We start from the raw sequence: 144179 nt of genomic DNA on the forward strand, positions 1-144179 counted from the left end.
AGCATCTGGAAGATCCAGAGATCCAGATCCAGAGAGCACAATCCAATACTGCGCACTGTGCTGCTTTTTGTAGAGTGTCAAACTTTTACCATAATACTTGTCTTATAATATAATACCAACAGCACTTTGAAAACTGTGATACTATTGGCACTGGCAACTGTAAAATCTTTTATGCTGGTTGGTCAGTAGGTGTTGATTACAAGGATTGTAATTGTAATTCTTTAAAAGGAAATTGATTTTCCTTAAAAGGAGATTGTAAGGCCACCTGTAAGGCAAATAACAGCTTTAATCTATAATTAATTTGTTTTGTCAATTAGAGGAACCTGCTGGGTGGAAGATCCATATTACTTGTCAATTCTTTATAACAGTTAGTTTTTAAGTTTAACAAGTTGCACTTGTATTATTATTATTATTATGATTATGATTATGATTATGATTATGATTATTATTATTTTATTATTATTATTATTATTATTATTATTATTATTATTATTATTATTATTATTATTATTATTATTATTATTATTATTATTATTATTATTATTATCTAGTCACTGTTATAATTAAAGTGACTTAATCAATACAATGATGAGCCTCAATTATCAGTTTCTGGTTCTGCTGCTTATCTTGGATGATGATTGTCTGAGTTCTAATGAGAGAAAAATGTTTTCACCAAAGGAATGGAAAAATTCAAATTTCTGTTTGCATAATAAAAAAAGATAAATATGAAAAATGGGCAGATTTTTACTAATAAAATTTTTAATACCAGAGTAATGAACTGGTAACTCCCACTGTGTTTTTTTTATAAATGCTTTATATAATGTCACCTTTGGCGGCTCTCAAGTGTTGCTAATAATATGCTAGAAAACATACATCTGCCTCTATTTCGATTCAAAGAACAAAACCTTTAGGTCTTAAACTTCAGTGCTACTTTGCTGGCACTCTAATAGAATGCGCATTTTTTATCAAAGGCTAAGCTAAGATCTAAGAGGCTCAGCAAATTGGGAAAGGCAACATCAGCAGCTGTTTGTAAATCATTTATAACCACAACAATCAGAGGTTTCATTATTATGGCCAGCACCAATAGCTTTTTAAAGAGACTCTCAGATCAGCTTATATGCTTTTGCAGTTTTATTGGAAAAAAGCAGGAAAGACCTGATTAAAGTCAGTAACAAATCACCGCTTCATGATCAAAATTTGACTTCTTAGAGTATAATATTCAGTTTTTTCATTTGTTCAGGAAAATAAATCTCAAAATTCGTTTAGAACAATATTAAAAAGTTTTTTCCTCCTTCAACAAAGAACGTGATGTACTCCTTTACTCAAAATGAACACAAAAACTCTTTATTATTATTTTGCTTAATATATTAGAACAGGAGAACTAATATTTGACAAGCAAAACGCATAGTGCTTCAAGTAAATATGGAACAAAGGTGATTTCATCTCGGCCACACAATCAATAACTTCTGGTATTTGCATACACCAGCTTTCACCTGTGCACACACACCTGCGATATCCGTTCATTATAGGTCCCTAGGTACAAAAGGGATTTTTGTGTGTGCATTTACGAAGATAAAAGTAAACATACTCAGAAAAATTATATATATGTTTGCAGGATGTAATTTATTGTCCTAAAAATGTGAGTGAAAAGTACCCTTTAAAATGATTCAAGACAGCAAATTGAACTGTAGAGACTGCTATTTAAAATTAAGTAGCTGTTTCTGGCTATTGAGCATGTATATTGTAAATAATAGGGAAGTTGTAGCTTAGTTCAAATCCCAGCCACACAAAACTGCCACCCCTGGCCCTTGAGCAAGGCCCTTACCTCCCAAAGCGTCTCAGTTATATAAATGGAATAAATGTAAGTCGTTCTGGATAAAGGCATCAGCCAAATGCTACAAATGTAAAAGTAATCGCACCTGGACACTGCAGAACTGCTGCTGTAATCTTAAAGATCTGCTCATTTCATAACTCCTCTGGCTGCTTCAATCAAATGTATAATTTCTATAATAATTCTTGTAAAGCTGGTTTGTGATCATTTTGAATCTTTATTTCTATACAAATAACATTCTGGAAAGAAAAGGTTCAAATACTGTACATAAACAATACAATACTTTGCGATTCTTGTGTTTATCAAGGCCCATGTGCAAATTCTAATATTAAAGCTACAGGAGAAGAAAATTAAATGCAGCATTGGTGATAATAAGGTTGGAAGAAATTGATCTTACGACTGATTAAATACAGTATAATGTGTCAAATTTGACTCTACTTTGAGTTATCGGAATGAAAATGCACTTCTCATCACAGAATACATGGAAATGTCAATAAAACTGTTCTGAGAATAGCGATAGAGCGTTATTATGAGTTGCCAACATTGCCAACTGTCACTTTTGGTCTGACTGCTGCTTTATCTAAAACAGAAACATATACTGTAATATAGGTTTCTCATTATTGTATTTGTGAGGGATCAGAAAACAAAAACGGTAACTCTGCATTATGTAAAGTACAGTCCAGTATTGCTGCCATTGTATGAATCGCTTCACATTGCTTTACACAAAAAATATTTCTCAGTCCACATCCCAGACGTGTATTTTTAAGTCTAGACTGCAAACATTTGTGTGCATTTGATAAAATTCCCCATCAACAACTACCATAGGCCATTGATGGCCGCTCTGAAATTTTCCACAGCTGAATTGCTTTGAAATACACAGTCCTAATTTGTCCTCTCTGGTGGTGTTTGCAGCTGCCCTCTGTTTTTATGGCCAATCTAGCAGAGGATCATTGAACCAGTTCTACCTAGTCCATTAGGATAATAGTCCAGTCAGGCAGGTGTATTATGAGAGGCAATTTGCATGCGAGGCAACACTGGAGCTAATGTAAAATGCAACTGAAATAACTGCAGTGTGTGAACATTTCATAACAGTGAGCCACAATTAGGATCACATCAGAGGTATATTTACAGGACAGAAAAAAAAGTTCAAGGTGGAGACTAAACAAACTTGTGCACCGCCACTTAATACGTTCCTGAGGGAACTCAGATTTTAAGTATGTTCCGCATGTAAAAAGGATTGCATCCAGGACACGTGTGTATGAAACGGAAGAATTTCATTATATACGTAGCCATTACACCCTTCGTGTAGATGTAGCCTTAGATTGCACATGCAGTGTGATGGACAGCAGGAATGTCAAGGAGATCACTGCTTCACAGAATCAACAAGGTCCAATCATCTATCAGAAGACTTAAACACTTAAAATGAACATCTGTGTTTAGCATGGTTGAGTTAATGTTTTTCCAGTCATTATTTCCAAATACATTTTCTCAGTTTGTGTGCCAAAGACACAAAAAGTAATTAATGCAGGTTTGGACAATGTAAATAATAATGCAGGTCAATTCACAGATTATTAGTGTAAGGTCCATTTGCAACCTGCTCCCAAATCACTGTTTGAGTTCTACCACCTGCTAGTAACCAAGGAGCATGTGGTACATGCTCTTGATCTTGAGCCATCTTTAAGCTCTCTCATCACAGCCTTTGATTCTGCAGTTCCCTCTCCTGTGCCTTCTCCATCTGCTTTTCTCAGGGAATTGTTACTTCCACCAAAGCCACATGTACAGTACTGTTTCTGACACTAGGTCCATATCTCATCTAGTATAAATTCTGGGAAATTGTGTCATTTCCCCACACTGACCTTAAGTTGCCACTCTCCTGCTTAGGCAAAACTGAGGTTTCTTCCCTTAGGTTTCTCAGGTGATTTTTCCGTTTTCTTAAGTCTGATTGAACCGAGTGAACATGGCATCTGCTAGTACTATAGAATAGCATAGCATTTGTGGGATTCCCGAATACCTGGTTACATCAGCCTTGCCTTAATTACAGTGCCAATCCTGTCAGGTAAAGGATGGCACCGGTGTCTCGAGTTCCTGTCAGAGCTAGCCTACTCTTTTACTGACTGGGTGTAAGTTCATTGGTTACTATTTCAGTCTCACTGCTCCAAATAAACCCACAAGTTTTTCTATGGAATAGAAAATTGGCAGGAATTCTCCAGGCCAGAGACGCATTGTGCTCGTTAAAATAAGACACACACCAGCTTTGGCTCCGTGCATCTTACAATGGTCACTGTAGAATGTAGGAACAATAACATTAAGACATAACATTATGATAGGTGAAGACATAACATCACATTATGATAGGTGTCTCTTCATCATGGCACCTGTTAGTGTGTGGGATATATTATGCAGCAAGTGAACATTTTGTCCTTAAAGTTAATGTGTTCAAAGCGGGAAAAATCGGCAAGCGTAAGGATTTGAGCGAGTTTGACAAGGGCGAAATTGTGACGTCAAAACACTCCAATGGTAGAAAAAGCTAACACTGGAGACTCCTTACAGTAAACGTTCATTACTGGATAGATAACAAAACAGAATAAGTGTTTTAATATCAAACTTTGATTTGTGTAAAAGCCAATCTAATATGTTGATTTCTTGTATATTTATTATACAAATGTATCTATTGTTTGGAACCAGTAAAGTAAAGGTGTTAATTGTGTATTTCAGTTTGGCATGCAATGACATGCATTTTTATATTTATTTTTGGTTTCTGTGTATATTTTTTTTAATTGTTATTCTGACATTATTGATTCCTGTTCTGTTTCTCTGTTAGCCACTCCTAATATTTGGAATATATGATTATTGGGATATATTAGACATACTTAGGTAGGAAAATTTTAGGAATAAACCTTCTGTTTAAATGATTAAGGGAACACAAGACAAGGCATAACAGGTTAAAAACGGAGATTAAAAGGATTCCCTGCATATATTTTTGTATTTTTTTATATTTTATAATTAAAGAAGAACTTTGGCACGGTCTTATTGGTATTAAATGATGTAAGAACATGTTTTAAGGAACGGTAATCCAGGACCCTGTTTCTTTCATTGGAATTACAGCCATGACAAATCTCAGAGGTGCTGCCCCCGAAAATGAATCAATAACTTTTGTCCAATCAGAACTTAATTAATGTCACTCACTTTTGGATAAAAGTTTATTGGTAACTGGTGTTCCTCTTCTGCTTATTGAAGGTGTACAGATTAAAGTGCCAAGACTGCCCTCATCTCTGTCCTCTTTTTTTTTCTTCACCAGCACTCTAAAGAGATTTACTGCATTTATTTCCATGGCAAGATTCTCCAACTTTTCTATCAGTAAGAGGGAGAAGTGGGTTAGAGGCAAAGAAGAAAGGAAGGTCTCTTCAGGCTTTCTTCATTACCGAGGTACGGTGACTCCGATGAACGTTCCTCTTCACTTAACTGTTCAGCATATATATTGGCTCAGAAGATTTCATATTCACCTATTAGGGTTCTGCCACAGAGGGAACGAAGGCAATCAACTGGCATGAATGTGGAGGTATTTACCTGAATCTTAATTCAGGTTTAGTGTGGGTGGGAGATTGGAGGGAAAGTGAGTCAGGGAGAGAGACTTGCAAACAAACTTAAATGTCATTCTATTATGTAAAGAACGAAACAGACAAGACAGACTGTTTGGAGAAAAATAATCAGTGACGAAAGGGTGTACAGTAATGCACGGCACAAAGCGGCGCTAATATTAACACCATTATAATGTATCATTTTCCATTAAGAGTATGTCAAAGTATTTTCTTGCTTTTACCTATTAAAGCAACTGAAATAATATGTCCAATTTGTTACCCATGTTGTCCCTGGTGGTCTAGTGGTTAGGATTCGGCGCTCTCATCGCCGCGGCTCGGGTTCGATCCCCGGTCAGGGAACCAAACCCAGCCATTAGGGTTGCACAAGCCAGTGCACTCTTAGTGCCGGTCCCAAGCCTGGATAAAGGGAAGGGTTGCGTTAGGAAGGGCATCCAGTGAAAAAACGTGCCAAATTGAATATGCGGATCACGAATATGGATGATCCGCTGTGGCGGCCCCTAATGGGAGAAGCCGAAAGAAAGTTGTTACCCATGTTGGGTTCCGCTTTATGTTTACTGTTATAGGGCTCTTTCACATAGAACCACACAATTGTATATGATATTTCTGGAATTAAATTCTGGGAATTTTATTTTCACTTCACTTAAACTATCAGACACAAACCTGTCCCAGCATGACAATGCCCCTGTGTATAAACCAAGCTCCATGAAGATATGCTTTACATGGGTTGAAATGAAAGACAGGTCACATATTGTGCCACATTTGATCCATTTATAGTTGTATTTAAAAACAACAGAAAAAAAAACAGTTACTTCCAGTTATTACAGTTGTGTATTATAGCAGTTGTAAACAGCTTTTTCCTCACTACTCTCATTTTCTTTCTTTTTCCCTCCTTTGACATTAATACCAGACACACACAAAAACTATAAAGAAAAACTGAGTTGTCATGTTACAGACTAACATGCTTTTTAGGCCAGCTTGTCATGGAAGGATCAATACGACTGGGTAATAGCTGTTTAGAGAAGCCCATGCATGACTGACAGTCCGGGCAGCCGAAAGAGTGATGGAATACTAAAACCGGGTTAATTAACTTCCAGTCAAGTCATGAGTATTCATGGCTGCTCACAGCACTTCATTACGCACACTTCCTTCCTCTTCCTCCTGTCTTCTTTTCACAATGCCATGCCAATTAGGAGGGATCAAGCCTAGGGCCTGAATATGAAAAGGATCAACACACCGAGATGGTTGAATTAATTTTTTTTTTTTAACTGTGTGCTCTTTTGGGTATTCAGAAAACATCAGACCTGATTCGATCGTTGCCTGTTTTACAAAAAAAATTTAATTCAATTAAAAAATATTTTTTCTCCTAAAACTGCTCATGCTTATAGAATGTAGAAACTAGTACAGTATCTCACAAAAGTGAGTATACCCCTCACAATTCAGCAACCATTTTAGTATATTTTCTTAAGAAACAATACTATAGAAATGAAACTTGGATATATTTGACAGTAGTCAATCTGCAGCTTGTGTAGCAGTTCAGATTTACTGTCCTCTAAAAAGAACTCAACATACAGCCATCACTGTCTAAATAACTGGCAACAAATGTGAGTACACCCTAAGTGATAACAGCTGTACATCGTGCATCTGTGCAACGTAACACGTACTATTTGTCATGTTCAGGTTTTTGCCTGCTTGACAGGACCATACAAATTTGTGAATCTTGTATTAGAGCAGTTAAAAACTAGTGTATACTGTATACAATTCCATACTGACCACTGGATGTTCACATGGCACCTCATGGCAAAGACTCTCTGAGGATTGAGAATTTGAATTGTTGCTCTCCACAAAGATGCTGAAGCTATAAAAAGATCAGTAACACCCTGAAACTGAGTTTTATATATACACACACATATATACATAGAATTATATATATATATATATATATATATATATATATATATATATATATATATATATATATATATATATATATATATATATATATAAATATATATATAAATATATATATATATATATATATATATATATATATATATATATATATATATATATACATATATATATATATATACATATATATATAACAATGGAACCACTGAAGGATGGATCAGGCAGGTCCAGAGAGCAGAAGGGGACAGGATCGCTGGAATGAGGAGCATGTGTAGCTCAAAAAAGAAGGAGAGAGAGAGAGAGAGAGAGAGAGAGAGAGAGAGAGAGAGAGAGAGAGAGAGAGAGAGAGAGAGAGAGAGAGAGAGAGAGAGAGAGAGAGAGAGAGAGAGAGAGATTAATAGATATGCTGTTTGTCATATAATAGTCAAGGACAATGTACATTTGTGAAAAACATGCAATGGCATGAATTATGTGATCATGAATGTTTGAGGTTATTGCGCATTTTCTGTAAGGGTACACACAGTAAACCACTTTGAGTTGTTAAAGGTTTTTGTTTTTCGCTTTAACTCCTGCCATATGGGATTTAATTCACAAGCTAATTTGCTGGCCTCATTTAAAGTCAAATCAATAAACCTGACTAAGGTGAAACCTGGTCGTGACATTTTATTGCACCAATTATTAAGCAAGCACGTGCATGCGCTACCGAGTGTCTTTGGCTAAAACAATTTCAGAAAAAGTAATTTACTGCTCTTAGAGGTCCAGTTGCCGGGTTGCCAAAGTTGATCAACTTTTACTTGAGAAGCCAATCAGGTGAACAGGTGACAGACCCTCCCATTCACTTAACCCCGTCTCTCTGACCGTGGTTGCAATCAATCCACGCATCAGTGCATCATAAAATAAACAGGCTAGCCCTGCCTAAGTAAATGAGATTTTTTTTCCAGCATTTGTTTCTCCGTCTTGTCATTTTCAGTATGGCTCACGTCTAAAAGAGTGTTTACCTCAGCACCTGTTAAACCAGCCGTTTCAGTCAGCAATTTGGTGATTTTCAGCACATATTCAAGTAATTGGAGTTTAGCAGAACATGAGGGCAAGCAACAGGTCTTTGTCCAGTTCCCTGAAAGAAATTGCGGTGCATCCAATTATCCCTTTACGTGATATAACGATACCGAAGTAGCTCGACAAATTTTTTCCCTACAACATTTTATGCACAGCTTGTCTACAGAGGCACCAGAGAAATCATGCACACTTTTCTAAGAACATACAGTGCATATCTCGAAGCTCTTTTTTCAATACGCAACCTTTTTTCGTGCGCTGTTACACTGGATGACGCACTTTGGTATTTGGAGTCAAGCACTGCATCAAAGTATGGCTAATAGAGGACAATTTTTTACAGCTGCTCAGAAATGTACCCAGTGAATTGTGTTCTCAGACCAGAAATAGACGTTTTATATGGTGGGGGGTTGTTTTTTGTTTTTGTTTTTAAATCATAGTATAATATGTAATGCAGCCAGTTTAATTCCATTCTACATTTTTCCCAACATGGCTAATATGTGGTCATTGGAGAATGAATTCAGTTCAGTTTTTGGTCAATATATAATCCTACTGTATGCAAAGACATAATATACAATTGTGGTAAAGGTTTGGGAATAAAACATACTGTGTAGCTGGAAAAGTCAAGAGTCTCAATACTTTTGTCCAATACTATATACAATATAGTATATGGAGTTCATCCAAGATTAAAAAATACAAAACGTGTATCAAAGTAGAGGTCATGAACATACAAAGGAGTTCAGTGAACTACTTGAGGTAGGCAAAATCAAAGGTGTGGAACGTGAATCAAAAGCAGGAATAGAAACCTGGTGATCAAACAGTAAAATCAAAGACTGGTATAAACTGTGAACAAACAGAGCACATACTTCAAACTATCAATGAATGAATTGTTATATCCTGCAGTTGCTACTTGTGTAGTTCTCTTTTTTTTTATTTATATTTTTTTATTATAAACCCAATGTACATAAGATAAGTAAAGATGTTAGTCTAGCAGGAAACACGTGTGAATCATTAAGCTTTAGTATTTCTACACACACACCCACACCCACATACAACAATCCCACAAACACAAAGAAGTACAGCCTAAAGAATTCAAAATTTCTTTGCCTTAATCCAGTCTACTTGTGTGTAACCGATGCAAATTTAGATATTGTGAAAGCAAGAAAGCTGATTAACCTAATAAACAGAATTCATTAAAATGTTTGCAAAAAATGCAATTAATAGGTTTTTTTTTTTTTTTTTTTTTTTTTTTTTTTCGAATATCAAGCCAGAAAACCAACAATAAATTATATATATATATATATATATATATATATATATATATATATATATATATATATATATGCAATTCAATATGGTCCAGATAGTTGAAGTTATTGCTTTGGTTCAGACAGACAGCAAATCATGTTAAATAAAACCAAACTTTTTTTGTTTTCCTGTTCTATATCCAGGAGGATGCAGCTCTACCTCTGCCATGTTCATTTATAGTCTATGTGACGCTCAGGACACACCTTGCCCTAGCAGTAATGGTGCTGAGACAATGCGCTTGAGAAACAGTTTAGCGATGAGAAATCAGTCTACATATAGAATGTTGGTCACAAATTATTGGTCACTTTCTAAATAATAAAAGTATAGTACATCTACTAATAATTACATATAAATAAATCTTGATACAAAAGCCAAATTTTATCCTATGCACACTTTTTTAAATTAACGCATCACAACGTTAACCTTTCTGCCGATGCAGCGATGCAAATCTGTAAATCAAATCCTGTATATATACATAAATATATGCGTGTGTGTGTGTGTGTGTGTGTGTGTGTGTGTGTGTGTGTGTGTGTGTGTGTGTGTGTGTGTGTGGTGTATGGTGGAGATTTGCTCAATATTGTTCTATACACATCCAGTAAATTATCATTGTTAGAGAATTTTAAGAGGCTTAAATGGGTGTCCGCCCAGCTTTTAAATGAAACAGCAAACAGCACCTCCTGATGGATTAGAGAAGAAAGAATATGACCCCATTATTGGACATCAAGCTGAGTGAAAGTTGGGCCCCTTGCTGTTTCCCAATTGATTTGAGTCTACACACCAAACATTACTGTGCACGTTACTTAAAACAGCAAATTAACCGCAAGCGAAGCATGTAATTATTTGCTAACTGTGAATTGGATTAGCATTGGATTGGAGACCCAATATAACCACCTTATCATCAGACCGTGATATTGTTCGTTTTATTTCCACTGAAGAACAAGGTAAAACAGTTTTAGACTGCATTCCAAGCTGGTTAGAGACACTTTGTTCTTCTGTAACCGGCAGAGATCATTCAAATACCTGAAGCCAGACAGCAAAATAAATCCTCCCTTTTGTAGTAGCTGAATTTGGGCAGGGTTCGAATGGGTAAGTTATGCATTATGTACTTCAAGAAGCAGGTACCATGTATAAGCACATTTAAAACCAATGTGTTAGAGATCAGTAGACAGGCTTCAGCCTTAATTCATGTAACAGCTTTATTCATTGGTGAGAGACAGTGTCACAGCAGGGGGAATCCGAAAGCCTGTAGCAAGTGGTGCATAGTGTTCAACCAGACAGTGGACGACAACAAACTGGCTACGTCTTTGGAAGACGTAGACTTTGTATCAATATAGCCAATAAAATGGGTCGGGAAAAGGCCAATAGCTGGGTTGTATTGTAGCTTCTATACTTTGCCAGGCATCAGCTCTGAACAATCTACAGTATGTTACTCACAAACCTATAATGAAAAAAGTTTTGAATATTCAATGGGATTCTATTTCAATTCAATTCTTATTATAACAACTGGTGAAAAAGAAATGTGAGTACTGTACCTGCCAATTTTGTCCTCCAAAGCCTAAGTGGATTAGAGTGATCTTTCTTTCAAGCCCGAGTGTCCTGCTCACAAGTCTTGATAATAGCTTGCTGTAAGATCTGGTCCACTTTAGGGAAGAAAAGGTTGCATTTACTACTCATATTCAGCAAATGATCTAATGCTTCCCTGAACAAGAAGATAAAAAAAACTCTTGTGGTCAGCACATGGCATACTGAAACAAAAAAGGGGATTTTTGCGATTCCGAGACAAACATAACACAATAGATGGCAACATGAAATCTTGTGTTTTTAAGAATAGTTGTTTGTTAGCTGTTGCTATCTACAGATTCAGACAAGCCAAGCATTTATATGCTCAGATATGCACTTGTTTATTAAGAGATATTTAAATACTGATGATGATATAATGTTCATGCCCCTTATTTTAACCTCCAGAACAGAACTGAAGCATCCTTTTTTGAATCAAATCTTCATTTGCATAAAGTTGCCTTGAACAATCCTACAGTTATTAAAGTCTTTCTTCCAGAAGGATATACTAAAAGCATATAAGACTTTTGCAGATGTTACTCCTACACAGCACAGCCTAGAGCTATTATGGGAAACAACACCAGATACATTTAACTTCAAGTATGAAGAAATAAGAGATTGGATGACCCATAACTTTCAGCTATTAAATTCTGATAAAACGGAGATTTTGCTCATCGGCCCAAAAAATAGTACACAGAAGCTCCAGCATCTCAGCCTGCATTTAGACGGTTGTTCTGTAACTACTAGTTCAACGGTAAAAGACCTGGGAGTTATTTTAGACAGCAACTTATCTTTCAAAAATCACATCAATCAAGTTACAAAAACAGCCTTCTTTCACCTTAGAAATATTTCTAAGCTAAGAAATATGTTATCTATATCTGATGCAGAGAAGCTCGTCCATGCGTTTATAACCTCTAGAATAGACTACTGTAATGCATTACTAGGTGGATGTCCTGCATCATTAATAAACAAGCTTCAGTTAGTTCAGAATGCCGCAGCAAGAGTTCTTACTAGGTCAAGAAAATACGATCACATAACCCCAATCTTATCGTCCCTACACTGGCTTCCTATTAAGTTTCGAATAGACTACAAACTACTGCTACTCACTTATAAAGCACTAAATGGTTTGGCTCCCATGTATCTATCCAGTCTTTTAACACGCTACAATCCGTCACGCTCCCTGAGATCTCAAAACTCTGGGCTTCTAGTAGTTCCTAGAATAGCAAAGTCCACTAAAGGCGGTAGAGCATTTTCACATTTAGCTCCTAAACTCTGGAATAGTCTTCCTGACAGTGTTCGGGGTTCAGATACACTCTCCCAGTTTAAGTGTAGATTAAAAACATATCTTTTTAGCAAAGCCTACACATAACACACATCACACACATCACATCATAACCTTGTGCTCCAGAACATCTGATCACATGCACATTATCAACTTGTGCTGTTAATATCATGAACAGCAGCTACGCTAATTCCTCTCCACTGCTTCTCTTTCTCTCCCCATCCCGAGGCATCCTGAGGTTTGGCCAGCTCCAGTCACGTCCCACCTCGTGAAGATTATGGACCTATGGATGATCATGGAGAAGTAGATGCCGAGTGTTTAAAGGCCCTGGCATGGAGAAGCTGATGCTGGATCTATGATGATCACAAATTGTTCTGTATTGTTGAAAGATTTATGGCCAAACTTTTGATGTCACCCATATGAGGATGGGTTCCCCTTTGAGTCTGGGTTCTCTCAAGGTTTCTTCCTCATATCATCTAAGGGAGTTTTTCCTTGCCACTGTCGCCACGGCTTGCTCATCAGGGACAAACGCACACCATTCACCTTCACTGTTGTTTTCTGTAAAGCTGCTTTGAGACAATGTCTGTTGTGAAAAGCGCTATACAAATAAACTTGACTTGACTTGACTTGTTGCCAATTGCCTGCATGGGGTTTTATTCAAACTAAACATCTTATTTGACACCTTTAAGGTTGTTGCTCCAGTGATAATTTGAGGCATGAGCCAATCACTGGGATGTCCAATTATCAGAGGAGATGCCTAGGGAATTGGAAACCTGGCACGATTCTTGCTTCTACACACGTATGCACACTCCTTTCTGAAAAGCTTTATGCAGAGAGACACATTTTCTGATGCACCACAAGTCCCACTGGACCAAAGCCTATATCAAAGACATTAATGAAGTTTGAAAAATGGATTTTGTCTGCAAGAAGTCACCACAAGTATGAGCCCACTATTTCACTTGACCTTTTAGGCTTGTAAAAATGTATGCCTTTGAGAGAATTCGCAGTTATTCTGTTGCAAGGCTTGTTTTTACTTCCATTCATCTTTAGGAACAGTTTTATCCTGGGCAGGGTCATGGTGTATCCAAAGTCTATCCTGGGAACCCTGCTTCTGAGCTGGGGATACACACACTTTTTACTATACAATGTAATTCTGGTGTTACATGCCGTATTACTGGCCAACACTTAAACAGTGTTTATTTAATGGCGAAAGTAATTCATTCATTCATTCATTCATTCATTCATTCATTCATTCATTCATTCATTCATTCATTCATTCATTCATTCATTCACATTTCAGTCAATTCGCATAATGAAGGCAAACAAAGCTTTTGTCTAACTTTTGAGTTTGTCCGCTGTTTAGTTTGGGTGAACAAGCTTTGGGGTGGTATCAAAAAGTTTTGAGACCAGCTCTGGTTACAATAAATTATTTATCAATGTGTCCTGGAAGTCTTCTTTTCGAAGCCTGTCAAGCACCTTCTGCGATTTGCTCTAACTTGCTGTTCATAATGAAATCGCAGACATGGTAATGCACATGCTCAGAATAGCACCAGTTAGTACCATTAGTTTAGAAATTTTTTCGATATTACCTTGTATTTACCAGTTGAGATTATCGCCATTTCTTTGATAAATCATTTTATTCTTTTACTTGAACAGAGCTTAAAAGTTGGACTGGTTTCAAAAGAAATTACTCAATACCTCATAATAATGTAATCATTAATCTTTGCTTTTAAAATAAACAAAAGCATGTACAGTGGTACCGCGCTTATCGACCTTAATCCGTTCCTCAAAACCGGTCAAAATGTAAAAAGGTCGAAGATTGAATGTACACGCAATATACAATATACATGCACTAAATTGTTATATTGACCGCTAAATAACACTTTATTGTTCACAAACCGAAGTATAATTTACGATAGATGCTCTCTCCACGAAGGCTGAGGCGAGACTGGGAAGATCCTTTCCTTCGCTCCACGTGGGTCGGGGTATAAAAAGGTTGATAAGCAGGCATTTGGTCGTTCAGCGGGCGGAAATTTCGATCGAAAAACTGTTGGCTAAGCGAAAAAGGTCGATGTCCGAGCCGGTCGATAAGCGGGGTACCACTGTACTAGGGGTTCAGACCGAAATGAGACGTACTTACTGTGCAGGAGTTTTGATATAGGATGTATAGGCTTGAAAGGATCCCTGATGCCTTGTTTAGTTTAAGCAATATTAGCCAAAAGTAGTCCAAAACAGAACTTCTTTAGGTAAATATTGCAGTATTAAAAGAGGCCAGGGGGGTATGGAGACAGAGGGTCCGCTGTGGTGACCCCTAATGGGAGAAGCCGAAAGAAGAAGAAGAAGATTGCAGTAATCCCTCTTCATTAAGCTCAGGGTTCAGAAATTTTTGGAAACAAATTAAAATGAACTGATGCACCCAAGCATTCAGACCCAAAATAAGACATACAGTATTTGCTAACTTGGAAGATACCAACAGGTCTCCAGATATTGCCTCTGTATCTGTTCATTGGACTCAGGGTCATGTCCAGGAGCAGGATGACTGAAGACTAGATGGAGGTAGGATAGATCTTGCCATTGTGAAAACCTTCTCCAATGTAAGGATGTCCAGCAAAGACACAAATCTGAATCTGCCGAGTTACTCCGTACAGTACAGCGGAGACTTTACCAAACTCACCTTGCAAGCCGTAAAGCATTTATGCATTCATTAATGAGCAAATGAACAAGAAACAGGTGTCACTACTCAGGGGAGCAGAGTGTTGAGAATATGCTGTAAAGGACGCAGCTGTCACCGGTGAGATATTTGAATATTTAGACTCCTGCATTTATTCATATGTTCCTTTAACTCGAAACATCTGGTTTCACTGGCAGGAGAACATCACTGGCCCCAGGCACTTGAAAAAGGTGCCAACAGTTAAAGCTTAACTGTAGCATTTGCAGTGTTTATTCTGAGAAATAAAATAAATTCTAATTTTTTAAATGGAAAAGCTGATCCCGTGTAGAGAATGGGTGCAGATATTCGCTTCTAATAGAGGCAACTTTTGCTTTGTGCCTTTTCAGAGCCAATAGAATATAAAAGAGTGGGTCTATAATGTCAAATGAGTAAAACTGCAGGATAGAATGTGCTGCTTATCTATATATACGCTAGGGTACTTGCCACAAAATTATTTTTCTCTTTCCCTCTCTTTCTCTCTGTCTGTTTGGCTTCTCTTGTTAGCACTGTTGGCAGCTCTGCACCCATTTCTCCAAATTGGTCTGCACCAGTAATTTACTCCAGTAATAAGTCTCTCAGATGCTGACAAAGCTTTAAACATTACTAAGCTAAACATATTTAGCAGTTCCCACTTAGGATTGTGAGCACTCCATAATCACTTTACCAAAGCTCGTGTATAGGCATTCCAACAAGACTAAACAATTTCAGCAATCATATCAGATATTACATATGAAAGCAAATGTGATATCTTTTTTAACATTCAAAAGTTGACAAGCAGACCCCATGTTAGAAAATATTGATTTTTTTTATTAGAAATGTTGCAGAAAAAAATTATATAGGTGTCCAGCCAGAAATCTCATCTATCACTTAAGGCAAAAACCGCAAACAATATAAGACAAACTAGTATGTGGAATCCTACAATTCACCCTTGATTTATTGACAGTTGAAGGGCCTATAATGAATATTTTAGATTTAATATACAAAGGTAACTTTATAAATTTTTATTTGCTTTTACTTTTTTTACTTTGCGCTTACAAGCTCTCTTATAGGATGCAGAACTAAAATATTAGGGTTAATGATATATATATATATATATATATATATATATATATATATATATATATATATATATATATATATAAATATAAAATTTATATATATATATTTTTAATTATTATTTACATTCATTCACTTGCGTTGTAACCCAAAAATATCACAAGCCTGGCACAATACATATTGCTAGCATATGACAAGTAGAAATATCTAACATATACTTCTTTTACAAACATATCCAACTAATATAGCAAAAATATGCCACTGCCTGGGCTTTATCTTTTTCGTCTGTTGTTTTATTCTGAACAGTACGTTGCTGGCCATGTCTTGGGTTCAGGCAGCGGTGCATGTAACAGAAAAGTTATGGAAATAAAAATTCCGAATGAAGCAGATGGTGTGGATGACCTTCAGTTGTCAGGAGGACGGTGCAAGATGCAGTTTTCAGCTGTTTGGCAATGGCACCTCGAGTCGAAGCATTATTTCTATGATTTAAAACAATATAGAAACCTAACCGGTCGTGAGAAACTAAGCGTCAGATATCGCGCTTGAGCGACAGCGCCGACATTTTTTTATGTCTCTCCATTACGTGATTCATTAACTTTAAACTAATCCTATTGGGCAGTGCTGGGATTTCTGATCATTCATGGTCCCTACCAGGTGAAAGACAATCTATAAACTCAACACGTTTGTAGACAATTGTTTTCTACTTTTAAGGTCAAAGTTTGAATCTGCTTTTGAACAAACGACATGTGCTGGACAGAAAGTTAAAGGACCACTAAAGAGAAGACTTGTGGTAATGTGTGATGTAATAAGTATAACTCTTTTTTGTAGTGATTGCAATGTGAACATGACGCTTTTGAAAAAGTAAAACAATGATGATTGGTATATATACATTCACTTCAACAAAAAAGCACAAGCTTGTTAATAGTAATATTTGGAACCAAAAACAACAATAAAAGCATTGGTAATCGTCTTTAGTATTGGATTCATAACTCACAGCTATTTACAGAATTGTCATCTTTACAAATTTTGTCATAAATACATTTCAGGCTGGGAGATTGTTTAGAATTCTATTCTCTTGTCCTGTGTGTGTCGGAAAAGTCGATTCGCTCAAAAGACAGTGTTTTTTTTGCACTGGTTGATACAGGATCAACAGTCCCGAGCTTAAAAGGATGCTCGATGTCTTCTATTTTTAGGTTCGAGGTGCTCCCTGTGCCAGCAATCTCTACCTCAAAAGAGTCAGGAATTTCGTTTGGTAAAATATTCCCACTCCACTTGATTTCCAAGTACAGTGTGAAGTTGAGTACCGTTCACTTTCCCCTTCCCACAAAACAAATAGATCAATATTGGACTTGTATATTCTTTAAGAAGGTGTAACAAAATAATCTAGTCCACTGAGAATCAATCTCCAGGTGGAGCTTTTTTTTTTATCCATGAATTCACGTCTTAAGATGTATGCCAGGAGTAAACCAACCCTGACTTCCTAGTAATAGTACCGAGAGGAGGTGGTAGTCTAAAGGTATTCCAAGAGCTTGCAGTTATACCCTGGTGGTGGAGTGAGCGTGGGGGAGGTTGGTGCTGTTCTGAGTCCCAACAAAGGCATTGAAATTGTGCAAGGGCTGCATGGAACCAATCGAGCTGGGAATCATGGTGATAGTGCTGGGCTGCATGAGCGGCACATCATCAGGAGATCGGCGCAGCGTAAGCGTGTAATCGGGTGGACATGCCAGCCGCAGCGCCTCGCATTCGTGTCGGTGCTCATTTTCAAGCTGCTGCTCCAGCTGTTGTTGCTGCTGCTTCATTTGTAAGGATGCGAGTTCGTCACTCTGCATTCGGGAGACATCATTAGCATTGGAGTTGGCATTGCGTTGTGGGCTGGTACCACGACGGCCAGACTCATGGCGTCGCTTGTCTTTCTTGTAGTAGAGTGCGGCAAAGGCCAGGATGTTTAAGAAGAGCAATGAGGCACCAACTGCGATGGTAACACTTAGTTCTGTTGAGTAGTCCCGCTTAGTCTCAATCATCACAGCGGAGTCCTCGACGAGATCGTTGCCTTTGCGTTGGTCTGTAGTTTGCTTGGTATTTGAAGGAGGGATTCCTGGGTGCCGTGTTGTTGATGGCCAGGTTTTTCCAAGTCGCTTGGTGTAAGGGAAGGGTGTAGTGTCCTGCGGCGGGATCTTAGTGGTAGTCGAGACATACTCAAACAGTCCATTGATGTTGTGAAGGTGAGGCACAAGTTCAAGCCAGAAGGCTACCTTTGTGGCACGGTAGTGGTCTCGTACTCTCGGCTTCAGGCCGATGTGAAGGTATAGCTGATCTTTAGGGTTGTACTTGGACCAGGCCACTTCTTCAAACCGATTGGGCTTTGTGTGTATGAACTTCGTGTCCTGTGGTACCGGTTGATTTGGATCACTGTTCAAAAGAGAAAAAAAGAAATAGTTTAATAAGTACCATCAGGAGATTACACTTTCTTGACTACCTGATTATTTGTGGGAAAAATGTTGTAACTACCCCCATGGTTTTAGCAACGACTACTGAACAACTCTCACAGCCTAATTAAGATGACATAATGCGGGAGGGTCCAGAAACTTTTCTTTTAATAGACAGCCACTTTAGCAATTTTACATTTCATTCAGATATTAGGCAAATATGCCATACAGGTGTAAAAGGTTTCTGAATACCTTTCCTTTTCTGTCAGTGCATTAGCATTTAAACAGTTTTTTATTTTTTATTTGACCATTAAGATGGCCATGTCAATCAATACAGATTTATGCAGTTTTTACAGGCTCCTTTGTAACCCTACCAAAATATTTACAAAAAAATGGCTGAAGAGTCTTTTTAAAACCATGCTGAGCTACATATATACATTTTTTTGTAGAAAAAAAAATATATATAAGCCAGCTACATGAAGGTATAGTTTACATGGTTTGGAGTGGAAGATCTTGAGTGTCCTGCTATGGAGCTCTGACCTCAACCCTACTAAACACCTTTGGGATGAATTGGAACGGTGACTGCACCCCAGGCCTCCTCAACTACATCAGTACCTGACTTTTACTAACACCTTTGTGTATGAAGAGCCACAAATCTCCACAAGCACACTACAAAATCTAGAGGAACATCTTCCTAAAAGAGTGCAGGTCAATTGTAACAGCAAATAGGGATTAAACAGTGATGGATGAAGTACACAAACCATGTACTTGAGCATGTATCTCTCCAGTCTTCTAACACGCTACAATCCGTCACGCTCCCTGAGATCTCAAAACTCTGGGCTTCTAGTAGTTCCTAGAATAGCAAAGTCCACTAAAAGTGGTAGAGCAATTTCACATTTAGCTCCTAAACTCTGGAATAGTCTTCCTGACAGTGTTCGGGGCTCAGACACACTCACCCAGTTTAAGTGCAGATTAAAAACATATCTTTTTAGCAAAGCCTACACATAACACACATCACATCATAACCTTGTGCTCCAGAACATCTGATCACATGCACATTATTAACTTAATATCATGAACAGCAGCTACGCTAATTCCTCTCCACTGCTTCTCTTTCTCTCCCCATCCCGAGGCTTCCTGAGGTTTGGCCAGCTCCAGTCACGTCCCACCTCATGAAGATTATGGACTTTAAATAAGTAGATGCCAAACTCGCAAACATCCTGAACTATCTAGAGACCACGTACCAGTGGCAATTGGATCCCACTGCATGTGTGGAGTTTTGACATTGGACCTCCTGGAGTGTTTAAAGGCTCTGGCATGGAGAAGCTGATGCTGGATCTGTGATGATCACAAATGTTGAGCTCAGTAGCTCCTACTTTTATACCAAAGACTGTAGAAAGAACATTTACTTATAATCTTATACTCCAGTGCTCATGTTAGTTCTCTCTCTCCAGTGTTCTGTATTTTTGAAAGATTTATGATCAAACTCTTGATGTCACCCAAATGAGGATGGGTTCCTCTTTTGAGTCTGGTTCCTCTCAAGGTTTCTTCCTCATTACATCTAAGGGAGTTTTTCCTTGCCACAGTCACCACGGCTGCTCATCAGGGATAAATACACACCATTCACCTTAACTGTTGATTTTCTGTAAAGCTGCTTTGAGACAATGTCTGTTGTGAAAAACGTTATAGAAATAAACTTGACTTGACTTGACTTGACTTGAAAAGTAGAAATACAGTAGGAAAAATATTACTCAAGTAAAAGTGTCCCTTTAAACTTTCACTTCAGTAAAAGTACAAAAGTATTTGCCTTTAAATGTACTTAAGTATCCAAAGTACTATGATTTATTACGGCTATAATGTTCCTATTAAAACTTTTTCACAGGACTGTTGCTTAATCAACTCATTTACCTGCTTAATATTACACATTAATCTATTAATAAAATAATATTAATAAGTCAAACACTCATTAATGAATATCTATTAAAATTATTCTGAGCACAAAGAAAAAAATTATCATGAGTACAGATATGCGAAAAGCTACTTAAGTACAGCAACAAGTTACTGTTATTGAATTACTTGTCTGGGATTTAATGTGGAATGGGATAATCAAAAAGCACATATGAAGCCTAAAGTCTGGTGTTCACAAAATTTTGTCTATTTAGTAGAATTTTAAATACCCTTATAATATTTCTGTTTCTTATTCGTCCATATTATGTAAAATACAAGCACCAATGCTATCAACTGAAAGAAAGTTTTACTAGCAGCTACGCTTCTACTTACACTACAAACCAGGAAACACACTTAGATGGAATTACAATTACATTCGAGAAAAAAAAAGAAAAAAATCCAAACATAATTGAACGAGAGAGAATTTCAGAGCGGTAGTAACAAACGGCTAATTTCCCAGTCTTCTATTAAATGTTCTGCATTAGAAAATGCAATTCTATGATTAACCTCAACACTGAGAGCACCAAGTCACCCTCAGGGTACTGTTGTGTTTGAAATAAAAAATTAAATTAAAATAAAATCTCGGGCGATTTGCAGACTTTGTTCTTCTGCTTTATTGCTTAGCGATCACTTTTGTGCTCTACTTTTAGGTTTGTATGGCTGCCAAGGCATTTTGTAAATGAGCAGAATCGATTTCTTTTGGAACTGTTAAAGGGATGTTCAGTGATTTTTGCACACGATGGATGAAGCTAGAGGGTTTTAAAAAAAATAATAAAAACGGTAAAAAAAAAAAAAAGGACTTCCTGTCAAAAAATCTTTTTTTTGTGTTAAAAAGGGTCTTCAGAAAAAAAGAATTTAATGTAAGCATACAGTATACACCCAAAACTTGTAGGGTGTATCAACCAAAATGACAAAAGCTCCTTCCTTCTTTCATTTGTCTCCTTTCCCCTCTAGCTTCCAATATTCAGACCTCCTTTATCCCTTCCTTTTATTCCTTTTCTGTCCTTTACTTTCATTACAAGTGTCCCTCTGAGCGTCCTTTACTTTCTCTCTCATTCCCTTCTGACCTTTCTTCCTCCCTTTCTTTCCTTCCTAGCTTTTATCCCTCCTCCTTTCCTTTCATTCCTTCCTTCCTTTCTATTTTTTTAGCTTAAAGTCTGCTGTTTTTTTGCATATTCATTAGCAATATGATGGTATAGCTCATGAGTCACCAGCTGTTTCGCTTTCTTCATACATATATTGAGAGTAACTCACTGGGACGCGACGAGAATTTTAACACCATACAAAAGCGGCAGTACATCTTCGCTAGAATGCAGATAATCCAGGTTCCACCGTCCTACAACACCGTCCTGACACACTCATTTGCAATCCACCGTCACCAGCAGCATGATGAACAAGTTGAGAGCTGGTAATTTCCCCCGACGTTCTAAGGCGCACATGTTTATGTGTATGTGTGTATATGTGTGGAATCGCTAGTGTCTCTGCAGTGATACTGCGGGTTGTGATTTTGTTATATTTGGGAAGAGAGGAAATAAAGATGAGACAACAAAGCGGGAATGAGACCTTTAAATAGACACTGGAGATGGAGAGGAGATACATGGAGCTGCATGCAGAATTGATGCTTGAACACACACACACACAAGAAGACGGCAGTAAGATAGAAAAATATACGAAATTGTGGCAAGTAAACAAACGTGAAACCAAATGAACAAATGTATAATTAACCACATGAGAGAGCAGCGTACTAAAATTAAATTAACGGGTGTATAAATGAATTTTAGGATGAAGTACACAATGGTGTAATAAATAATTGGCTAAATGTGTTTTTTTAATTACTAGAGTTTTTAAGTTTACATTTTATAGAATAAAAATACACTTTTAGACCTAATCCTACAACAACCAGAACATTCTGATTTGCAACACTCATTTCTATTTAGCTACAAAGGCAATAATGTAATAAACAATTTTTATTTTTATTTCATTTTTTTTTTTTCAATTTTTGGTTCAAGGCTATCAGGTTCCAACCAAAGCCATATTCACATAGTTTTGGAACACTTCATATATTAAAATTGCTAAAATATTATAATTAAAAATGAAAAATGTTGCTCTTTTTTTTTAATATAAAAACATCATTCATTTCAGGGTTAAGCCCCTAAAGGTAAGTTCCACTTTTTAATTATTTATCATAATTTCTTACACACATTAGGCACATAGAACAGTATACAGTACAGTATGTCCCCGACTTACAAACGAGTTCTGTTTCGGAGCATGTTCCTAAGCCTGTTTTGTTCCAACAAAGTGAGGTTTATACACATTTAACACAAATATATAATGTAATGCATACAGAAAGTAAGAAAAATACTGTAAAAAAAATATTTTTACTCTCAATATTATTGTTGACCTCAATGGGACAGCAGACTTCACATGTACCATAATATTGTCCTTGTTCTTTAGAATTGTGCCGATGTTTTTTTTTTTTTTTTTGCATTATCCTGTTAAATAAAAAAAAAAAAAAAAAAAAAAAAAAAGTCTGACTTTTATTTAATGTGGAATAAACAATGGAGGATACTAATTGTTTTGACTTTTTAAAGAAAATTGTGGATTCTCTTTTTTTCATTGCTTGTTTTCTATGTCACAGAATGAGTGCCTCCACTGCATCTAGTTGGCAGCATTAATACTGTACATACAGTATCAATTGTAGTACCTTAAATTGTTCCTTCCTTCCTTCCTTCCTTCCTTCCTTCCTTCCTTCCTTCCTTCCTTCCTTCCTTCCTTCCTTCTATTTTAAAACTGATATAACACAAATATAAGGATTCATGAAAACTAAACTTGCAATTGAACCTGCCATTCCAGAACAATAAAAAAATTAATAATAATAATTCTAATGTGAATTTAATAACCTACGAAATCATCCCAAGACATCTAGATTGGGTCAGCTCCAGTTGTGTGCCACCTCATTCAGATTTCAAACCTTCGAAGAGAAAATGCTGACCACTCGAGGATCCCGAGCTATCTAGAGATGTACCAGCTCCAGTTTTATCCCACTTCAAAGAAATTGGATTTTGAGGATTTTTGGACAACCTCAATGCACAAAATAACATTCTATATATGTTGTTTCTCCATCATTGAACATTTAAAGGCTCTGGCATGGAAGAGATTGTGTTGAATATACTATATACTATATTTCAGATGTTGAGCAAATTTATTCGTTGCTCAGAAGCTTCTGGTGCTGCACTTACAACTGACTGTAGAAAGGACATTACTCAAAACCACACACTGCGATGCTCATGATATTTCCCACTCTCCAGTGTTTGTATTGTACTAATGGTTTATGATCACATTCTTGGTGTCACCCAGATAAGGATGGGTTTCCCTTTTGAGTTTCTTTCTCATACCATTTAAGGGAATTTTTTTTTCTTGTCACAGTTACTTAAGGATAAATACACACATTTAAATAAATGAATTTTGCTCCATATTTTGTACATCCTGGAAAGCTGCTATTATGAAAATCACTATAGAAATAAACTTGAATTAAATTGAATTGAAATATTATTCAGTGCAGTTAATTCTGGCAGCCCCAAAACGAAATACCTCTTTTTTTTTTTTTTAAGAATGAATAGGTCTATTCAAGAAGAAGAAGAAGAAGAGGTCTATTCACTTATTTTGTAGCATTTGTTGTTTTACCAGCTTCTCTAAAAAAAAACCTTTATCCTTAGGATTCCCCTCATCCCCACCTCAGAGGCTAAAAACATCAAGATTACAGCGTTATATCTGACAGTTACAAAGTTCTAGCTTCAGGGACTCCTTTCCAAAAATGTTCAATAAGCATCTTATCAAAAAATCGAGTTTGCACAATTACACACTTTTTTTTATGTACAAAGTTCACTGTAGAGGTCACATTAGTAGGAACTCCAAATAAGAAGAACAATAATGTATTAGTAAAAGCACATTAATATATACCTGCGTTTTGCCTTACAGGTCTGTGCTATTGTTTGGGACTAAAGGACTCAGCCACAATATGGTGTAATATGTTTTTTTAAGGCAGGAATGTAACAATTATCCAGGCTATCATGACACTGAATCCAAATCGAATTGAATCGTGATGTCTGTAGATATTCGGGCTTTGTTATAGCTGGGATAATGCTGTAGACTTGCTTCATGCTAACTATAAAAGTAATGCTCGGTCATGCTCAAGCTCCAACCCCTAATCTTAACATCAAGGATTCAATACCTGTGTGTGTGACTGATATCCAAACAGAAAGATAAAACACTCAACCTGTGTTTTTTGTTTTTGTGTATATATATATATATATATATATATATATATATATATATATATATATATATATATATATATATATATATATATCAGCTCTTGTTTGTCTGTAGGGTTTACTTTTTTTTTTTAAATGGTCTAAAAGCTTAACCTTTGGGATAAACTGAAAAACCCTAAACACCAAAAACCTCCTCATCCAAAATCAGTACCTGGCCAATGCTTAAATCACAACAACCATACTCAAAAATTTGGTGAAAAGCCTTTCTGGAAGAATGGGGGCTACTATAATAGTGAAGGGGGAATACATCTGGAATGGGATGTTCAACAAACACATTGTCAGATTGGTGGCCCTAAATGTGTTATCAAATACCAAAAGAGAATGGTCAAAAAGGCTCTAGGTTACCGATTTAAAGGTCGGAGTTCACACCCCAATTTCGCCAAGCTGCCTCTTGGGCCCTTGAGCAAGGCCCATACCTCTCTGTGCTTTAGGGGTGCGGTATCATGGCTGATCCTGCACTCTGACCCCAATTTCCTAACATCACTGGGATATATGATGAAATACTTGACTTGACTTGACTTGACTTGACTTGACTTGAAATAGCAATTTTCCTGTCAGATCAAAAAAGTATTCAAAAAAGAAAAAAGAAAAGCATGTGATGTACACATGCAACAATGTTTTATTTATTGCTCAGTTACTGTGCAATCGCTGATCGGTTATTCACTCTAAAGTGAGCAAGAAACATCTCATTCATTAAACACATTTGTTCCCGATCCCTCTAATCCTTCTCCAGTATCTCTGAGGTAGAAGCTACAAAATCAAAACCAAAAAAAAAAAAATGAAAATGGAGAATGACAATGGTTCTCTCTTGTTATTTCACAGGTATGCATATTAAAAATAAAAAGTGAGAGACTAGCCTAAAAAATTACAAGCTCTTTAATCTGGACAAGAAAAGAAAAAGACAAAGAGGTGTCTAATCCTCAAACCCAGCTGTCTGTTGGGTTCGGGAAAAGTTCAGCAAGCTGAGCATGATTTTTGTGTTTTGTATTCTATGCTATGATCTAAGGAATATAGTTTAAATCACTGCTGTGGATACTTTTTGGACAGGAAAGTTTGCTTCTCTGGGATTTATTATCTTTGGGGTGTTATTACTGTCAACAACCTGTTACAAATGATTCCTTGTTGACATAATGTAGTTCCTTTCTAAACCTTCTTCCTTTTTTTCATGCCACTGCTTATGTATTTTTTCATACAGGTAATATGACAGCAGTGATCCAGTTAAGTAAAAAAATATATATATCTTATTAAAAGCTTTTTTTTCATTATTCTTTCCATACATCATTTATCGAGCTTTGTATGTGTGGACAGTTAACACTGAAAAAATCTTTATAATAGTTTATTAAAATGATTTTTTTCTTTTTTTTTTTTGGTGCAGACATCCCATGTGAGTATTTATTTATATAGTCAGCCTTCCATCCATCCATCCATCCAATTATCCATCCATCCATCTATCCATCCATCCAGCCTCCTTTTATCCATCCATTTGTTGTATATTAGAACACCTGACTTTCCTTGCTGTATATGGTTCTTTCCAAACTGTTACTACAAAGTTAGAGTCACACAATTTTTTTGTATTCACTCGAACTGGGAAACTCAAACCCCTGTGCACGAGGTCAACTCCATTAAGATATAGTTTACAAATCTTGTGGCAGATCTTGAGTGGTCTGCTATAGAGCTCTGAGAACAACCTTATTGAACACCTCTGGGATGAATTGGAACGTTGACTGCAACCCAGGCCTCTTTAACTACATCAATACCTGACTTTACTAACACCCTTGTAGGTGAATGAGCACAAATCTCCACAAGCACAAGGAGGTTATTATAACAGCATATGAGGAATAGATGTCCCCATATACACTGAGTGGTAGCTTATTGATTAAGCTGCAGGACTTCTGATCAGAAGGTTATGCGTTTGAATCTCAGCTCCACCAAGCTGCCACTGCTGGGCCTTTGATCAAACCTCTTAACCCTAAACTGCTCATTTGATACCATAAGATAATTGTAAGTTGCTCTGAATGGGTGTCTGCTGATTGCAGTAAATGTGAAATAGGGTGTTACAGTATAAAAGCAGCTATGAACCTTATGGTCAGATGCACACAAGCGTTTGTCCATAGTGTATCTTCAAATACCTTCTTGATATTTTTGTCTATTATTTGTTCGTATCAAGTCAAACACAGGCACGTGTACTACTGACTGGAGGAAGGTTTTTGCCACAATATGAAAATAAAATAATAATATTTTCTGTCTATACAGTGTGGACAGACAGACAGACAGACAGACAGACAGACAGACAGACAGACAGACAGACAGACAGACAGACAGACAGACAGACAGACAGATAGATAGATAGATAGATAGATAGATAGATAGATAGATAGATAGATAGATAATAAAACTTTTCTGCTTCATTTGATGGCTTTTGCTAACCACCAACCCCATCCCTGTACTTGCACGTCACACACAATACATCATTTTGTTCAGATCATTTCTAACATGCTTGATAAATGTCAGGGCATTGTGGGTCAGGGCGGTTCTAAATCGCTCACACATAATGAGCAGTGAGCACTGATTCAACTCCAATCTGGGATTTTCTTAGAGAAAAAAGGGCTGAGAAATCTTTCTGCTGTAGAAGCAGCAGAGAACCATCATGAAATGTGTTGCTGTTAAAGAAATATGTGTTTTTACTGCATATTACAATATGAACAGTGTTAAAATACAATATAAGCTGCATGGTTTGGATCTATCCTAATTGACTTAGACAAAATGCAGGACTATTAAAGTGCTATCGAACAGCAAAATTTTGATTTTGATCGGTAAGAATGTCTGCTGTTCCTGTAACATGTATCATGTGCCTGTATATTCCTACTTCATGAAGACTTGAAGAGTGGATGCTCTACGTTCTACAGATTTTTTTATCCTGTATTTGCTGATATGGTGAAAAGTATTTGGCACAACATTTGAAAGGAGTCTCCAGTGTCAGACAGATAAATCTGTAGCTTTTCCAACCCTGTCATTTAATCAACCTCAACCTATATATAATTAAGATCTACAACAGTCAATGTAAACACAAACACAAATGGAATACAAAACAAGACAAACTATTTGTCATTAAATCATAAATCCGACTCATTGGTAAAAGAGGAAATAAAACACTTCAGGATGTATTTGTGAAATATTACAATTTCAGGGTGATAACATTAACACTGCTTGATGTTGGGCCACATGGCACCATTCTGACAGTGATTATTGTTCTGCAACAGCATGCGCTGTCATGTTTTATTCAATATATAGTGGAAATGATAATAATAATAATGGGGGGAAACATTTCTTTTTTTTCTTAATAGGATTAAATCAGGCAATGGATTCTTTATAGTTGATGAACTTGGTCCATGCTTACAAGCTGTATTAGTTCTGTATGTCATGAGTCTTTGTTGTTTCTGAACCAATGCTTTGGAATACATTTGTATATACAGTGTGTGTATAAAATATATATTTTTATTCTACCTTTTGAATTGATCAACAAATGCAAATTTTGTCTTAATATGCGACTAATTGGTGTGTGACGGTATTATTAATATAATCGGTGTGTACATGTTTTCTTAAAAAAATGCTTCGTTACGAGGCTTTTTTCATGCGGAACATAATTGAAATCTGAGTTCCCTCAGGAACATATTAAGTGGTGGACCGCAATTTTGTTTAGTCTCCCACTTTGAGCACATTTATTTATTATTATTATTATTAAATAAAAAAACTTACAGAACAGTGCCAGGGGTATAAAAAGAAACTAGAGTTAGTGCAGTGTCACTGTGGCTACTCACTCTTTACCTGAAATAAGATTTGTAAGAACATGAAAAAGGCTAAAGAATACATAGCACTAGCATTAACTGCTAACCAGGTAGTGGCTAGCGACTAACACTAGCACTAAGGATTCTTTAGCATTTTATATAAAGTTTCAATGAAATTTGAAGAATAAAAACGTTTATTAAAGTATGCTGAAATAAGTACAACAATTAAATAGAACATATCTTTAAAAAATGTTTAATTAAATGTAAAACACACACACACACACACACACACACACACACACACACACACACACACACACACACACACACAAACGTGTATTACTCAAATGGGGTCTTTATACATATCTTACATATGTAAACAATTTAATTAAGTTTTTCCATTAAAGTAATTTGATTTAATCAATTTAATTTGTGCCAATTTAATTTATCACTTAATGTAATCAATATAATGTGTATTGCATTTATTTGATTTATACTAATTTATTTTTTATTAAATATAAAAAAGATATTATATATTATCAAACCAAGCAGACATTTTATTTTAAATGTAAACTGTTCAAATGTTGATGATCCCAAATGTTAATAATAAACTGTGTTAACAAAAGGCGACAAACAATAGTTTTGCATTTCTTCCCCCCAATCTGTACCAAAATGTAACTAAACCGTGGCTTAAAAACCGAGGTACGTACAGAAACGTGAATTTTGTGTACCGCTACACCCCTGGCGTCTAATATATAAAATATTTAAGTCACATACTGTACACCATTGGAATAGGAGTTGCTTCTATGTCCAAACATCTTCAACTGTCTAAGCACGCTCGAAATAAAAATAGAAAGCTCACGGTTATAAATAACCTCGATATAAAAAGCGACTTGGCCCTGTCTTCTTCTTTCTCTCTCTTTTCGCCCGAGGCCTAGACCATTCAGCATTCAGTGCGATGACTCGCTTTTATATATGAAGACAAAAAAAACAACTTCTTTTGCATTTAAGATGCCTTAAGGCAACATCCAGAACAGTCACGGTTCATTCTACATGAAAAAATAAAAAGAATTGTATATCCTTAATGACAGAAATCCTGATGTTACAATTTAGCATACATGAATTACTGTGAAAGGCTTTTTTTCCTTTCATTATTTACAGCTTTGTGTAAACATATTTCAAGAATATAACATTTCATTTTCACTTCACTGAAATATACTTTGGCTTCAGTAATGTGCTTTAGTACCAGCTTTATATAATGTAGGTTAATACAGCTTAGGGTGGGTCGAGTAACTGTGAATGAGACACTAAACCCTCTAAGGGCCTTTATCCTCTTTTGATAATTCCTTTAAACTAATCTCACGTACAGTATATAGTTTTACACAATAACAGTGTCAAATCATAAGTAATAGCAAACATATGGTTTAATACTTCATAGTTTTATATGCACAGTATTGGTATATTTTCTATTATATACTATGTTGACCAATGTTGGTGACGGTATTATTATTATAATTGGTGTGTAAATTTTTTCTTACCAAAATGTTTCGTTACGGGGCTTTTTTCATGCGGAACAAAATTGAAATCTGAGTTCCCTCAGGAACATATTTAGTGGCAGACCGCAATTTTGTTTAGTCTCCCACTTTGAGCACATTTTTTTATTATTATTATTATTATTATTGAATTAAAAAAACATAAAGAACAGTGCCAGGGGTATAAAAAGAAAATAGAGTTAGTGCAGTGTCACTGTGGCTACTCACTCTTTACCTGAAATAAGATTTGTTTTGCACATGCATGAAAAGGCTAAAGAATCAATAGCGCTAGCATTAGCTGCTAACAGGCAGTGGCTAGTGGCTAACACTAGCGCTATGGATTCTTTAGCATTTTATATCCAGCTTCAAGCCTAAGCTAATTTAATTGATAAATTAATCTAATCAATATAATAAGAAGTGTATGGCATTTATTTAATTTATACTATTTTATTTGTATTAAATATAAAAAGATATATATTATCAAACCAAGCAGACATTTTATTTGAAATTGTTTTAAAAATGTAAACTGTTCAAATGTTGATGATCCCAAATGTTAATAATAAACTGTGTTAACAAAAGGCGACAAACAATAGTTTCGCATTTCTTCCCCACAATCTGTACCAAAATGTAACTAAACTGTGGCTTAAAAACCAAGTTACGTACAGAAACGTGAATTATAATAATGATGGTGAACACCTGACCATAAGATTTGTATATGCTTATTGAACATCCCACTTTACATTTAACATTTGCTGTTGCAATAACCTCCTTACTTTTAAAAAGATATTCGACTAGATTTTGGATTTTGGTTGTGAAGATCTATGCTTATTCAGTCACAAAGGTACTGATGTAGGTGAGGTGAGGAGGCCTGGGGTGCAGTCAGCTTTCCAATTTATCCCAAATGTGTTCAGGGTTGAGGTCAGAGCTCTATATCAGGCCACTCAAGATGTTCTACTCCAGCCACTCTGTCTTCATGGACCTTCTTTAGTGCACACAAGCATTTTCATGCCAGGACAGGTTTGGGTCCTTTATTTGAAGTGAGGGGATAATTCAATGTTAGCACATTTATAGACAATTTGTACAATTGTGTACATCCAGCTTTGTGGTACAAGTGGAACCACACATAGCTGGAAAAGTTCAATTTAATTTTTAATTCAAATGGTGTATATACAGAATAAGTATGATAAGTTTAAGTCACGGTTTGGTTAAATTTCGGTACGGTTAGGGGGAACAAATGCAAAACTGCTTGTCATTTTATTATGTTTATGGTTTATTATGATGACATTTGTGATACAACATTTGAACAGTTTACATTTTTAAAACAATCCTAATATAATATACACATTTTAAAAAGTCTATAATATTTTATAAAAAATGAATAGAATAAATTTAACTTATGCAATACACTTTAATATATTGACTTGAATCGAGTAATCAATTAAAACCAAATTGGTACAAATTAAATTTGTTGAGATAAAATTCAATACATGGAATACATGTTAAATAGTTTACATTTGTTAGACCCCATTTGGGTAATATAGATTTGTGTGTATAGTAAAAGTGTGTGTGTGTGTGTGTGTGTGTGTGTGTGTGTGTGTGTGTGTGTGTGTGTGTGTGTGTGTGTGTTTTACATTTAATATTTAATAATCCAAAGATATGCTCTACTTCTTTAAGCGTACTTTAACAAATGTCTTAATTCCTCCATCCATTATTTATTCACTTATATCAGATATATTGAATTTTTAGGATTTTCACCTTTTAAGAAAAATTCTTAAAGATGAACATAAAATGCTAAATAATCCATATCGCAAGCATTATGGATTCTTTAGCGTTTTCATGCATGCGCAAAACAAATCTTATTTCTGGTACTGAGTGAGTAGCCACAGTGATACTGCGCTAACTCTAGTTTATTTTTATACTCCTGGCATTGTTGTGTATGTTTACAAGTTGGATAAATAAAAAAAAAATCCACTCAAAGTGCGAGACTAAACAAAGTTGCCAGTTAATACATTCCTGAGGGAACTCAGATTGTAATTATGCTCGGCACGTAAAAAGGATTGTATTCAGGCTTTGTATATACAGTATATATATATATGTACTTTGTCTGCAAACCTGTTCTTAGCGCTTTAAAATTATACAGTTATGGGTTCTATAATGTGGATCAATAACACTCAACAGGAGTAGAGAAAGCTGTAGTCTTGTAGAATATATTTCAACAGTATTATCATTAATAACAGCTCAAACGTTGAAAAGATCTTGAATTTGGTTTTTCAGGGTCAAAATTTCATCTGTGCTCGTTCACAGGGAAACATTTTCTAGCTGTTTTTATTGTTACATCAAAACATAATCCACACGTAATTTACTCTGAGTATTTTTTTCTTTGTCTATATAAGAACAGTCTCTGAGCAATTAGACCTGGTGAGGGACTATTTTTGCTTGAACATAATAGTCGAATTTCGGTATCAAGGCTTCAGAAGTATTCACACAGCTATTTGGGTGATATGGCTAGATGTTAATTAGCAAAAAGATATAGCACTGAAAAGCCTCAAAGCACAACATTTAAAATGCGGTAAAAATCTCTGCTGTGGCTTTTTATGGGAATGTTTACAAGAAAGAACAATTTAAACAACAGTTAAATAAAAAAATTTAAAAAAGGAATTTTTTTTACACAACTTTATTTCTAAACCTAACACCAAGCAGCTAGAAGTAGCTAAATATCAGTACCTTAATAAAATAGCTGGCTTTGTAACTAACAGTAAGGCTTCAACAATAAGGACCTTTCCATGCAAATATAGATATTTTCGAATATGTACACTAAAATGGTTTACATTTAAACAAGCTATCAGTGGTGTCAGCTAAATAAGTGAAATATGAATAAGTGTGACTAAACAATGTGAGAAAGTGAAAGATTCTATGACGTTTAAGATTAGCACTCTAAATCGTTTTGAACAAGATAGAGGAACAAGTCGAAAAACCTTTTATAGTGAAAAATGGATCCTTCTTTTCTCAAAAGCGTGCTCTGAAACATGAGGCTCGCATGCTTCCCGGATAGCTAAGATCAGTTCCCCAAAGTTTTTCACTAGAAAAAAGAAAGTTTGCCAGATCGAAACACAGAAGTGGGAAATAGTGTGAAAGACAAGACATTTATCTTTTAACGGATGGCCCATGTGACATAGTAGTGTGTTCTGAAATGAAATGAAGAACAACAATGATAGCAACAACAAAGAAACCGTACTATTTATCTGGTGTACTGTAAGTAAAATTCTGAGGACCAGCTGATGTTCCACTGCTGTAGCAATATGCCACTCTAGCATGCTCGTATGTAGCGTCTTGGAAAGGATCTAGTGATACTCTACAAAATGAATTCTAAATATAACTTTCTGACAACTTGATTTACAGTTTTTAGATGAACTGGATTGTATTATTCTTGTGATTCGAGCAGCAAATGGTGTTACTATAAGACACTTAAGTAACCTTCCGTCTGTCTTTCTATTAAATCAAACCCTAATTGCTGAAATACAGTTACTGTGTCTCAAACTTTGAGCACTCTTGCATCATTGTCCTACACTATAACTTCCCGAGTGTATCAATGACATTCGCCTGATGAAATGTAACTGTAAGTGCAGGATTTCCACTTTCTTTTATGTTATTAATCTGATATTGATAGAAGATGCGGAAAAAGCAGCATCAACTTAAAAAGATACTTCACTTACCCAGTCTTAGCAAAATTCGTCCAGTACGTCATAACCACTGCGCTGAGCATGACGTCGTTCTTTGAAAAGTTGCAGTTGAATAAATCAGTCGGGCCAATCATAGGGATCCCAAACACGTAAGGCACCTCGTCTCCGTGTGCAGAGTCTGCCCAGCTTGGCTTCATCTCGCTCTGGCAATGATGGTAGAAAGCGTAGAAGTACGTTGGCGATCCATACTGTGCGTGAAGATCGGCCGTAGCTACAGCAGGTGCCACCCACTGGTGATCGGTAAATAATGCCACCAAAGTCTTGCGCCTGGTCTCAGGATTCTCCTTATCGGCCCAATCAGTGTACATGAACTTGATAGTCTCTCGGAGCGTATCCTTCCCCTCCGGATAACCGTACAGGTGGTCGACAAAATCCGACACCGCAAAGTCAAAGTCATTGGCCGACACTCCGTCCTCGCTGTCTACAATCCCATCAACAAACTTGAAACCTTCTCCCTGGTTGACGCCCAACATTATGTCATAGTTCAGAAACTCACCCTGCTCCATGAGGATCTGGGGGTCATCTGGGATCACGTCACCATCAATAACAGGCCCAAATGCAATGTGGTATTTGGCCTGGGTGATATATTGCTCAATCAGCTCCTTGTAGTTTTTGTTTTGCAAGCACTCCACCAGTTCTATGGTATCCAGCATGTTGCAGCCTACTTTTTCTGCAAGCAAACGTGTGTACTTGGCCGGCTGGTAATTGACGGCCCAGCTGGATAGAGCCGTGCCACTTTGGATGATGGCTTTCTGAAACAGATCTACAAACGGGAAGAAATAAGCAGCCATTAGTGCACTCAGACCACTTTGCTAAAAGCTGAAGCACCAGTGTAACTTTTCCGATCAATGCTGAAACTCAATGGTAATGTGCGAAGAATAAACCGGGACAAAGGGCAAAAAGGCATTGGCGGATACAAACCGCCAACCTTTTTTTTTTTTTTTTTTTGTCATTTCAGGTTTGTATTAAAGCCAAGTTGGATTTGATACAAAGAACAAAGTACAAACTTTTTCTACATTAATTTGTACCTGGCTAAACACAACATCCACCGATCAGATGAGATATGATTCCCATAAGGCTCTCCAAATCTCTAATTAAAGTTGATACACGCCATTTTAATACTTTTGCACTTTGCAACCGCTGTTTCATTTCAAATCCAGTGTGTCGCAACGCAGAGCCAAACATCCCTATTTTATTAATATTTGTCATTGTCCAATAACCTGGGCCTTATTTTCTCTTGATCTGGACCTCTTTGGGATTTCCTGTGAGCTCTTCATATTATTATTTTTGTTGAATGATTTCTTTCTGTGCCCAGATATGTAACTTAAAAAAAAAAATAATCTCATAGGGTTTACTTCATTATGCATCCCGAAAACAAGCATGCGGTAGAACCAAACTAAAATGCATGAGAATGTTTCATGTTGCTCTCATGCATATTTTTTGGGGTAAGAATGACTTTTCGTGTATTGCCACTTTGTAAATAGGCCACAGCACACCAGGAACTGTTTCTCTGTGGGTGTGTGTGCATGATGTTTTGCCCATACTTTCTATTTATATCATCTTAGTCTAGTGATTCAATCAGGGCAATATGAGTAGTGACTGAGCACAGAGTTATCATCTTCATAGCGGATTTCATTTTCCATCACTTTTTTTAGTCTTGTGGGTAGCGAGCGTCTGATGCGAAGGCCAGAAAAGAAAAAAAAAAACCTGAACCTTTGCATTGGACCTCTGTCAGATCAGCCATGCGTAGAAGTAGATTCATGTTGCAGATTTTGTCCCAGAAAAAAGATAACTAGAGGCTTGGAGCTGATGATTCAGTGACACAGAAGGAAAACGAGCCCTCAATCCACTCCATGTTCTCAGAAATGTAGATGAAAGCTGTGTTTTCACTAGAGGTATAACACAGTACACATATCTATATTTTCTCAGTGCATTTAATTTCTTTATTTTTACTGTATGGGTGTGGCATAAATTTTAACAGATTTTTAACCATATTAATAGTTTTAAAAGACACTAAAACAAACCTACTATAACTGTCTACATGGCATAGAACTATGTGCAGCTGTAATTGTTCATCGCCTGAGATCATTTCTGAAACATTTAGTTTGTTTTCTAATCTAAAACCTAAACAAACTAGTATATATACAGTATCTCACAAAAGTGAGTACACCCCTTACATTTTAGCAACCATTTTAGTGTAACTTCTTAAGGGACAATACTATAGAAAAGAAACTTGGATATATTTTAGTGAAGTCAATGTTCAGCTTGTACAGCAGTACAGATTTACTGTCCTCTAATAATAACTTAACATACAGCCATTATTGTTAAAATAACAGCAACAAAAGTGAGTACACCATAAGTGAACATATCAAAACTGTGTCCAAAGTGTTAATATTTTGTGTGAGGACCATTGTTATCCAGCACTGCCTTAATCCTCCTGGACATGGAATTCAAAAGAGCTGCACAGGTTGTTGCTTGGATCCACTTCCACGCCTCCATAATGACATCACAGAGCTGCTGGATGTTAAACACATGGCGCTTCTACACCTTCCGCTCGAGGAACCTCACAGGTGCTTAATATGGTTCAGGTCTGGAGACATACTTGGCCACTCCATCACCTTCACCTCCCGCTTTCTCGGCAAGGCAGTTGTCACCTTGGTGGTGTGTTTTGGGTCGTTATTATGTTGAAAAACTGCCGTTCATCCGTGTCCCAGTTTCTGAAGGGAAGCCATCATGTTCTGCTTCAGAATGTAACAGTACATGTTGGAATCCATGTTTCCATCAGTGACCCATAGGTCCCCAGTACCAGCAGCACTCATGCAGCCCCAGACCATGATGCTACCACCACCACGCTTGACTGTGGGCAAGACGCAATTCACTTGGACTCCACACCAGGGTGCCAACACACACGCTGGACACCATCTGAGCCAAACAAGTTTATCTTAGACTCATCAGACCACAGAACATAGTTCCAGTAATTTATGCACTTGAACCGGTTGTCTTCAGCAAATCATTTGCAGGCATTCTTGTGTGTCAAGAAGAGGGTTCCTTTTGGGACGACAGCCATGCAAACCGACTTGCAGGGAGTGGCGTGGGGTTTTGAGCACTGACAAGCGGACCTTCCGCTTCTGCACCCTCTAAAGCAATGATGTTGCTGTTTTTTAAAGCCAGTTTTTGCACCTGATGCACAGCACGAGGACTCAACGTCTGTTCCAAGTAAAACCGTCTTACCTCTGTATGACCCTGGCCACTATACTTTAACTCAGTTTCAGGCTGGTACTGATCTTCTTATAGCCTCTGCCATCTTTGTGGAGAGCAACAATTCTAGTTCTCAAATCCTCAGTGTTCTTTGCCATGAGGTGCCATGTGTAACATCCAGTGGTGAGCATAAGAGAATTGTACTCAAAGGACCAAATTCTAACTGTTCTCAATAACATGAAAATGATGTATAGGGCTTTGCATGGCTACACGACATACAGCTGTTATCACTGATGGTGTACTCACTTTTGTTGCCAGTTATTTTGACAATAATGGCTGTATGTTGAGTTATATTTAGAGGACAGTAAATCTGCACTGCTACAAGTTGCACATTGACTCTAAAATATAGCCACATTTTATTTCTTTGTATTGTCATATAGTATAGCCTTATTTAAACCACTGCAACACTGATCAGGCAGTTACTAAGGATGAATAATGGAAAGTCTTTGTAGCCATTTTTTTTGTATTTGTATGTTTTGATATTATCCAAATAAATGTGTTTTTGTTCACTGACATCTTTCAATGACAGATAACAGCATAACCATGTTGTGTCTGAAAAACCTAGTTGGTTAGAAATGGAAATACTATGCTATTAAGTGCTATTCACAGTATGCTTTATAGAATTTAGAACATGTTCATAAATCAGAGCTAGCCTTTCTAGGCAAGAAACGCAGCGGAGTACTGTGGGTTTTTCGTCCGGCATTATTTTAATCAAGTGTGTCACATCCTCAGTCCAGATTGAATTGCAGGTTCTGGGGGAAAGAAAAGCTGTTGCCAGAGGTCATTTGATCCATTATGAGATTTCACTTCGATCTGGGCTGTTTTTTTTACCACCGGAAGGTAAGCTTTGTAGGCTGATGTTGAGCATCAGTGGGCTGCTTTTTAGCTACTGCATTCAAATAGACTCTAATGGGATAAAAAAAAAAAACAAATTCCAGAGTGTTTTCAAGAGTGGATAGTATTCAATGTCTGAAAAGTGCTTAAGTGGTTAAACAGCTTTAGAACGACATTTTTAGCATTGAAAACAAGCCAAGGGTATTCCAAAGGCACTCCAAAATAGCATTATTATTCTGCAGATAAAATCTTCAGTATTGTAGTGTTGTATTATTCATCCGGTATAATTGCTAAAAAAAAGTTTGCATATTAGATTAGTAATAGTTCATGTAGCAGGCTGAAGGTTTGGGCAGTGGTCACTCATTAATTTCATACTTTGGAGATATTTTGGGAGCTCAGCATTTAGGGTCCTGTAATAGATAAATCCTCATGTGCTTTCCTTTTCCTGGCTGTAATAGCCTCCCTAATAAGGTTTTAGCTTGAACACATTCTCACACTCTAACTTAATGAATTGTATGAGGATCATTTTTCTGATGGTGATTACAAAGCACTTCTGTAAGTCTTAGACTTAGGAGTCTATTAGATGCTGTAAATGTAAACAGAAATATATAGACCACTTTTTTTTATCCTAAAGGAAAAATCACTGGTGGTAGATTTTACAGAAAACTTGAATTAGGACAGATTTTCAGACCCCTTAATGTGCAGTTTGTATTCATTATTATTATTAATATTTTTATATTAATGGTTATTGACTGCGGCACTAGAACGCCAATGACAGACCCATTAGCATCATTATTTTTGGGAAAATTTGTTTTCAAGGTTTGGATACCACAATTAAATTCAGTCAACTGGTTAAACAGGCTAACTATAAGAAATTAATGCTAAAATGCAATAAATTCTTAAAGTCGCAGAGTCCTTAAAGACCCCTGGCCATGCTTGAACCCCTGGATCTCACTTGAAATCCACTGACATACATATTTAACGAACACACACATTTGATCCAACACATTTACAATACAATCATGCTTGTAAAAATAGGTAGTAATCTAGTGCTACATACCCTCTGAATAATGGGACAGGGTCAGCAAACTAACACATGATGCTCCAGCTCCTGATCCAAATATCGTCACCCTTTTTGGATCTCCTTTGAAGGCCTGGATGTTGTCTTTGATCCACCGCAAGGCTTGAATCTGGTCCAACAGTCCATAATTCCCTTTTGCGGCCTGATCTCCTGTGCTTAGAAATCCTGTTGACAGAGAATAGAACAGCATAACTATAATGAAGAAGAATCCTACACGTTTTTCATCAAGTATTGTTGGAAAGTAATAGATCACAAAGGATTTAGCATCTATTTTGTTGTGGGAGAAAGAGGAGGTGTAAGGTGTGAATGATTAAACCTGGGCAGTGTAGTTTCTTCTTTAAGATCTTCTTTAAGATCATTAAAATAGATTAGATTAGATTAGATTTAACTTTATTGTCAGTGTGCAGAGTACAGGCACAGGGCCAAAGAAATGCAGTTTAGCATATAACCAGAAGTGCAAAGAGCAATGTATGTAAATCTAATATATTTAAATATGCATATGTATATACAATAAACGTATTATAGGAAGTAGAATTTGTGCAATAGATGGACATCCACAGCGCAGTACTGTATCTTCCTTAAAACAGGGTTTCTGCATCACTGGGAAATGAAAAGCCAGAATGGTTGGAGGACAAGAGTGCAGTCATATTTTTAAGGATTTTTAAATGTTGCTCTCATGGCAACAGCTTTTCATTTTATGAGTTAAAAGACACTTACTAAAACATACAAACTATAAATAGGTATAGCCATTTACTCGCTCGTTCTTGTAATTCCTACAATTCGCAGCCAGCATTCGACCACTCTTCTCTTTGTCACACGTATTTATTACCTTTGTCAATTTGTGGCACTGGATTTATATGTGCAGTCATGGACCCTTTATAATAATTATATTACGACATATGTATACATTTGAGTGTCTTTAATTATTCAAATGTTTTTGCTCATGAACTCGTGAAAATTCATTCTAATGTATTATTTTCACTGAAGCTTTCTGCTCTTAGTAGGGATTTTCTAAATGGCTCCTCTCGGCTTTTATAATGATGTATGGCCTGAGATGAGAATTTCTGGGTACCATTTGTGTATTTTTCACCGTACTAAATCTACTACAAAAGCCTCCTCACCTTTATGCCCATCAAAGGAGTGCAAGTTTGAAACATAACCCTAAAATATGCTCCTAAAGAAGAGTTGTTCTGTGTAGAGGGCACTAATGGCTGCCCTAATAATCCCAATTTTTTTCCCATCATCTTTCACGATGGGATCAAAACGACATGCAGATGTGCACCTTGGATGAACAGAGAGTCATCCAAGGTGCACTTTTAGTGGGTTATTTAGCCATCTATTTAGAAAAGGTTCAGCTTACATTCCTTTTATTTTAATTACCGTCATCGTTGTCTGCTCTTTTGGAATGGGATTGGAAATGTTTCCCAATTATTGCTGTGTTTAAAATAAGTCATTCAAATGATATGGGGGAAAAGTGACAGCTTGGCAGTGACCTTTGTGGGATCCTTGCTGTGATGGGAAAAAAAATGAAATTGCTCAATTATATGAGTATGATTATAATTATAATGCACTCTCAGCATGGCAGAGACTTTTTTCGTCCACTATAAGGAACCTATGTCATTGCTTTTGCAGTGTCTATGGAGCACTAAATCATCCATTCCACTTAATAGTCTCCTAGTATCCAGTGACGTCTTGAGGAATTGCCTTGTAATATGATCTTGGCAACGTTTTACATCAAAAGTGGTACTCAGATCAAGCCTACATGTTCTGGGTGTGGTTAGATGAAATGAATCTATTAAATGAATTGAAATACAAGGACATTTTTCCACCAAGGAAGCTCTTGGGTGAGTGGGGAAAGTTCACTCTGCATGGCTACCTCTCATTTCTCCAAATAGCTGTGGAAAATACCATTCCATAAAACCTGTAAAAAACAAATATGCCCTATTGCACCAAACAGCTTTAAACTTGTTTACAGTACCAACCCCACAAAAAACAGAACAATGACGTGTTGACACATTAGCCAAGTGGCTTAAACCCATTAGCGATGCCTTCGCGGCAGCCTCCAGGGTGTCTGCGCCATTCTCTCGGCTAGACTTGGCCTCATTCCCCTCTGGAGGGTGCTGTTATAGACCAGAACAGTTCAGGGCAAATAGGATAAGGAGTACGTGCAGGCAGAGGACAGATTTACTTGGTCATGCTGACATGATTCTAGAGGGATTACAACACTGGCAACTTTAGAACCCCTTGAACAGACAGCCCAGGGCCTTGGTGTAAATACGACTGCCAAGACATGTTTATTTCCTAATGAAGACTTCAAAATATAGACAGTGCCACAATAGTCAATAATAACTCTTACTGATTAAAATGTATACTCACGTTAGACAGGGACATTTTCTGCAGTACAATATTTAGTGTGAAACACTGGGGTATTGGCTGGTAATGACTGAGCCAAGTACCCTAACAGCACAGAGCCTCTTCTTGGAATATTTAATAGTTTGGTAGATTTCTTACAGTAGTTTCTTGGTCCAAACCACAATTTGATTCAATTTAATTCAGTTTTCTTTGTATAGTGCTTTTAACAATGCACATTGTCTCATAGTGTTTTTTTTATAAAGAGGTAATAAAAGAATGTATAAGTTTGTCCCTAATAAGTGAGCCAGTGGTGACTGTGGTAAGGAAACCTCCTTAAATTGGCATGTGGAAGAAACCTTGAGGGGAAGCAGATTTATGAAGTCCTCATCTGGGTGGCACTAAATGTCCATTCATTACAGTTCATAGTTGTGAAGGTGTGCAATGATTGAATGCAACCTGTGGTCCAGCATTCAAAATTAGACATTTTTTGATTTATGTGTGTGATCAGTCTGGTGTTTCTACTGTTTGAGAGGAATCTCTTAAAATTAAGAAAGAAAAAATGTGTGTGTGTGTGTGTGTGTGTGTGTGTGTGTGTATATATATATATATATATATATATATATATATATATATATATATATATATATATATATATATATATATATATATATATATACATATATACATATATATATATACACTCACTGGCCACTTTATTAGATACACCTTACTAGTACCAGGTTGGACCTCCTTTTGCCTTCAGAACTGCCTTAGTCCTTCGTGGCATTCAACAAGGTACTAGAAACATTCCTCAGAGATTTTGGTCCATATTTGTATGACTGCAGATTTGTCAGCTGCACATCCATGATGCAAATCTCCCTTTCCACCACATCCCAAAGGTGCTCTATTGGATTGAGATCTGGTGACTGTGGAGGCCATTTGAGTACAGTGAACTCATTGTCATGTTCAAGAAACCGGTCTGAGATGATTCGCGCTTTATGACATGACGCGTTATCCTGCTGGAAGTAGCCATCAGAAGATGGGTACACAGTGGTCATGAAGGGATGGACATGGTCAGCAACAATACTCAGGTAGGCTGTGGCATTGACACGATGCTCAAGTAGTACTAATAAGTGTGCCAAGAAAATATGCCCCACACCATTACACCACCACCACCAGCCTGAACCGTTAATACAAGGCAGGATGGATCCATGTTTTCATGTTGTTGACGCCAAATTCTGACCCTACCATCCGAATGTCACAGCAGAAATCGAGCCTCATCAGATCAGGCAACGTTTTTCCAATCTTCTATTGTTAAATTTTGGTGAGCCTGTGCGAATTGTAGCCTCAGTTTCCTGTTCTTAGCTGTCAGGAGTGGCACCCGGTGTGGTCTTCTGCTGTAGCCCATCTGCCTCAAGGTTCGACGTGTTGTGCTTTCAGAGATGCTCTTCTGCATACCTCAGTTGTAACGAGTGGTTATTTGAGTTACTGTTGCCTTTTTATCAGCTCGAACCAGTCTGGCCATTCTCTTCTGACTTTTGGCATCAAAAAGGCATTTGTGCCCACAGAACTGCCGCTCACTGGATATTTTCTCATTTTCGGACCATTCTCTGTAAACCCTAGAGATGGTTGTGCGTGAAAATCCCAGTAGATCAGCAGTTTCTAAAATACTCAGACCAGCTCGTCTGGCACCAACAACCATGCCACGTTCAAAGTCACTTAAATCACCTTTCTTCCCCATTCTGACGCTCAGTTTGAACTGCGGCAGATCGTCTTGACCATGTCTACATGCCTAAATGCATTGGGTGGAATTACATGGGTGGTCTCATTTCAGCTGAATATTTGTATATTTAATTTTGGCACATGAACCTTTTAATTTCCTTGTGAGGGTTGACTAGTCCTTTTTTTCACACAAAGCTGTTTATGGCTCACCCAGGTATTCCGGAACATTCTGCACTTCCAGGTTAGAGATATTACTGAGCATTAATGCGGTCTCGGGTGTAGGGATTAAGGCTCGGCCTTCATCGGCTCTCTGCCCCGATCTCACCGGTCCTTGTTAATCTCTGACTGTATTAAAAAAATGAAGCTGGCAAAAGCTTCCGGCAGCATTATAAGCAGCTCTGTCCAAACACCAGGGACAGCAATTCAACAATTCGAGTGACACTGGACATACAGCTGTCCTTCAGACTCTTCCCTTCTAATACTTGATGTGATTGCAGTCTGAAAGTGAATCGAGTAGCAAGCAGGAGCACACTGCTATTATCAACAATGTGTGAACGGTATAATTATGCAAAAAAGGGCTGGATGGAGGATTTACATTTGGTGCAAAAAAAAAAAAGAAAGAGGAAATTAACAATGCACAATAAATGGCCTTGGCATAAAAATGTAGGTGTAGGATAATGTGTGTTTGAGGTGAAGATTTTCCTAAAGCATCCTTTTCTCTCCATCTCTCCATTATCGCCGCTGCCTAGAAAAGTATCGATCTTTTAAAAAATGTGCTGAGATGAGTAATACTGTTGGAAGCTGTGTATTAAAAGTTTTGGCCGGCTCCCGGTTAAAAACAATATTAATCACGCAGCATGTTCAGCAACATTATTTATGCACAAAAATGATCATTAAGCACAGCTGGATGTGAGCTGGAGCGAGAAAGAAAGAGAGAGAGAGAGAGAGAGAGAGAGAGAGAGAGAGAGAGAGAAGAGAGAGAGAGAGAGAGAGAGAGAGAGAGAGAGAGAGAGAGAGAGAGAGAGAGAGAGAGAGAGAGAGAGAGAGAGATGCATTACATATTCCATGGATCTTCCTTTCACTTGAACACTGCTTTACAGTTACGCATTAATTGGCATTAGACATTAAGATTTCTGTGTTATTTCATTTAAAACAATATGCCATGTCAACTAAATTAATGCTCAGATTTTACCTTTTCAACAGATTTCAAAATTGTATCTTTTTTATTTTGACCCAATAGCATATTTCTGAAGGCAATAGTAAGATAATGTAAAGGGTATAAAAAGTCTACACACCCCTGTCAAAATGAGTTTACTTTTTTTTTATGAATGAATGAACTGAAGGTCATATGGGATTGTTTTTTTTTTTTTTTTACTTTAATAAGATCTAGCAAGTGATAATCATCCATCAAAACATCTAAGGGTTAGAAAAACCTGGTTGTACAAGTTGTACACAGCCATTTACAATAGGTTATATGAACATATTTTATGAAAAATATATACATAAATCTAATCACCCAAAGTACATGACATACATAGTGAAGCATGGTGGTGGAAGTATCAGGCAATGATATGAAACCTGTGGGTCCCTGGTGGACAGCAGAAGAAAATTTCCAGCCCCAGCACAATAAGAATCCAAGCAAAATTCCATGTCAATAAAAGAAATGTCTTCAGAAAAAGACTTTGCCACTGCACAAAGTCACATGTTTGTTATGTTCCTAAGGTTTGGTTTCGGTCTTTGTTGTTACACTTCATGATAGTCTGAGACACCACGTTGTCTGAGATCCTCCAGCACTGCTCGACTGGTACCACCTTCTCTCAGAATGAGAGGTAAGTACACTTCAAGGCTCTTCTCTGTTCTGGCACCGAGGTGGTGGAATAAACTTCCCCTAGATGTCCGTACAGCAGAGTCCCTGATTATCTTTAAGCGACGACTGAAGACCTACCTCTTCCTGAAATACCTAAATTAGCACTTTCCAAGTTTGTAGAATTCGAGTTATATTTATATTAAGTTTGTAATCTTGCGTACCAGTGTAGATTTATTCATTACTAGAGATTTAAAGCACTTTTGTACGTCGCTCTGGATAAGGGCGGCTGCTAAATGCCGCAAATGTAAATGTAATTGATAGGGTGATGGTTTTCCACTTTTTGTGGAACATTATTTCGTTTTTTGATTCTTTCTTGTTTATTTGGCTTCCTTAGTTTTGTAACTTATTACATTTTTCCACACGTGCTTCCCTCTTTTCAGAATTGCTAAGTCATAGAGCAGATATAAATCCTATAAAAAATCTTAGGAATGGCTTTGAAAATCTTTGTAACCCCTGTAATTCCAACAGTAACGTGTAAACTTTTTTAGATCCCCTGTATCAGAGTTGTTCAGGTACGTCTGACAGATCAGTAGTCTATTTGGTTTTGGTTTATTGCCTTGTACACAGCGTGTTCTCTCCTCGGGATCACAACGTCTCACAACATTACATTTCAACACTCTGGCACATCATTTTTCTTTTCTCGCTGTGAGATTCATGTTGAAATTCATAATTAATATTTATTGCTATTATATATTTTTATTCAGCTAAAAGGTGTATGGGCTGATATATCATTTATTTGATGGCTTTCGTTTGTTAGTTAATGAATAAATTTGGAGATTTGAAGAAATGTACTTCATTCGTTTTTTGCACATAAATCACTACGTGCATAGGTAAATACATAAAATAGATAAACTATCTATTTTAATGCTGTTTTAAAACATTTGATGTAAAAAAAAAAAAAAGACAATATTCTAATTTAGAATTTGTTCATTTAATGTCATGCACTAAAAACCTTGATCAAACAATGAATAAAACATGAAATTTAATTATTGTTTTTACTAATTATTATTAATAGAGTAGTTGTAGTGTAGAAGACACACGTGTATATATTACTGTAAATTATTATACTGTATATATACATGTGTCTCAGACACTACAACTTTTACTATTATTAATAATAACAATTATAAATATAATAATCATCATTATTATTGTCTTTACTATTAATTATATTGTTCTATTAATATTATTATAATTATTCCTAATATATTATATATATATTCATATATTATATAATAATGTTATAATATTAGTTATTATTTATATAATTATAATTAATTATTAATTTATATATATATATATATATATATATATATATATATATATATATATATATATATATATATATATATATATATTTTTTTTTTTTCTTTTTTTTTTTTATGTTGCTGATAAATATTATTATTACCAGTAGTAGTCTTTCAGTGTTCTATTGTATATATTTACTAATAGAAATGGTAGTATGAAAGTTGAAAGTTAGTCTTTATAAAAGCAATATCAAAACATAAAATATGAAAACTGTAAATACATTTGCAAGAAAATGAGTACAGTATTTTAAATATAAATTGATGATAAAATAAATACAGCTCTTCAGATGTTGACTGGGAACAGCATTAACTCACTAACCTCCTCAAAATATAGCAACTCTAAATAGTAATTTGGTATAAAGGAATGTTTGTGAATGAACTTGCATCCCAATCCAGGGTGTATTCCAGCCATAACCCTGCAATAGCACTTACTTAAAATGAATGAATGAATTCAAGACTCTTTTTATTCTGTGACTGAAAATCATGTTGTAAAATATCCAAAAAAGTGAAAAGATTTATGGGGAGGAGATACTCCAAAATATGAAAAAAAGAACGCCAGCGTCCTGACAGAGTGATGTTAATAGCTCCTAATTGTGCTCGCTGTCAGCAAGATAATCCTTTTGCTTCCCAGATGAAATGTTAATTATCAAAGGGAGTGATGTGAGGGGAACATTGGGGATTAGCTGAGCAGGGTCAGGTCACACACACACAAACACACACACACACCCACAAATGCACATACAAAGTGTAGCACAGACAGGATGCCTTTTCTCAAATCAGCCCAGCTGCTAAGGATTATGGGTTGTGACCTTTAAACTTCTTCAGCTTCTCTGTTCACCATTCCAGTATACCATACGTTTATTATTCCCTCCGATGCACCGCCTATTCTAAATTTTATATTTACCTGGCATAGTGCACAGCACTGCTGAATACTGATCGGATCCACGCTTTGTCTTTTTTTAAGAAAGGGGAAAAAAAAAGACAAAGCCTGACGCATTGCAGATCCCGTTTTTTCAACGTGTACACCATCAAACAGCTGTAACAATCCACACTTAGGCTGCAGCAAAATCCTCAGTCTAAGTGGATGATGAGACGACAGCCAAGAAGGGTTAGCACAACAACGCAGTCAAAGCTCATTTATTTTATTTGCCAAGTCTAAACAAACCAACCTTAGCTAGACGCATGCTGTGCGCTGCCAATATTTGGATTTCCATGCAGACTATTGCACTGTGAATTCACCATTCACCAAGGGCCGTGACGGGCAAAAAGATGTGCGTGCCGATAGCGTTTATTTTTTACATCCGTAATTACGACCGGATGATTTGGAACAGAAAGTTTGGCATTTGTTTATTCTGAGAAAATTTCTTCAGATGAAAAACGATGCATTTACACATGTACACTGTACATTACATACATATACAGTACCTCGACACCAACATGAAACTCTGAGCGATTTGGTCTTGTGGTAAAACAGATGCGTGAAGAGTCTGTATGTTTGCTCGCGACCATACCATAGCGTTCTCTATTGTGCTTTCTGTGCATTTTAAGCCAAAATCATGGGTCCTAAAGTGGTTACAAATGCTCCCACCTACATGTTCGATACCGGGAACGAATTAGCAATGAGTACCGATGCACTACTGCATATACAGACGCACAATTGCAGGCATTTGCATGATATTCAGATTTATAAATATAAGTTAATATTTGTGCAGTCAGTGTTCCAGTTCATCCTAAAGGTTTTCAATAGGGTTGAGGTCAGAGCTCTATAACAGGAGATCTTCCAACTCCAACCCATGTAACACATAACTTCATGGAGCTGGCTTTGTGCACGGGTTGGTTTTTCTAGTATAAGTAATGAGCAAACGGACATCCTATACAATTGCGTGTGTAAGAGATATGTAGATGGATGTTAAATGATAGTTGGCAATGATTATTATTATGGCATATATTTCATGCATTTATACCCACAAACTCGTGAGTGAATCAAATCCACCTATGTTAAAACACAAATGTATCGAAAATAAAACAATTAAAGCTGTTTTGTACTATGAAAATAATCACAGTCACCAACAGGCCGCTATATAATAAACCTGAATGTTTTTCTGTGTTTGAAAATGTAACCTTTCAGCAAACTTTGCCTCCATTGTTACAATGCACTATGACACAACACTTATGGACAAATATGGTGACTACATATATACATTATATTATATATTTCCCTGTTAGACACTTCTGTTGTATAATGCACAGATATTTCCAAAAAGATTAATCAGATAAATAAAAACAAACAATAAAACAAGATTTTTATCATGTTAATGGGTTTTCAGAATCACCCATACCATATAACTTTTTTGGAAAGACTGAGACTGAAGAGATTAAAGACCATCTGGAAAACGCTAATAAAATTTTCTTTTAATTAAGAACTCATTCGTTCTTTCTTTCTTTCGTTTTTTTCTTTCTTTTCCACCCTGCCAAAACCCTTAACATAGTAAGTATAGATTGTCCCTTTCAAAAACTGATCCAACCAGAACCCTTCCTGGTATCAAGCTTCACGCATTAACCATTAAACCATGTTTGAAGAACTGCAAGAGAGTAAAAGCTACGTTTTTCCCCTCACATCTACAGCTCACTCGAAAAACTGACAGGTACGTTTCAATTATTTAATGTCTGCCGGCATACGGGCAGAACCATTAACCTACAAACCACAAGACAAGAACACATTTTCGTGGCTGATACATGTCAGAAGGCTGGAGGTTACATTACATAATCTCGTCTGATTGACAGCTAAACGAGACACCAAGCAAGACTAGCTGTCAAAGTGCATCTGCAATCACTGGTGGCAAAAAAATCCATTAAGGCCTTGGATTTAAAACTGGTCAACTGTTTCGAAGGTGTCATTATTAGAAATGTGAAAAAAGGACACACTTACTGCATTCCCTACAAATTCTTAGCTAATATAGCGTTCCCCTTTTTACTCTTTGTGATGAGAGATTTTCAAGTCAGAGTTGCTTAAGACTAGCAAGCAAATGCCAACGTCCTGTTCTCTGATTTCTTTTCCTCTTCTGGTGAATGTACACATTCTTAGCTGTCACTTAAGTTTCTGTTTAATGTATATTTAGTGGTTTGCCATCTGCTGTTTGCACAGTGAAAACTGTCATTGGGGGAAAAAAATGCACTCTCCAATTACTTTGCATTTATTCATTTGGCAGATGCTTTTATTCAAAGCTGCACACATCCAAGGATGGAGCTTCTGACAAAGCTGACTGTGATAGAAGTGCTGCCAGACGTTCACCAATTGACCACAAATAATCCATAGACATTTTTAAGGAGCTAAGTGAGTCACAAATACACCTAAACAAATACTACAAGACATAAACTCCAATTAGATTGGACATAAACTCGACTGTACTAGTTAACAACAGCAATAATGCTAATAATAAGAACAACATCTAAGGTAAACATACCACAGCCAACTACCAGCATGCTTTAGCATAAGGCAGAAACCCTGAGGACCCAATCTTTCTTTGCATATCTCAGCAATGTTAGGAAGTTGGGGTCAGAGGGCAGGGGCAGCCATGATACAGCACCCCTGGAGCTCAAGAGTCACCTTCCATTCAGGGACCCAGAATCCTATCCACTGAGTTACCATATAAAAATATATGTCAACGAATGCCGTTCTCGATTGGTTGGGCTGCTCAAATTATGGTTTAACGCGACGGCAAGATAACACAGCTGCATGCGAAAACGGCGGACAATACAGGGTCAACTAGCATCAGAAAAAAAAAAAAGTGTAAGTCCAAAGTCATCCAAGGCATGGGAGCATTTTGTATTAAACACAACAAAGAAAACTGTACCTTTAAGTAAAGCAAAGAGGAGCTTGTGTGGTATGGAATTACCATAGTGATACACGAGCATGTGAAAAGAAAACACACAAGGTGAAACATCAGCACGGTAAGCGCTGATACGTTTAAATGCTTGTTTTCAAGTTTTGTCTATTTAATTGATGCGTATATTATTTCCTAATTACACAAAATTCAATTCATTATATATTCTAGATGCTTATTTCTTCATAAATAAACAAAATGTCTGTGTATTTTTTAAACAGAAATTGTCAAGACATTATTACATTTTATATAGATTTTTTTAAGCATGGTTGGCAACTTGCCATCTGCAAAATACAATACAAATGTTGATTTACACAAATTGCTTTAGCTTGCATACTCAAATGCTATTTCTTATTTTGTTTTTTTAACAAAAAGAAACAACCAAGCATTGATGAATTTGTTCAAAGGAGAAATCTCCCATGCCCTCCTCAACAAGCAGGTTGGATTTCAGTAAATTTGACGAGGGACAAATTGTGACCACTAGACGACTGGGTCAGAGCATCTCAAAACTGCAGCTCTTGTGGGATGTTCCTGGTCTGCAGTGGTCAGTATCTATCAAAAGTGGTCCATAGAAGGAACAGTGGTGAACCGGCGACAGGTTCATGGGGGCCTCGGCTCATTGATGCACGTGGGGAGCAAAGGCTGGTCCGTGTGGTCCGATCCAACAGACGAGCTCCTGTAGCTCAAACTGCTGAAGAAGTTACTCCTGTTGATGCTCGACAGGTCAGAACTGTTTTGGCAGCATTAAGGGGACCAACAAAATATTAAGCAGGTGGCCATAATGTTCTGCCTGATTGTTGTATGTAAGAATCCGAAAGACGCTATACTGTACATCAATCTTTAAATTAGGATTAACAGTGCGACTGGTTGATTTGTCTGAGTCCCTTCTTACACAAGGCACCATTTTGAAATCGTTCTTTTCTTTTTTTTTTATCCATTCAGCCGCTTCGTATTTGCTTTCTGTCATTTCAGCATGACTGTGATCCCTATGCACGATCAGCTCTCACTCGCATCGAGTGTAAACGGAGGAAAAAAACACAAGGTAGCGATAGAATCTGTGTCTTCTCAGCTCGGGGAATTCACCAGCTCACAGCTGAGGCGCAAAAAGTGCAACTGGCTACACATGCTCAGATGTGATATATGACCCGTATGATCTAATAACGTATGTTCACTAAATTCCGCCCGAGGTAATAAAAATCTCGTGCTACAATCTCGAGCTCTGGTTCCCTAGCCATGTATTAGAGAGCTTAGAAAATAAAATACATAAAATTTGAGTAAGTACTCCGCACCGTACCGCATTCCACTGCAGGACTCGAGTACATAACTCTGAGTATGCGAGGTGATGAACAAGTGCAGGGCAGTGCATACATTTCCTTTTCTGGCCACGGTCACAATAAGTAAGCCACGGGGGGAAGAAAGAAAAAAGTAATAACTCTCACGAATTTATGAATTAATTCGCAAAAAGACATGACTTCGAGGTTCTGCGTTTAAAGGTCGCTAAATGAGTAAATCTGCTCGGGTAGAAGAGACGCGCTCCAGCCAGCCGTGCATAAACGAGGGAGCTGCAGGAGTATGATACTGTAAAAAGGCGAAAATATTCCCATCTATCAGCAAAATGCAGTCCCTGTAATAAATGGACCCCTTTTCTCTGTTCCACTTCCAGCTTCTGTCACAGAGACATATTTTGATCGATGATGTCTTTTTCTGGACCACACTGCATTTTGATATAGTTTTTGTTTCTCTCTCTCTTTCTCTCTCTCTCTCTTTTTTATTCTCTCTCCCTCGTTCAGTCTCTCGCTCCTGTTTTTTTTTTTTTTTCTCTCTGCACTACATCTATTTGCGGCAAGCCTTCTCCGAGGCAGTGCGTGTAGTACTGTGAGTGTGTGACGCGCTCCCTGTTGCACCTGTTTCTTTCAAACCAGATGAGGCTCCTTTCTTTTTTTAGTTTTTTTTTTTTTTTTGGAAACACCACTTTCACCATGTCACGCCCCAGTTAACATGCATTATACAGAGCATGTGTAGTGGTTGCATCCATTTAGTAAACGTTCACAAAGCGAATCATTTCCGTTCAATGCAAATTTTTGTTTAATTCTACAATCTGATTGGTCAGGAAGTGCCGCTCTGGATTCTGGCACTAGCACTTCAAACAAATGTTTAGTTGGGGTGACCCTAAATATTCGATGCTTTCATAGGAGAAGCCTGATTCGACTAGCAATCTCACAGGTGAATCTTCGCAGAGGTGTTATAAAAGAGAATCAAGCCATTATCGGTAACATGGTGGTGCTCACTGTCTGATTTCACATTAAACTACTGAGAAAAATGTAAAAAGAAGGAAGCTTTTGACAAATAGATTTAATGTGCATGTATAAAATCCCCCTTCCCATGACAGATTGAAGTTTCAATTTTCATGATCACAGGACACAGAAGCATCTTGGCAGCAGGGATTTAAATATTGAACAGTGTCTGTGGGATTCTGTAAAGGTATATTCTGTTCTAATTTAATTCTGTAAATTAATTTTTAATTGTTTTTCGGTGCATCGATGTCGCGCTGTACTTTGAGCTCGCAGAGGCACAGGTTCTAAAGGTTTAAATATATTTTATTCTACATGGTTGTGCGATGTTTTATACATTGTGAATGGTATGCATTATTGCTTTATAAAATGTGTATTCACATTGGACATTTTTGTTCACTTCATGTGCTGTGTGTGAAAGAAAATAACTTGTTGACTACCTGGTGTCACAACCACCAACTCCACAAACTATGTAAACCCTTAGTCGGGGACACCCCTTTCATTTAGACTTTTTTACATGCTTGTTCGGTAACTGTACTGTTATGCTAGCAAATCGTATTCAGTCATGCATAGGGGCAGTTTACAAATGAATTTTTTTTATTATTATTGAAAGAAGTGTCAGTGTTTTTTTAAGGATTTGAGAGAAAGCCTTTCCTTTGGGTCTAAAAATGAATGTTCTATTGCATTATAGTTACATTTTCTAGTATGGTGGGAGTACCACATAAACCTCTATAAATAAATAATAGCATAAATAAATAATAATAAATAATAAAACGTTTTATCTCCAGGAAGATGCAGCTCTACCTCTGCCATGTTGCCAAATCATTTTTTTTTTATTCAATTCTGTTTATATTTGGTTGTTATACAAAACCTTCACACACTTTGCTCATTTACTCTTTTTTCCAAAATATGAATCTTATGGCTGTAAGAAATTCCAGACTGCCTCAACCTAGACCACTCCACTACAAAATACATGTCAGAATGAGCTCATTCCTCGAAATGGTTTAAATATTATAGAGGTAGTTATGTAATCTGTATAAAAAAAAAAAAAAAAAAAAAAAACAGATGAATAACCTTTAACCAAAGGTCTACTGTCTGGGATTACCATTTAAACAATAGTATAACTGGACTATTTGGATGATAATACCTGAAACAATACCAACTAAAGATGTACGTGCCCATGATTGCCATTTACAGACATCCATCAGACTTCATTTGCATTTAAAGCTTAGTCCTATTTACATTATAAGCAAGAAAAACTGTATAAATGTCTAAAAGGTAGTTGTCCTGTATTCTTGACTCGGATGTTCCCAAAGCAATCATGTTTTTTGTCACTGCTATTCTGTAATATAAAACTTAATTATGATCCTCCATGTCTTTATAATTTTTTTTTCTTACATGGCTTTATGTAGGAAAAGGCTTCTGAATGAATTTAGGTCATTTATGGTATTGTTTAATGTTTATATTCATACATTTCCAGCAGATATCCTGTTATATTAGTGCATGCAAATTAATAAATACAATATACAATATTATATATCACAGATATATGACATGCAAGGCAACCATAACACAGTAAGCTATAATTGCCTACAATCACATGCACATCTTCTGTAATACTCGAGTACAGAATGGAACATGTAATATTATATATTCATTAAGATGACATGTGACCTGAAAATAAATGACAAACAAGAATTTTGAGGTCACAATTGTACTTTATATAATGTGTTATACAGTCTATCATATTCTCTCTCTCTCTCTCTCTCTCTCTCTCTCTCTCTCTCTCTCTCTCTCTCTCTCTATATATATATATATATATATATATATATATATATATATATATATATATATATATATATATATATATATATATATATAGTGCATGACAGGAGAAACAGGCAACAAGCTAACAGCTTGTAAGAACTCTTTTTTGTCTCTCTGTGTGTGTGTGTGTGTGTGTGTGTGTGTGTGTGTGTGTGTGTGTGTGTGTGTGTGTGTGTGTGTGTGTGTGAGAGAGAGAGAGAAAGAGAGAGAGGCCTCAGGCAGGCATGTTTCTCTGACACTGGCCCATCGTTAACTCACTCTGAAGCTAATGCTCAGCATGCGACACACTCTCCGTCTCTCTGTCTCTCTCTCTATCTGTCTCTCTGGGGAAGTAAGGGATCAGGACGTGCCGAAAAGCTCAGCACTGAAGAGGGGGAAAAAAAACAACAAAAAAAGTGCCAGGCATGGACTCGACAGCGGCTGCCTGTTACATGTTTACACACACATAGCGTGTGTCTCTGTGCAAATACAGACCCCTTTCTGAAGCCCCATTTGCAGCCTTAAAACTCTGAAGTGCTTTATTAAAGTACTGCAAACAGCAAATGTGAAAAAACCGCAAAGCACACAAACCCATCCTCTCCAGGAACTGATGAGATTCTAGTGGTGCTAAATTACGACACAGAGCAGGTTTACTCCCTCGGTGATGAATGTATGCAGTTTATGCAGTTTCGTTTGGATTAGTCAAGTAATGCAGCCCGCTTAAAAAATGAAGTGTTTTTAATGAGATTTCTAAAAAAGATGGCTTTTCAATCTTACAATCTTACGGCTTCTCCCTCTCCCGCACCTCGCTCTCACAAGCTCACAATCTGATGCTCTCTCAATTCATCGTGCCACAATGCCACCATTATCTCGATTTTTTTATTTTTTTTATTTCTGAAGCCTTCATGATGCATTTTCCAAGTATTTTTGTATTTAGTATTTTTGTTTTCATCCGTCACCAAATGAACTAGGCTTAATGTATTTCCATTAGTTCTTTCACAAGAAAAGTTTCATGATATTTATGTATTCAAGGGCAAAAAAATGATGATAGTAAATGTTCCAGTGTTTATTGCAGTTTGTATGGTTACAGCGAGGTATTAGCATTCAGCTTATCCTCCTCAGACTTTTGACTTTTCACTAACAGTTAAAAGATCAGAAATAAATACAAGCAGTATATGCAATGCTAACATGAGTGTCTTGGAATAAATCTGTTTTAGGTGACATTATTCAGCTAGTTTTTATACTCGGTTATTTTCATGCTAGTTTACTTTGAGAGACAAAAAATAAAGTGTTAAAATATGGAAAGGTCCATGTTTCAGGATTTAGTAGTTAAATGAGCTATGTGTTGTTAGCTATATTGTGTTGTAGCAAGGTGACGGCTAGCTTTCAGTATTCATCTAGTTTCTATCAGATTTTTTATCAGGATAATTTACCTTTGAGAGACACTAAATATAGCTGCTGTTAGTTAGCATTAAGTGTTACAGTGACAGTCAAAAGTTTTAGATACATCTAGAATTTTACTGTTTTTAGAGACACATGCATGTTCTTATGGTAATTTGACAGTATGAACATTTACTTAGACCAAACAAATATATAAATGTGCAGAAGTTTAACTTAATTTTCCTTAGCATAAATAACTGCTTTACACACTTTTGGTATGCTGAAAGTTTGGAGAAACAACCTGTCTGGATACCAAGAGTGTGTAAAGCAGTTATTTATGCTTTATGACAGATGCTTACAGAGCTCGGGCATACACTTCAGCACATTGTCTTGTTGTTGGTAAAGTTGGTTTCAATTAGCCCCAGTTCAGACGGAATTGCATGGTGTTGAAGTATAGAATGGTCGCTATGTTGGTTTAGGATTCCCTCTCTGTTCCAAAACAACCCAAACCATTAAGCTTCCAGCTCCATGTTTGACTGTGGGGTGAGGCAGTCTGATAACATCATAAGTCTTCTGTTAGAGACAAACATTTTTAATTTGGACTCATCTGTCCACTGAACTTTCTTCTAGACATTCACTGTCCAATTCTTGTGTTTTTGCCTTTGAGTTTTACTGAAAGTAAAATGCATAAGTTTCTCAAAAACCATAAAAGACTAAATGTTTCCAAGCCTTTGACAGGCATTGCAACTTTTAATATTTGCCTTATTTAAGTTATGTTATCTACCATTTTAGAAATGAAAAGATTCTGTTTGTAAGCATGATGGCAGCTAGCTATTAGCATTCAGCTAGCTGGTATCCATCTATTATCATGCTAGTTTACATATGTGAGACAATCAATACAGCTGTTACTAGTTAGCATGATGACAGTTAGTTAATAGCATTGTTTATTCAAACTAGTTAGTATATGATATCTAACATTTCCAAAGTTACAAATTGAGATGTCTGTTGGTGACAGCTAGCTTTTAATATGTGGCTAGTCTGTACCATCAGTTATTATCATGGTGCTAACACCAAAGAGATTAGGAAATGAATCTTTTTCTTAAGTGCATCCTGACTTCTAACGCATGGCCCTTTCACAAACAGGCCTCTGTACTGCAACAAAATAAATAAATAATAAAACTAGTTATTTTCATGTTTTGTCTCCAGGAAGATGCAGCTCTACCTCTGCCATGTTAATCTCTATTCTATAGAACTTTCAGGACACGCCTCGGTCTCCGTAGTGTTGTGATACATCACATTCACGTAGCAGCAGTGACACTCAAAAACAGTTTAGCGTGGAGAAATTAATCTACATATAAAATATTAGTCACAAATTATTGGTCACTTTCTAAGTAATGAACCTATAGCACATCTACTAATTATTATATATCAATATATTGTTTTTTGCCAATGCAAAAATGTAAAAAGTGATCCATCATGATAGAAATGCCCACTTGTATCCGATGTACACTTTTTAAATCGATGCATTACTTCGATAACTTTTATGCCGATGCACTGATGTGAATCAGTGAATCCGTTCCTATACGTTAGGTGATATAATGCTTTTATGTTACACTTTACTGTGTGTGTTAAGTAAAAATAGTGGACAGGCAGACATTCAGGGGCTCATTCATAGTAGATGTTTAGTAATGTAAGAAATGTAAAATAGAGCTAAATGTCAACAACAGTAACGAATAACATATAAATCTGATAAAAAGAATTCCTGGTCTGCTTAACATACCTTTGATAGCATGAGACTATTATGTAGGTATAAATATTTTTTTATAAGTATTTTTTTCAATAAAAAAAACTATGCATCTGTCAATAATTAAATGCATGATAATTTCTAAGCATTTAAATTTAAATTTTCCCCTCCATCACTACTTTTAACTTCTCTCTCTTCCTTGTTACAAGTGTCCTCTTTAATCAGCTTCAGGATGAGGATCAATAGTGAGCATGTGACTGATGAACGGCCTCTGGGTGACAGAGTGTAAATGCACCAGCACCACTTCTCTGCTCCGCTGGAGGCCTATAACGTACAGCTGAAGTGTGTAAGTGCGCTGGCAGGTCGTTCAGGTAGACAGGACACGATTGCGAGGGTGGGTGATAGTCTGCTGTGATCGCTCGACGGGCCCCAGGCTGGCTGGCTGCAATGACAGTTCATTCAGGTATGTGATAGAAGTGTGTTCGTGTTAGGTCTGGGATAAGAATATCTGTGTGTGTGTGTGTGTGTGTGTGTGTGTGTGTGTGTGTGTGTGTGTGTGTGTTTCATGACAGCTCGTTTAGGTCAGGTACAGGGAGGCGAGACAGTGATGGAGACTGAGAGCCGCTGGCAGACCCAGTAATGGTTTTTGCTTGACTGAAAAACACGTTTTTACAAGCATTGCGCCTATCTGCGATCCAGGATCAGTCTTCTAAGTAAGGAATAAAACACGACAAGGCATGGTCTTACAGGAAAATAATTCACGAGAAAAGGCTGTAGACTGCTGGCACATGAATTTGTTAAGGATTACAGTTCATGAATTTATTATTGGACAGAACATTGTGATTTTTTTTTTCCCATTTATTGTTACGCTTAATGTTGTGGAACGTCCGTAAAACAAGTTAGTTCCTGTTATGACTCATGCTACAAGAGCTTTTCTTTTATCAGCCTGTTCTTTTATCTTTATCTTGAATGTAATAATAAAAATACATCTTGTCATGGTACTAAACAATGTCCTGAAAACTCCTAAAAATGAGAAAAAAGGGGAACATATTTTCCCCTTATAGAAAAGCTGATTATTATTAAACTTAGATTTTGTAGTCTTTATAATATTTCATACTGTATATTATATACTGACATCTCAATTCATTCTGTTCGATTCAAGTGCATCCTTGATTTACCATAAAATAATCAGTCGAGGTAGGCTACAAAATAAATGAAAAAGATAAAGCCATGGTTAAGCACAGTGAGGTCACAAAAAATATTACATTTCCTTGTTTGGCATTCATATGCACACATATTCCCATGGACCTCAACACACACCATCTGTCCTCCCCAAGCACAGCAATCAGATTCATCAGGGACTCGCAGGTCGAGATCCACGGGGCAGCCAAGCCACGTGCCTGCACCATCTGACGGACATGTTGCTTCACTGTCCTTTGTGGCCCAACCCCTTTCTGCACAAAGGAGCCTGACACAGGCCGTGTTATACTGTCGGTTGTATCTGATGGCCATTTTGCTAGCAGGGGCTGCCATTTCAGAAGTGCTATTTAACCGATCGCTTCTTATAGAATAAAACCACTCACAATTAGTATTCAAGATTCACCGTTTCAGTGGGAAATATCATCTATAAATCCTAACAATACTCAAGAACTCAAAACTATAAGGATGGATTTGGACTGTAATTTATACCAACAGTCTGCTACAATGCCACAGGATTGCAGTTTGCATGAACAGTTCAGCACCAATCACCTTAACAATGATAGAACTATAATAAATGGACATTCTGTGTCACCCAGTTGAGCACAGGTTCCCTTTTGAGTCTGGTTCCTTTCAAGGTTTCTTCCTTATACCATCTCAGGGATTTTTTCCTTGCCAAAGTTGCCACTGCCTCGCTCATTAGGAATGAAGGTATAGGTATATATACTCCAACTTATACTGTTATAATGTCTTTATCTCTGTAAACCTGCTTTCAGACAATCTCGATTGTTAAAAGCACTCTACAAATAAAAATTAATTCAATTCCATTCTTTAGCTTCATATTGCTGGGAGTCGAACTGAATAAAAGAAAGATGGCATACAGAAGAGTGTTAGCCACCCTATAAAGAAAACATATCATGGATTCACATGTCTTCATAGAAGCATATCTGTGTTTATATAAGTAGCTGTTAAGAGAAGGAAAAAAGTAGTCAGTGAGGTTTTGCAAGTCGAAGTAAAAAAAATATATAACAGGACTTTTTAGATAATGTTTTAAAGAGTGGGAGCATTAGCTAACAGTAGCTAGTTAGTTAGCAATACACAGGTGCTGCCTGGCAAATATATTTGTTTTAGGTTCTGGCAATCTGTAGATAAAAAGATTTTAATGAACAAACAGCTAAAAATCAGCTTAAATGAAGCCATTATGGCAACAGTTGGTTCTTCTATGGTTTATTGAATTCGTATTAGCATAGATCATCTTTGCTGAGAACAAACATTCATTCAAAGTTATGTTTAAAATGCTAATTCTTCCTAAGAAAATAATAAAAACAAGTTCTCTGAACATGATAAAAGCTTATACGTGCAAAACAATAATAACCCAAACACATACAGCTAAAGGCACCCAAAGGTGGCAAAGAACAAAACACTGGGATATTCTGAAATGACATTCCATGAGCCCTGGTCTCAATCCTTATGAACATCAATGGACAAAGTCCAAACATGCAGTCTGGAGAAAGCATTTTTCAAACCTTAGACAGCTGGAGCAGTGTAATCATGAACAGTTAGCCAAACTACCTGTGGACAGGTGCCGAAGTCTTATTGATAGCTACAGAGGACGAGGGTTTGCAGTGATTTCCTCTTACAGTTGTGCAATAAACTATTAGGTTAGGGATCCATGCTGTTTTTATTTGTTATTTAATTCCTATTATATTGCATTAAAAAAAACTAAAATAAAACCAGGTTTTGATTAAATATAGAACAATGATGAGCCACCAATGGTTTTTGTCTGTTTAAAGTTGCTTTAGAGAACAAGTGTGGGTTCTTCTTCTTTCGTCAATGAATACCAACAAATTTTGTACAAACACATTTGTATATATATATATATATATATATATATATATATATATATATATATATATATATATATATATATATATATATATATATATATATAATTAGTGGTTATTCACTTCACCTCACAATGGTATCAATGTCATGACTGGCTGATATGTGTAAATATAATTAGAGTGAATCTCTATGGTGATATGCTAAATATGCATATTCAATTACTGATAGTTCTAGACAAAGTGAAAGTATGAAACCTTGATAAGTGGTTTAATATTGATCAAATATTAATGCTGGCCTGGGGAAAAAAAATTATATTTCACATAGTGAAATTTTGAAACCTTTGTATGCAATTACAGAGGTCAAACGTTTCCTGTAGTTACACTGCAGGAGGGATTTTAGCCCACTCCTCCACACAGATCTTCTCTAGATCAGTCAGGTTTCTGGCCTGTCACTGAGAAACACGGAGCTCCCTCCAAAGATTCTCTATTGGGTTTAGGTCTGGAGACTGGCTAGGCCACGCCAGAACCTTGATATGCTTCTCACAGAGCCACTCCTTGGTTATCCTGGCTGTGTGCTTCGGGTCATTGTCATGTTGGAAGACCCAGCCTCGACCCATCTTCAATGCTCTAACTAAGGGAAGGAGGTTGTTCCCCAAAATCTCGCAATACATGGCCCCGGTCATCCTCTCCTTAATACAGTGCAGTCGCCCTGTCCCATGTGCAAAAAAACACCCCCAAAGCATGATGCTACCACCCCAATGCTTCAGAGTAGGGATGGTGTTCGTGGGATGGTACTCATCATTCTTCTTCCTCCAAACACGTTTAGTGGAATTATGACCCAAAAGTTCTATTTTGGTCTCATCTGACCACATGACTTTCTCCCATGACTCCTCTGGATCATCCAAATGGTTATTGGCAAACTTAAGACGTGCCTGGACATGTGCTGGTTTAAGCAGGGGAACCTTCCGTGCCATGCATGATTTCAAACCATGACGTCTTAGTGTATTACCTACAGTAACCTTGGAAACGGTGATCCCAGCTCTTTTCAGGTCATTGACCAGCTCCTCCCGTGTAGTTCTGGGCTGATTTCTCACCTTCCTTAGGATCATTGAGACCCCACGAGGTGAGATCTTGCATGGAGCCCCAGTCCGAGGGAGATTGACAGTCATGTTTAGCTTCTTCCATTTTCTAATGATTGCTCCAACAGTGGACCTTTTTTCACCAAGCTGCTTGGCAATTTCCCCGTAGGCCTTTCCAGCCTTGTGGAGGTGTACAATTTTGTCTCTAGTGTCTTTGGACAGCTCTTTGGTCTTGGCCATGTTAGTAGTTGGATTCTTACTGATTGTATGGGGTGGACAGGTGTCTTTATGCAGCTAACGACCTCAAACAGGTGCATCTAATTTAGGATAATAAATGTAGTGGATGTGGACATTTTAAAGGCAGACTAAAAGGTCTTTGAGGGTCAGAATTCTAGCTGATAGACAGGTGTTCAAATACTTATTTGCAGCTGTATCATACAAATAAATAGTTTAAAAATCATATATTGTGATTTCTGGATTTTTTTTTTTTTTAGATTATGTCTCTCACAGTGGACATGCATGTACGATGACAATTTCAGACCCCTCCATGATTTCTAAGTGGGAGAACTTGCAAAATAGCAGGGTGTTCAAATACTTATTTTCCTCACTGTATATATACAATGATTTCACTGATTGCTTGAGTGTGAGGGAAATGTGGGGAAATCTGGTATCGGATTGCTGTAAATGAACTGATTTAAATTCTTTTTTAAATAGGAGCCTTACAGAACGTAATCTTTGTGGGAAGATAATCTTAGGCAAGTATAAAGAAACCTGTTTACACGTTTTATGACAAAAATGCTATTTTGGTTAAAAGAAAAAAAAAACATTTTTTTTTTTTTTGCCTGTTCGCTCATTTTAAGGCCAAACTTACCTTTGCATTTCCGGTTTGAACTAAAAAAATCCCCACAAACAAAAATTAGATTCGAACTTTCAGTTCTGCTCAAAGCTCATTCTAGGTTAAGGTCATGGCGTGATCATATGTCTGCTGGAGTGAGAATACCCATCAGTCAGAGATCTGCTGGTAAGTAACCCTCAGAAAAACCACAATCACAAGTACTCGGAGGCTGCCATCCCTCACTCTGTAAGCCAAGGTGAAGCGCAATGTGGAAAGGACGCCTGTCTAAGTGACTGATGGAATTCCGCATCTGATATCCTCATTTCAGTCCTGCGTATCTCCACCTTAAGCTGCAGAGAAAGCTCGGGGGCATAGACAATCCAGCCTACCTCCTATTTTAAAAAACACAATACATTAGTCATCCGATGTGGGAGAAAATCCTTTGGGATGCAGACTGCATTGAAAGTCTACATGATATTTAAGTGGCAATGATTCATATAGGGAACTGGAGATGTTAAGGTTAAATGCCAGAAGAAAAAATCTTTAAATGCATTAATGTGATGATTCCTACAGTGGCATGGCGAAGCAGGTAGTCAACAGTAATAAAAATGTGACCTTTAGGCTTTTTTAATGAAAGATAATATTGTTCCGTCGAGATTCCAGCATTTGTAACATGTGCTTGACCCAGAGGTGACATTTTTACCTGTACTGAGAAAATACATGACCGCTGTTTACTTAAAACTGAATGATAAATGTCTCAGAGCACTTGTTGACTTATAGCAATAAACCTGTATGTGAAAAGTATTTTTCTGCAAAGATACACTTTGTGGACAAAGGTTTGTGGCTACATGTGCAGTCAATGTAAGGACTTCTTTTTCAGTATTATGTTGTGGTTGTATAACAATAATAACTAAACATTACAGTTTATGTATACAGCTTTAGTTGGAAGATTATATATATATACATATGCACTACAGCTGCAGTAAATATAGATTGCATTTACAATTAAAGAACAAGAAGTATAACTTTTAACAAAAGCATCATTATTTATACTTGTTGAACATAATGAAATCCTACATTCTGCTTTGTCCTTACAGAAGTAAACAGGGCGTAATGCTTCCTGAGGCTGAATTTTAAATAGAGCATTCATTTGTGTTCGACAACACTTTGAATCTGTCACTTTTGCAAGCCGAATGTTAATAATGACTCGGTTTAAACGTAGGCTGGACTTTAATTGAGTTCACTTTTTAAACTGCCTGCTGCTTTCAGGGTGGTAGGGTGGTATGGTGGCACATGCTGGTTGGAGGGGCGGGGGGTGGGTTTGGGGGGGTTCCTGTGGCTCCTTGCCATGCCTTTGAGGCTATTTATTCAGTCCATGCAGGAGAGCGGAGTGCAACACATTAAGGGTGGATCAATACTAAGCAAATAATAACCATGTCAAAACACAAGCTAATCCTCTTTGTCAACAGCAAGTGTAGTTGTTTAGAGATGCCTAGACCTTCAGCACTTCTCAAATGAAACAAACAAGGCTAGTGGGCACGCCATACGAACAAACCAGAGTATCTACGGCACGGATTCTGAAGAGTCACAGATCACGGCAGAGTAGCGGCTAAAAATAAAAACTGCGACCAGTTAATCAAACCCATATTGTTCATGCCTTTGTTTTGTAGCTTTAACCCTATGAAAATACGATCGCAGATTACACGGCTCTCGGTGCAAGAATGTGCTAATTAAATACCGCCACAATTATACACAGCAGACATCGCTGCTATGGTTGATTGTCCTGTTTTTGTGCAACAATCAATGCCACAGACACCTACAGAAGACATAATTGCAACTGGAAAAAATAAATAAATAAATATACAGGAACCCTACAAAGTTTTTATATATAACACTGCTATGTCATTTGATGTCATTCGCATTTAATCCAATGCAATAGAAAGGATAAATGTGACGAATCAAGATTGAAAAGGAGTAATCAGGTACATCAGGATTGAGTGCCGCTGTCTTTTTTTCCTGAGGTTTAATGAACAGGAGCCTCATTGTCACACTTGGCTTAGAACAATTGCTGAATAATTCACTGAATTGGCTGAATTGACAATTTCATTGGGTTGATTTTTTAACTTTACAACTTTTTCACTTTTATCATTATTTAAAAGCTGTTACGTTATTTGCTTTTATCTCATGCGATCTCTGCAAACACTGGCAAAGCTGTGGTTATAAATAAATAAATGAATACATAAATATGTACACTATATATACAAAAGTTTGTGGACACCAAACCATGGGATTCCTATTTCTAATATTTGTATTTTTATTTTATAACATCTTAATTATTTCCAATTTGCTCTTATAGTAACCTCCACTCTTGTGGGAAGATGTTCCACCCGATCTTAGAGTGTGTTTGTGAAGATTTGTGCTCATTTAGCCACAAAGGTGTATAGTTAGGTACTGTTGTAGGTGAGGTGAGGAGGCCTGGGGTGCAGTCAGCATTCCAGAGTTGTAATCTGAGCTCAATAGCTGGCCACTTAAGATCTACATGGAGTTTGCTTTGTGTACAGGGGCATCAATATGTTGGAACAGATTTGGGTCTCTTGGTTCAAGTGAAGATGAAACTTAATGCTACCCAATTCCAGAGTACAAAGATGTCTAAAAAAATTGTGTGCCTCCAACTTTGTGGTAACAGTTTGGGGAAGAACCTCATATGGCTAAAAAAGTGTGGTGTCCCAATAGTTTTATCTGTAGAATGTGCCGACCTTGGTGTTATTTCAGTTCTCGTGTTTCGATTAAGAAATTCTTTTGATTACATTTTTTTAGATCACCACTATGGATGGTTCATAAAGAGCGAAGTGCTCCTCAAATAGATGCACATCATTAAACCTTTATTACAAGCCCTGAAGTCTAGAGCTATCCAGCACCATGGAGCAAAGCTATTCACTTTGACGAACAGCTCTGCTCTGAAGGCTATGCTACCGTGTGCACGTTCATTTACATTTTTTTTCTGCCGCTATGTGGTCTCTCCCTCTCTCTCTCTCTCTCTCTCTCTCTCTCTCTCTCTCTCTCTCTCTCTCTCTCTCTCTTTCTCTGATGTTCAAAACTTTTTGCTGCCTTTTCACCCGACCTCATGCAGAATCGTCATAGTGTCTTGTTTAATCAGCTTTGCACTCTGGGAAAAGAGCAACTAGAAGGATTCAAGCAAATCAACTGCCTTATCATTGAAAAATGCAGAGGTCATAATGACGAAGCTACAATGAGAAAAACAGGGATGTGCAATTTTCTATTCTATTTGATGTATTTCCTCTTTATTCAGCTCTTTATTAACTCTGTACACTTTATTTGTTTCCCAGTACTCTATAAAGGAAATTGAGAATGCATTATTAAACACCTTATTCCCTGTTCGTCTGTTGCTCCATTCCTATCAAGTGTCTCAGAAATAAAAGAAGAAAAATGTATATATGTGTATATATATATATATATATATATATATATATATATATATATATATATATATATATATATATATATATATATATATATATATATATATACATATACACAGAATTCAGAGCTTGATATTCTTTGATAAACCACAAAACTTAGAATCTGGGTCAGAGAAAAGAGGCACAGGCAGAAGAGGGTTAAATCAAATTATATTGTAATTTTCGCACAGAACAAGATTTAAATGTGGTTTTATTGAACAAAATCACAGGCTGGGCCTGAGGTCTGGCATTTGAGGTATGGTATTAGCCAGTCAGTTCAGAATCAATACCCTGGGTCAGAAATAGAAATGCTGGTTAATGAGAACGGGTCGGGGGGGTGGGCTTGACTATGATTTTTCATCGGAAATACAAAAGCAGAATTGATTTACCTTTGCTTCAGCTTATGAAGTATTCTATTCTTAATGATAAGTAGCCTATCATTAATACCACAGCAGTGTTTAATTATGATTTTTCAGAAGATGTTGATCCATTTTTCTCTATAATTCTATCCCAGTAATGCACTTATTTGAACGTATAATGTTAATGTTACAGATCGGAACGTTCTTGCTGATTACTGATTAATCAACCAATAGTTTTTAAAATGGATAGTGGATTAAAATAAACAAACATAACCAAGCAAAAATAGTACTGAACTTTAATTCAAAAAATGAAAAAAAAAAAATTAATCTTGAAAATGTGCTAAAATTTGATATAAATTAATATATGAATTATATGAATAAATATTGAGGAAAATAAGTCATTCAAACTGAAAAAAGTAAGTCTTCAAATAAATAAAAACAGGTTCACCCGAAATGAATAAAAAAAACACTTCAAACAGTACATGGTGTCAGTGATTCACTTCTAGAGGCCACTCTCGTTCTGTATAGCGCAACCCGGAAAAACTATCAGTATGGATTTTTGGACGATAGCTGTTAGTTCTAGCATTTAACTGTTGATGCCGGTTAATCACCAAAACCCATAAAATAGGTCAACCTCTAGTTACAAATATTTTATTACACAGAGACCTGTATTGTGTGCAGTCTACTTTTTATGAAGAGAAATCTAATAAGCATTTGTTGGAAGTAGTCCCCAGTGACAGGGCTTTGTATCAGCCAGAGACAAAGCTGTAACCACAAGGTTTTTTAATGCAGGAATATTGATTATAGATATATTGATTTTAAGAATGGAAGAAAACTTTTTGATATGTGATATCTGAGATGTGAGAACACCACACACCTAAGGGTTCTAAAATTGTATGAAGCCATGTAAGATGAAAGATGTTACAGCACTTTGGCAGACACCAGAGCAACTTACAGTTATCTTATTAATGTAACTGAGCAGTTGAGAGTTAAGGGCTTTGCTCAAGGGCCCATCAGAGACAGTTTAGTGGTGGGATTGGAACTAACAACCTTCTGATCAAAGTCCAAAATCTTAACCACTAAGCTTCCCCTTCGCAAAATAAAAAGAAAAAACTGACAACCACAATACATATTGATTCAATGTACAATCCAAATGTCCAAGATTTCGAGACACAATGCAATGTGTACAGTGATTTGCTTTGGGTGATCTGTTGGAACTTCCCCCAACAATATGCATTACAGGAAGTCCTCCTTTTATGCTTCAATAAACCCATTCAGATCCTCAACTCTTCACATAATCTAGCCACGGTGAACAATCCTGTTTATATACTGTAGAACTTTTTTTATTATTCACTTTCAGTTACCTCTAAACTTCCCATTCCTCTGTTTGCATAAGCAACAAGGCGGTTCATCTGTTTGCTTTCCATTTGCAAGTTTTTCAATGACTGACTTCTCTTCCATGTCTTTAGGCAGAGACCTATTATTTTTTTTATCCCAAATGTGCACCCTCCGAATGCTCATGCGCTACAAATCCGACCCACTTAATGCGATTGAAGATTACTATGCCAGAGTGAGGAGCGTATGCTATTGGGGAACTGATCTTGATCATATATGCACAGTATACAGTACTGCGTATTCACTCCATTCGTTTTTTTTTTTTTTAAATGGGTGATAAAACCTGGAATTAAAATAGACTCCGAACTTTACCCATCTACACATATTCTGAAATGCCAAACTTAATGGGTTTACTTTTCCAAATTTACACAATAAAAGTCCATATACTGAGTCCATACAGCAGCTTCAAATATCATGGCTTTTTTTTTTTTGCATTTTTCTTGGCAAAACTCGGTCACGCTTAATGACTAATTATGTGACTTTTGAGAGCAATTAGTCACAACAGAGGAAGCCTTCTTGGGATTGTTATAGCAAAGGAAGTACATATTAACACAAGCTGGTGTTAATTTTAATTACATTTGAATTAATTATATTTAAATATATTTAAAAATACAAGCTATATACAGTATGCAAATGTATGTGGACATCACACTCATATGTGCTTGCTGAACATCCCATTACAGATTTGGCCCCTATTTCACTTTACAATTCACCACATTTTGGATCATGGCCATGGGGATATGTGCAGACACTGCTGAAGTTTATCCCAATGGTGTTGGGTGGGGTTGAGGGCATTCTATACAGTGGTGTGCTTTCAACTTTGTGGTAATAGGATAAGATGGATGCTCAGGTGATACTAAGGTGTTCACAAACATTAATCCATTTAGTGCATTATGCAGTTTTTAACTCAATAAATAATAATAAATAATATGTAAAGAATTTTATATACATGTTTAATTTGTAAAGAATTTTTTAAAGGATCATTATTTTGTCCATTTTGACAGATACTTCTGTAACTAATTAAATAACTGCATTATATTGCATTATATTGGCTCTGTACATTTACCTTGCACAATGGCAATACATTTGAATCTAATCTACCGCATTTTCCAGACTATAAGCCGCTACTTTTTTCCCACACTTTGAACCCCGCGTTTTAAAACAACGAAGCGGCTAATTTATGGATTTTTTCCTGGGTTTTTCCTGGTTTCACAAACTTCAAAGCCAAAAAACTGAGACCCATAACATTAGACCAATGAAATTGCGGAACGGTTTCAGGTGAACCAATGAAACTCTTTATATTAAATCAGACGCGCTCCCACTGAATCAGACCGCACCACATCATAAATATGGATGATGTTCCTCTGACGTTTGACCTGCCGCTCACTCACTAACTCCAGTTGCAACAGAAATCAAATAAGCACAGACAGGTTTCCAAAACTCGTGCTTTTTTATTTTTCTTTGCAACAGCATTACGGGTTAGCCAAAGAAACTTAGAAATGAGCATCAGAAAATAATAAGGACATAATCCTCGGTCTTGCACACATGCAGTAATACGGGAAAAATGCGGCGGCAGGCTATTCCCAAAATACCGCTCTGCTCTTAAAGGAACCACAACATATTTCACACGTTACAACATGTAATAGACACTGTCTTTCATTAAAGCCTGTGTAAAGTTAATTAGTTTCAGTGTAGACACCTGCGGCTTATAGACAGGTGCGGCTTATTTATGTTCAAAATACAAATCTTTGTTATTCACCTCAAATATGGGTGCGCTTAATAGTCCAGAAATTACGGTAATAATACTCCAAATTATTGAAATTTTATATTCAGATTAGAACACTACATTATGTGAAAAAAAATTAACCACAAAACACTGTATAATGCTTCGTCAGAAGAAAAGGGAATGTTCAATAGCCTGGATAAAACACGTATCGAAATCCACAGATACACAAAATGACATATGGAAACCATATCTAGCAAAATCTAAAGAAAGGACATGTCCAACTTCCAGATATGTCCACATTTTCTAGGTCAGCATTTCAGCATTGATTATTTGTACACAAACCCTTTTTTTTCCCACCTACATTTTTCTAGATAAAAGTGTCACAAAGTCAGTGAAGCTTTCAACCATCATGCCTGTCTTGTATATACTGCGTGTATCTTAACTTCCTAAACCGTAAGTCGTGGAGACAGCTCTAATCCAATTCGAGCCCATATAATTAAAACCGTCCTCGGCAGGGATCATCCTGTAATTAGTGTCAAGCCATTAACTTCCTTTCATATGTATGTTAACAGCATATTTAAAGCCAATTTTTTTATTAATTTGAATCAGTGCACCGTATCAAAACAGTCATTTGAAATGAAGGTCGCAGGAGCAAAATGTTCATCACCCATGGTCAAAATATAATTGTTCTCTTATTGGGGTATCGTGTCTGGAGAAGAAGGCATCACTCGTTTTTTTTCCCACCTTCCTTTTGAATTTGCTTACATTTTAACCCCCTTGTTGTCACTGTGTGTGTTGTCACTTCTGCCCTCACACAGTCACAGTTAGTGTTTCTTTAAATCAGCTACATTTCCTATGATTAGCATGGGGGTAGAAAATTTAATTTTAAAAGAACTTTTGCAGCAAATGAAAGAACAAACATTGTTAACCAGCTAGCTAGTATTTGCATGCTAAAGCTAGCAGAGCATTCACATTTTATGCTTATTATCCTTCTCATTTAATTAAAGGGTCTGAATATGACAAGCCAGCTTATTGTTTCTTTCTGTTCCATGACTGTTTTTTTTTTTTCTTTTCCCAGGAACTACAAGAGCCCATTTCATGAAATAGAGTGTGACTAGCATAACAATTAGCAGTGCATTCTGACTTAAAATGAACTGAACATTGTATTCTGACTTTGCTAGAAACCCTGAATGAACTTGGACCTCTGTCATGTTAGCACTCACTTGCGGACACACTCATACACATACACACACACACACACACACACACACACACACACACCTGTACCTACTGAGTTTTGTGTTCTTTCAGTTTAGTTCAGATTAATTGTGTTGTTAGTCAGCGCTAAAACAACAGGTATTTCAAAGTGATTTAACTGCGAACTGCTAACCACGTACACACCACCATTAAACCAGCACACACTCAAGACATTAAATAATTTCTTGTGAACATTTGCTAGCTACAATTTGTCAGTTAATTAAAGCTGTGTGTGACAAGGTTGTTTAAATTGTAAATGATTTTCACACCTTTTAGATGCAATAATCAGACATTCATTCACAGATTCAGATCTCTAGTATCTAAATCTAGTAATAGCTACTTCTATTTGTATCAAGATCTTTATGAAAGAGACATTTTGTCTCTTTCAGATATTCTTTAAATTAGTTGTATTTCAATTAAATATAATTATTTATTATACAAACAAATAATAATAATAATACAATAATAATAATGTATTGTAATGTAATAAATTGACCAGGATTCAGGCTTATACATGAATCCAGTTTATCTTCATACCTTTAGAAAAAAAAATGTCTCAAACGTTCCTTGGGAGGTTAATAATTCTATCTTTTCCAAAAGGCATGACCAGTCATCTTTTTAATCTTATAACGACATACCATTTTCTATTTATTTTATTGTAGTTATTAATAATTGTAGGATTGACATGAATAATAAATGATTGAACTGAGTGTGATTAATAAATAATGTGGGACTTACAGGGGACAAACTGGTCTGGACATAAGGACAACTGGAGACCAATTTATTGAAAAGAAAACGTCACCACTCATTTCATGACGAAAGTGGGACCGCTGTGAATCCGTGTCACTCACCTTTTCCTGAGTGTGAAAACTCAACGATAGTGTTTAATATCCGCTGTCAAAAGCCAAAGAGTTTGGGCCGGATAAAGACGATCCCTTTGATGCGGGGAACTATATTCAAAGCTTTGCTAGCTATCCTGCTGAGAGCTTAGCTACTTTCTATACTCTGGTGTTCATTCAAAAGCAAATCAAGAGAGGTATTTGTGAAAAAAAAAGTCATGAAACCAGATATGGAGTAGTGTCGAATTTTTGGATTTTAAGGTTAAGCTTAATGTGCTAAATCTGAATCTTTGCTTAAGACTGCTAGGTTAGTGTTAAATAATGACACCATGTAGTGCAGGTGATTTTTTCCCTTTGAGTAAAAAAAGCAGCTGTTTTGTACAGTCTGATATTGGCTGTTTGGAGGAAATCTGCACATTTCAATGCAGGGCAATAAACTTTCTTTTGTCTAAATAATATTTTTTTTGCTTACTGATGTAAAATAATTCCACCATAATCATAATTTACATGCTAAAATAACCAATGCTTTCAAAATAAACATTTAAGATGAGTGGGATACATTATACAATATATAATGGACAAGTGAATATTTTCTACTCAAAGTTATTTGTTAGAAGTAGCAAGTGAAAGAATTTCAGTGAGTTTGACGAGGGCCAAATTGTGATGGCTAGAGGACTGGGTCAGATCATCTCCAAAACTGCAGCTCTTGTGCTCCGATCCAACAGACGAGCTCCTGTAGATCAAATTGCTAAAGACGTTAATGCTGTTAATGCTCGATGGCTCAGGACTGTTTTGGCTGCAAAAGGGAGACTGATCAGTTGAACAGATGACAAAGACTTTACACTGCCATCAAAGGACAGTCTACAAGTGGCAATTTCAAGGTCAAAGTCAAGGAGTTACACTAAGAACATAGCTGGAATCCAATTGAAGGATTCGAAGTATGAAACTTAGAAATTTCAATATTCGGCTATTAACTTAAACCTATTGGACTGTATTTCCTGAAGCTTTTGATACATTTTATATATAATAAAGTGTAAAAATTGTAAAGTCTAATGAAATATATGTTTACTTATTCTGCTTAGAATATACTGATCTTGGGTCGTAGACGTAATGTTAACAGGTAAGAGGTTATCGTAGACGTAATGTTAACAGGTAAGAGGAAAATTGTACTGTTTTATCTCTTTTGCAAATTTTAAATATTACCTCATTATTCATTTTGCATCTTTATGCAGGAAATAACTCCCATATTGAAACTTGTTCCTGAGATTAATTCAAAGCATTTTGGTCTATAAAGTTTTTAAGAAAGTGTAGTGAAGGACAGACCTACAAATCATTTCAATTGGAATGAGTGCTTACAGCTAGACTCTAGAACTTTTGTAATGAAATATAACGGCTAGGTTTGAAATTTGGTATCATCTTGAAATGTTGTATAATTTTCACTACAAATGTTAAGTAAATTTTACTTCATAATATAGCATATTTGCCCTGTTGATATTTACTTGAATATTAACTTGAACTTAAATGCGTTAAGTTAAGGGGTAAGTAGATTTTACTTGATAATGGCAAGTGAGTGATACTTGATAATACAAAGGCACAATTTACTTTAATAGTATAAATATTTCTCCACATGTTTATTTCCACATTTTATATTTGTACCACATCTACCCTTTCATTTCATATTGTACACTAACACTACTATGCTAGTACAAGTCTGGTCGTTTTATTGTCATTTTATAATTTAACATCAGTTGTATTATAATTATAATTCCAATTATGCATCTCAGTCTGCATTCACATAAACAAATAAAAAAAATGTGAAAATTTCAAAAATAAAAGGCATATGCAAATATGCTAGTCATTAAAAAAAATAAAAAACTAATTATGAGCATAATATAGATTCAATTGTGCAGATCTTGAAAGTGGATAAAATGTTTTTTTGTGCTTATTGAGAAAAAGTGGCTTTGCTGTTCCATTGCTGGAGGTCGACAGTGACTAAGTGCATGAATAGAACAGAAAAGAGTCCACGGTGTTGAGAACAATACAAAATGCCAACCTCGTATGATAAGGTCAAGCTTAAGACTTTGTCTCTTTCTTCGGCTTAAGCTCTTCTTTCACCTTAGGAGAGAGAAAAAAAAGGGAGGAAAAAAGGCAACGTCACGGTGGTAACATTTTCATCTTCTTTTTAATACGATCCCAGACATCTGTCTTTGTGTCCTGTTGCTCACCAGGCTTTTTTTCCATTGTTGACACACGTTACTGAAAAGCAATATAAAGCAGAACGGTAGCTGCCATCGTGGCGTAGCGTACACAGTGCGCATAGCATATGACACTATTGTCAGACGTGTTACATATAACAAAGCCTGCTGCTTGCTACACAACCAGTTGGCAGTCTGGCATTTGGGTGCTACACATGTCTGCTCTGTGCAGGCTTATTTATTTATAATATAGGGGTGTGACTCACCTTCCATGATTAGATACATGTTTTCATACATAGCATATGATATTAGAAGGTAAATGTGCATTTATACTTAAGATATACATCAATATTTAAAATGCCAATTTGCTACGAATCTGATTTTACTTGGTCCTTTCAACAGTTACAGCCAGTTCAGTCAAATTCACTTTTTCCACATCAAGGACATAGGACTTTGTGTCTTTTGGTTAGTTGCCAAGTTGCATATTTTTTTTTTTTGTCTTTAACACAAGGAATCAGTCCCCTCTGAGAGAAAACTGCAGTCAGTCAGGACCAAAACCTCACGCCACAAAAAACAGCTTTTAAAACAGCTTATTTCCATCTGCAAATGACCTCATTAATAACACCACCTTTATCTAATATCTATTCTAATCTAAATATCTAAATCTAACATTAGTGTAACGTAAACCCCACACTGTTCATTTCATATGTTCTACTATAACACAACTAACTAAATTTTAACCCTGAACCTTAGACTTATTCAGGAAAAATTATTATTGCACTGCCTCACTTTACATCCCGTAAACATCCTGTACAGTTATCTTTTAGTTGTCTTCATCTTTATTTAATATTTTATTTTATTTTAAGTTTTTATACTTTTTTGTATTTTTATAACACACACCATGACAAATTCCTTGTTCATACAACCCATGATACTTGGCAGTTCAAGGTTTCCACATCATCAGGACAGAGGGCTTTTTGTTTTCTGGTTTTCTGGTCTCATGACAAGCTGCATTTTGCAGGATTGAAGAGTGAACATTTATACCTTTTATCATGGGTGTCCTTTATGGCCATTTTGCATGTAGAAGTGCATTTGTTACTGAACCAGTGACTCACTGTAGGCGTTAGTCAGATTTTGGTTGCACTGATTCCCATGTTGTTCAGGAATCAGTGTGACCTTCTGTCTCTCAATAGGTGTAGAGGTGGCTGCAAGTGCAGATAATATTCATTAAAAAGGTACCAAAGTACCTCCAAGAGACATCAAAACAAAAACTAAGAAATGTATAAACGGGGTCCTTTCTTCATACGTGAATGACTCAATTAGCAGGATTTTATTGTTGATTGATTGACATGATCCAGGAACGTTTGGTCCTTTAAAGCTCATCCTGGAGTTGCTGTCATAGCAACAGATTCGTTATCTCTAACCTGCTCAGGCTTGTTTAATGTAAACATGGATGGTGGCTTTACAAGCGCTGGTGATGCGAAAAGTCTGCTGCAGCCATTTCCTCTCCATTTTTTAAAGAGCAGCATGTTGCAAAAGGAGCAAGAATATGGAGAGCTTTTAGAATTTAACACGTAATGTGGCATAGATGGGTCCTTTAGCACAGCAAGATCATTTATATATATATATATATATATATATATTTATTATTATACATATAAGTAATGGAGAGTGTGTTAGGGAAGTAAAGAAAAGAGTGCAGGCAGGGTGGAGTGGGTGGAGAAGAGTGACAGGAGTGATTTGTGATAGAAGAGTATCTGCAAGAATGAAAAGGAAAGTTTATAGGACTGTGGTGAGACCTGCGATGTTGTATGGATTAGAGACAGTGGCATTGAGTAAAAGACAGGAGGTGGAGCTGGAGGTAGCAGAGCTAAAGTTGTTAAGATTTTCATTGGAAGTGACGAGGATGGACAAGATTAGAAATGAGTTTATTAGAAGGACAGCCCATGTAGGACGTTTAAGTGACAAGGTGAGGGAGGCGAGATTGAGGTGGTTTGGACATGTGCAGAGGAGGGACATGAGTTATATTGGTAGGAGAATGCTGAGGATGGAGCCACCAGGAACCCCTAATGGGAGCAGCCGAAAGAAGAAGAAGAAGATATATTCTATAACAAATAGCTCCAATAGTGTTTATGTGTATAAGACAGATTTTAATTATTAAACATACTATTACAATGAACATTTCATTGATACCAAATGACATAAGACATCCCATTTCCAGGGATGTGGCTCAAGCCCAAACCTCATTATGGCTTTTACAGTAATTTATTTCACAACAGGCAGTCAAAAAGTGGTTGTTACAAACAATACAGTGAGCAAAACTGTCAAAACTGTCACTATTTCTGTGTAGGTTTTTTTAGGACATTACAGCATTTTTGAACTACAGTTGTAAATGAATCTGAAGGAACTTAGGATAGAAAAAGTGACAAAGAGAGAGGTCAACTGAAAGGTCTAGTAAGCAAAAAAAAAGAGAGAGAGACCATTCAGGATACACCCTCTGTCAGTTTCTCACTGTTTTATCACTCTCAGCCCATCTGTTCATTCTTTCAAAGAAAAAGGAATTTGAAATATAATTTGGGTCATGGACTGTGAATCTGGTGAAAAATAACATATACTATTTTCCTGATGTATCAGAGCCGAATGGCTTTTTGCAGATCATGGTCAACTATCAATAAATATAGCCTTTTTCTGCAATGCATTAACATGCAATAATCTCAAATAACTTAATTCACACAAAAGCACTATAAGATGATTTGGGATGTGTTATTTAATTTGGGATGTAGTTAGAGATATTTGAACCCCTGATTAAAAAGCTGTGAATTGTGGAACGTAACAAACACAAGGGGACAAACATTGGACAGTAAATGCTGTGTAGGGTAAAGCTGCTTATAAGTGCTACGCAAGATGACAAAAAAAACAGGTGTGAATGATTAGTGTCATGTGATCCAGATATGGAATTGCAGTGGCTGCAGAGAAATGTAGTCCATGGTTTATAATCCTTACACCTGCATGGGTCGATGTGCCAATAATGACAGATATCTAGTCATACCAAATTCCTGATTTGTAATGATGCAAGATGAATGAAATGCACTGAGGTTTAATGGAATAAAGTAAGTCTGAATCCAGACCTAGACTATTAAGATTTATGCTTGGATTACATACAAAATACGCATAACTACAAACCACAGGCATCCACACATGAACCAGGCAGTGCACATGAATTGTTTGGTGCATAAACTTTTGACAGGAAAAATATATTTAGATTAAACTGGATCTAAGCTTGTAAATCGGGGCAGTCATATTGTAAACTTGGTCGATTTTGCATTGGTTTTCTAAACACCCCTTTGCATTACACACACATGCACTGAAAGCATGTTTCTGCTGCCAAATGTAGGCGGTAAACCTAATATTCAAAGTACAAAATAACATGAATGACGTATTTAGAAAAAACAAATCACTGCTCACAAGTCCAACAAACGTTTTTCTTTTTTTACAAAATGTCGACAAACAAATCACCGAAAATAGTTAAATAGTCTTCACAAAACCCACAGCTATGTCCAGTTATTAAGGCCGCAACACAGTCAGCGCTTATTTTAGCCCCATCGCTGAATAGCTGAATAGCCAGTAATCTTACTAGCATGCTAACAGTGCCATGTTCTGTTCTGCCTCATTTTTCTTGTTTATTCCACTGTCTTTCAATGTAGAGCAATAAACCAACTTGTAATAGTGCTCTTCAATGTGTGGTGCAATAACGTCCACCGTTCTGTACCGTGGCCTCAATGTTTAAAGCACAAAGTACTGTAACAGCAGCGTCATACACATCACGCAGTGGACAAAGACAGGATGCTGAGCTCGACCTCTGGCTGAAATGTGTTCAGGCAAACCGCATGGAACTCGGAAAGCTGTCATGCAGAAGTGTTGCTGATACTTTTCACAGGATCTGTGTGTGTGTGGAGACACTAAGGTTTCAACATCCTCTTGCCAGGATCACACCATCTGGAGTAATAAGGGGAAATCTCTTTAGTACATCTGCTTCAACTGGAAGGTTATTTCAATGATCAATTTCTGTCTGTGCAAAGCTGCCAGGCTTGTGGCAAATAAAGCTCTGGAGCTGCATCGACCAACAGCAACAGCCAAATGCCAATAGTATTGACACAGAGTTATAGAAACTATATCTTATTCCTTCGGAAAAAAAGTCAATCCACAAGAAAGAGTGTGTATGTGTGTATGCGACTGCTGTACTGAACATTTGTTTAATGTAGCATACCATGTCAATGTTAGGCTTTTCTCTAATAATGTCAGTCAAGTTGTAGCTAAATTAAAGTTGTAGCAATTAGTGTTTGCTTTAAATTTGCTTTAACAAAAACAGTGTCTTGGTTTTATGTGGTTTTATGTGTAAAATCATGTCTTTTACAATTATTTAATCCAAAACAGGGAGTCGGAAAGTGGTTGTTACAACAGCCAAGTGTGCAAACCTGACACTATTTTTCTGTAGTCTGAGGTGAAATGCATTTTGCGTTTTCTTTTAGGACACTACTGCATTATTGAACAACAGTTGTACTACAAACTGAAGGAACTTATTTACGTTTACATTTATGGCATTTGGCAGACACCCTTATACAGAGCGACTTACAATTATCTCATTTACACTGAGTAGTTGAGGGTTGAGGGCCCTTGTTCAAGGGCCGAGCAGTAGAAGCTTGGTGGATTTGATTTTACAACTTTCTGATCAGAGGTCCAAAATCTTAACCACTATCCTACCACCACCCAGGAGAGAAAGAGAGGTGAACTCTGAAATCTTGCCCACAGAAAAAAGTGGCCTATAAAATCTATAAAAGTAGCGCATCTATTATTACAGATATTTTTTGTTATAACACACGGTTTTCAGAATATATAATGTGGACATTAGGAAGATGAATCTGCAGATAAAAGAAAAAAATTGAATTATCAGAGATATAAGGACTTTAATTCCTAAAAATTCCCTTTAAGAATAAAAAAAAAAAAAACATTTCTTCAATCTTGACATTATTTATAGTTATATACACTGTATGTTGTTTTGTTTCCTTACTGTTATCACCTATCTCTTGTTCTTCCATTAAATACTTTTTTTAAACCCCAAAGTGTGACCTTTTCCAAGCCAACTATTTTTTTTAAATCTTTTTTATCTATATTACTGAGTCCCAAAAATATATTCTTATAAAATATTCTGATGGCAAACCGTACAGCAGACGAGCTTACATTTAAAATTAGCCTAATCATGAATACATTCAGATCCCTTGGTCTCTTGCTAGCATCTCTGATCATCTTTAATTAAAACATGTGGCTCATCTTTGTTGTGTCTACACCATCTATTTTTTCCATGTCATGTCTAATTCTTCACAGCACAATAGACTGTCTTAACGAACATGTAAACAAACTGAGCGAAAGACAAACTGTGCTATTCGCTCGAGTGTTTGCCTGCATGACACTTAGCATTTATTATATTATAAACACCAAGCTCTGGCTAATACTAAGCATTAACTGCAAAATAAACAAAACGCCAACAACCGGAATGCATATACAGAATCAGAATTTGATTGATGATCATTCAGGTTGGCAGTGTTACCAGACCCCCTGTGCTGCGGCACAGTTTTTAGAGGCTGGAGTTTTGTTGATCTGCTTTATTACTGAAAGCACAAGAGAAGCACGTGTTGTCAAAAGCACTGGAAGAGAAGACGATGCCCAATTTGACATTATAATGAAGTTTTTTTTTAACTTATTCTATTTTTTTTTTTTGGAGCTGTATTGTAACTTCAGTTTTTCCTGCACCACAGATGAGCCTGTAGGAGCCTAGAGGAAGTGCATATTGCCCGTTTGCCATGTGGGGTTTAAATCCAAAATATGCTGACCTGCTTTCCAAGAACCATGAACATTCCTTAGAGGGTGTCACTAAATTAGGTGTGGAAGTCGAAAAAAAAAAATTATATAAAAAAAAAAAAAATATATATATATATATATACACAGTGGGTACGGAAAGTATTCAGACCCCCTTAAATTTTTCACTCTTTGTTATATTGCAGCCATTTGCTAAAATCATTTAAGTTCATTTCTTTTCCTCATGAATGTACACATAGCACCCTATACTGACAGAAAAACACAGAATTGTTGACCTTTTTGCAGATTTATTAAAAAAGAAAAACTGAAATATCACTTGGTCCTAAGTATTCAGACCCTTTGCTGTGACACTCATATATTTAACTCAGGTGCTTTCCATTTCTTCTGATCATCCTTGAGATGGTTCTACACCTTCATTTGAGTCCAGAAATTTTTGATTATACTGATTGGACTTGATTAGGAAAGCCACACACCTGTTTATATAAGACCTTTCAGATCACAATGCATGTCAGAGCAAATGAGAATCATTAAGGTCAAAGGAACTGCCTGAAGAGCTCAGAGACAGAATTGTGGCAAGGCACAGATCTGGCCAAGGTTCCAAAAAAATTTTTGCTGCACTTAAGGTTCATAAGAGCACAGTGGCCTCCATAATCCTCAAATGGAAGACGTTTGGGACGACCAGAACCATTCCTAGAGCTGGCCGACCGGCCAAACTGAGCTATCGGGGGAGAAGAGCCTTGGTGCGAGAGGTAAAGAAGAACCCAAAGATCACTGTGGCTGAGCTCCAGAGATGCAGTCGGGAGATGGGAGAAAGTTGTAGAAAGTCAACCATCACTGCAGCCTTTCACCAGTGGGGCTTTATAGCAGAGTGGCCCGACGGAAGCCTCTCCTCAGTGCAGGACACATGAAAACCCGCATGGAGTTCTCCAAGATGGTGAGAAATAAGATTCTCTGGTCTGATGAGACCAAGATAGAACTTTTTGGCCTTAATTCTAAGCGGTATGTGTGGAGAAAACCAGGCACTGCTCATCACCTGTCCAGTACAGTCTCAACAATGAAGCATGGTGGTGGCAGCATCATGCTGTGGGGGTGTTTTTCAGCTGCAGGGACAGGACGACTGGTTGCAATCAAGGGAAAGATGAATGCGGCCAAGCACAGGGATATCCTGGACGAAAACCTTCTCCAGAGTGCTTTGGACCTCAGACTGGGCTGAAGGTTTACCTTCCAACAAGACAATGACCCTAAGCACACAGCTAAAATAACGATGGAGTGGCTTCACAACAACTCTGTGACTGTTCTTGAATGGCCCAGCCAGAGCAATGACTTAAACCCAATTGAGCATCTCTGGAGAGACCTAAAAATAGCTGTCCACCAACGTTTACCATCCAACCTGACAGAACTGGAGAGGATCTGCAAGGAGGAATGGCAGAGGATCCCTGAATCCAGGTGTGAAAAACTTGTTGCATCCTTCCCAAAAAGACTCATGGCTGTATTAGATCAAAAGGGGGCTTCTACTAAATACTGAGCAAAGGGTCTGAATACTTAGGACCATGTGATATTTTAGTTTTTCTTTTTTAATAAATCTGCAACAGTGTCAACAATTCTGTGTTTTTCTGTCAATATAGGGTGCTATGTGTACATTCATGAGGAAAAGAAATGAACTTAAATGATTTTAGCAAATGGCTGCAAAATAAAAAAGAGTGAAAATTTTAAGGGGGTCTGAATACTTTCCGTACCCACTGTATATAAATAATGTGCCATTATAACCATACAACCAACTATCACAATGTCTGCTTATACAGACAAAATAATCTGCTTACAGCTTCCACTTAAAATATAATACTTATTATTTGGACATTAAAACAGATAGTTTGACCTCTTTAAGACTGTAGTTGTTCAGCAAACAATGTAAGACATATTTTATACAAAATATTCTTTTAGCTGGTTCTGTAAATAATAGAGCATTTTAAAACTACAAATTAGGTTTAACATACATAAGTTGTACATGTCATCTTAAATGTCATTTTAAATACTTTTTATTGACCAAAAATTTAATAACTGGCCCAATATTTTCAAATTTTTCCACTTTGGCAATTAAAAAGCCAAAGCCTATGAATATTTGTCTTTCTGCCTAATATTAGCTACTTTACCTAGCCAGGTAATTACCTCAGAAAGTAGTCAATTCTGTCACAATAATAATAATAATTAATAATAATAATAATAATAATAATAATAATAATAATAATAATTATTATTATTATTATTATTATTATTATTATAAGTAAAAAAGCTTGTTTCCATCACAATTATTAGCTAAGCACAGAGGCTTTCGGGGTTAAATATATAAGCAAATAACTAGCAGGTCAGTCTGAAAGCTAGCATTTATATATCAAAATTTTCACACAGAAAGAGTAACTCCAGTTTATATATGGGTTAATTTTACCACCCTATTGTTGGTTATTCCACTACAAAAGCAAATCCTTAAGTAAAATAAATTCATTCATTCATTCATTTTCTCCCGCTTATCCGTAATTCGGGTCGCAGGGGCAGCAGTCTAAGCAGCCATACCTCGCCTTTGACTGCTGCCCAATCCTCACAACACCGTCCCTTACGGTCCCTCCTGCAGGTGGTGAGCCCACGGGAAGGCGGCCCCAAGTCACTTTGACGTCACGGACCTTGATATTTCCCTCGTAAGGGAGTAAAATGAATGAATATTGTAATTTTAATATATTAATAGCCCATAATCATATCAAGTTTTCCATCACATTTTTTTCCTTCTTTTTTTTTCCAAGGAACAGAAGTAAGTTAATCAAGCAAAATTTATCAAGCTATTTTATTTTGAGAAATAATGATCTATACCTATAAAGCACAAGACTTATGGTCAAAATATTTCACATTTCCTTATCTTCTTTCAGTTTCTTTCCTCTTTCTGACCTCCACCCAACCATCTCCAAACATATCAACACTTATCACTTGCCTTCAACATTTTTCCTTCAATATAAAAGCCATTCAGTTGTTCTTATCTACCACTTTCTCATCTCTCTGCTCCTTCTGGTTGTCACCCTTTTTTCTATTTTTTTTTTTCCATCACCCTCTCACCACTTTGGTCCTACTACTTCTAGTGCTCTGTTTCCTCAGTTCATCTCACATCAGCCCTCACTCTCATTTTTGAGAGACAGCTGGGTCATTAAAGCAACCATGAAACCACCACTCTGCCTTCCAGCTCATCACACCCACACCACCTGCACACATGGTTTGACACCAAGTTAAAAAGGATGACAAGAGGAGAAGAAAGGTGCCAGGTGCCAATCACTTGGCCGCACACTGAATGATGCTAAAATCCCATCTCGTTTTCACCTCTGTTTCTCTCTCTCTTTCTTTCTCTCTGTCTTTCTCCATCCGACAAGACAAAAATCCCCTGAGCTCTTTCTGTCCTTCTCTTCGCCTCTCAGGGGAATCAGAAGCCCAACAGACCCAATGACACACTTCTAAACTGAGCAGTGAGGAAGGAGTAAAAAGAGTGGCTCTTACATTTCATACTAGCAACACATTGTACAAGCAATAGATACATCCAATTAATTCATTTAATGCACATTAATTGCTAAAGACACAAAAACATTTCTACCTTAATTAGAATGAAATAAGATTTGTTTTGGCAAAAACAATTCTTTCAGATTATTTGAAAAATGTAGTTAATTAATAAAATTTTTAAAAAAGATGTATATAATAAAATAGTTTTTTTTTTTTTTAAACGTTTCACGCTTTGTCCAAGCTCTGAATCACGTGTGTAATCAGTCCAATGGAAAGCGCCGCATCACCGGCAGGGTGATGTCACGACCAGGAAGCCAGAAAAGCACATGGAGTGAAACCGGTGCTAGCTTCTGTTTGTTCAGGAAGCTTTCTGTGTGTATTTGCCCGAAGACGGAGCCAACGGAGCCAACTGCGCAGATTGCGCTCACATGTCAAAATAAACGCTTTGCTCCCAGAGAGTACTCTTTGTGGAGGGTGCTTCCATTCCTCGTGGTTCTGGCCCCACTTTTGCTGAGATAAAGCGGCGTTTCAGGACCTGGGGCTCAAAAGGTCAGTCGGAGGCATTACAGCGATATCTCCCATGTCGCTCCTGTGGGTACCTCCAGGCTTCGCAAGGTGCAAAGGCAGAGGCCGAAGCCCTGGGAGATGACGGATCTGAGGACTGTCATCTTCAAATAAAATGACCTGACACGGGACCACCTGGGGACCCTGCTGGAAAGGGGCGTTGTGCGCATCAGTATACAGTGCCACCCCCCGGCACCCATGGGTAGCTGGTTCGTTAATCCCGCCACATTCAGTGCTTCAGGGCACGGCTAGCTCCAGCGAACACCCTCCTCACTTTCCGCCCGGCACCGTAGCGGAAGTGGGGGGGGTCACCTCCCCCTCAGGAGGCCTCTAGAGCTAAACTAGAGTTTCGCTTTAACTCTAGGCTTACTAGAGGTCAGTCTCAAGAGACCGATTCCCTTAAGAGACTATCTAGCAGCCTGGCAGACTCTGCCAGACATGTCTTGCCAGACATGTCCTGGGCACTGTAGACAGAGGTTATAAGATTCAGTTCAGGTCTCAAGCAGGCTCTGGTCATGAAACAAGGAAGTGGATACTCTCTTGAGAAAGGTGGCCATCGAGGTGGTCCCTCCATCAGACAGAGAGTCTGGGTTCTACAGCCAGTACTTCATAGTTCCCAAAAAAGTCTGAAGGTTGCGTCCTATACTAGATCTACATCAGCTGAACCGTTTATTGTTAAGACTCAGAGTTCCCATGGTTTACTTTCAGGGGGGAAGCTTACCAATAATGGGTCCTTCCGTTTGGTCTTGCCCTCTCACGCTGCACCTTCACAAAGTGTGTGGATGCGGCACTGGCTTCGTTCACATTCTAAATTATAATCGAAGATTGGTTGATATTGGCTCAATCAGAGCAGCTGGCGGTCGGGCATTGAGATGTCGTTCTTGCCCACATGTAGGAACTGGAGTTAAGTCTTAAAGCCAAAAAGAGTGTGCTTTCTTCATTACAGAGAACCACCCTTTTTAGGCGTAGTATGGGATTGGACCCTTATGCGGGCACAGTTGTCCCCTTCTTGTGTCAAATCCATCATTGCGGCCTAGAAGAGAGTGATGAAAGGCCAGTCACTCACTTTAAAGCAGTTTCAAAGACTGCTGGGTCTGATGGCAGCAGTGTCCAATGTGGTTCCTTAGCCTCCTTCACATAAAATCACTTCAGTGCTGGCTCAGGGCCAGAGGGTTCTCTCAGATGGGCAGTCCACTCTGTATGATCAAAATCACACAGCGAGCCCTATGTGCCTTATATGTGTGGAGAAATCCCAGGATCATAAATAAGGGCCCCGTGCTGGGAGTTCCTGGTCGTCGCCTAATGCTTACGACAGATCTGTCCCTCACGGGGTGAGGGGAGGTCATAAGTGGGCACTCTGCTTAAGGTATCCAGGATAGGCCCCATCGTATGTGGCACATCAATTGCCTAGAGATGCTGGACGTGCTTGGGCTCTGAGGCATTTCCTAACAGACCTCAGGGGCCACCATGTGCTGGTCTGTACAAACAACACTTCCCATATCAACCAACAGCGTTGTCTGCAATCTCACCTTCTGTACAAGCTGGCACTTCCCAAGGGAAGCTGCTCTGCTTGAGGGCAGATATATCCCAGGCCACTTAAATTAGGGAGCTGTAAATTTTACACAGCACAGGTAGACTTGTTTGCAACTCAGGAGACATTGCACTTTCCCCTCTGGCCACACTAGGCAGGGATTAGTCAGTCTGGTTTGATTGGACTTCATGTGCTTTCATGGCTTCCTGGTCATGACGTCACCCGCCAGTGAGGCCGAGCTTTCCATTCGAGCGATTACAAACGTGATTTAGAGAATGGACAACACTTAAGCGTTCCCAAAGAATTAGAAAAAAATACCTCACAAATCTACTGTTTTTGGCTTTTTACTAACGTGTCTTGGTGTTAAGGACGAGGGCATCTTTGAACCTAAGTTCAATATCAAATACTCAATGACTTTTACTCGTCATATTGGATTTGGGGACTTAGCTTGTAATGCAGTATAGTTTCTGTATTTTTACTCAAGTCTGATTTTCAGGTACACTTTACAACTCTGACATCTTTTGTTTTTTAAAGTTATTTTATTTTATGATAAATATTGCCTAAACAGGGCAACAGACATCATTTTCTATATAGAATTGTAAGTTCAAAGACATGAACAAAGTAAGTAGTTTTCATTAAATTATTTAAGAAGCCAAATTACTAAATCACAGGTAAATCATGTGCTTAGTGTAAAATAAAAAAAATAAAAATTATAATAATAATAAATTATAATTATTTTTAAAAAGCAATTTGTAAATAGCAGCTTTCTTGTACTGTACTATACTGAAGGCCATTTTCACAAGTTACAATCTTACACAACTTACAATCACAAGTTCAGATAGAAAAACACATGCCCCTCTGTGATAGCCTCATCCATAGGGTGTTCACATTTGTGTAGAACAAGAGGGGGAGAGGGAGAGGGAGAAAAAGCGAGCGAGCGAGCGAGCGAGCGAGAGAGCGAGCGAGCGAGAGAGAGAGAGAGACGGGGGTAGACATGTGCTCTTGACACATTTCAGTTGAGCTCATCCTAAACACTCTGTTGCAGATGGTGTTGTCTTATATAAAGTAATAGGAACACACTCTTACACATGCACATACATGCAAACACACACACACACACACACACAATGCAAACACATTGCCCTGTTACTTTTAAAGCCACCAGTTAGCACTGATCTGATTGCCATCACAATGTCCTCAAATTACACAATTTAATAATCCCATTAAAAGCAGGAAGCAAATGTGTCCCTGGTCATTGCCTACTTCCTGATATACATCCTAGACCGAAAAGTTTAATTTCAAACAGCTGAGGCCGTACGTAAATTTTACTGGGAACAGGTGACAAAGGTAGACAGGAGACATTTTGTTATGTTTGCAGGGTCTCATCCAACTGATCCTGTCTCCAAAATGCCAAATAGCAGTGCCAATGATACACAGAGTGTAAAAAGGGTTTTCAATGCCAGAACAGGAGCAACGAAAAACCATTACCATAAACTGACTTAATTTATAGTGGAAGCTCAGTGGGTAAGTACCTGGCTTACTGATCAGAAGTTAAGGGGTTCAACCCCAAGTTTTGCCAAGCTGCCACTCTTTGGGCCCTTGACCTTATATACTCCAGGGGCGCTGAATCATTGCTGATCCTATGCTTTGACCCCAGACACCCAACATTGCTGGGATATGCAAAACAACAATTTTACTGTGGTATAAAGTACATGTGACAAGTATTAAGAAAAAGGAGAAATATCAGCTGAGTTGTAACATTTACTTTGCATTGTGTTGGCTACAAACAGAAAAAAACTACATGTCAAAAAGGTTTAATCTAGTTTCAAATGATTAAGTACAATATATATATATATATATATATATATATATATATATATATATATATATATATATATATATATATATATATATGAAATCAAACTGGTTATTAATTATTTTTAAATGGTAATTTTTTATTATTAAATCGTTTGGTAATCAGTTATATTTCACCATCACAATATTTCTTACCAATAAAAGAAAGGAATTTAAAAGTATGTTTACGGCCCTATGAGCCCCTTAGCATTTTCTTTTGTAATTTCAGATTCATTGTTCATGTACAGGGTGAAACAAAACAATCGAAACAGTAAATGTATCTCAAGCATCAGCACAAACAGGCATAAAAATTCCCTGTGTGGTGCTGTAATTATTGTTCAGTGACCTGAACAGTATTATACTGAAAGAAATTCAAAATACACATCATTCAGTTTGTGTTTAGAAATGTGCAGTTTCTCCTGACTAAAATGACTACTTGTACACATTGGTAACATTTTCTAAAAGCCTGGATATGGCTTGGAAAAGACTCTGGACTGCTTGGATTTTTTAGACACGGCCTTGATCATCTTCGGCGCTCAGGAAATCAGTGGATGTACGCTGTTAATGGGGGGCTTCGGCTCTTTCTCCCTCCTCCTTTTCTCTGCTGTGCACACTTTTTCCAGAACACCTTTCCCCTTGGCTCCAGCGCGACTAAATATAGGGAGCTGTGCCGACAGCTCAAGCCGATAACAAATGGTAAGCAGAGCAACTTCTTCGAAGCATGACAGAAAGGAAGGAAAAAATGTGCTGCTATTTTAATATTTCCCCTCTATCTAGTCAATGTGAGAATTGTTCATGGAACATGCATATCTTCCCTTTTTTTTCCTTCCAATTTTAGCCAAAATGGAACACAAGTGAGCCATGAAAGTTTTGCAATGTTAACAGTTTAGCAGCAATTTATCTAAAACTATATAAATACGATCTCATGATTTTAATAGGCGGTATATTTACAATGCAGTAGACTTGCTAGAGTAAACATTCGGTGCACTAAACTAAAGACACTACAAACTTCAAGTGAATCTGAAATCAAAACTGGTGAGATTTTTGTACCTGTTCTTTAGTGTTATGAAGACCAACATACATGCTAGTCTTGTAAATGTCCATTTAAATTGCTTTTAGTGATGACCCATTGGCTACGTGTTACCACTGGTCACCATGTACAACATTAACCCCAAAAATACATTCTTAAAAGTGGACAGGCATCCAAGTGGTGGTGAGTAATCCTCCACAGCTGCAAAATGGCTTTTGCCATGTTGTGCTCAGTTAATTGTCCTCCATATAAGGCTAGTTTGCCAAGGGTATGGTGTATCTTAACTTTCTGCTGGAAATGCTAGCAACAGCAGTTCTTACAAAACTGACCTCCCGTTAAACCAGCCTAAATCCGAAAGCAATAAAAAAATCAAACAGCTGGACTTACCCAACACTCCCAATCTGTAGTTAAGTGTAACTACGATGACGTTTCCGTAGCTGGCCAGGATGCTGCCATCGATCATGTTCCCTGTTCCTTCCATGTAAGATCCGCCATGAATGTATACCATGACGGGCCTCAGACCGTTCTCATCATGAATGTCTAGAAAAGTAAAAAGATAATAATAATTAAGTATGAACATGAATGGGATATTAAAGGGAAGTCTTTCTGGGCCATTTTGGGGTCAGTCGTGGTTATGAGTGGTGGTTAATAATCCATAAGCGTTAGCCAATCAGCGAAGAGCAGCGCTAGCACTGAGTTCAAGACAATTAGCTCGGTTTTCTCCAACTTAGATCTTTCTTTCTTTCTCCCACTTTAGAGCAGTTGAACAACCTGGAAGTTCAGAAAGAACAGAGGCTTACAGTAAGCCAGCACTTATTGTCCTTCTGTGTTGATATAGTACAGAAATATATATTTCTAGTAGTTTGTTTAAAAGAAAATCACAAAAGCAGAACAATCTTTACAATCAACTAAAATGGCTGTATCTGGCAATGTCACAACACTCGAAAGGCTGAAAAATTCAAGGTCTTCAAAATGTTCAATGTTCTGAGTAGAGAATAATAAAGTTAAAAGATGTTTAAATGAAATTGTATTAAACTTTCCAAACATCAATTAACAGCATATTAAGCCAATAGAATCTAATTGTTCTTTCTTAAAAATATTTAACACTGAAATGGTTTAATTGTTTAATACACTGTGGCTTAATCACATTGAGGGATGACTGTCTGCCTATTTCTCTCATTCATCTTTAGCACATTACTATTTACTGGGTGTATGCTTGTTTGGCTGAGAACATTATTGGATGATTAATTGATTGCAGGGCTATGTAGATCTTAAATAAACAAAATTTGTTTTACATCTGAATCTAAGAAAAAAATTACATTTAGCCATTTAAATAAAAAAAAAAAATGTTAGGCCCCAATCTCACTTGTTTACACTGTTTATATTTAGCAAATATAAAAAAGTGTTTAGCTAGAATCCATGCTAATCCATGTCATATCTAAGCCATTTTTTTATTGTCTAAGTGATCTTGTGTCAGGCGTAAGAACGTACTGGAAACCAAGTGAATTCAACGAAGGCCTTTTAATGAGAAAGCAAAAGGGCAAGGCAGAAAGCCCAAAAAAAAGAGCACCCAACTAGGGTAAACTGAACTAATAGAATAACTGTGGCAGATTGAGAACAGATAACACACAGAATTTTTTAAGCCAAGCAAAACCAAACAGAGTAGTTTGGGCAGTCCTGAATGTTCGTAAGCCTAAGCTGTAGAACGGACGATGAGCATGTGGATAAACGGGGTCTTTATAGTGTGGTGACTGATTTGGACCAGGTGTGGATGATTAGTAAGTTGGTGAGCTGCTTGGAGTGATTGGAGGGTTTGGCGAGGGTGTGGCTGGTGGATCCCTGACATCTTGTCAGTTAATGTTAGAATATCATTACATATAAATAAAGGAACAAAAGAATTTTCTCTTCTTTGGATCAACTTGGAAATATCGATTGTTTTATAGGGGCCAATGTGATTTGTACATTTTTAGGTTGAATATTATCGTGACCTACAGCAATAAAAATACTATGTGATGAATGAACTCCAAAAACACATGCCAAAATCTAGTGGAACATCATTCCGGGAGAGTGTAGGCTAATGCACACAAATGTGGGGACTACATTTACAAATTGATGGCATTCCGAAGGTATTCAGACCCTCTTCAACTTTTTTCCCGTCATGTTATTTTGCATTCTGATACGACAATCATTCAAAAAAAAAAATCTTATTCATTTACACTCAGTACCCCATAATAACAAAGTTAAAACAGAATTCTTGAAATGTCTGTAAATGTATTAAAAAGAAGAATAAAGCACCAACTGTACATAAATATTCAGACCCTTTATGCAGTACTTACTGTACTTGAAGCACCTTTAGCAGCAATTTCAGCCATAAGTCTTTTTGGGTATGATGCAACAACCTTTGCACAGCAAGATTTGTGCCATTTTTCATTGCAAATCCTCTCGAGCTAGGTCAGGTTGGATCAGAAGTATCAGTGAAAAGGCACTTTTAGGTTTTCCATAGATGTTTAATAGGGTTTAAGTCAGGGCTCTGGCTGGGGCTTTGTAAAACATTCACTAAGGAGTTGACCCTAAGTCACTCCGGGTGCTGTGTGCAAAAAGTCATTGTTATGTTGGAAGGTGAACCTTTGGCCCAGTCTGAGGACCTTAATGCTGTGGAACAGGTTTTATACCCCCCATAACAACCCTACAGCATGATGCTGCCACCACAATGCTACACTGCCAGGATGGTATTGGTAGGTACGTCATGAGAAGTGCCTGTTATCCTCCAGATATATATTTTTGTTTTGCACCTTCTGTCCAGCCACTTTACCTTAAAGCCCAGTTTAGTGAAGGGCTGCAATGATGGCTTGTTCCATCTTTACACAGGATATCTGGAGCTCAGTCAGAGTGACCATTGGGTTCTTGGTCACCTCTCTTACTAAGGATCTTCTACCCCGATTGCTCAGTTTGACTACTCTTATAAGAGTCCTGGTTGTGCCAAACTTCTTCCAATTGAGAATTATGAATGCCACTGTGCTCTTCAGTACAGCAAATTGTTTTGTAGCCTTCCCCAGATCTGTGCTTTGCAACAATCCTGTCACTAAGCTCTGCAGGCAGTTCTTTTGACCTCATGGCTTATTTCTTTTTTCAATATGCATTGTCAGGTGAGGTTTCTTTCCAAATCATGTCCAATCAATTTAATTTACCACAGGTGTCGTCCAATCAAGGTATAGAAACAGCTCAGCAACGAACAAAAAAAATGTGAGGCAACTGAGGTAATTCTCATGTGTTGTTGCAAAGAGTCTGAATACTTGTACTTCTATGGTAAATGTAATATCTATATAATAAATTTTTTATTTTTTTTCCTACATTTGCAACATTTCTAAAATTCTGTTTTTACTTTGTCCCTATGGTGTACAGAGTGTAGATTAATAAAAAAAAAAAAAAAACCCAGATTTTTCTTATTTTCTTTATTTTGAAACTTACTGTATGGACTGATGAAACAAGAGAACTTTACCTCGAATAGCAACATCTCATTAGTGCTTAAATCCAATCAGCAAAAGCGGTAAGATGTGCACTGAAGCTCGCCGAAGGTCATCGTTTGTTCAGATGAGTCGACTATTTGCGACTCTCTCTGACCCTGATTATAGTGGCTGATTAGCAAATTTAAAGAAGCAGCTGATTGTTAATGGATGGGTTGGTGAGGAACTAGACACGGGTATCGTTCCACAAATAACCAGAAGGCTTCACAGTTTATTACTAACTTTAATTTCCAAGCAAATGCCTACAGCTAAGCATTATGGGAAACTAAAAACTCCAAAAAGAAAATCCATGAGAAGTGTATGTCGGGATAAAACTGGATGATGAAATGTGTTTGTCAGATGATGAACAGGCTATGTGCCTGTGGAGCCTTTTCCTGATTATGGAGGCTTATGTACGTGCCAAGTATAAGGCCTCCTTAGGCCTGTGCTAAATGTCAGATCGAATGAGAGCAAATGCCATCAGGAGAGGGTTATGACTATGGCTAGCTTATAGCGAAGTGTAGCTTTTGGGTACGTGTTTGTGTGTGTGTGTGTGTGTGTGTGTGTGTGTGTGTGTTTGTGTGTGTTATATCTCCTGCCCCCAGCATGCACTTTTTTGTGATTGTAACATTATTTCGGTATATAAAGTAACCAGCAGCTGCCTGCTAGTCAGTCTGAGTTTTGCTAACGTAGTCTAGCAGGTGATTTTACACTACTCCATGCAAAGGGGATCATTTGATGATATATTTCAAAGTGAGGTTTAAAATATGTACATATTCCTTATGAAATCTGTGTAAAATGTATTCAGTCTGATAGAAAATAACAAAAAAGTGACCTTTTAGCTACTATATTATTGCTTTTGCATTTCTTGCAATACTGCTATCATTTTACCTATTGGCTATTGTATTAGCCAGAAAAAATAGTATCTTCCGAGTCTGCAACATAAACACGGCAACAGATTGTAGGTGAATGCACTTACAACTATTGTACTACCCCAGCATCTCACTAGCTAGCTAACCATGTAGGTAAAACATGCTAGCATAAATTAAAGGCATTACCATATCATGTATCTCTGCCAGGAAAATATTTTGATATTGATTTAATGCAAAACGGACAACCAAAAACCAAAAAATATCTCGCTATGTTTTTTGTAGGACATAGCGAGATATATGAGGTGTTATTGTTAAAAGCTATGTTTATTACATTTGAAAGGCAACTAAATTAAAGGTTTAATTCCTACTGTGGCATGAAAAGATCACAAACAATTTAATTTATTGGTTTATTTTTACCTTGACACCTTATCCTACATGGTCTTTGCAGGGAAATAATCTAAGTATGGTTAAAAAGTGAATAAAACATTTATTTAATTTTAGTTTTATATGTTTATGGGTTTATGGAAGAAAATTGTTCTCCTGACCAGAATTCTAAAGCAAACTTTCTTCACCTGCCACACCTATTATCTTATATATTTATTGCATCTAATATACATTTACGATTTGTTTTGCCCAACACTTTATCTTTAACCCTGCATAATCAGAATTTATTCACTGCAATCAGTTCTAGATGACATTTCCAAAGCCTGTGTGATTAACACACACCTACACACTTTATTTCCTTATTCTGCGCAGAGATTGCATCGTCCATTGATGCCTCTGGGCAAGTGGAGAACTTCATCCAATCCACAAAACATGAGAAGATGGCACAAAAACGGAGGTGTGAAACAGCAGGCGGAAAGTATGAGTGAAAGAGGTTTTGAAAAAAAAGGTCATGAATGCAAGAAGAAATGAATTGAGATAACGAGTAAAAGAGAAAGAGAGAGTCGAAAACAACCCATGTTGACAGGTGATTAGTCTTGGTCAGGTTCTGAGCAGAAGCCAGACATACACGCTAATGTAAGTGCATCTATTTTGCAGCGCTGCGCTAGTGTACAACTTTCAGCGTCGCAACACACTCTCTTATTCAGCCTGAGATAATGGTTCTGTCTCCTATAGTGAAGATGTTCCTCAGGGCGTGAGAAGGGAGAAGGAAGCTTTTTATTATGCTGATCAAGTATCGGTTCATTTTACCCAAACCCTTAACCTTTGTTATGAGAAGAGCAAATGTGGAGCAACAATGATTACAACAAGTCTGGACTGTTTTAGTATTTGAGTAATAATTCAGTCAGAGCTTTATTATCTACTGGGAATTTAAGCATGCCACAAGGCTTTGAACCTTTGAAACTCATTAACCGAATGGAGTTCATCCATAAAGTTGTCTGGGATAAACATCCCAGATCTTGCACTGGATGCAGTTTTGGCTTTTTATTAGTACGCTGGCCAACAACATCAATGGCTTGTGAGGGTGAATACAATATATGGCCAAAAGTGTAGGGAAGCTTGATCATAACACCCATATATGAGCCTTCACCAAATTGTTGCCACAGATTCTACAGATTGTCTTTGTATGCTGCAGCAAGTCTAAGATTTTCACTATAAAAATCCCCATGTGCTTTTTTGCTCAGGTTACCGTGAAAGTATTAAGTGTTTTGTTAACTCACGGAGTAAGAACAGGAGCTTTGAGGATGGATTTGGACTGTAGTAAATGTCAACAGTCTGTTACACTGACTCAGGACTACAGTTTGCTTCTGATCACCATCACTGCACCCCGCAACATCGTTTATCTGTAATAAATGGACATTCAGTGCAACCCAGATGAGGATAGGTTCCCTCTTGAGTCTGGTTCCTCTCAAGATTTTTTCCTTATGCCATCTCAAGGAGTTTTTCCTTGCCACAGTCGCCACCGGCTCATTCAACAGGGACAAACTTACACTTATAAAGAACATCTAATTCATTTTTATCACCACATTATCTGTGTAAAGCTACCTTGAGACAGTGTTCATTGTTTAAACGCTATACAAATAAAAACGAATTGAATTGTTTTGCACATGGCCTTGACCTCAAACACACTGAGTACTTTTTGGATAGACTTACTGCACCCCAAACCTCTTTAAACTAAATCAGTACCTGAGGTCGCTTGTGGTTGACTGGTCAAAAACCCACATTAACACTTAAAAAACGTGGAAAATTGGAAAATTTTTGATAATAGCAATGGGGGTTTAAATCTGAAATTGTATATTCAACAGCTACTTTGGAGTGATGGTTAGGTGTCCACAAACTGTACATTTAGCCAGATACTGTGTCTCCTCTGCTATACATTTTTTTTTTTTAACCAGTCATTTCCACAAAATTCAAACAGACATCATTTAGGGTTGAAGGTGTGAAAGCATGGCAAAGAATCCCGCTGTGCCCCGGTGTCATCATTTCCTTCGCTCTGAGAGCATTACGTGAGAGAGAAGGCAAGAAAGAGGAGTCATAATGAGGGAGTGAACAGGGGGGGGTTGACTCTGCAGTGCTTGCTCCGTGGACATTCATCATTGCCAGGACAGCCTGAGGGGGATAATATATTCCCCCATGGGCTGTATGGCGCCACATACATTACTCATCTTTATATGGCCAGAGCGGGACAGAGCGAGGGAGCGAGACAGAGTAGGGGCATCTGAATTTTCCATCCATTTTAGCATTTCAAAAAGTGTTAGTAGAGGACAGAGGGAAATGGCTGTTAGTGGCCATGCAGGGGTTGCTGATGTTCCAGTTGTGCATTAACTAGCTTTCTGGTCCACCTGTTTGACAGTAACCGCAATACTGAGGAACTGCACCAGTTGTAACACTAATATGAGATTTGCTAAGCTGTAATTCCCTTCATAGGTCTTTAGCTGCTACAATTTCAGCCATCATAAATAAGTGATTGGATTTCAGTTGGATTTTGCTGCCTCATCAAACAAGTCAAGCATAGCCTATGGACAAATGCTGGCATCACTATCGACATCCTTAAACCCGTCCTTTGTGTTTCTGTTTTAGAATGTGAGCCACTCTGTAATAAAGCCATTAAGTGAACACTTCAGGCCTCCAGTTCAATCTGCATGTAAACCAATTAAGCCACTGCCTACAGGCAGGCTCCTTTCGTTCGTTAATTCTCAAACGAGCCCTCTCGTGGCCATTAATTTTCAAACGAGGTCTTTCTTTGCGGCATAACTTTCTCAAAGGAAATACAAAGATGACCTGAAACAATGAGAATGACAAAAAAGCTTTTAGCTGCTTTTTTATAACTAAAACTACATAGAAACTAGTGCATTAATGAAATAGGCCCTCCAGCAGTAGAGCTCTATATGGCAAAGCTAGAACCTTGAGGGAACTCGAATAATCAGAGTAGACACACAAATTGTGCCCTCCTGCAAACCACTGGGGTGTTTTGTATTTCAAAAAACAGGGGTTATCTTAAAATCTGATTTTTGTTGGGGCTTCCAGTGGCTTTGGGTACTAAACAAATCCACTCTACAGTTCAGTAAATCGTGTATGCCTGTCTGGCATTTTAATCAACAGGATATGCCAGGATAAAAATGTTAAATATAATTTTGGTTTAATAAAAACCCCCAACTGTGATTGGTAATTTTTCTTTTCATTTCCAGCATTTGTCAGATGCGCTTATACAGCCAACTTACAACTGAGCAATTAAGGGTAAAGTTTTTTGCTCAAGGGCTCAGCAGTGGTAGATTTAAGGTGCTAGGATTTGAACTCTACCATCTGTTTCAAAGTCCAATGCCTAATTAATCAATTTTCAATAACCGCATTTCTGATTGTTGTGAGGCTGTGAGGCTGATCACACATCTAAAGTACTATGCTGATTATAATAACATCATCTTATATTGTTATACAATTTTTACAGAGACTCTCTAAACTAATGGGCATTCTACAATATATAAATGAATTTGAATAATCACTGATATCGAAAAGACAATGTGCTTTATACTTGTCTTTACTTTACAGCACAATGAAATTATTTCTTTTCCTGTCACAGCGATGTTGAAAAGCTGGGATCGGAGCGCAGGTTTAGCAGTGATACAGCACCCCTGGAGAACTAAGGGTTAAGGGCCTGGCTCAGGGGCCCCAAAAAAAGCTTCTTGTTTATTTTTGTGTTTAAACCCCCGATCTTCTGATCAGTAACCCAGAACCTTAATTACTAAGCTACCACTGCACCATGAAGAGTCTCAATTCTCAGCACTTTCTAACAGTTAGAGGTAAAGCTGTAATTTCAGCTTCACCTAAGAGCTGTTTGGTTTCTCTGTAATATGACAAGCTGCATGTGTTGTTGAATATGCTCCTTTTACAGCATGCCCTGTCATTTTTCATTCCTTCTTTACTTCATCAATTTGTTATAAATATAGAACAGCTAATGCTTCATTCTGTTTACTGACATGCAACGTAAAACACTCATGTATCACCACTCTGCTTTTGTCTCTACTAGAGTCAGCTGTTCATGCAAAACAGCTTACCCCAAACACTCAGAAGTTATTTTGTATAATTTAGATAATTATTTTTTAAACCAAATATTTGTGTAATTTTTTATATGACCTACTTCTATGCCTATGGTACAAGTCAGACAAAATATATACACCTTCATGTTCTCCATTAGCAGGCATGTCCTCCATTTGCAAAGGTAAATATTTATACAAAATGACTGTATGTCACATCTTTGTTCACCACATGGCCTGTTATAATTAGCAAACAACCTCCATTGTATTTAGTTGGAATAGAAAAATCAGACTGAATGTTTACATTTGGTAGAGGCTTTAATCCCTGCAAACCAGCTTTCGCAAAGGTGTCTCTTCTGTGGTAATCCTTGGACTTAAACTTATAACCTTACTGAATACTATCTGTCTAAGAACTGAGCCATGCAAAAGGAGCGAGCTGTTAATATTACATCCAGAACACACATTTTTAGGACACGTAATGTTGCAGGAGTTACGAATGAACAGAGTCCCATCGTTCAAACACACGGGTTAGTGTTCATGCTTCGCCGAGCAATGAAAGAAAGGGGGGGGGAACAATACAACACAATTTCTCTGAGGAGGTAAAGAGAAAAGACATGCAGACTTTTCAGTCAAACAACTTGTTACTTTGCAGCACCAGGGAAAGGGACTGTCTTTTTTTTCGACTGCTAGAGCTATATATAAGTATATTACATTTACATTGCTGATTTTTGTACTGACAGGTGATCCTTCTGTTTTATATATCTAGACGTTCCATACTGTTACACAGTCCTCCGACTCTGTGCTAAGTATGCGCAAAAAGAAAAGAGGATTAATAAATAAATAAATAAACAAGGAAATGCCGAAAGATGCATAAAGGCATCTCTGGTAAAGGAAATCAGGGAAACCCAAATCAAAAAATACAAAAATTTCGTTCTCATGCAAGAGTATCAGGCTTCATGGAGTCAATTTGTATTTAGTTTTTTTGTTTGTTTTATATTAAAGAAGGGGAAAAAGACAGAAAAAATACCTTTGTCTTCGCCACCCTCATTATTGGTGAAATCAGCACGTTGATTGTAAGTGTTGGCTCCTACTGTCGACGACAGGAGAAAAATAACACAGGGGATAAATGGGGAACAGACTTTTAAGAACAGCAGGCTTTTTTTTTTTGTTTTGCTTCAAAAAAAAATGCCCAAAATGCAATTAAAAGTTGTTTAACGATTTGGTTGCAGCCGATAAGAGAGCAAGTAAATTGTCCAACATGGATATCCTAAGCTTTAGTGGATAATCTCACCTGGATATCATTGATTTGTACCTAAGACCTGCTGCTGCAGACTCTTTTTCACAATTTCAAAACATTTAATATTGTTTACCTTTATAGTTTACAATTATAGAAGAGTGATGATTCATAATTGGATTTTCTAATGTCACCCAGGAGTAAATGAGTTCTCTTTTAATCTCAAAGTTCCTACCGCATGTAATCTCAGGAATTTTCCCTTGCCACTCTGGATTGCACATTAAGGATACAAATCTACATCGGGATTTTCCTAAAGCTGCATTGAAAGAACTTGACTTGAGAAGAAAATGCGACTGAATTGAAATAGATATTAATATAAACAAGTAGTCTTTAGTCTTTAACAGGCATCAACATTAAATGTGTACATCTTCAGAAGCTATAAGTCCAACATGCCTGTCCTCACATTTAGAAGTCATAGTTTTACAAAACATGATCATTAAAACAAGCTACAGATGGACAGTAATTAAATGTTACATACACTGATGAGACATAACATTTTTTACAGGTGAGTAAATAACACATTATCTCTTCATCATTGCACCTGCTAGTGGGTGGGGTATATTAGGCAGCAAGTGAACATTTTGTCCTTAAAGTTGATGTGTTAGAAGCAGAAAAAATAGGCAACCGTCAGTATTTGAGTTTGACAAAGAGCCAAATTGTGATGTCTAGACGACTGGGTCAGAGCATCTCCAAAACTGCAGCTCTAGTGTGCTGTTCCTGGTCTGCAGTTGTCAAGGCCCTACTCATTTGGCACAGCATGCATCAAAACACAAAATTAATACTGAATTTTGTAATATCATTCATTCTTGTCGTGACTAAGCAAAAATCTGTATGAGCAACAGAATGAGATGGGAAGAGGTCACCATTTTCATTTTGCTTTCCCATCATTCCCTGTTAGGATGTGGTAGGAGTATTAAGGGATATGGGTCAGTGAGAAGAAAATTACCGAAAGCTCTTAAACACTTTTCTGATGAAGTTTGGCTGGTTGTGAGTATGAGCTAAAACCTAGTTGGTGCTATTGACATCTGTGAGATGAGCATAATTAGAATGGCATGCCAGAATGTGGCTTTAGTCCATGACATCATCAGATGGGGAGAAAGATGACTCAGTAACCACGTCTCCACCGTTATCAGGTCTGTCGATAAGCGTCAGAGCGGCGCAGCTTACTTTGTGCCACGGACCTATTGATTCAGGACAAATCGATTGGAGGTCACTACTTATTTATGCTGATAATTAAAGTAGGATGACGGCGTGCTACAGGGAAGCATCAGTCATGGTGTATAATGATGCGTTGCTGGTGTCCGGGAGAGAGGAATTACTGCAAATAGAGAAATTTACTAGCAGTACCTGCACTGAATGAACAGCAATCATCAAAACATGCAGCAGTTAGAGGAACAGCTAGGTAAACACAAAGATTGTGTGAGCCTCTTTGTGTGTTTGCGCATGGTTGCATGGTTACGCCTGTTTCCTAGTCTGGCCCATAGCCATTTCATTGCTACAGCTCACATGACACTAGTTTTCTGTTAGAGACCAGATTCAACGGCCTCTTTCACTTCTGCCCCAATCATCTTATCGTTCCAACACATTCCCCTGCTTCAGGCTATACATCTGTGTTTCCAGTCAATCCAAGAGCCCTTGGACATCTTTAACAACTAACTGGATGGACTCATTAAAATCAAACAGACTCTAATCAATCTAGACAACAAAGTCTCTCTGCTTCCATTACATAGAAATTAGGCCGATGCGATTTGCATTTCGATGCATATACAAACGATACATTAAAGATGCATATGAAGCATCTGATCTGATTTCGATTCAACACAATATGATTCAATGCAATACGATGCAATGGAAAAAAATATGATGCTATGTGAATTATTATGGTACAGATAGTTCCCTTTTATTTCTTTGGCTCACACAGACAGCAAATTATAAATATACTTAAGTACCTTCTGACTTCTAACGCATGGCGCTTTCACAAACAGGCCTTTGTAGTGCAAAAAAAAAAAAGAAAATGATTCAATAAAACCAAATTTTCTTTTCCTGTTCGGTTCCCAAGATGATGTAGCGCTCCATAGTGGTGTGATACGTCATATTTACGAAGCAGCAGTGTGCTGAGAGAACTTGCTGAAGAAACGAGGAGAAATGTTAAATCTACATATAAAATATTGATTATTGGTCAATTTCTAAAAAAAATTAAAGAATCGTGCATTAACTAATAATTATATATAAATAAATAAGTTTTACAGATGCAAATATGTTAAAAACAATGCATCGTAATACAGTTTTACCGATGCACACTTTTTTAAACCCGATGCATCACATTATTATCTTTTATGCAGATGCACCAATGCGAACTGGTGAATTTTACCGACCCCAGCAGAAACCCATGACCATGTATCTGTCAACTAACTTATTTGAACAAAAGTATAGGGACATCGGACCACCACCACACCCATATATGGGTCATCTCTGAACCGTTGACACATAATAAAGCTGGAATCACATATTTGCCTAGAATGACAATGTAAACTGTAGCATTTAAATTTCCTTTTACTTGGATGCCTGTTCCAGTATGACGATGCCTCAAAGCTCTTTGCTCCATGAACACATAGATTGGAATAAAAACCCTTGCTTATCAGAGCTCTTACCTCAAACCCCATTGACCTGAACACCTTCAGCATAACTTTTTGCACCCCAAACATCAGTCCCCAAACTTACTTTAATTTGGATGGACATAAATCCTGTCAGCTACTCTCCAAAATCGAGTGAAAATTCTTAATTATTGCAGCTAAATGGTAGCCAACTCCATATTGGTTTTGGAATGGGATGTTTAACAAGCAATATTGTTGTGATGGTTGGGTGTCTACATATTTCTGGCCATAAAATGTATAACTTTATAAATAATAAAAACTTCTATATGCAAAATATTTGAATTTCCCCCTGATGAATACTACAAATTCTCCAGCCTTGCTTTATATACTGTAGAGTAAGAGACAGGCGTGATAGCAGAATGACCAATTATTCCAATGATTTGCCCAATTAACTCCAGTAATTTAGAGGAAATAGCACCAAAAATAGGGGGCTAATTATATTTTTTGGAAAACATTTAAAATGTAATAGTTTAATTCAATAATCGATGGCAGAGGTATCAGGGTAATTAAACAATTTGCAATATCCTTTTAACAACACATTCTGTAATGCTTTAGAACCCTTATACCACACAAAATGTTAGATACATCTGCAAGTCCCAGTATAAGCTGCTTCTATAAAAATGATACTGTGTTAATACAACGCTGTCTGGCCAATCAAACTTGAGAATTCAACAAGGTATAAAACACATTAAAAGGGAGTATTGATTGTGCCTATTTATAGAATTAAAGTATTGCCTTCGTATGGATTGCTAACAACATGTCCAATAATAGTCATAATGAATGTAATATGGAAAGCAATGTTTTTATTTCCTTTCAAGCCTAAGAAACCACTGATCAAATGGCTAAAACTACTATCACAATTCTGTTACTAGCACTAGCACAATACTAGACAAAATAGAAATAAATAGAAATCAGTGTGACTTCAGCATCATGGCAGTGATAGGATTGTAAAGGGGGAGGGGGGGTTGTAATAATTACACATAATCAAGATAACTATGCGAGTCTGTTCCATATGGGAACCACATACTGTTCCGTGACATCTCGCATTTCCATCCTGTGGAGATTCTTCATACAAGCTCTGTTTCAGCATTTACACAAAGCGGCTATTATGCTATTGGAGAGTGGGATGGGGTGGGGGTTGTGGGGGGGTAATGTGGCGGTGCTTGCTGGGGGTAACAAGCAGTGATTTATCCGAACTGCTCTTTTTCTAATTCCCTCTCTGCCTCCGTGAATGGCTTGTTTTCAAAGACTGGCCGATGGAGAGCGGACGCAGCGAATGCTCGCAATTAAAGAGTGGAGAGAAGCCTGCTGCGGCATTGTATTCTCACCCAGAACGTGCCCCGCCCATGCTCTGGCTTTCATTCTGATTAAGTCCCGATGAAATAAAATGTCCTTCCGCTTCCACGTTTGCTCTAGGAAAGGATTACAATCGAGTACACCGGTTCTCTTCGGGTCCATTATTAATTTAGTATTAATTATTAACTGTATATAGGAAAAAATTTACCAACCAAATTTAACAAACAATTTGCAAATTCGCCAAGAAAGCTCCATCAGTCTGCAAGGCAGTAAGGTTAATCATTAAAGGTGTACAAGAAATTAGTAGCATGCAAGCTGATGTACCAATCCAATAGGGCCTATGAAGGACTGTGTTTCATCTTTGCCTTAATTTGCATGATGCAATTTGATGTGTTTCTACATAAAGGTGCAAAATCCAGGGCCTTATCAATACAAATAGATTTTCTTTCACCCTATAATGATGTTCACACATTTGTATTTGAGAATAGGAATCTGACGTGCATGTATTAATGTATTGAGATGAGAAGACTTTAATTGTTGGGCGGACAGTCTCTCAAATGATTCGAATCAAAAACAAAATGTTGCTTATTAAAATATTGCTCCTATGTTGCTGACCGATTATGTATGCGTGTATATAAGGCAGGTGATTTTATTAGGCACCTTATTAAAACAATGCATGCTTTACATTTCACTGCAATTTGTATTTTGCCTAGAATTTTTGTATACAATTATGACTGTGACTTGCTGACTGTTTTTTCATAACATTTTAATAATACCGTATATATATTTTGAACCGTATCACTAATGGCAACATTTCTTACATGCGAAAACCTTCATTTTCATATTGCTTTCGCCACCTCCATGTGTGTATTTGCTGTAATTCATGCAAATTCTTCTCCATATTCTTTGTTAATCAGACACAGTATGGGGACAATTGATCGCACTGCACATACAAAGTTGTAAATCATGAGAAATGGGGCTGATACCGATTTCCTATGCGAGCCCTGTACTCCGGCTTCTTTCTGAGAGTGGTTAATGCAACAACCGGCCATTCTGAATCTGCATTAAGGTTAATTTCGTCTAGAAGGAGCAAGATGTTTTGACATTGCTTGGAATTTCAAAAGGGCACTTTCGAGAGCTGAAGCATGATCGGCATTCTGACAAGGTGTCGGCCTGCTTTTTGCTTCTGAGCGTTAAAAGACCTGCCTGCCATGTTTCCTGAAAGAGGACCAGAGTTTAACGATTTAAAGATTTACAACTTTAACAAGACAAAAGTTCACTAATTAACATATTTTACACACTTAATATATATTAGTGATGAAACAGAATGGCAATATCTGTATCGGTGCTTTTTTTTTTTTTGCTCCAAATATTCATTTAAATTCAACATGGGTGCAACTAAACCCTACTAATATGCCAACCCTTGGAAAATGCCTGGGGGAAAAAACTGATTTCTGACAGTACCGAAACCTCAGCTACTTCAGTGAAGTTTGCTAACTTATTTTTTCATATTTTTGTCTATGCCTGGCTGTGATAATTAGATATATTGAATTGGTTTTGCTTCTTAAACCACCACAACCTTTACTAGGCAGTTACTAAGGATGTTGTGAATATTAAAGAACATTACATGGTACTGTAGCTTATACCTTACAATTACAGTAGCACAAATAAAAAATAAAATATTTCCAGCTCTAGTATCAACCTGGTAAGACTTTCTGTGAAACATTCTAACTTAAAATCAAGTGCTCCTTTACGTCTGTATTTGTGTCACTTTAGAACCAATTCTCTGTTCATTCTGAATATTATAGTAGTATTCAGTTACATTAATAATACAAGTGTCAGTGATAATAAGCTACAGGGTTGAACTTGAACAATAAGCTACAGGGTTTGTTGAGGTACTTGAATGTAAACTAATTGTGTATAGAAGTTCTCCTAAAATCTACAGTACTTGAGTACTGAGTCCCTCTTTTTTAAGCTACAGGGTTTGTTGAGGTACTTGAATGTAAACTAATTGTGTATAGAAGTTCTCCTAAAATCTACAGTACTTGAGTACTGAGTCCCTCTTTTTTAAAATGGATTACATTCATTTCAACTTTGCCCATTATTTCCAAAAGTTAAAGCTGAACCTCAGTGGCCGCATAGGCTATAATAATATCCTGCACTGTGAAGGCAATGGCTTTATTTCTTGCAGCTCCACTGCACTGGTACATGGTGCATACTTATTTGCCTGGCCAGAATCGAAGTGGCAGCCCTCCAGTTGCTAGTCAGCAGTCCTGACCACTTAGCTATCTTCACCATCTTTGTTAGTAAGCAGCAGACCCCCTAGCAGGAAGATATGCAGAGATTATTTCATGTCTGCTGAAGCATTCCTGCTGAAGACCTTTTACATGGTTTGAGAATCAGGTCCATGACACACCATGGCACAGGTTGTCCACCTACATGGTGTGACCATAACAATACAAAATTATCAAGTTGGAAATGGCTAAAGAATCTGTTTAAAGTTAAATCATTGTAATAATGTATGCTATCCATATGTATCCCATGGCCTTTGTCCATTATCATTTATCAAGTTCAGTTGACATCTATGATGTGGCTTCCCAGTTAAAGGTCAAGGTTTAGGATTAAATATAACGCATTTAAAAACACATTATTGTGTATGAGAAAATCTTTACACTGCAGTTTATTTTACTTCGAACCAACAAAAAGACATCTTATGGGACAAAAGCCAAACCCAGGTAAGCACCAAGCAAGTATCTACCTTTCAGAAAATGTTACTATATTGGGTGTTTATGAGATCTCACTGTGAATGAGCTTTTCAACCAAAAAAAAAAAATCAATACTGTTAAGATCTCTTCTGAGAGCATCAGCAGTCTGCACAATCAGCTCCCTTGCCATTGGGCCAAATGCTTTGTGGGAGTTCTGAGTTTAAATTATTATTTTTCGCTTCAGTATTCGGGTATCTATTTCAACATTTCAGTGCATTCAGAAACTCCTGCAGAATTCATTGCCATGGTAGTTTGAAAGGAATGATTTTTGACAAAGTTGAATCAAACAAAAATTCTCTTAAGGCAGTTTAAAAAAACAAAATTGACATACCATCCTCAGTGGGCACGTAGATGTTCAGGTATAGACAGTCTTCACTTTGGTCCTGCACGTAGGTTACCACTGTATCCAAGTTAGCAGTGAACCATACAGGTAACATATCATTGAGCAAAAAGCGATCTTCCAGAAACTGGGGACACACTGGGGCAAACTGAGTGGCATTTCGGATCCCTGGCCAAGACATAGGTGGCTCTGGAGGCTGAAACCTCCTCTCGCCTGTGGGTGGCAGAGCGTAGGGAATCCCTAAGAACTGTTCAACAGGTCCCAAAATCTCATTGGGCAGTGATGTTTTTAAGCCTCTCAGTTTGCCATAGTTTGTAGTGACAACTGGATACTGTTGCCCCTGTCCAAATGTTATGCAAGATGCTACCACAGCTACAATCCAACAGATTCGTTGTAGATTGGCAAATGGCTGGACCATAGTTGTAGGTATCCATGTGGTTCCTCCTTGCGGTGACATGATCCAGATCAGGTTGGAGAGAAGAGGGTATCTACGGTCCAAAAAAATCCCACCTGAACAGATTAGGTGACGCTCCTGTCTTAGGCTATGATGGGCAGTTCACAGGCAAGACACCCCCCAATCACATCACCAATGCTAGAACCCCCCATCCCAAGGAAACAGATCTTGCTTTGGGTGGTAGCTTTAAATCTGCTACTCTTTTAATAGAAACAAAAAAGTTACTGTAGCTCCGTCTTCTTGGCCGTCTTCCAGTGTAACTATTTTCCACTCTTCACTCCATCTTTGATGGTCTGCCTGCAGGACAAACAGTACAATCACTTAATATTCATGCTTACTGACACTGGCAAACACAGCATAGTTCAAATCCATTAAGTCTAAACCAGACAGTAAGCCTGTAAAATATATACACACTCAACACAGCAGGTTCAAGTCAGCTCACATGATCGTAGTTGAAACTGTGATTTACCATTCTGAAATTTGATTCTTACTGCGGATAACCACAGTTTGTAAGCAGTCTAGAAAACTGAGGATCAAATACCCACGTTAAATGTAGAATAGATGCAACGTAACCATAAAACATAAATTGATCTGTTTTATAGGTGCTACAACCAGCGCAATCAAAAAGGTTACTTATATACCCTCATAAGTCTAACTACAACTAATTTATTTTCTATGGTTGAAGATTTGGATGAGAAATTCAATTTTTTTTTATTTCGTATTCTTTCTTTCTTTCTTTCTTTCTTTCTTTCTTTCTTTCTTTCTTTCTTTCTTTCTTTCTTTCTTTCTTTCTTTCTTTCTTTTTTTAATTCTGCAGTAATGTGAACATCCTCCTACTGATATTCATTAGTCATCTCTTTAATTGGAAGATCGCTAATTACAGATTTATAACTAGGGATCCTTCTATCTTAGTTTAATTATGAAAGGCAATTAGTTTGCCACACTGCTTAGGCACGGCTCGAACACTAGAGCTTTAGATTGACAGATCATCAAGAGATTTTAAGTTGTAAATAAATAATAGTTTACTTATAGATAGATAGATAGATAGATAGATAGATAGATAGATAGATAGATAGATAGATAGATAGATAGATAGATAGATAGATAGATAGATAGATAGCTTTTTTTGTTTGTTTGTTTGTTTGTTGGACAGTGAATGACAAGTAAAAATTAGTCCAAATTTGACATTTCTGGCTCTAACCGAACATGGATGGAAAAGAGGAGAGAGCAGACTGTCTCACTTCCACAGTCAAACATGGAGGTCAAAGTTTAACGATTTGGGGTAGTTTAGGGAACAGGATAGTTAGAGACATATTCCAAAGGTGAAAGGAATCCTGAACCGACATGGCTACCGTTCCCTACTGCAACACCATGCAATTCTCTTTGGACTGCAGCTAATTGGAATGAACTTCATCACACAACAAGACAATGATCAGAATCATTCCTATATTTCCAAACTCTGAATCTGAATCATAGAGTCATCTGGAGTGTTATTTCTCATGGAATAGGTTTGCCTTTATTAATTCTAATAGACTTTTGGCCATGAGGTGCACATAAAATAATATAACATGTAATAAAGACATTTTAACTTTGTTCATTGTAACAGGTTGTTATTCATTATTTTAAATTCTCTGATATTACCAGTAACCGCCACGATGAACACAATTAACCCTCTGGGGTCAACAAACGCGCCGGCGCGTTTTGAGCCATTTTATTCCCCATAACGCCGAAACGAACTTAAAGTACAGATAAAAGCAATACATCAGTCAAATCGGTAAAGGGTCTCCTTTTATTAGTATACATTCATAATAAAAAAAGGCTGTGCTTTTGTTAAATAAATACAACAGACAGGTTTTGTTTAGTGTCCTGATGATTTACGTAATTTAAAACACCATAATTACTTTCAAACATTTACAAGAATATTTTGTCCTCATGCTCTATGTTGAGTTTGGTTTCACTCATAATAAACATACATTTGAATAAAGCATTCATATTTGTCCATGAGTTACCTTATGACAATCTTGCGAATTAATCGCGATTAAAATTTTTAATCGATTAACAGCTCTAATATTATTATAAGGTGAGGTCCAGTTACCAGTGTGACACTAAAAAGAGATGTAGTAATGGCTACTTTTTTACTTAAGTACATATCAGAACCCAAACTTCTTTACTTTGACATGCGAACAAAAAGTATAGTCAGTACTTCATTTTTTTGAAACATGAGTATTTGTATTTCTACTTATGTGAAAGATGTGTGTACTTTTTCCACCTCAAGATTTGGTGCAACAGATCTTTTTAAATGTTTAAACCTGTGTTCACCTTTGTGCTTTGCTAACCAGGGCCATCATTCAGGCATTGGAACCTGGCTTTTAAGGCACCTCTGACTCATAATAAATCAATCTTTCTCATTAGGAAAATGGCTTCTGTCTGTTTTTTTATTGTAGAACTTAATCATTAAGGCTGCTGAAGAAAGGCCCATACATCCTCTAAATCCAATCTAATCCAATCCAATCCAATAATTGTGAACCCTAATTCTCTGGGCCGGGTTTACATGCACACATTCCCCTTTTATAAATTTAAGTACATACATTATTTTTACACATTTTTGCAAACATTATCTTTCTTAACTAAAACATGAAAGCATTTTTTTCACCGAATATCTTGTGGATTTTGGTGCTGATTTGTGACTTGGCGCATCAGTAAAACACATGTTTAATGATTACAAATAATTTTTTAGTTTTGTTACGGTGGAGTTTTTGGAAGCTTTTTTTTAATCTGAGTAAAGAAAGGACATTGTGAATAAATGTGTGTTGCATTGAAAGCTTTACTTTCGCCTCTTTTATATTTATTTATTTATATCTTTAATAAAACAGAAATGTTTGCACGCATTAATAAAATTAGTGTTATTTAAATTCATTTGCATTATTTCCACAGCTCTAATTAATATATTACAATAAAATATACACTACAGATTTAAAAATGTTGTTACATAATGAATGTATCCAGGCTGAACATCCACCATATAGAACACAAGCAGAGAAAAGACGATGATGATCAGATAATCAGGAATGTCTTTGTTCTGTTTACGTCACTGACTCCCTCTGTCTCATCCACGTTAACCCCATACTTCTTGTTGCCTTCTGCCTTGCTTATTGTGAGATTCGTAAACTAGCCTACATCAGTGGTGAAAGCCAGGAAATGATACACCAGTGTTAGATTGAAAAAAGAACTAGGTTGATAGGCTGAAAACAGCAAAATGGGAAGAAAACAATACTGAAATTTCACCAATTAAATTAAAACTAATGTAATGAGTGAAAGTGAGTGAAAGTTGACCAAAAAATAAATAGTAAAGTGAAGTTCTGATACCAAAAATATCGACTTAAATACAGTAACGAAGTATTTGGACTTCGTTACTTACCACCTCTGACCATGTCCAAAAGCATATTCAGATTTTCCAAGAAATCGAACGTGTGGTTTGAAGTAAAAGGCAGTGCTGCATCTAGCAGCTCAATCTGAACAGATGGAAGATAACAGTTCTCATGAGAAGTTGAGCGCTCAAGCAAAGCAAGGCGCCTATTATACACTAACTGAGAGCCTCACATTAAATTAAACCCGTCATGGGAAACACCATTTCACAATGTTTTACTATAGTACATCATACCAGTGGTCACTAGAGAACGCATAAGCATTGCTACCTCAGATGTTTGGCATTAAAACAGAGTAGGAACAAGGCAACTACAGGAAGCAGCTGCTTTTATATCTTCAATTGAAGCTGAACCACTGGAGCTTGGCCACTTTTAAACTGGTTTAAATAAAATAAAAACAAATTGTGATTTCTGCATTATTATATATCAATATTACAATTCATTCTCGGAACTTTGTAATCTTTCTGTCCTCATCAATACCATGAATATTAATATCAAATTTGAGGATCTTTCTTTAACTCAGCCTCCATTCTGGCAGATTGTCCAGAGCGTTCAGCCCATGATTTTCATTTCCAATAAGGAAAAGAAAGAAAAAAAAAAAAAAAAAAAGCAGTGTAAAAATATTTCCACCACGTTTTCCACCAGGTCTAGGGGCATCGGCATCTACAGAGGAATCAATAAGCTTTGAACAAGCATTGGAAGGTGTATTCTGGGTAAAAGAAAACTGGTTTACGTGCACCTGTCTGACACAACAAATTAAAAATAAATGGAGGAAGATTTTAACCACTGCTCTGAAGAGAAGATGAAGAAAAGATAAAGAAAAACTGAGATGGTTAACAATGAGGGATTTCAATGCATTATGCATCAATCAACTAGTATAGACACCAAATGCTGGCTTTTCTTTCAAAAATAATTTAGGAATTGTCAGTGAAAGAAAATGCAAACGATGCTACTATTCCATTATTTACAGACCAGCAATGTTCAGATATATTGAGACGCAGCGCTGACAAATCTGACTTGTTTATTCCTTTATACATTCAAGAAATTAGCAAAATGACCATATACATTATGAAATATTCAGATATGGGAACAGTGACACTGTTTTGGTATTTTGTGCCTCTATGTACCACCATAATAGATTTAAAATTAATCAATCAAGATGATTAAAGTTTAGAATTCATCCAGCTTTATTTCAAAAGGTCCCCCCAAAAAATTATATTAACTCCTTACAAATTTACAGCCATTTTTTACATCGTCACTAAATATCCAAAGGCACAAAAGTAATTACAAAACTAATAAAGACATATTTTTAATCCTTGGAAGCACATGCCATGCTTTGGATCATGAGCTCTTCCTTTTTTTTTTTTTTTTTATCTGTCCAAAATAGTTTCCTCATTGTATTTCCCAATGATGAATGTAGTATTTTTTGGTTTAACACCTTGAATTAAAGCTGAAGGTCTACAAATTGAATCTCATCTTGATTGCTTTATTTGAAATTAATTCTGGTGGTAAATACACAAATACAATAAAAAAAAATTGTGTAACTGTCCTCACTGTAGGTTCCTTGTGCTGTGCCAATTTCAAATATGTAGATATCTACTAAGAGCTCAGATTGTATGTGTGTGTTCTGGGCTCTGGCTGTCTGGACTCTGTCACTGGCAGCCTCGAAGGCTTGCTTTAGTGCCTCATTTATCCTCGAATGAAATGAGTCTGTGATATCGAAAAGAAGCCTCAGATGTGTCACCCTTTACCTTCATTTATACCTCCCATCCAAAAGCCTGGGAGAGGGTGAAAATAGCTAGCAGATAGCATTCACTGTGTGTGTGTGTGTGTGTGTGTGTGTGTGTGTGTGTGTGTGTGTGTGTGTGTGTGTGTGTGTGTGTGTGTGTGAGATCATTCATACAAATTTCAATGCAGGTACCAGATTTTTATTTGCATTTGAATTATTCTTAAAGATCTGACCGAGGGGCAGGGGATCCAACCGAGTGCTGAGCGAGACAGCCACATGCTACGGGCAAAGCCATTTTCCAGCTGGTCCGGTGAGGACAAAGGGGAAGAAGAAAAAAAAGAAGAAAAAAGCCGCAGTTGACCTTTAAGTGAACTTTAAAGGAGAGAAGTGACAGTTCTACTGCCCCAAACGCGTCCGCTATCACCTATTCAGCATGGGAGGCTCGATATTTTTCTTCCCGGGCAGAGCTTCCTACACATCTTTCAAGTGACTGAGAGAATAAAGACAGGGACCCCAAAGAGATGCGAGCGAATAGAGAGGAGGACTTATTCAAAGGTGACGGTCGGGTTGGGATGGGTTGCTGGGGGTCCAGGCCGATAGAGACAGATAGAGAGAGCGAGCGAGAAAGAGAGAGAACTGCGATGTGTATCAAAATTAAATAGCGACCCTTATAGAAGGAAGGCTGTGTTGATAAAGAAGTGGCTGCCTCTACATTTAAGAGTCACAAACTAGAGGACAGTTCCTTGTGCAGCTGTTTAAAGAAACCGCACAGCTGTAGGCCGACCTGATTGGAAATCAATACGTCTCAATCGCCCGCTTGTACAAATAGATTACCTCATGCACGTAATGAGTGTGTGTGTCACGTACATGTGAGTGGCCCCTGGTCCATGTGCAGATAAGACTTTATCTTGGGTGTAAACTGGAAACTTGCCAGAAGAACACTGCTAAAATGTCAGGTTGGAGGTCACGCCGGAGGTCATTTCCCACTCCTCCGGTGGGTACCCCAACACCACTAGGATACATGGCAAGGAATGTCACTCAGAATCGTGAGTCAGATGGTTTGCAAGGAGCGTTGGGAAGACGTGAGAGCTAAGTGCGCATGCGCGTGGCTGGACGCGTGCCCTGTTCGCGCCTTGGTGCTTATGCAGATGTCCACAGTACCACCTTGCGGCTTAGTGCGGGACTGTGCGTGTATGTGTGCGTGCGTGTGTGTGTGTGTGTGTGTGTGTGTGTGTGTGTGTGTGTTCGTGTTCGGTGAGGGTTAGACCGGACAGATTGAATCTTCAGAAGAGAGAAGAGATGCGTTCTGATTGCGTTTTTTCTCAATTCACACGTCACAGTCCTGTCTCGAGCCGGAATGCTGCGGGTTTTCGGGATTTTTCACAAATAAACAGACGGAGTTTTCCTCTGACTTTCCACTGCGATCCCAATCACCTCCTGCTCGATTTACCCTCATAATCATCATTATCTTTCATGCATGCAATCCCATTCAATAATTTACCCATCTCCAGTTTTCCAGATTAGAACGTCACACTCGTAATAATAATAATAATAATAATAATAATAATAATAATAATAATAATAATACAAACCTGACACAGGTAATTCGCGTTTATAAATTGAACCTGTGGAGTTTCTATTTAATTATTTATTTTATTCATATATTTTCCCCAGCACTTTTGCTTACACCAAAAAAAAAGCCGTGAACATCATCACAACATTGTCGGTGGCGCGCGCAGGGTAAACAGTTGCAATGCACTCGATCATTAAATGAAAAAGTCAAGTGCACATCATCATATGCAAAACATATGCACATCATAAGAGTGTCGTTACACCACGCATTGCATTGGAACCTGCAAGAAAAAAAAATTAAAGAACGTCCTTGCAGTTCTATGGGAGAGACCTGGAATGTGCACGAGCACTAAAAAAAAGACATGCCATAACCAAAACTGAACATGGATCTACACAAATATAGACGAACACAAACATTTCTTTTCTTACCTGTGCAATATTGGCATGACAGGACCCCTCTCTCTCTCTTTCTCTCTCTCTCTTTCTCTCTCTCTATCTGCGCACAGACTTCATGGGATATGGCCAAACATGTACATGCAACAAACAAGAAGGAGACCAGAACGCAAAAGTCCTCGCCACCAAACCAAACAAAATCCTCCAGTTCCCGTTTAGAACACACACATCCAATCCAGGGGGTCCGATGGAAAAAGAGGAAAAGAAGCGACACCTTGGATGATGATCCGGATGGATTTAAAGCAATGCGCACGAGCATTAAAATTCAGGTTTTGCCTGTACGAAAGACCGAGAGATTAAAGGGAGAGACACCAAAGCTGGACCCCTCTCTCTCTCTCTCTCTCTCTCTCTCTCTCTCTCTCTCTCGCTCTTTCTCTCTCTCTATCTCTCTCTCAGTTGCCATTGGACTGCGCCGAGTGAAATTTACAAAGCCCACAGCCAATAGATTGCCGCATTCACTCCATCAGCGTTAACCAGCTGCGAAATCCTTTTAAACTTCACTCAGAGCGCGCGGCACCGAGACGCCCGTGTTGCGCGTGCCAATGTCTTATATAGTTTGATGGAAATGCATGACTCCTAAAGGGTCATCCTTTATTTAAATACATTAATTAATTAAAATACTCCTTTTGCATGCATCACGTCCCCGAACTGCACACTGCTTTTAGGATTATTATTATTATTATTATTATTATTATTATTATTATTATTATTATTATTATTATTATTATTATAGGTTTAATCACCGGCCGCTGGGATATACACCATGAGCGCGCGTTTTATGCACGCGCTCCAGGGGGTAACGTATTCGCACCGACGCGGTCGAGTAGTGACGTCATAAAGCGCGGAAGAGTAGAAGAAATGTAGAATAAAGATCAAAAGTGCGTGCGCGGAGGCGCGCGACCGTGCGTGCGCAGCATCCCCGACGGCTTGGGGAAATGGATCGGGGGATACGGCATGGGGCTGAGGGTCACCTGTGTGTGATGAGGAATGTGTATGAAAGAGGAAGGAAATGTATCCATGTACGTGTGTATCCATCATGCCATGTTTCACTGCTGTTTCTCTCTCTCACACACACACACACACACACACACACACACACACACACACACACACACACACACACACATTCTTTATTATAAGAGCTGTAGTGCGTAAACAAAATCATCAGCTGTGCACTTTAACACTGCAACACGTGCTTGATTAAGTCCATCTCGATAAGACCTGTTTCTGAGAACAGTCACGTGTCAAAGCACAATTATAGCTCCTGAGTGGAACTTTGGGGAGAATTTGTGTAGTGCATTTACCTGAACACCTATGTGCAAAAGAATGTCTTATCTATCTATCTATCTATCTATCTATCTATCTATCTATCTATCTATCTATCTATCTATCTATCTATCTATCTATCTATCTATCTATCTATCTATCTATCTATCTATCTATCTATCTATCTATCTATCCAATTATATTTATCAAGCTTTCAACAATGGGCATTGTCTCCAATGTCTAGCATTACAGAAATGAATAGATTATAAATATAAATTTTAACATAATAAACTAGTCCCTATAAAGTATTTATAATGAGCAAGCCAGTGGTGAGATGGTATGACAAAGATACTTTGAGAGCAAGCAAAAGAAACCCACTTTTTTGTTCTGAAGTAATGGTTTCATTGCCACAATCTAACCATTAAGACATGATTTAGGCAGTCTCCTCGTAAGAGTGGATGTTAAAATATGTCTGTTACTTGAATGCTAAAAAGCATTTATGCAAATCAGTGGGGTCTGAGGCTGGTTAATTTTAATAAATTATCCTCTGCAGCAGAGGTAGCTCTCAGTTTTCTTTTCCTGGAAAGGTCCCCAATAATGTGTATGTTTGATGGTTTTGGAGACTGCACTTGGGGATACATTTAAAGTTTTTTCAGATTGTCTGACCTTCATTTCTTGAAGTATTGATGGACTGTTTTTTCTCTATACATAACGGGATTTCTTGCTATAATGTGAATTTCTACAGTAGTTCTAGTAATTGCACTAATAGCACTCTGTACTTACCCTTTCCGCTGTACAAGACAACTGATGGTATAAAGCACAGTAAGAAGGCAATTGTCACAAATAAATTCTTGACAAGGCACACCTGTGAATTGAAAACCATTACAGGTGACTACCTCATAAATCTGATGAGAAAATGCCATGAGATTGCCAAACTGTAATCAAAGCTAAATGTAGTTCCCTTTCAAGAACTCGAGCTGCATTTACAAAGATTTGGGAATGCTTTCGTGTGTTCATGATCTTAATCATGTGTGTAATCTGTCCAACAAAAAGGCGCGAACAGGAAGCTATTAAAGCACATGCGGTAAAGACGATGCTAGCTTCTTTTTGTTCAGTAAGCACTCTATGTGTGTCTTTGTCAATGGAAAGTGCTAAAATATAAAAATAAATAAATAAATATATAAAAAAAAGAAAAAAAATGGAGAGCAAACATGTGTACTGGCTGTGTGTTTCTCCTTGCCCCTGCTTAATTATTTGGGGGGGGGGGGGGATAACACGTTACTTGGGAGCGGACCATGCTTAGTCGGTTTTTGAGGCAGCCGACTGCTCTCATTGTGGGCACATGTCCAAGTCTCCTCGCGGTTCTGTCCCTGCTTTCGCTGAGGTAAAGCAGCATTCACCTTGTGGCGATCGCAAGTGGATCTGGCAGAGGGCTTGGAGACTTCAGATTTCCTTGGCCATGGTGGGCAAGGCTTACATGGCATTGAATGGTGGCTCAGGGACAGAGGGTTCTCCTGGAAGGGCAATCCGGTCCACACTGGAGAAAACCCAGGTTCCTGTCTCAGGGCCCTGTATTGGGAGCTCCTTGTTGTCCTGTAACACTACGCCTCACTCACGGGATGGGGCGGTCATGAGTGGCCGCTCTGCCCAGGGTCTGTGGAGCAGGCTCTATCTCACCTGGCACATCAACTGCCTGTAGATGCTAGCCGTGCTTCTGGCTCTGAAGCACTTTCTCTCAGACCTGAGACGCTGCCATGTGCTGATCTGTACAAACAACACATCAGTGGTGTCCTACATCAACCATCAGGGGGGTCTGTGATCTTTGCTTCACTTAGATGTGCTGGAAAAGGTATGGAGGTTTTAGAGCGTACAAGTGGACCTGTTTGCGACTCAAGAGACTCAGCCAGCCCCTCTTGGGATGGATGCCATGGTACAGGCATGGTTCACCGAGATGGAGTCCATCTCCTCCTGGTCAGGCAGACGATGGTTTGAGAAGGCAGACCATGGAGAAAGAAGATCCTATCTGGGAGGGATCTTCTCTCTCATGCAGGAAGCATGGTTGTTCACCCCCACCCGAATTTATAGAGCCTGTGGCTGTGGTTCTGGTCTCTCTGCCAAAGTAGTGGAGACCATTCTCCAATCCAGAGCTCCTTCCATGCGGAGGTAGTATGTCGCAAAATGGCGACTGTGTGGTGCAAGCACCACCAGTTGGACCCAGTTATCTGCACGGTCGGTTCAGTTTAGGAGTTTCTGCAGGAACAGTTTGCCACAGGGTTGTCTCACTCCACCCTGAAAGCTTACGTGTTGCAGCTATTGCAGCTTATCATGCTCTGCTTGCTTCTTGTGCTGCAAGCATTCTATCCTCCTCTCTTTCAGACCCCTGACCATGCTTTCTCCTCCTCTCATTAGTCCTCTGGTCTCCCCGTACTTTTTGGGGTCAGAGCTTACTCCACTTAGCGTGTGTCAGCCTCTAAAGCCTGGTCCCCTGGAGCATCTCTTCAACACATTTGCAATGCTGTGGGCTGATCCACCCCACGGACTTTCATCAGGTTTTATAGCTTTGACCTTAGGGCCACTCCTGACTCCTCCGTCCTTTGGCCTAGCAGTGCCTATCCACACTAGGCAGGGGCTGGTCAGACTTGCGGTATTGTACTCTTGTTCCCAAAGCGTTGTTGACGCAGCTCCAGTTCCTGAAAGGGAATATCTCTAGGTTAAGTATGTAACCCTGGTTCCCTGAGGGAATGAGACACTGCATCTCCAAGGCACACTCCCTGCATCCCTGCAGCGCTTCCTTACATTTCAGAAGCTAGTATCGTCTCCACCACAAGTGCTTTTTTAGCTTCCTGGTTGTGATGTCACCATCTAAAATATAAAACAAATTTGTGGTTTATTTAACACTTTTGTAATTATATAATTCAATCTGTGTTCTTTCATAGTTTTGATGTCTTCAATATTTGTGTACTATGTGTTAAATAATAGAAATAAAATAAATCCAATAAAGGAGAATGTGTGTCCAAACTTTTTAATGTTTATTGTATATCTGTAGTATTGTTAATAATTTATATTCAGAAGTTTGCACTATTTCCAGGTCTCAATTTTAAAGTACACACATGTTGATCGTGTTGATCAACAGTTTCTTTATATCTCATTTCGTCAACTGAAGCATGTGTTCAGATGATTTGATCTCAAATGGATCATAAGGTTGCACACAAACCTGTGAAGCCATGCCAGCTTGAGCAAAAAGGGACATAGCAAATACTCAGAAACTCTGCAATTCATGTATATACTTCAAAGAGACTATTTTTCCACACAATTTGTTGCCAGTGATATCGTTTGAAATGAAAGGGGTTGAAATATATTTGGAAAAATGCAAAAAAAAAGCATTTTCAGTAGTGCAGCAGGTTTAATTTCCTCCATTTTCACATGTGTCATGTGCTTTGGTGTTCATATGTTTCTTATATTGATAATTCCATTTCACTAGTTGCGTCTGATCAGGTATTAATCGCATGACCTCTGGTATTGCAACACGTGAGATTTAGATTGAATCTGCAGTCTTATTTAATCTTTTTATTTCATAGTCTTGTATACTCTGTATTGTCTTGTCTATAAGCTAAATGTATAGTGTTATTCATGTTTGTACTTTTGAGTGTCACCAAAAGTTGCAACCAAATTCTTTGTGTGATGAGGCATGACATTCTGAGATGAGGCATGACAAAAGTGCATAAACTCGGCTATATTTGACAGAGATCATCATTTGATTGCATAGTAAATGGGTAGGGGAGAGCGTATAAGACTAAGTTTAGCATCCATATCACTAATCGGTACACAAGCAGGAGTTAAAGTGAAGAGAAACTACAAAAACTAAGAAACAAATGAACACAAGTACAAGAAAACTTAGTTGTATTGACCTAACACTTCTGTCAAAAACCCATATTCAGAGTGAATTAGTTTATAAGGAGGACATCTGTGGTGGCATCTCCAAAATACTCATTAAAACTCTTGACAGCAACAAAATTACCACAAAAGGAGCAAGTTTCTAGCTGGCTGTATTTCCTATAAATCCTGAGTTTTGCATCATGTAGTCAGTTCCATAAATATCTAACAGTAAATGATTTAAATCCAGGTCATTTTTAACTGCAAACAATTAGTAGTTTAAATATGAATGATAAAATTATATCCAGGATTCATTTATCGCCATGTAAAATTACAAAGGTACTTTTCTTTATAAAGGAACTAGTCATTATTTATAGAAAAATAAACATTTTGATAAAAGACATGCTATTGTGCTTATGCTTTATATCCTTAGCTGCCATTATAGCAGGTGAGAGCTCTTACCTTTCTTACTCGTTTTATTTATTTGGTCCCTGTAAAAATGTAGTCACGATTTTCCCAACCAGACCTAGTATACGAGGTGATATCAAAAAGTTTCTAGAGTAATGGTGCTAACTGGTGCTTAACTGGTAACCACGTCTAAAGCACCAGGGTTCAGGAGGAACGTTGTTTCATTTAACTGTGTAATGCGTCAGCTATATATGGTTAAAATGACAATAAAAGCTTCTTGACTTGACGTCTGCGATTTCATCATGGACAACAAGTAAGAACAAAGAGCAAACGTGAAATTATGTGTGAAACTGAGCAAATCCGCCTCAAAGACGTTCGAGTTTTTTTAAGTGGCATGCTCGCTTCAAGAGCGGAAGAACTTCACAAGAAAATGACGAAAGATCAGGGAGACCTTTAACGAGCTCAAACCCTTAAAATGTCGAAACCATTCAGCACCACATGATCTCACTTCTGCACCCACACTACTCGCCAAATTTGGCTTCTGTGGATTTCACCCTCTTCCCGAAGATAAAAATCCAGCTCAAAGGTCACCATTTTGACACCATTGCGGAGATCCAGCACAAATCACAGAAGGTGCTTGACACGCTTCAAAAAGAAGACTTCCAGGACACTTTCCAGAAGTGGCAGGAACGCTGGGAGAGCTGTATTGCTGTGCAAGAGGACTATTTTAAATGGGATATTGTGTAAAGGTAGATAAATAAAGTAATTTCTTGAAAACAGAGTTAGCCTTAAAACTTTTGGATACCACCTCGTATGGTTGAGTGCCTTTTTTAATGCATCCATTTTTCATATTGTGACTCACGAAGAGTTTAATATCTAAACTCTATAAATAAATACAGCATTTTCAAAACGGGAAGTGATCTGCATAGAAAATCCCAGACATGTATCCTTAATGGACTGAAATTATCAGACACAACTGAATTTGGCAAAAAATAAATAAATAAATCAACAACATTCAGTAAATCAGACTTGTAATTTTTATCAGAGGAGGAAGAAGTCTCATCCATGTTAACCCCATGCTTATTGTTACCTTCTGCCTTGCTCGTTGTTCGCTTTGTTAACTAGTCTACATCTGCGGTGTGAGAGAGCCAGGAAAAGATACACCAGTGGTAGATTGAAAGAGCCGCATGATAACAGGAAATATGTTGATGGGTTGAAAACGGTGTGCAATGAGAAGAAGAAGTAATGACATTTCACCAAATAGATTAAAACTAAAGTAACGAGTCTGGTTTGAAAATGTAAGAAGTAGAAAGTAGATGTTTGTGAAAAAAATGTAATGACTGAAAGTAAAAAGTTGACTGAAACTCTAAAAATGTATATGCGATTTTCTTTTTCTTGTTTTCAGCATGTAATTCTAAAAGCATCATTTTATCGCTTAGCATTCTTGATGTACTAAGTAACTGTGTGTAGAAAGAGTACATTTAGCATCTGTTCAAATAAGGGATCAACAAGTAGGCACATCTGTGGGAAAAAAAAAAACAAACTACATAGTATAATGAATTTTAACTCAGAAAAGGTTTTATTAAAAAAAACAAACAAAAAAAAAAACAGTCGGACACTTTTATCAATTGTAATTCAATATGATGTTTCTATTTCATGGTTCAGCAGTAATAGCAAAAAAAAAAAAAAGAACATTAGAAATAAGGGAATATTTCAATTCCATGCACTTCTCCTAGGCAATAGATTTGTGAAGCTTCATAAAAAGTGTTGCATCCAATTTCTATTATTTTTCAATTGCTTTAGGATCTATTCAGAAAACACAGTTTTAGTTAAACGTGCAGTCAGCACGTTCAGCAGTCCTTGAAAGGTTTATTGAATAGTTAGGGATTCTTAGTGACAGAAAATAGATTACTTGAAAAACAGATTACTTGAAAAACAGATTACTTGGAACCCTTCAAGGGTTTCCTAGAGGTACATCCAAAATAATTAGGGTAATTGATTATATTTTTCAAGAACTGAGATACTAGATCCTTATGCTTGACTTGTTGATAATTAAGGAACCCCAACATAAAAGGGGTCCTCATTAAAACCAATGCATGGAAAACACTATGGAACTGTATGTTGTTTTATATAAAACCTGTATGAGTTTAAAAGCACAAATGAAAGAACGCAGTCTTTAAACCAAAGGGCTTTTTAAAAGTAGAATGTCGGAGGGGTTTCTCTTTAGATAAAATATTTCTTTCTGGAACTTTGACTGATTTGAAAAACATGAATTATGGTTCCACATAATACAATTCACACAAGCTGAAAAAAGCTTAAAAAACACTTTTAATTTAGTGCTTTTTGGATAACAACCCACAGAAAATTATTGTTGCTATTCTTTATTGACTTTCACAGGCTGCAGGGTGTTTGTTTTGGAAAGATGACCATATCTGCCTAAACCAATTTTCTGCACTTGTTTCAGCCATGCAGATTTGCTGCATCTATAAACTAAACTCTCACTTATTCTGCATGGTATATTCTGCATATATATTTTTTAATATATATATATAATAATTAAATTAATAAATAATACACTTTTTATATGCGCGTTATTATTTTTTAATTATATGTGTAACAATCCCTCCAATGTTCTGAGGAAAAATGTTTGAAACTAGTCCATCGTGCAAAACAGTTTGGTGTTTACTGCTTTATAGAGGATGAAATAATGCTATACCGTATGTTAATTTTTCTGTATACCAGCACATTAAGTAGCATATGCTAATTTACAGCATATTCTCTACTGGACTCTTTATTACTCTGTTAATCATTTCTAGGGCATTTAGTTGAAATTTTGCTTATAGGAAGTTCAATTCAACTCAATTCATAAATATAATTGTAAGTTTGTCTATAATGAGCAAGCCAGTGGTAATTATGGCAAGGAAAAATGCCCTGAGATTGAAGAAGGGACCTTGAGAGAAACCTGATGCAAAAGGGAGCCCATCCTCATCTGGGTGGCACCCAATGTTAATTTATTAGTCATCGTTAAGGTATGCATGATCAGTGATTAAAGGCAACCTGTGGTCCTGAGCCATTGTAGTAGACCACTGACATTAACTACATTTCAAATCCATCCTCAAAGCTTGTGTGTTGTTCAGTAATCTCATGGATCTCCAGACTGTTGATTCGGAACCATCACCAGCTGCACAAAGTAGCCTCCAATCGTAGAGAACCCCATTCAGATTCAGTGTACTGGGACAAATAGAGAAAAGGAACACTGGTCACTGGTACCTCAGGAGCATGTTTAACTCAACAGAGAGAGAAAAAGAGAAGAGGGGATTATTAAGAATCTTTATTGTTATATAGAAGTTAAAGACACTGTACAGTGTGATGTCTGCATCATTGCATTATCTAAAATCAAATCCTGCAGCAAGTCAATGATCCTGCGCTTTTACTTACTTTCCTTTTTATCTTAGTTTTTCCTGCAGTTCCTGGCCTGTCACATTGTCTCATCTGGCACCTATTGACGTTATGGATCGCTTCCTTGTTTTCACACTTCTCTTAGACTGAAGATTGTATGCTATGCAGACAAAAGTTTGTGGAAACCTAACTGTCATTACAACATATGAGGTGGTATCAAAAGGTTCTATTTACAAGAAAGTACTTTATCTATTTACATTTACACACTATCACTTTCAAAATAGTCTCCTTGCACACCAATTCAGCACCCCCAGCGTTCCTGCCACTTCTGGAACGTGTCCTGGAAGTCTTTTTTTCAAAGTGTGTCAAGCACCTTCTGCTGTTCACGCTGGATCTCTGCACGAACTTTGAACCGATCTTCATCTTTGGGAGGAGGGCAAAGTCCACAGGAGTCAAATCTGGTGAGTAGGGTGGGTGCGAAAATTAGATCATATGGATTGTTCTCCGACGATCATCATGCACAAGTTGCCGAATGGTTTTGACATTCTCGGAGGTTGAGCTTGTTGAAGGTCTTTCTGATCTCGCGTTGTATTCCAGTAAGGTTCTCCTGCAACATCACCGTATGTCAAACATCTTTGTGGCAGATTTGCTCAGTTTCATGAAGAAGGTTGTGTTTGCTCTTTGTTCTAACTTGTTGTTTATGATGAAATCTCAGACGTGATAACGCACTCGGTCAGAGCAGCACCAGTTACCCCATGAGTCTAGAAACTTTGATTTTGGTTGAGGAGGTCAGTCTTCAGTCCGTGTTCCAATCACCACAAATGTGTTCAGTGGGGTTAAGGTCAATTATATCTTGGTAAACCGTGTTTTCATGGAACCCTTTTTATGCCTGGAGACATTGCCAAGCTAGAACAGGTTTGGATCTCGTAATTTCAGTGAAGGGAAACTGTAACACTACTGATGGTTAGTTATTATACAACTTTATTAAGGACACAGATGGTCCATGAACACTGACAACACAAGCAGAAAAAAACTAGCAAACATTATATAATGTATGAATCATTTTGTTTTTCTTTTGCAATGATTTTGCAAACCAGTATAGAAGACTGTCTCCTTGAAAAGCTATAATGTGCAGGAGAATGGAGCATACATGATTAAAATATAGTTGCTGCTGCTGCTTCATTGAAAAGTTCATTCAAAGGCGAGTACCTTTAAAATAGAAATGTAAAAGGAATACCCTTGTGATGGAGTAATGTTTAACAGGGGATTTGTGCTTATTATTTAAATACTGAGCAGTGTAAAGAAACTTGCCTTGCTGTGACTGTTGGTGAAATGAATTTGTGAGTATTGTCTAAGTCTAAATGACTTGGATAAAAGCAAAGCTTTCATGCCACTGAGTAAGACATATCCTTACCGCAATTACAATTCAATGTGAATTTCCAATGCATGCTGCATAACCTGAGAAATATTATCTAAGTAGAACTAAATCTACAGAGATAGCAGAGACAAAAAAAATCAGCTGGTTGGATAAATATTGACCCTTCTGAAATCTATTCACATACAAACAAATCAAGGACAGCATAATTTCCCCAGAGAGTGTGTAATGTTTTCATCAATTCTCTTCGTTAAATGTGAAATAAAATGCATTACTAGGGTAATTTAAGATTGAAATTCTGAACAGACTCTCAAAAGGCCCTGATGGGGCAATGAAGCCTGGCAGGCAAAGTGACTGGCTTTTGATGACAGGAATAAGATAGATAGACAGTTCATTACTAGTGCATAAAGACTTTAACACTTAACAGAGGAAGCTACTTAAGTTTTTTTGGGGGGTTGGGTTCGGGTGGGGGGGGGGGGTGTTAGGGGCGAACTCAAACCTGTTCCAGAATTGATTTTTCCTTTAGGAACTATTTAAAGTATATGTAAAACTTAACAATAGCAGCTTTCTCAATCAGAAAAGATTCAACTTTTTGCTGCAATAGATACTTACTTTTGGATACCAAAGATTTTCCAAAACAACTTATGCCCATGTCACACCTTTTGCTTCAGTGGATAATCTCACCCTGGATACCATGGACCCTAAAATCTGCTGCTGTAAACATAAAAACGTGTGCTCCTCCAAGGACTTATATTCACAGTACACTCATACTGCACATCCTTTAACAAAGGACTGGCTTTATAGTATAAAGTTGTAAAAGAGTTATGATTTATAATCCCACTATCTGGCATTACCTACAAGAGGATGGGTTCCAGTTTGACTCCGGTTCTCCTGAAGGTTTATTCCTCGTGTCATTTTTTTCTTACCACAGTCACTCCAGCTCGCTCATACGGGATCGAAATCTTAAAAGCGGTAATAGTGTCTATTGTTAAAAAATAGTTTAAAGTCAATTACAATACACCTTTCAAGTTCATATTGAATGACATGCTTAAGGATGACCAAATATCATGAAACAGCCAGCTTTCCAGGTTTCCTTAAAACTGTATTGCCAGCTGAATGCATTTCTTTAAACTGCTGCTCATGCTGAATCACAGGATCACAAGATTTCAAATTTATAAACCATATCCCCAGTGAACAAGCCGGAGGTAAAAAAAAAAAAAAAAAAGAAAAAAAAACCTTTGTGGGACAACATAAAGAAGAAACCTTGAGAGGAATCAGACACAAAAGGAAATGTAGTAGCAGAAAAGTGATATCTGCCCCGGTTCTACATACAGAGAGATGTATACGGTATGAATACATTATTCATTCCATCCAGAGTTCACAGCCAAATCTCCAACCTTGGCTCCTAGCTATGGATTATTCAGCATTGTCAGCACATTGCAAGTTCCATACCTGATAATGCCATTGCCATAGGGGGTGAACAGTCTGTTGCACCATTCAGTAGTTTAACCCCTAGGGTCTAAAAGCATATAGGGGAATTTTAATCTCAAGGATTTCACATCACTTATATTTACCTTTATAGCATTTGGCAGACACTTTTATCCAGAACAATTTACATTTATCCCATTCATACAATTGAGCCTTGTTTAGAAGCCCAATGGTGACAAATTGGTGTGGCTGGGATTTGAACTCCTGACCTTCAGAGCTAAAGTCACATGCCTTAGGCCAATACTTTAACCACTAAGCTACTACCAGCCTACAGCAACCTCTTAAACAGTGTTAAAAATTCCTGCAATTTGTCATCCAAGAAACGTACATTATCTCACAAAAGGGAGTACACCCCTCACATTTTAGCAACCATTTTAGTATATTTCAAGGGACAATACTATAAAAATTAAACTTGGATATATTTTAGTGTAGCCAATATACAGCTTGTAAAGTACTGATTTACTGTGCTCTACAAAAATCTAAAGAGCTGACAACAAAAGTGAGTACACCCTAAGTGATAACAGCTGTACGTCGTTTAATCGTGCATACTGATCATATAATGTACATCTTGGATAAAAAATGAACAAAATGCAAGGATTTTAAATACTGTTCTGGGGTTGTTTAAAAAAGTTGGTGCTAATATGTATGCTGAAGAGACAGAAGTTTAATACATATGCACTCTAAATTTCATGACGAGTCTATTTTTATGTCCCTTCTGGGAATGTTTAATGAGTCTGTGTTGAAAACAGAGAGTTTTCTCATTCAACAGAGTGTACATCAGAGTTTTTCAATTTTGACATTCATTTAATTTAGATTGGTTAAAATTCGAAGCTATAACTCCGATTTAACCAATTCCAAAAAAGTGAGGCCCAGAGAGGATGGCAGCATTTCTGGTTCATGTTCACGCATGCCTTCTTCTTTGTGTAATAGAAATTTAACCAGCATTTGTGGATGATTTGGCAAACTGTGTTCACAGACAATGATTTCTGGAGGTGTTAATGAGTCCATGTTGCGATGTTCATTACAGAATAATGACTGTTTTAATAATTATTTCTTTTCTTAAAATTGTACATTTCCGCAGTTGAAACTTTTTTTTTTAGTTTTTTTTGTTTGTTTGTTTGTTTTGTGAATTGAATATGGATTTATGAGATTTGCAAATCATTGCATTCTGTTTTTATTAAAATTTTAAACAGTGTCCCAACTTTTTGGGAATTGGGGTTGTAGAATCCCTTAAAGTTTTTCCTTTCATACCACAAGGGAACCCTTAACAAATTTTTCTAGAGATCCTAGACTCTAAAACAGAGTCCATGCAAATCCATAATTCTTGTAAATCTAGTGATTCGGTTCAAAAGGTTCTCAAAGCGACACCTATGTTTCTTCTTTCTGTGTTACTGGATTTATATTACCTGAAGGGGTTATTGGAAAGTTTTCCCACTGCCATTAAGAGTATTTTAGATTTTACATCCTTTCACATTTAATGTTATATAGCAATTGTACTCAGATTTGTCTTAGACACTCTGAATGAGGGAATGCTGAAATGACCAAAATTACCCCAAACCTCACAATAAATCTACTTTTCATGATAAATTTGGAAGCTTGGTGCCAATGAATATTAATACATAGATTAAATATTTATGTGGGCATGAATAAATAATCTCTTATTAACTTTTCCAGTGCCCTAATAAATTATGACCAAATTCTTCCGAATATTAATCCCGCCAAACATAACTTTATGGTTTTAATTACAGGCTATTGGTAGAAAAATGCCCCCTCTCTCCCCATCTTCTAATCATCCTCTGTGCTTTGTAAATCTCATTTTCAAATCCAATAAGAGGGAGAACAGAATCTATATTGGATGAATGTCAAAGTCATGCATAAATGTCCTTTCCAATTCAACTACTTACTTCTCTGCTTAAAATGAATGTTTTATTCTTTTGTAAGAGACAAAGGCAAGAAATATGAGCACAACTTAAAGAAAATGGAATGAAAAATAATGCTTTTGAATGCAGGACGAATGTCATCTTTACAGAACAGAATGTCAAAAATGTCGAAACCTTACGGCCCTGTATGAATGTTTTTCATCTTTTCATCTGACGATCCATTATTTTCCTCACACTAATCTCATATCTGTTGTAAACTCATCTCTGATGTGAGCAGTCATATTATTAGATGGTGACATCTGACAGCTGAAACGTTTTCCGTCCTCGAACCAGGTTTCCAATCCTCAGAGGATTTTTATTTTTGTTTTAAATCATCTACCTAAATGTAAATGTCAAAGTATCTCTATTGTCTTAGTACAAATGAATGGTGTGCTTTTAAACCACATCTTTAAAGTCTGTTTATCAGTTGAGTCTTTTGGTCTAGATTCATCTAACATTTGTAGAGAAGGCAATTGCATGGAAAGTATCGGTCAAGCACTTTAAAAAGTCTTAAACAAGGGACAGGATAATAGTTAACAGGGAACAAAAAGAAATGTTAATATGAAAAGAGTAGAGTCAAAATGCAAAAGTGGATATAAAACATTTTACAATGTTTACAAAAACTTTATTACCTGTTCATAAGGCTTAACAGAGGGGTAACACAATGGCAACATCTGTGTCTATATCTGTTTAGTGCTAGAAATAACTTTTAAAAATAGTTGTATTAATTAATTAATTAATTTATTTATTTTGTATTGATTTTCATTATTAAAAAAAAAAACAAAAAAAAACGAAGACCAGCATTGTCAGCATAATTTGTGAATTCTTGTTCGGACAGTTCCTCAGCCTCAACTACATCACTCACTGATATAAACTAAGGATGTGTATATGTGTACAGTATTTTCTAAATCCCATTTGAGCAGTTATTTTGTTTGTCCCTGTCTTTATATATTCTTTTCTAAACAAATAAAAAGTTGGATCTATTTCCCCCCAAAATTAAAAAAGCCTTACTTAAACCCTGAGTAGGCAATAACTAAAGATGAATGAAAAAATGACAGACATCTCATTTAAAGGTTATTTTCTTTCAAATGGATGTAGAAAATACTATTCATATATATTCACATCCTTACTTAAGATCAGTGAGTGATGTAGCTGAGGCTGAGGAACTGTTAAAAGCAAAATTGACACTGAAAAATGACACTGTTGGTGTTTGTACCTTTGGGATTTTTTTCACTATTCTTTTCCAGTGTTTCCAGGGACAAATAAAGGACAGATACAGTATAATAATAATAATAATAATAATAATAATAATAATAATAATAATAGTAATAATAATAATAATAATAATAATAATAATAATAATAATAATAATAATAATAATAAATTAAACCAACTTAACCCTGAGCAGGCATTTACTAAGGATTAATTTAATTAATGGGCACATTTCATAGTTCACTTGTAATCAAGTACATCCATACAGCTCAAAATTAGTAGAATGTGACTAGCATTTGGAAAGTGGAGATTATAATGACTGTGGTATTCGAAGCAAAAATGACCAAAACGTGTCCAATTGGAGGTCAGTTAAGCGAGTTAAGACCAATTCTGATTGGGTTTTTGTTTTTTTAGATTCGTGATAACTAAAAACTATTCGAATTGCCACACAACGTGACGTTTCCTACTCTTTTAAAACGTACAGTTTTCATTGCATTTTCTTAAACAAGCCATGTTTTCAGAGAGAGGGAATTTACAATGTATAAAACCATGTAATATGTGAAAATGCTTTTCTTTCTGAGCTAATATTTCAAGCCCTATAGCTAGACTCTAAACTGATGGGTTGCCTTCAGCTAAATGATTTGCATAAATGCATGCGACTATATAAACCATAACAGCTAAACTGCTGTAGAAGCCATAATGAACGACAAGGGCTCTGCTACAGAAAGCATTATGTTTGATTCACGAAAATACTTTGCCAGGTGAGGACACCTGCATTATACCCACTCACGCTTCTTTAAGGACCACCATAGTATTTCCTTTTTAATAGTCACAGAAGAATTATGACTCCTTCTTGGATGAGGAAGTAAGACAGAGTACAGTGTGCAAGACAAGATACAATTAAATATTAATAAGTCATAAGATTAATGTTGAGACTGACTAAGCTCTCAGTAGCTTGAGTACCTTATGATTTAAGGCTCTGTACAAGAAATCGCACATCATCGATTGTATTCCAAGGTCACATTCTTTGTGATGTATGAGAATAAAGAATTGAACTGAAGCAGCCATGACTGAAGCCATTCAGACATCATATTCCAGAGGGCGGGTCATTCTTAGTAAGATGCTCGGTTTCATTTTGGACCATCAGAGCATTCGCCTGACCCTCTTCACCTAAACAGTCACCCCATGTCTCAGACTCTATTTCGGTGCTACATATGTGGTTCCTGAGTTCAGCTTGTTGAAGAGGCTCTTGCTTTAGATCTAAATCATCTGTGACACCTGCCACTCTCTGGAAGACAGACAGAGAGGAGCTGTCCAACTGGGTTTTCAGTGCAGCTAAAGCATAAGTGGCTGATCTAGGCAGGTGGATGGAGATGAGCTAAGAAGGGCCAGGGAAAGCTTCTACCGTTCGACACATCTGAAAACCCGTCAGCTCGAAATCCTTAGCAAGGACAAATCACAGGAAGACTCTAAGAACACCAAGACAATGATGTCACAGGCAAATATAAAAAATTGTCTTATCACTGATAAACAACTTGAAGGAAAAGCAACTATAAAGCTATTTATAAACTACTAAAATACTGGGCTATTATAATATTATTTACTATATAAGAATTACTTTTCTATAACATTATCTTGGGCCTTAACTCTCCACATCTAATCCAATAAGTAACCAATTTTCGCTTGTATAACACAGCATTCGCAGGAAGTATACCAAAAAAGTTTGGTATTATAATTATAGTGAACTTTTCTGTAAAGAAATATTTTTCATTTTTGAAAGGAGTCTAGGGTTAGAGTCTAGCTAGAGTCTCGAGTGTCAGCATTTTGTAACTTTGCAAAGCTTTTTCCACCCCAGGAAAGTCTTCACTCGGAAGAGATTTTTAGTTTCTCGCAGTTTTAACAGAAAAAAAGAGAGTTTCTAGCTGTTTGTGAATGCTATTATACTGAATAAGTCATAAATTGAGGAACTAGCTTCTTATTAGGACATTCCAGATAAATAAAATATATGCTTTAGATTATTATTTGGCTTACTATTGAATTATTTAGTGAATTATTAATTGACTGATGATTAGTATAGAAGGGTAAAAAAAGGAATAAGGAATGTGAAACTGACAAAATGGCCGTAAACTTGACTTGAGGATTCATTATCTACGGTGTTATAGTTATATTGTATATATAGCTATATAACAAAAGTGCACACTTGAAACTGGATCACAGAGCCATTTGGGACAGGACCATACGTTAAGATTTGGTAATGATAATCCTGAAGTATTAATCCTCTCGTATTTGTGTAAAGATGTTTAATATTCATGTGTAATGTCTGGGTTTCTTGTTTGAACCGCAGGGTCCAGAATAACTATCATTATTCACTGTGCACATGCATATCATGTTTAATACCAGCAATATTTCATGGAGAACTGCATTCATTATTAGCTTTCTTGTGCTGCATATAAAAAATGCAACACAACGCCATTCATTCTTTGCACGGAAACCATTGGTTTTATTGATAAGCTCATTTTCTGCTTATCGGACACCTGTGCCGCTTATCATCCAGCACAAATATTTCAACCCAGCAGTCCACTTTACTCCAAAAACAAGGTGTTTGAAGTCAGATCATTTCTCCGTGGCAGATGGAGTAATGACTCAGTCGGATTCGAATGCAGTCTGCATTAAAAATCTGATGCCCCAAACGGGTCACGTATCGACTTGGCCGGGAACGGCGAAAGAAAAAAACAACGCGAGGAGTGTGTTCATTAAAAAAAGATGACGGAGAACGATAATGAATTAACTGCCATACTCTATCTATGAGCCTGACCTGAGGCTCGATGTAACATGTTGAAGAATGAAGTCTTGTCGTGCTGAAGTTGATGGCAGACATTGGAAAGGCTTTAACGTTTTTTAAAGGTCATGTGGGTGAGAAGCGGGTCCATGGTGCTGGATCGCTCCTGTCAGTGTAAACATCCCTCAGCTTTATTCACATGTACTGCAAAGAGCTGAGGTGCCTGTAAGGTGCAAAACAAAAATCTCACACAGCTACCCTCACATAGCACGCACAAAAGCAAAAGAACAAACATATCTTAACATTGCAAGGTTAAATGCAGCCATCTAAATGATGATTATGGTGTCATGCACTTGTGGACATGCAAACATCTACACACCCGGGCAGTCTCATGCACAAATGTACATCTGCTCCAGCAAACGACACACATTAAACACAGACATTACCTCGATATTCATGGCACATTATGTAGTAAAACAGCTCATATGCTCAGCCTCAGCAGCAATAATGTCTTCTGTCATATTGAGAGTCTATAAAGGGCTGGGTTGAAATATTATGTAATATTTATGTTATATAACAATACATAGCACAGTTGACATTCATGCAGTGAATAAAAAACTGCATAAATAGTAATAACTTGTGCACAGTGGTTAAGGCTCTGGTTTACGGATTGGAAGGTTGCGGGTTCAAGCCCCGGTATAGCCAAGCTGCAATTCTTGGGTACTTAAGCAATGCACTAAACACTCCAGTGGTGATGATTCATGGCAGACCCCAGCTTTCTAACATCACTGGGATATGTGAAGAAAAAGTTGCAGTGGCATGTAAAAAATAAAAAACAACGTTACCATAAACATTTTTTTAACCAAAGTCAAATCATACAGGACATGCAGAAGTAGCACATCCACAGGGGAACACTTCTGTCCTGAACAAAAAATCAAGCCGAAGTGCCATGTGCCATGCACGGGATATCTGGCATAAATTTCCACCCTTTTTAAGAAGTAGAAACTAACACTGATGTATTATAGCGCTACAGTGTTTCTGCTGCTTTTATATGAACGACCCAGCGGTAGATTTATCCCGACCAAACAATGTTTCACAGGAACTACTGCATTAAATGTATTACATCATGACAATATCTCAGCGCAACTGCTTCTAGGAGACATGGATAGGAGATATTAGAAAATTTTTATTATTTTTTTTACCTGGAAGCCAAAAAAGATGACAGTGGTGATGGGATTGGCTGGAGGATTATGTCCATTCCACCATGAACACATCATCCTGAGAACAATTTGACTAGGGTTTTATATATATAGTCAAATTGTTCTCAGGATGATGTGTTCATGGTGAACAAGTCCTTTTAAAAGAAGAACTCCTGACAATTACACGTAGAAAGGGAGTGAATAAATGACGGATGGAAGGAATTAAGACATTTGTTCATTGACAATTGCACGTGTGCTGAAATAAATAAACCAGTTAAGTAGAACATATCTTTTATCAAATTAAATATTAAATGTAAAACACAAAAACGCACACACACGCACACACGCACACACGCACACACACACACACACACACACACACACACACACACACACACACACACACACAAATGGGGTCTAACAAATGCAAACTATTTATCATTATTCATTTAGTTTTTCTATTTATTTTATATCAATGTAATTAATTTGTGTCAATTTAATTACTTACTTAATTTAATCAATATAATAAGACTTGTATTGCATTCATTTAATTAAATGTATTCTATTTTATTTTGTATAAAATATTCTAAAATATTAGTTTATAGATTCTGACATGAGGCATATGCCAGCACATAAGACGATACAAATGTATTCAAATGTATTTAGTCTTTAGATTTTTTTTCATGTTTTTTTTTTTTTTTTTTCGCTTGAATAGAGTTGTAACAACTTTGTTTTGCCCAAATTTATAACAGTTATACATCGTCTACACTCAAATTTCATTCATTCATTTTCTCCCGCTTATCCGTAATTCGGGTTGCGGGGGCAGCAGTCTAAGCAGGCCCCCGCCTTCGACTGCTGCCCAATCCTCACAGCACTGTCCCTTACAGTCCCTCCTGCAGGTGGTGAGCCCACGGGAAGGCGACACTCAAATTTGCTTCCTCCAAATTTCTAAAGTAGAAATGAATTCTTAAATCCTTTTGTGTTCAAATTGTTTTGCGCTTTCTGCGCATGCCTGGATTGTATACAGCAACACAACCAGAATGGAAATTTACAAATGAATGGTTTAAAATGGGGAGAAAAAAAGTTGTTTTCCATGGCACGGCCCAAAACATAAAACAAATTGATCTGTATTCAAAGGAAAGAAGAAACTAATAAGGATTAAAAAAGAAATGATATGCAAAATGTTGATTTTAAAACAACACAAAACAAAAAAGACAAAGATACAGCAAGTAAATAAATAGACCAAACTAATTTGTATTGAAATACAGCACTGTTGAACACAATCAGATTGCACAGCAATTACAGGCCAGAGAGAAGACCTGACTACTGTATGTAAACTAAGCATGTGGCATAAACCAGAGTTTATAAAAGTCAGAATCATATCAAAGAAATGCTAAGAGGAGGAAATCCTGACTAATAAAAATTGTAAGTAGGGAGTAAACTTAAGAAATGCTTTACCCAAATCCTTATTTGTGACAGTAACGAGTTACAACCAAGATTGGAAAGAAACCTTTGCCAAAATTTTTGCACCTTTGTTTTTCATGTTAAACATGTAATACTAAAACGACAAGTCACCGGGATACGCTCAGCTTCAAAAAAAGCAAACGTGCATTCCCCCTGAGAGCTACAAATAGCTCAAATGTGGGTGGGTTGCAAAAATTAATTAGCATTCTTTTATTTCTACTAATACTTTTCTACTCCTCAGGGGAGTTTGATGTGAAAATAAAAATTTAATTAAATGAAAACTCTCACAAGTCTCTCTGCTTTGCGTTTTACCAAAGCAGGGTATTTTTTTTTTTTTTTTTTACTTGCATTTTATAGTCAGATTTTTTGCCTTTTTATTACACTTCAATAAACAATTTTACTGAGAACTCATTAAGAAATCATAAGTGGGCTTATAATTATTTGTAAGCTGGTAATCATTCCTTGGGAGCATGTTTATAATAATTGCACTAATTATAAGCTACAAATAATTTCATATAAAACTTATAACAGCGGTTCCCAAACTTCCCAAAAGCTCAAGTTAACACTTGGAGTGGATGAAGAAATCCTTATTTTGTCATGTATGCTGTAAATGATAGTATAGTAAAATTATTTTCTTTGCATATCCTGGCTTGTTTTGAAGTTGGGATATAAGCGCAGTAAATGCTACTCAGTTGGTAGCTGGCTAATGGATGGAAATTGGCAAAAGATTCGCAAAATGGGGAGAAAATGTTGAAAAAAAAAACTTTGCATACATTAAAAATGTCATCACTGATGGCTTCAAGTAAAGCGAATAATATTTTAATTATAACACATTATAAAAGCTTTCTGAGCCATTACTAGATTAATTTTTTTAACTCACAAAGTTCATGGCTATTATCATGCAAAAGCAATGTATTTTTTACCTTTTGTATCAGACATGTTCAGATATTGGAGTTCATTAATGCTAGTTACATATTGCATGCAACTGGGGGTGTATGAACCCAAATACACCATATGCAGCATGCGTGTAGCACTGACAGATTACAAGTGGGGAAAACAAAGATACACAAAGATGGAAAATTGTTTGGACTTGCAAAAAAATGCATGGTAAGACATCACAAAAACACAAAGAAACAAACAGCAATATTAAGAGCAAACTAAGCCAGACTGAGACAAGTTGAACACAGTCAGTTGACATACTAAAAACAGGACAAAGAGGAGACAGAGCTTTAGCATTGCAAGTTAAACTAAAGCATGCAAAGTAAATCTAAATCAAAATGATGTAAGCGAAATGCTAAATTAAAACAATAAGAGGTTTTTCAATAATGAAATGCATTATATTTGGCTACATTGTCATTGAGGTTTACCTGAAGCAAAGCTTTTCCCTGAATTGTTACCATGTTTGGAGATTTTGATCTAGTGGTAAGGATGCGGCGCTCTCACCTCTGCGGCCCGGGTTCGATCCCTGATCACCCCAGCCACTGTCAGTGCCAGTCCCAAGCCCGGAGGATCCGCTGTGGAAACCCCTAATGGGAGAAGCCGAAAGAAAGTTACCATGTTTGGAGATACAGGTAACCTGTAGTACAAACCTGACGAGGAAACTCTTATCTTTGCTTGTATACAAAGTGCATTTATAATACATAGCCAGCACTAGATTGACACTATTGATATAAACATTAATTTAGAATTTATATGTGTTGAATGACAAAAGAAACACAGAAATACATCAAAATTAACACTGTGATGTATTTCATTACTTTGATTCCTTTTTACATTAGGAAATGACTTTAGTATGCTGTAAATACACAACATTATCTCCTAATATTTTCCAGTACACAGCAGATTGAGCTGAACAGGTCAGTTTCTAACCTGGCATTAAAGGGGAAGGCATTTTGTTGGGAACACTTTTAAATTCTATCCACAAATTACAGGTCTGTCTAAAGCAGAGTGTAATAGAGAAGCTGTATGAAAGCCTTGTTCTTGCAGCAGCTACAGTCCGAGTGTTTGCAGGCCTTCATGAAATAGCTTTTCCTGCTAAGAGCAGGCAAAGAGCAGCATTAAGAAAGATGGATGAGGACATCAATAAGGTATTTAGTGTCATATGTAACTGTCTAAAAGCAAATTAAGGACAACCCTTTTAGACTTCTGTATTGATTTAATACCGATATAAAAAGGTTTATTCAAAAACTCAGTGATCACTTTAAAAATCTTGTATATTATTATTATTTTTTTTGTAATTGGAAATAAACCAAGATTTTACAAATTTGAAATATTAAAGAAAAGTAAGCAAAAGTTAAACAAATACTGTGCACTATTTCGAGACCTCAAGGTTTTCATTGAAGTGTTCAGATAACAATCCCAATGATAAAATTTTATGAAATTCAATGAAATCAATGAATCATAAGGTTTTGCACAAATCTGAGTACAGACTGCTATTAAAGTCAAAAGGGGATGTGTAAATTCACAGTCAACATCCATAAAAAGCATGGGTCAAAAGCTTGAGAGACTATTGTAAACTGGGATAATTCATAATCACTGACAAAAAACGGTTACAAAACTTGGGAAAAGGTTGAATTAATCCCAGGCACACACTGTGCGGTTTTTGTCCTTAAATGTTGCTTATCAATCTGTGCAAACATGATCTGCCTGTCACATTGTAAGACCTCTGTTATCATCATGTCAACTGACACACAACAAAAAGTCTCGTCCGAAGTCATCAGTCCGTGACATGTTCAGACTAGTGTTCTCTCGCTAATGGTAGCTAGCAGCAAACATGAACAATCTGTAACGTTAATTTATCATGACATGCCTTGAAAAGAAATACTTACCACAAACACTCCTTTTCGCTCCATAACTCAACAAGTTTCTCTTCTTGCTGTACTGTCCACCTGACTCACTTGGTCATTTTCCCTGGGGTGATTTGCATCATCAGGTATGGTGCTACTATTGTTTTTTTTGACTTGAGTAAAAACTTATAGTCAGTACTTCAACTTTTACCAGAGTATTTTAAAACATGAGTATCTGTACTTCTACTTAAATGAAGGATGTGTGTACTTTTGCCATCTCTGACTGTCAACTATAAAATGATTTCAAATATTTTAGCAATTTTTTTTCCCTTCATGTTCATCATTAATATAATTTGTACTAAAAACTGTAATTAATTAGAAAAGAATGTAAAATTTAAATGTTTTGATTAGTGCTTTCAGACTCGACAATGAACTGTAATTTCACAGAAGCAGCCAGATCAATGAGAATATAAATAAATATGGAATGAAATTGTATAAACTGAGAGTGAACAATTGGATAACTCTATAACAGGTTAGTGACCAGAATGTTGTAAGCTCAAATCCTATACGCTTGAATTGTGTTCTCTAGAACATACTAAGAGCTTACATTAAAGTCTGTCATTTAAATTAATGTCAGTTTTTAATCATTATCCATATTGCTGCATATACAATCTACAAGCATATATGAGTTCATATGTGCTTCATCAATAAAAAACTGCCTTTATTCCTTCCATAATAGAAGAACATCAGTCAAATATGATAGTTAAAGTTCATTAAGTATAAACGAAAAATGAACTAACCATAAACGCATTGGGCAGCAATTTTCAACACATTCTTTTTATATTTTTCTCCATATTCATCCTTAGCTGTATTCTTGTGATCAAAAGCATATCTAATGCACTGCATACGAATGTAACATTTAAACAATCTGAAAAATGCTTTGTAGCAAAAAATGAGTAAGTATATTCAACAGTATTTATGACACAAATAATATTGATGCTGCGTGAAGCTTGGTGATCAATAAGCTGAGTCAATCTTTAGTCAATCGTTATGATAAAAGTCACAAACATGGCTGTTAGAATGTTGGAAACAAAAGTAAGTACAGCATAAGTTATAACAGCTGTATGTTGCTTAACCATGCAAAACCACATGTCCTATTCATCATGTTTATGTTTTTGTTTGATTGACAGGACCATACAATTTTATATATATATATATATATATATATATATATATATATATATATATATATATATATATATATATATATATATATATATATATGAACACCCTGCTATTTTTCAAATACCCTGCGGTATTTAAACACCCTGCTATTTTGCAAGTTCTCCCACTTAGAAATCATGGAGGGGTCTGAAATTGTCATCGTAGGTGCATGTCTACTGTGAGAGACATAATCTTTAAAAAAAAATCCAGAAATCACAATATATGATTTTTAAACTATTTATTTGTATGATACAGCTGCAAATAAGTATTTGAACACCTGTCTATCAGCTAGAATTCTGACCCTCAAAGACCTGTTAGTCTGCCTTTAAAATGTCCACATCCACTACATTTATTATCCTAAATTAGATGCACCTGTTTGAGGTCGTTAGCTGCATAAAGACACCTGTCCACCCCATACAATCAGTAAGAATCCAACTACTAACATGGCCAAGACCAAAGAGCTGTCCAAAGACACTAGAGACAAAATTGTACACCTCCACAAGGCTGGAAAGGGCTACGGGGAAATTACGGGGAGCCTGGTGAAAAAAGGTCCATTGTTGGAGCAATCATTAGAAAATGGAAGAAGCTAAACATGACTGTCAATCTCCCTCGGACTGGGGCTCCATGCAAGATCTCACCTCGTGGGGTCTTAATGATCCTAAGGAAGGTGAGAAATCAGCCCAGAACTACACGGGAGGAGCTGGTCAATGACCTGAAAAGGGCTGGGACCACCATTTCCAAGGATACGGTTGGTAATACACTAAGACATCATGGTTTGAAATCATGCATGGCACGGAAGGTTCCCCTGCTTAAACCAGCACTTGTCCAGGCACATCTTAAGTTTGCCAATGACCATTTGGATGATCCAGAGGAGTCATGGGAGAAAGTCATGTGGTCAGCTGAGACCAAAATAGAACTTTTGGGTCATAATTCCACTAAACGTGTTTGGAGGAAGAAGAATGATGAGTACCATCCCAAGAATTGTAGCATCATGGTAGCATCATGCTTTGGGGGTGTTTTTCTGCACATGGGACAGGGCGACTGCACTGTATTAAGGAGAGGATGACCGGGGCCATGTATTGCGAGATTTTGGGGAACAACCTCCTTCCCTCAGTTAGAGCATTGAAGATGGGTCGAGGCTGGGTCTTTCAACATGACAATGACCTGAAGCACACAGCCAGGATAACCAAGGAGTGGCTCTGTAAGAAGCATATCAAGGTTTTGTCATGGCCTAGCCAGTCTCCAGACCTAAACCCAATAGAGAATCTTTGGAGGGAGCTCAAACTTTGTGTTTCTCAGTGACAGGCCAGAAACCTGACTGATCTAGAGAAGATCTGTGTGGAGGAGTGGGCCAAAATCCCTCCTGCAGTGTGTGCAAACCTGGTGAAAAACTACAGGAACTGTTTGACCTCTGTAATTGCAAACAAAGGCTACTGTACCAAATATTAACATTGACTTTCTCAGGTGTTCAAATACTTTTTTGCACCTGTATCATACAAATAAATAGTTTAAAAATCATATATTGTGATTTCTGGATTTCTTTTTTTAGATTATGTCTCTCACAGTGGACATGCACCTACGATGACAATTCCAGACCCCTTCATGATTTCTAAGTGGGAGAACTTGCAAAATAGCAGGGTGTTCAAATACTTATTTTCCACACTGTATATACACATACATACATACAAATTAGTTTTTTGTTGCTTATTAACCTAAGATAGCTGCTGAATCTGAATGTTTAGGCACAGGGACATTAGCTGAAAAGTTAATCTCCTGGGGTTAAGCGTGATTCTTACATTAAAAAATTATGCTGCCCGACTGGTAAAAGAAATGGCAGAATTGCGCTAAAAAGGTTAACAAGGTTTAATGTGAATGTTCTCCTCACTCCTGACTGTTTTCTCCCTGTTCCTTTATTTTTTCATTATGCAGCATCTTCTGTGTTCACCTGTCCAGAGCGTTTCAGAGTTTAGTGCGATAGTATAATGGTTAAATGGACTAAACAGCCTAGATAATTTTATGTATTTGAATTGCTCAAGGAATTGTTTCAGCCCTACTATGGATGCAATGTTTTGCTTTGAGAATGTTGATGGAGAAGTATAGAGAAGATCAGAAGGAGTTGCATTGTATGTTTGTGGATTTAGAGAAAGCGTACAACAGAGTGCCGAGAGAGGAGTTGTGCTATTGTATGAGGAAGTCAGGTGTGTCTGAGAAGTAGGTGAGGGTGGTGCAGGACATGAATGAGGACAGTGTGACAGCAGTAAAGTGTGCAGTAGGAACGTCAGACTGGTTAAAGGTGGAGATTGGACTGCCTCAAGGATCGGCTCTGAGCCCTTTCCTGTTTGCAGTGGTGATGGACAGGTTGACAGACGAGTTCAGACAGGATTCTTCATGGACTATGATGTTTGCAAATGATATTGTGATTTGTGTTGAGAGAAGGGAGCAGGTTGAGAAAAGCCTGGAGAGGTGGAGGTACGTGCTGGAGAGAAGGTGAATGAAAGTCAGTAGGAGTAAGACAGAGTACATGTGTGTGAATGAAAGGGAGGGCAGTGGAGTGGTGTGATTGCAGGGGGAAGAGGTGGAGAAGGTGAAAGAGTTCAGGTACCTGGGGTCAACAGTGTAAAGTAATGGAGAGTGTGTAAGAGAAGTGAAGAAAAGAGTGCAGGCAGGGTGGAGAGGGTGGAGAAGAGTGATAGCAGGAGTGATTTGTTATAGAAAGGTATCTGCAAGAGTAAAAGAGAAAGTGTATAGGACTGTGGTGAGACCTGCAATGTTCTATGGTATAGAGCGGGGGTCACCAACATGATGCCCGCGGGCAACGGGTCACCCGCAAGAACCACATGAGTCGCCTGCGAGCCTTTTCTAAAAGTAGCTCCCCATAGTGCCACTTACCAGTGAGCTTCATTTATTTTTTTTGTTGCTATTCTTTTTTAAATATGTCACGGATAGACCAAGAGTCGGAAACACCTTGTCTTTATTTAGTCTAAACATCTCACCGCTGTGGCCCGGGTTCGATTCCCGGTCAGGGAAAATATTTGAAATCTATTTTTAGCCAGGTATAAATTAACTATCTGCTATTTGATGCACAAAAGCATGCGGTCCTGAATTAATTCCCAGTTTCACTCAAGATAACTTATTTGTACCATCATGGGAAGACTTTTTTTTATTTTACATTAGAGGTCTAAGAATTATATAATATTAATTTAGTTTTAATAGAATCAGTGTGTCCATGTGTCTCTGTGTGTGAGAGAGAGAGCAAGATAAAGAAAGAAAGAATAAGGAGATTCGAAGACCGAGAAAATTATCTTGAATGTGTGTGTGTGTGTGTGTGTGTGTGTGTGTGTGTGTGTGTGTGTGTGTGTGTGTGTGTGTGTGTGTGTGTGAGACTACAAATGAAAAGTAGACATTTTTTACAGATCACCAATGGCCGAATATACAGTTAATATAGGCGTAGATATGGACTTACTTATTTCTTATGTCTGTTTAATATACGATAACATACTTATTATACATACTATTTTTTTTAGACACTGCAATTATATCTGCATGATGCCATGTGCAATATTTGTCAGAGGGTTATGATAAACTTGGAAGATGTGTTCATACAGTAGCTTTAACTTAATCTTTTCCTCTTTATCAGGACACCTCTATACAATTACATACATAATGTACCCAAATTGGCGTTGAACTTCATTAAAGCTTCATCTTTTTGACAAACTGAATTGTTTAAGCAGGAAACAGAGTCCACTGAGCAAATATTCATTTAAGGCACATTGGCAACTGGTATATGAATGAAGTACAAATAATGCACAGTTCAAGTGTACATTTTAATAAATAAGATTCAAGGCAGATTTTTAATAAATTTTTATTTTTTGTTGTTTAGGAGATGTTATTTTGTTAGGACCAAAATTATAATAGGAATTAATTTGTATCGTGTGTCAGAGATTATCCCCTTACACTGAGCGCTGCCTGTGCTGTAGTGCTGGAAGTGACATGTTTGTCTCACCAGGTGCTTCTATGTTTCTTTTATGTCTACACTCTGTCTCAACATTGTTTCTGTGCTACATGTGGATGATTCCTACCTACCTCCCTGGATGAGGCATAACATTCTGACCACCTGTCTAATATTGTGTTGTTCCCCTTTTGCAGACAAAACAGTTCTGACCCCTCCAGCATTAACTTCTTTAGCTGTTGGAGCGGACCACACGAACCAGCCTTCGCTCCACACATGCATTAATGAGCCTTCGGCCACTCATGACCCTGTCGCTGGTTCACCACTGTTCCTTTCTGGACAACTTTTGATAGATACTGACCACTGCAGACCGGAAAACACCACAAGAGCTGCAATTTTGGAGATGCTCTGACCCAGTTGTCTAGACATCACAATTTGGTCAACTTTGAGGACAAAATGTTCACTTGCTGTCTAATATATATCACCCAGTAACAGTGTATCAGTGTTATTTACTTTACCAGTGATAATGTTAAAATGTTATACCTAATATATATATATAAGAATAAGAATTCATTCAAAAATAAAAGTTAAATTTTTTTTATCACTTAACAAAATAAAAACTTCAGCTATCACAACGAAACAGCCCATGTTAGTGCTGAAACTTCCTGGAAGCAAAAGTTATCATGCTCAATCTTTCCAACTTTTTCTAAATAGCCAGAATTCTTGTGAAAATAAATGACCAGTAATGGCGTCTCTCACCAAGGTTCGATTAGGTCTGTGGCCTCCATATGATAAACTGGAATAAATTCATCAGTTGGATGAATTGGAGTAATGTGTGTGTGTGTGTGTGTGTGTGTGTGTGTGTGTGTGTGTGTGTGTGTGTGTGTGTGTGTGTGTGTGTGTGTGTGTTGCAGAGTGATGCCCATGCTGCTGAGTATAAGGAACATTTTCTTGAAATGGCTTGATGAGTTCTTAGGTTTAGATCGATAGATCACCTGCAGCCCATCTGTACGTTGCATTTGCTCATGTCACAACCAATGTGGTGACCAGATGACTCATCAGGTAAGGGAAGAAAAGGGAAGATAAGAAAGAAAGAAAGAAAGTGGAAAAAAACTAGCGAAAAGAAACAAAAGCAGGGATCTTAATCAAAAGCTTACCCCAGACTCTACTATCAATTTAGTATCAGACCTTCCTAAATTGCTTAACGGTAGCCAGTAAAGCAGGCTTTTTCTATCTCTCTCCTTTTTTTGTAGTGCAACAAAGCATTCTTGTATCTCATAATGACTACTTCTTACTGCAATTTAAACCTCTTTCTATCTCCCAGACGTGGAACCACTCAGTAGTAATACAAGTTCTTCCCTGTACTCGCTGACAAGTGCTGCATGGTGGGAACGATTGTCTGTCAATTGCAGAGCCAACTGGAAGGTCAAGCCTTGGCTATCAGCCTCATGGAAATTGGGACACGATGTCAGTGCCATTTAATTACATCTGAATGAATGCCAGGAATATAGACCCTTTGATTGGCGGTAATCATTGCTTCTGCCAGGGCGGGATGGTCAGTAGCAGGCCTGTGCCATTTTGCTTAGGTTGGACAAACACAATCTTTATCTGTGTGCTGAGACATAACTTTCCTAAGACTCTAAGCAGTACAGTATGTTAGCAATATTAGTGATATATCCTAGCATTTTTCTTTTATCACAAATGCTGCATCTGCAAACTCCCAGCACCCCTCCCTTTTCCCCCCCTACGGACTCGTTACCCACCTGCTGGTTGGCAGAAACTACGGGAGCATCCGGGTTCCTACTTCCCCCGCTTGTTTTCATTGCACTAAGGCTCTTTGACATCCACCTGCATAGACGCAAACTCATCAGGATAAAAAAAATTTAATTGGCCCAGATAGTGTGCTTAATTTTCCTGTTTTTCCTTGTAGTTCATTCAAGGTTGCGTACGAGTTAGATTTTGCAAAACAGAACCAGGTTATTCAGGTTAAATGCAAAAACAAATAAAAGAGTCACATCATAGTTGGAGTCCCAGAACCATCTCCAACTATGGCTAGGTGTGTCATCAAGTTGTGTAGCTGTGGTTGAGCAAGTGTCAGAGCCGGAATTCACACAGTGCTGCCACTTCTTCTACTTCTCTTTTCTCCCTCACAGTTTCTGGTTTCTAGGCACAGTGTTCTTCAAATGTCTCTAAAGTGATTGAGGAGGATAATGATTACAGAGTTGAACTGCTTTATTTGGCTCCATGCATTATAAAAAAAAAAGCCGGATTAGGAATTATTCCTTGATTGCCGGAGGCATTAGTGTGAGCAAATACATGGCGAGTTCTGTAATTCCTTCCTGTATCATGATTAATATTGGTGCAACACTGTAAATAGAAACATACCTCAGTGTGAGCTTAAAGTAACAAGGATATTTTTTTTTCCTGTTCATTACAATACTTGGTTGACACTTTCATAACATTGTCATCAGCTGTCTTAGAATACAATGGCATTTAAGCTATTACTAAATCAATTACAGGACCCTGTCAGGGTAATATCATGTTTTTCTTAGACTTTAAACAAAGCCTAGAATCAAAGTAAAACAAAAGATTCATTTTTGAATGGCAGTCTGAAGTTTTTGAATCTAAAAAAAAAAGCAAAAGGCTTTACAGATGTTGAATGTATAAGTTTACTGCCGATAAGTTTGTTTCTTATTATTTTATTACTAATAAGTGAACCAGAAGAAACCTTGAGAGGAACCAGACTCAAAAGGGAACCAGTGCTCATCTTGGTGACACTAAATGTCCATTCATTATAGTTTATTCATTATAGCGATGCAAACTGTG

At 37.2% G+C, this 144179-nt stretch overlaps 1 protein-coding gene across 3 annotated transcripts; it reads right to left on the reverse strand.

Annotated features, from left to right (window-relative positions):
• Positions 1-16587: 16587 nt before the first annotated feature.
• nlgn4xa (neuroligin 4 X-linked a) lies at positions 16588-113541 on the reverse strand. 3 transcript variants are annotated; one of them, XM_083522752.1, is made up of 7 exons: positions 112989-113468; positions 105371-106130; positions 98058-98120; positions 88568-88720; positions 39218-39403; positions 34039-34828; positions 16588-18710 (listed from the first exon to the last, which is right to left on the reverse strand). In XM_083522752.1, exons 2-7 carry the CDS (start codon positions 105834-105836, stop codon positions 17837-17839), a joined length of 2532 nt encoding a protein of 843 aa, XP_083378878.1. In that variant the 5' UTR covers positions 105837-106130; positions 112989-113468; the 3' UTR covers positions 16588-17836. The 3 variants fall into 3 exon arrangements, with proteins under 3 accessions (XP_083378878.1, XP_083378877.1, XP_083378879.1); XM_083522751.1 differs by having other exon boundaries at positions 98058-98117; positions 112989-113467; XM_083522753.1 differs by lacking the exon at positions 98058-98120 and having other exon boundaries at positions 112989-113541.
• Positions 113542-144179: the final 30638 nt, after the last annotated feature.

Source organism: Silurus aristotelis, assembly GCF_946808225.1.
Source record: "Silurus aristotelis genome assembly, chromosome: 20".
Lineage (NCBI taxonomy): Eukaryota > Metazoa > Chordata > Actinopteri > Siluriformes > Siluridae > Silurus > Silurus aristotelis.

Bases quoted from the DNA above. Each gene is read 5' to 3' on its own strand.
- nlgn4xa (XM_083522752.1), bottom strand. From the start codon at position 105,836: ATGTCACCGCAAGGAGGAACCACATGGATACCTACAACTATGGTCCAG. The intron at 88,721-98,057 runs GTATTTTTTCTG...TTACTTTTCTAG, and splicing joins TGAGGGTGGCGAAGACAAAG to ACATTCATGATGAGAACGGT. The intron at 18,711-34,038 runs GTAAGTGAAGTA...TCTTTTGAACAG, and splicing joins ACGAATTTTGCTAAGACTGG to TGATCCAAATCAACCGGTAC.